This window comes from Cucurbita pepo, chromosome 2 (assembly GCF_057944985.1).
Source record: "Cucurbita pepo subsp. pepo isolate OVF chromosome 2, ASM5794498v1, whole genome shotgun sequence".
NCBI lineage: Eukaryota > Viridiplantae > Streptophyta > Magnoliopsida > Cucurbitales > Cucurbitaceae > Cucurbita > Cucurbita pepo.
In genome coordinates this window covers 6,999,470-7,143,648 of record NC_141799.1, presented here as the reverse complement: position 1 = coordinate 7,143,648, position 144,179 = coordinate 6,999,470, and the positions used below count along the sequence as shown (strand labels likewise).

At 36.7% G+C, this 144,179-nt stretch overlaps 5 protein-coding genes, 1 long non-coding RNA gene and 2 other non-coding genes across 9 annotated transcripts; 4 read left to right on the top strand and 4 right to left on the bottom strand.

Moving 5' to 3' along the window:
- The first annotated feature begins 2,617 nt into the window (after positions 1-2,617).
- On the top strand, positions 2,618-15,835 carry LOC111787554 (uncharacterized). The gene is made up of 3 exons (XM_023667559.2): positions 2,618-2,995; positions 5,746-5,826; positions 15,155-15,835. Exons 1-3 carry the CDS (start codon positions 2,837-2,839, stop codon positions 15,572-15,574), a joined length of 660 nt encoding a protein of 219 aa, XP_023523327.1. The 5' UTR covers positions 2,618-2,836; the 3' UTR covers positions 15,575-15,835.
- An 11,299-nt stretch (positions 15,836-27,134) lies between these two features.
- On the top strand, positions 27,135-28,814 carry LOC111784948 (protein BYPASS1-LIKE). The gene has a single exon (XR_015419878.1). It is a non-coding gene; the product is annotated as a protein BYPASS1-LIKE (transcript).
- Positions 28,815-30,045: 1,231 nt separating this feature from the next.
- On the bottom strand, positions 30,046-31,558 carry LOC111785942 (uncharacterized). The gene is made up of 2 exons (XM_023666319.2): positions 31,402-31,558; positions 30,046-31,306 (listed from the first exon to the last, which is right to left on the bottom strand). Exons 1-2 carry the CDS (start codon positions 31,556-31,558, stop codon positions 30,123-30,125), a joined length of 1,341 nt encoding a protein of 446 aa, XP_023522087.2. The 3' UTR covers positions 30,046-30,122.
- Positions 31,559-44,120: 12,562 nt separating this feature from the next.
- LOC147793454 (uncharacterized) lies at positions 44,121-50,522 on the top strand. Its single transcript, XM_087121105.1, has 3 exons — positions 44,121-45,121; positions 50,161-50,322; positions 50,431-50,522. The coding sequence occupies exons 1-3, from the start codon at positions 44,353-44,355 to the stop codon at positions 50,520-50,522; spliced, it is 1,023 nt and encodes a 340-aa protein (XP_086977231.1). The 5' UTR covers positions 44,121-44,352.
- Positions 50,523-63,299: 12,777 nt separating this feature from the next.
- LOC111784944 (G-box-binding factor 4) lies at positions 63,300-65,748 on the bottom strand. Of its 2 annotated transcripts, XM_023665453.2 has the most exons (4): positions 65,176-65,748; positions 65,006-65,077; positions 63,823-63,852; positions 63,300-63,655 (listed from the first exon to the last, which is right to left on the bottom strand). In XM_023665453.2, the coding sequence occupies exons 1-4, from the start codon at positions 65,587-65,589 to the stop codon at positions 63,575-63,577; spliced, it is 597 nt and encodes a 198-aa protein (XP_023521221.2). In that variant the 5' UTR covers positions 65,590-65,748; the 3' UTR covers positions 63,300-63,574. The 2 variants fall into 2 exon arrangements, with proteins under 2 accessions (XP_023521221.2, XP_023521222.2); XM_023665454.2 differs by lacking the exon at positions 63,823-63,852.
- A 6,700-nt stretch (positions 65,749-72,448) lies between these two features.
- On the bottom strand, positions 72,449-74,421 carry LOC147793453 (uncharacterized). Its single transcript, XR_015420032.1, has 3 exons — positions 73,911-74,421; positions 73,746-73,801; positions 72,449-72,678 (listed from the first exon to the last, which is right to left on the bottom strand). It is a non-coding gene; the product is annotated as an uncharacterized LOC147793453 (long non-coding RNA).
- Positions 74,422-88,777: 14,356 nt separating this feature from the next.
- Positions 88,778-88,858, top strand: TRNAL-AAG (transfer RNA leucine (anticodon AAG)). Its single transcript has one exon. It is a non-coding gene; the product is annotated as a tRNA-Leu (tRNA).
- Positions 88,859-124,260: 35,402 nt separating this feature from the next.
- LOC147793451 (uncharacterized) lies at positions 124,261-126,705 on the bottom strand. The gene is made up of 4 exons (XM_087121103.1): positions 126,178-126,705; positions 125,848-125,991; positions 125,662-125,758; positions 124,261-124,886 (listed from the first exon to the last, which is right to left on the bottom strand). Exons 1-4 carry the CDS (start codon positions 126,703-126,705, stop codon positions 124,261-124,263), a joined length of 1,395 nt encoding a protein of 464 aa, XP_086977229.1.
- Positions 126,706-144,179: the final 17,474 nt, after the last annotated feature.

The window sequence follows — 144,179 nt, the reverse complement described above, 5'->3', positions numbered from 1 at the left end:
GAATTAGTAGTATACTCTCATATATGTGATTTCATATATGATTGATATTATGCTTGATAAAGCATGAATGTGAACTTTTGATTGAATTTAGCGCTCGTATGTTTTTAATGATCGAATTGTCAGCATGATTGAACTTATATTGTATGATGCATGAGCTAAGAATCCTACTATCCGTAGAGTACATTGAATGTACAGAAATAGCTAGAACAGACTTTCTTTTATTCGTATTAACTGCTACTCTAGGAGGAATCTTTTTATGCGGTGCTAATGATTGATTTAATAACTATCTTTGTAGCTCCAGAATCTTTCATCAGTTTATGCTCCTACCTATTATCTGGATATACCAAGAAAGATGTACGGTCTAATGAGTCTACTACGAAAGATTTACTCATGATGGGTGGGGCACGTGATGTTTTGAGAAAGAGTATAGTCATAGAAAAGGTGTTAGACTGGTGTAGGACACAATGAAACACATGAACCATTATTGTAACGGCCTAGATCCACCACTAGCAGATATTGTCCTATTTGAGTTTTTCTTTTTGGGTTTTCCCTCCAGTTTTAAAACGCGTCTGCTAGGAGAAGGTTTCCACACCCTTCTTATAAAGGGTGGTTTGTTCTCCTCCCCGACCAATGTGGGACATCACAATTATAATGCCCTAAAATGACCGAGTCAAGAACTCGATAAGATTTGAGTGTGCTAGTACCGCATGCGAAAACAAACCAAAGTTTTCTAATAGAGCTCTTGCTTTGTAAACCAAGGTGAGGGACCACATGGGTACTCAGTAGTTGCTAGCACGAGGGTCTCTCTTAAAACTTTGCATGACATTATGGACCTACTTAAGTTATGTCATCTATTCTTTTGTAGATGAAAATTTGGTATTGATCGACTCCATTTACCTAATGAATCCTAACAAGCCATTAGTATTGGAACAAAAATGAAGTTACACAAGATCACAACATAGGCATAGATTAAAGACTAGCTAGTTCACCCGAGGCGTAACACCTGCGTCCAAATGAGTTATTAAATACTCGATTTTTACATTTTAAAGTTGAACTTTCATAATTTTATTGTAGCCACATAGGTCTAGTTTGATGATGAGATGAAAGAGAAAATTGCTTAGAAAAATTTCGGCTAAAAAAAAATTGGGAAATTTGGTTAAAATCAATTTCGAGGGGTAAATTAGTCATTTTGACCTACCTTGCCTAACTAGGGGCTTGTTAGAACCCTAATTAGAGAGTTAATAAATGGGGAAAAGAAAGAATAAGAAAATGGAAAGAAAAAAGGGAGGGAAAAGAAAAGTTAGGGTTTTGGGAGAGAGTTAGAGAGAGAAAGTTGAAATCCGCTCCAAACAGCCGTTTGGAGTTGAAATCTAGTCGGAGTTCTTTCCCAAGAAATGTTTAGAAGATTGAGAATATCAATCTGAGCTTTCAATTTGTTCAAATCTATTAAGAATCGAGGAAAAACTAGGTTTTAGTTTTTATGTAGGTTGTTTTTGGAAAAAATTTGAACAAGATTCACGAAGGAACTGCAAGATTGGTAAGTTTTTAGTTTTTGACAATCTTTAAATGCGTTTATTTTAGTCTGTAGTTGATAATAAATGACAGAAAAATACATATGTGTCGGTGGGTTAAAATTTACGACTTTTGTGAAGAAATCATGTTGATAGGAATTATGTTGAAGAAAATATGAAAATCAAAAGAGTAATAGTGTTAGACTAAGCACCTAGGATCATGAGTGATAGTAAGAGGAGAAAGACTCGATGAGTCAAAACAGAGCAACTTGGAGCAAGAAGTCCGCGTTAAGCCACCTAGGAACCCAATAGACCTCCTCATCTCCCATATATGACTAAGGTGAAGTTTATATTATGGATATGCTTACGTGATTGATAGGAATATCCCCCTAGCAAAGCATGCATGAGAAAGCTCTCAGTTAAGATTAGGACACTACAACTAGTGCAGTTTACATGTTGATCCAGGTTTATATGCTTCAATAGACCTTACACCCTAGGATCATGAGCGCCATTTGACCACAAAAGATTACTCGTGTTGATCTGGGCATCTTCAAACTCAAAATCGTAACGTGAAGTAGCAATTTGAGCCAAAGAGAAATTGAGCGGTCTACCAAGTTGATTTTAGGAGTGAACCCGAACTCGAGATCAAAGAAGGCTATTTGTGGGTAAGAACTTAAAACTTTTGAGGTAAAATTCTTTCAAACTCGAGATATGTAAAAATCAAACTAAACTGACAAGTCAAGTCGAAGTGATTGGTTTGACAATCTATGAGACGTGGAAGCGAACGTTAGCTAAAAGCAGAATCAAATAAATGATTAGTGGAAATCGAGGAAACTTACCCCTCATAATCAAGGTATTTAATTCAACCATCAAATTTGTCCAAAACGAGCGAAATGACACATACCTTTAAGGTTCTCGGTCTATTCAAAATTTTAAAAAATTTAAGAATCCATTAGACGTATGGTTTTTGAAATTAAATTTGTAATTTTTTTTTTTTTTTTTAAGTTTAGAAAATTTAATAATATAGTTGATTTTGAAACAAATTGGCGTTACATGAAGATGAGGGCGTATAAAAGAAATAATCATATGCACAGCATTGCCACGATAGCTACCATAAGTCCTTTTCCTCCACTCAACCTGACAGCTCTCTTCTATACGGAAGGAATGCAAGCATCCCGAGTCTCTCACCAGTCCCCCCTTGGCCTTCGCCTCCCCCAAATCCCTATCCTCCCAAAATCTTCATCTTCACTCTGAGAACGAAATCCCCCATACCCGCCGGAATCACCCCCTTCACTCACCGGACCACAAGATTAATCCCCTCCGCCATGGCCAAGAAGCGGAAATCCATCGCTACCAGCCTCGACGAGGTAGATCGGACCATGTACGCCTCCTTTTGCAGTGCGGCCAACTCTCTCTCCCAGCTTTATACCCAGGCCATGAACCACCAGAAGCTTTCTTTCCAAGCCGGAGAACGTCACGCCATGGTCTGGAATTTCGTCTGTTTTTTCCCCCCCATTGAATCTTCCCCTGTTCCCATCCTTTCCCCCCCTTTCTGATTTTATCATGTTTTCCTGTCTCTCTTTTGTGTACTTGAAATTCATTCTATTCGACGTGGTTTGTGGTTGTCTGTATTGTCATCTGTATTTGTTTTGAGGCTTTATTTTTGCGATTTCGGGTAGTTTCATGTATTCTGAGAATTTAGGTAGTATATTTCGTACGTATTTCTGCTTAAAAATCTGAGCATTCGATTTTGAAATACGATGATAGTATTGATGCCCATATTCGTCTGTCTGTTTGGCCATTCTGCTTTCATCCTTGATTGTTTTGCCTTGTAGCATTTGTTTCTAGGTAGAGAATATATATCGTTCATACATCGCGATGATGATCTTTTTATGTTAAATTGCGGTAAAGGTAGAGAATATGTTTCTATGTTGTCCTTTTGTTTTGCTTTTGAGTATTTCGTGACTATCCTTCGTTATTAGGTGATGTTTGATGGTTGGCGTAGCAGAACAGGGTGCTATTGTATTCGCTATAAAAGGATGCAAGACATAGGTGAATGGATTTATAATGTGAAATGAAACCAATCCCTGATTTCGTGAATAGAAAATCTAGGTCTGTTTACAAAGCTTATTGGGGATAAGCCTACTGCTGGTACTTATAATTGAATGGTTGATTTGACACCTCCTCTTCAACCACCATTTTTTTTTTTTTTTTTTTTTTTTTGAAATAATGAAAAATACTTATGCTCAGAAGATACAAATCTCCACAAAAGAATGAAAAGAAACAACTAAGAAGGATTACCTTTCAAAGAAGGATATACATTACAATCAAAATAATACTAAATCCTCTTCAAAAAAGAGCTTAAAATAATTATCGAAGCAAAACATCAAAATAAAGGTCAAGAATAAGCATGAGAAGAAACAACTAAGAAGGATTACAAAGAAGGATGTAAATAAAAATCAAAATAATACTAAATCCTCTTCAACAAAGAGCCTAAAATAATTATCCAATCAAAACATTGAATAAAAGTCCAGAATGATATGCTTCAAGCAAAAGAGACTGATGGAGGAAGGAAGAGATCTGACAATTGAGAACAATACTGGTTGCACATTAGATCTAAAGTCAAATTGTGAAAAGGAGAGAAGATATGATAATCGAGAACCAACTCAAATGGCTCCAATCGCACAAAACTATAAACCACCAGAATAAACAGCCCAGTAATCTTCCAGAAAGGCTTCATAAAATAATCGACAACCTTTTAACTCCTAAAGGAATAAAAAATTGAACATGAAAACTATCTTCAAGGAAACATGAACAATAAAAGAAAAAACAGCCCCAAAGCCTCTGGATTTGCAAGACGTAATTTTCATTGTTGGATAATGAAAATGAGTGAGTGAAACACAATTAGATTTTTAATTTGTGGTGTCTGAGGAGTAATTTCTTCCACGTGAATCCACAAACCTCAATACAGGAATGAAATGTGGGAGGAATTGAAGAATACTTTGCTAATGATGTTGGAGATTGCAAAACATCAACTAAATTCATTTTATGAATAAAGAATGTTAAATGCTTCAACAAAAGAGTCTTTAATACAAAATTTATCGATCTTTGTATCAACTAACTATGCCTTAGATTTCTCACTGTCATACTAACATCAGATGCTTCATCAAATTTGATATATGAACAACGGAGAGGAGATAGGGTGCAGTTTAATTTTTCATACTCCCTAAATCATACCTGAAAGAGACAATTCAATACCCAATACAAGGGTCTCACTTGGTTAGGTGGGAAGTGGTCTCGAGGCCTTTGGAGGTTGAGGGTTTAGGCATTGGTAATTTGAGATTTCGTAGTGGGTTTCAATTGTCTATATGATTATAGAGTTTCTTTGGAGAACCAAATGCTTTATGGCATAGGATCATTGTTAGTACGTATGGTTGTGCCACAGCCTTTTTCAGTGGGTACCAAATAGTGTTTACAAGGAAATTTAAAATGCATTGAGGACTGACATAAAATTTAATAAAAGTACAAAATAGTATCTGCAGAGTCAATTCAAAATAGTTTATCAATCATACACAAAAACAACATTTAAAAGTAGTAAGATGACAAGAAAGGAAGACGACTCGATCTAAAGGGCACCTCCTGCAGTTGCACGGCTCCACACACTCCCACCGTCGACTGTGGTCTACACTTCATTTGAAAAATAATGAATAAGATGGGATGAGTATAAAATACTCCGTAAGCAGCCTACTTATAGGCTCTCGTTAGACTTAGCCCTTATAATGATTCCTTAAGCTATGTGCTCATATACTGACTCTAGCTTTAGCCATATTTTTAGTGTTTCCTTACTTGGACCTAATGCCCCTTTGTTCTCCTCGCTGTAGAAGGTACAAATTCCAACTCTTTGTTTGGGGCAAGTCTTGCTTGGAGAAATCAGTGACACTTTTTGGGGCTTTAATGGTACCTAGGATTTCTTTTTTGAAGACAAGTACTTTCCTTGGCTCATTTGTTTTGAATTATCTTGTCTCCCTTGTGTTGTTTGCTTTATGTGAGGTTGTATCGTTAAGCATTTGTTTCTTTTTATGTATCAATGAGAAATTTGATTATTGTTTTAAAAGCATAGGCAAGTTTGCAATATCTTCCTTAGTTTTATTGTTGCTTGTGTGATACATATCTTCACAAAAAGATGTTATTCTGTTTTATTGACATTTATTGCCTCACGTGATGCTGTTTTCAGGAGAAGCTTTATCAGTGGATGTTTAGACAACAAGAAGGTGGATCTAGAGTGACAACAGCTGATGTACTCAATTACATACGGGTGGGATGACATTTTTCTTTCATTTGCATCTTTGTTTGAACATTTGAGTCAGTTTGAGATTAGCTATTTCCAGATGGGCTTTTTTTGAATAGTTTCAAAAAAACTTACATCCTCCCTCTAGAGAAAAAGAGTACGACAGAACTTGAATACAAAATTACTGAAGAGGCACCTTGACTAGAGTTGATAACATAAGTTGAACACAATCTAGCTTTTTATGTAGGATAATTATATATTTCTATTGTCTAACCTGGACCCCTGGTCTATCTGGTATATTTTAAAGAAGAAACAAAAGAGCATAACCCAACAATGAAAATAAACTATGAAGAAGGAAATAAAAAACAATCCAAATGATAAAATCCAGCGAAAGGCTTTGGTAGAGAGTTCCAAGTTGAGGCCAAGAGACAGGCAGCTGCAAAACTTTTGAATCAACAAATTAATAACAAAGAGAACAAACTTAGAGATGAGACTGATTTTTCTCACCTTCCATGCAAGCCATTCATATGTTTCGAGTGCACCCTGATAACCTCCTACTGGGCTTATATGAAATTCATTCAAAAGCCAAGGAGTGGTGGGGGAAAAAATGGAATGTTCCATCCTTTGTAGCATAACAAATTCCCACACAAGGAATACCCACTTGTGGTTGAATATCCATCTAGCAAGGTTTTGTTTAGCTTGCATTCAAGATGTTGTCTTTTGGACATCGACAAAAATTGTTGTAATTAGCCCCTCTACCAAACTCTAGAAGCCAAATTCCAAGGCCAGTGGAAGATTGAACAACATACCTTTGATTGCCGCTCCACATCCTTTTTTTTTTCTTCCATTTCTCTTCCTCCCATCACCTAACCTATCCTTTCCCTACCTCTTTATGTTCTGTCGTCGCCACGCCATTTCTATAGAGTTGGTGAGTTGTACCTATAACCTTTATTTTTGCATATGGTATGAAAATGACATGGGTTTTGTGAGGACATAAAGAACAAGCAGAAAAGTCTCCTTTTGTCTCTCATTTGTTTTGGATTAGAAACTCTTTTGATTGAACTGTTGCAAAATTCGATGCACTCATCTTTCGTAATCTAGTTACAGTTGTCTCCGAACTATTTGTTTGGCCATGTTTAGATCTCCTCAAGGATAGAAACTTGAATGTGTAGTTTGGCCACCTTCTAGAGGTAGAAAGAAATTGTAAGTACCCGTTGTTGAAAAGAGAGGTTGGTAGTTTTATGGAGAAATCTTATAAAGGTTAAATATACTCCTACTTCATACGAAAATCAGCCACCTCCATCATTTGCCTTTTATTGTTACAAATCATGTTGAAGAACAAGAAATGTTACCGTTGGAACTAGTCAACGATAATCAACTCCTCTGAAGTTACACAGTAAGTGATACAAAAGAGGAGATGTTTTTACATTTTAGGTGATGAAAGAAAAAGAAGTGAAAATGAACTTCAATTCTATCTTGGTGGTTTCTAAATTGCTAGCTCACAACTCTTGAAAGGATATTCATATTGCTCTAGTGAAAATGTTCTTGTGTTTTAAGCAATTGGTCAACATTTTGGAGATTGGGTCAGTATCTCTTCCTAGACTTCTAGTTTTATTGATTGTACTACTCCTAGAATCCAAGTTTGAAACTTTCTCTTCATTTTAAGGATATTATCTTTTAGATCCTCCAAGCACCGATCATTGGGACTTGTCAATTTTTAATTTTTTAAGTTCAGTGATTCTCTTTTGGCTGAAAGCTTTACTTTGCCATTTGAACATTTTATGACCAAAGATGTTGAGTTGAATTCTTCTCTTTTGTATGATTAGCTACAGAAGTTAGTTGGTCTTTTTCATCATGATGACCTTTAGGTTATGCAACATTCTACCGATAATGTTTGAACTTCTTAGTCGTCTATCCAGGTTTCCGTTGTTTTCAATCCTACACTTCATGTCTCTAAAATAAAAAATAGACTTGTTGAAGCTACCATCTCCATTATACTTGGAAGAAAGACTACTCTGTTATCCATTTAATGCTTGGTATTTCACGTTCTTCACGATTATTGATTCCACTTTCAAATCTTCTGCCCCATCTAGCAACACCATTACTTGCAACTCCTTCAGACATTAGGGTAGAATCATTCCTCCCATTTGATACAAATCTTTTTCTATTTTTTTATTTGTAATTTGATTTCTGTTAGATGCCTTTGAGGTGTTGCCATCTTTTAGGACAGATTCTCTTGCTTGCATCACTATAGCTGAAGAACTAATAGCCCCTTGACTTGAGCCACTTTTCGAAGTTGGACTAGAAGTAGCCCTTGAATTACTCGTCTTCTCATCGTTTAAACCATACGGTCATTTTCAATTAACTAGGACATTATCATCTTTGCCATAAGGCCCAGAGGGAAGGTGATGCTCATCTTGTAAATTGGAAAGGTGTTCTCTTGGTGGTTTGGGCATTCAACAAAGATCTATGAACTTATGAACTGATGGTATAAGGTTATTAGTACTGACTATCAACTTGCACGTCTGGATGGTGTTCTTATGCTAGCTCTAGAAGCCATATAGTCACCATTTTGAAATTGAAATATTTCTTAGCTCAAAGTTTGTGTAAATAGCTGGAAATGGTTCTCATGTGAAATTTTAGAATGATTCATGGTATGAGCAAGCCACCTACATTTCTTCCATATGAGATAATGGAAGCGTTTGGTGGAATTTCAGTTTTAGGAGAGCACTTAATTTTAAAGAATGCCTAAATTTGGTTGAGTGATTTGGTCTTTCCCAGCCCTTTTTTCTTGTAGATGAGAGACTTTGGTTACTTGATGTGTTGGGGAGTCTCGTAGTTCAATCCCTACACAATCTTAATAAAGGAGAGGAAGTCTTCAAATTCATTCCGTAAGTTGATTTTGAAAATCAAGTGTCATAAAGAAATTCAAAATAGTGTTGGTCTTCTGTGTTGTCCAAAGAAGGAAAACCACATTTTTTGGATTATACAATAATTTATTGACATATCTTTATTTATTTGGATGCATGTCTTGCCTCATGAGAATCAAAATAGGTAATACTCTCATGCTGAGGGTGTTTGGTAAGAAGGTGGAGATTGAAGAGATTTGTAAGGTAAGTCTTTGTGTCTTAGAGGGTTTTGTTGAATCAAAGTCAGGTGGCATGAGTGAGATAGTTTTGTTGGGTGCATTGTTTAGAGGTCAAATGGTGACCCATTCTTCAGATGGTAGAGAACGATCAATGCTTTGTGTTGGGTTCAAGTGGTGTGGAACTCAATTCGTAATTGTTACGTAGTGGCATTAGAAACCTTTAATACAAGAATGTCTCTTTTTTTTTTTGAAAGGCAAGGATCGAGTGGGGTGGGGATTTTGTAGGGATGCGCTTGAAAGGTTTATCACAAAGCTATCTTATAGACACTTGTGATCATAATGATGGGTATGAAGTCCTTAACCTTCACTCCCCTCTCTTTCTTGGGAATGAGGCAAACAAAAGTATAATTTTGAGATCTTGCAAGAATGCCCCTCTAAAAAAAAAATCCTTGAACACCTTTCAAGGTCAAGCCTTAATGCCCTCCAAATTATCTTGAATGAAACCCATAAAAATTCTCTTAGGGTCGATGTGCTTTATTCCTATCGCACTCAAAGACAACATTTCTTATTTCTTCCCACGAGAAAGGACCATCTAGAATCAACTTTTCAGCCTTTGAGTTGGGGGACCAATCTAAAACTTCAACAAAGGGCCTATTGCTAGCACTAGGTCATATAATCAAGAGAAAAGTGGAAGTATTTTCTCCTAAATTTCCACCTTCCCCCAACCAGCTCCCTGATCATTCTCAAAAGAATCAATAAGATTCTTCTTCTACCATTCACCAAACAGTGGAAAAATGCCATATTGTTGTCCCCATCATTGGCTCACCTAACTTTAGCTTTATTTGTGGCCTTTGTTTTTTCAATTTGGGGGTAGGGTGGGTGGAGGGTTGATGGCCCTCTTATTCCTAAGGGGAGAAAGGACTGTTTGGAGAAGCTGGGAGGCCTCTTTGGTCTATGTAGGGAGCATTGGTGTTTGGTTGAAAACTTTAATGTGATGAGGTACTTGTCGGAAATGTGTAATGGGAAAAAGTCTTGAAATTTACGAGGGGCTTCCTTAGTCTTATTAAGTAGTGTGTTAGGTTTCCCCCTAGTGACTGGAAAGTTTACTTGGTTGAATGGAAAAGAAGGGGTAGTGAGTTGGAGGCTTGATAGATTTTTGTGGACTAAAGGCTAGTTGGATTCCTTTCCTAATCCTAAATAGGTATTGGGCCTGAGGTTTGCATTTGGTCGTTGGCATGTCAATCTTGATTCTAAGAGGATTTCTTGTGTTCGAGTCCATTTAGGTTTGAGAATATTTGGCTGTCCGACCCTCATTTTAAAGCGTCCATCTTGTTGGGATGGAGTGTTAGGATAGAAGGAAAGTGTAAGGTTTTCAGCTCTTGAATAAGCTTAGGACCCCTAAAGGAATCCTGAAGGATGAGAATCTTGCAATTTGTAGTGATATTAAGAAAAGTAAAATGGATATTTTGGAAGGATTTGGGCGTAAGATAGGTTGGAGGAGATGGGGAACCTGACGAGGGAGTTGAGGGTTGATAGAGGAGAATTTGTAGTTTTTATTAGGAAGGAGGATACTAGGTTGAGACAAAAGTCGAAGGTTAAATGGGCTAAAGAGGGAAAGGAAAACTCCTCCCTCTTACCACAAAAGAATTCTAATGGATGGGAACTTTGCAATTTTTGGTGATATTTTGAAGAGGAAAATAGAGATTGTGGAAAGGATTAGGCTGTTAGATAGGTTGGAGAAGGTGGGGAACTTGATGACGGAGTTGAGGATGGAAAAGAGGAGAATCTGTAGTTTTTATTAGAAGGGAGGGTACTAGCTTGAAAAAGTGAGCCAAAGAGTGAGATGAAAACTCCTCCTACTTCCACATCATGGCGAGAGGGAGGAACAAGAATTAGTTCTTGGAGAAGGACAATGGAGTGGTTGTGAAGGAGGGCAGGGAGGTTGAGGACCGTTTCTTTCTTCTTTAATCTTTATGCACCTCCACCAACCCTTTGACCTTTCTTGGAAGGGATAGACTGGTGCCCCATTTTGGGAAAGGATTGGGTTGAGTTAGAGGCCCCTATTTATTTTGGAGGAAATTTGTGTGGTATTTGGCTTTTATGGGAATAGGTCCCATAGGCTAGATGGATTTATTATGGCTTTTTCTTAATATAATTGGTGAATGTATCAAAGAGGATGTGTGGAAAGTTTTTTGTGACTTTTGTATGAGTCGTTTTCAACGCTGGGGTGAGTAAGACTTATGTGTGCCTTATCCCTAAGAAAGAGAATCTAACAAAGTGAAAGACTTTAGGCCTATTAGCCTAGTTACAAGCTACTGCTTAAACCTTGGTGGATAGATTGAGGAAAGTCCTTATAGCACTATTTCCATTTATCAAACCGCCTTCATTGCGAAAAGGAAAATCTTAGACAAAGTGTTGATTGCTAATGAAGTCATGGATGCTTATAGGCAAAGAAAGAAAGGAGAAAGTGGTGATTTTCAAGATTGATTTTGGAAGAGCTAATGACCATGTGTGGATTGGCACTTCTTAGATAAGGTCTGGGAAAGATAGGTTTTAAGTTTATATGGAGCATGGATGTGGAATTGCATTAGGTTTGCAAATTTTCCATCTTTGCTAATAGGAAACCTAGAGGGAAGATTTTTACTTCTAAGGAGCTCATCAAGGGGATCCTCTCTTGCCCTTTCTCTTCATCCTAGTTGTGGACATTTTTAGTAGGCTTGTATCGTTAGGTGTGGAGAAGGGGATGGTTGAGGGCTTTAAGAGGTAGGTAAGGAGTTCGTTCACTTGTCTCGCCTTTAGTTTGCTAATCACTTCCTATTATTATGTTCGAGGAAGGATAATTTCTTTGTAAATCATAATGGTTTCTTATTGTTCTTTGAAGTGATTTTCTATCCCTAAGACTAGTAGGGGCAAAAGTTTAGTCATAGACGTGAATTGCGGCCCTTCTAAGATAAGTGTTTGGGTGTCCATGGTTAGTTGTGAGGTGAGCCACCTTCCATCTAAGAAGTATCTTGGGCTTTTGCTTGGTCGTAAATGAGGAGCTAGGTGTTTTGGAATTCTGTCTTAGATAAGATCCAGAAACAATTGTCTACTTGGAGGAAGGTTTCTTTCCCCAAGGAGGAAGGCTCACTTTTATCGAGTTAGTTTTGAGTGAGGTTTCATTTATTTATTATCGCTACTCAAGGTTCTAGTCTTCGTTAGAGGGAGAATAGAGAGAGTTCTGAGCAATTTCTTGTAAAGAAGGGTTGAGGTGGGTGGGTGGGTCTCATCTTGTCAACTGGGAATTGGTGGTTAAGCTTGTGGAGTTGCATGGTCTAGAGTTTGGGAAATTAAGGTTATGTAATGAGGCTTTGTTGGCAAAATGGTTGTGATGTTTCTTTTGGATACTTTTGGCATAAAGTTATTGTAAGTAGGTATGATTTGTGTCACGGTCGAACATTTTCAACCGTGTGACATCATGATTTTGACATGCACATGACAAGCCTTAAGGAGAACCCCAAGCCCCATATACATTTTTCATTTGACTTTGTGGCTTTGTTAGACCTTAGGCGAGGTTTTCCTTTGCCAACCCACAAATAATGCAAAATCTAGGCTTATTTGGCCACACACGCCTCGTATGCGAGCATATTCAATTGTCTGTGACTTTATTTGGCCGGTCTCTACAATAGGCCAAGTTGCCAAAGTCTCTCATATGCAACATTGCATCTTATTTTATCATCTTGGTTCCCAACAATACGGTCCACGTATTATGATGTCATTCTAAGTCCTAGGATGTCATCAACCATCGTAGCTTGCTCGAACATACTATTGAGAACTGACCCATGTGTCGTTCATGTCATCAGACATTTTTCAACATTCATCCATCCAGGTTCTATCATGGCATTGGATCCTCCCATGTCCATGCTAAATCACTTTCGGATTCTGTATTGGTTAGTGAGTGCATATACAAACCTCCGACACATGGGTGAGGGCACAATGTCAAAACACCCATGTAGTCTGACATTGTCCTTGAAAGACCCATTTCAAAGGAAGTCGCTCGAGATACTCGTCTCACAATGCTTGCCCACACTGACACATGTATGTGTCATAGGGTAGCTTGCTTAGGCCACGGGGCCTAGGGGTGGTGGAGAGCTGACACCATGCCTTTCCTTGAGGCATTTTTAGCCTGGTAGGAGTATACATGATTTTGGTAAATGGTCATACGGTCTTGTGGGGTGTCCATCCAATGTTTGATTGACGCCAAATTTGGCAAGGTTTCATCTTTCGTATGGACGGACTTAACTCGAGAGCCGCATGCCCAAACTCCTTCGAGAACTCCAACTTTTGAGGTTTAGGCCTGAGACCCTATTTGGTCCTTTATCAAGCTTATCTTTTCCCTCTTGTCTACTTGTTGCATCCATCTTTCATATGCCTCATCTTGGTTTCACATGGTCGGATGGATGCCACTTGAAGGTCGCTGCCTTATCTGTCTCTGTGTGAGGGTTACAACCTACTCTCTTCCTAGGATGATTGTGACATTTCCCCCACTTAAACTAGTTATCGTCATTGATGACTTTCTTGAAGACACAATCACACCATGGATTGTGGCAATCTCTACACCCTTTTGTGTGGGTTGCTGTTTGTGGTGCCAATAGTCCTGCAAATCACCTCTAAACAATCTAATTCCTCTAGGCTTCCTTATTTTTCTCCATTTATTAGATGTTTTGTTGGGGTATTGTTGTGAGTGTGTAATTTTGCGTGGATTGTTGGTTAATAAGCTACTCTGTGCGTCCGCAATTATATTGTATTTTGGGTAAGAAGGTGCATTATGTGGCATCTATTCTATTTTCTGATCCTTTCTTTTCGTTGTGGGGTTTCAACGCCCTCTTATTGATACGAATCACTTGTTACGGAATTGACAATTGCACTGTGTCTTTGAATTTGATGGTTGAATTCGTTTAGGTATGTTTAGCTTTGAATAGAGATTGTTTCATTTTGGTGGACGAAGTGTTTCGTTTTGTGGCACACTAGTTTCTTTTTCATTTTGTTACTTGGTTTGAGCAGAATAATAGGCCCCTTTAGAGAGGTTGAGCGGTCTTGTGATGTGGTTTGGGAGGTGACAAGACTTCATGTGTTTTGTGGGTTTTAGATATTCGACCTTTTTTGTAATTATGAGCTTGGTTTGATTTTGTTGGATTGGAGCATTTTTGTAGTCAGTTCTTGGACTCCTTTTTGTTGTTCGGCTTGTTGTGTGCTTTTATTTTTCTTTCATTTTGCTCAATAAAATCTTTGTTTCGAAAACATTTTTTGGGATCACATATATACTAGTTGTATCATTTAACTTTTTGGAATAAATAGTTTAGTTAATCGAGGGGTATTTTGAGAAAGTATGAAAATTGTTCTTACTATGCTTCTTGGTAGTGCGATTTCAAAACCCTGCCAAGTTTTTGGTGGAGGAATGCTATTGACCAGGGATTTTGATACCTTGTACTTTTTTTGTTTACTCGTGTTGGAGTTTACTTTCTTTCCTTCTTTTCTTTCTTTTGTTATTTTAGTTACAAACTAGCTTATTGGTGGCAAACTGAAGAATGTTATTTATGTAACTCCTTGGTTTATGTCCTGGGGGTTGGATTCCCCTCTGATTCTGTTTGTTTTCCATAAAATAAAAGTTGTATAGTAGTGTGATGATGCTGCAGTAGATAAAACTTGAATCCGAGAAATGAGTAGTGATAATATTCTGAAACTGCAGTATTAACTTTACCTTGTAGATGTCAGTCTTTTGGTTGCTTGAACACCCTCCCCTTCAGAAAGGAAGGACATAGGCAAATTACTAATGAAAATAAAAATGATTAGTGATAAATTTGGAATTAATAAAAATGATTAGTGAAATTTTTTTCCGAATTAACAATATTTAGGGGTTCAAACCTTTAACTTCTTAGTTGAGGATACATGTCAACTACCGTTAGGCTATACTCGCTTCAGCCTAAAACAACCATTATTATCCTTAGTCTTTTACTACAAGTTTCAATCATGTGTAACTTGAGCTTGAACACCCATTTTGGAGGGACATAGGAAATGAATTACATAAAATTCTTCTCTTTGGGAGAGAAATTGTTGAATAAGATGTTAGCATTTGTAATAGAGTTCAATGGATTGCTCGTAGAGAAATTAAAAAATATATATGAACAGCTGTAGTTTGTGTTTGTGAGAGAGTTTAATGAATTAAGCGAAGGTCTTGCCTGATTTTCTCTTTAACTGATCTGAGTTTTCTGAATTCGAAACTTGCAGAATGAGTTGGATTACTGTGGAGAAGAACCGTCGATGTCCCCAAGAGTCGCAGTCCACCAACAACAACAGCATGTTCAACCAACAATGCAGTTTACAAACTCGAGCTTTCCTGCTTCATCAGGTCTTTGTGGGCAAGCAACCACCGGACAAGGAAGTCGAACAGAGCACTCTGATAATCATTCCAAAAGTTCAGTCTTCTCAAACGCACTGTCAAGCCCCATTCGTCGGAGTTTACAACAGTATCACATTGCTCAGGAAGCTCACTACCCGAACAATGGGATGTCGGGAGAAAACGGAGCTCCTCGAAACAATGATCCCAACTTTCTTCAGCACCAGAATGTGGACCCTAATTCAATCAGCTCTAATGACTCATCCATGGACATGCATGCCGATAGTCCTGCACATGACTCACGTTACTAATTTGGAAGACTGCCAAACAGGTGCTATGTTATGTGAGGCAGGTGAGAACATGCATGATTTCCTAGCTCTACCAATGGCCTTTACTTTCTTTGTTGGAAATTCTTTAGGTCTTCTATCTGTAAAGGGTTTCTTTATATAGAACCTTAAAAAAAATAACTTGAAATTGCCAATACCGTTGTTTTTTTACGTATATCATGTTGTTTCAAACAGAGGTTTGCTCCCCTTTTTTCGAATTCAATACTATCTCTGTAGATTGGCGAAGTGTGTGGATCTTCAAAAAGCTAGGTCATGATAATTTGAAGAGTCACACCACAATATAATGAAGTTTGCTGTGAAGTGGGCGACTGATTTAAAGTCGTTGAAAGTGAAACATAAATTGTTTATTTGAAAAGGAAATTGTGATATGAAAATAATAAATGAATTCTATGGATAACAAAGCGATGATGAAAATGACCCTTCTTTTTCTTTTTTTTTTTTTTTTTTTTTTTTTTTTTTTTTTTTTGTCTGATTTTGATAGAAAATTCAAAGAAGCAAAGCTTTATGGAAAGTATAAATTGTGCTTACTAATTATTTGAGTCTAAGGTTTAATTTATTTAATGAAATTAAAATTGGAAGGAAATTTCGAAGAAAGATAATCAAACTTTGGTTTCATCCAATTGAGTTGCTTTTAATTGTTGCATTATTTTCTCCTTCTCTCCGGTTTTTATGCACATTAACTCCACACATCAAACTCTAATAGAAGATAAAAATATAAATATTGCCATAATTGTCTTAGTCTAAGGTTTAATTTGATTGAGTGTATCCTTTTCTATGGGTTAGATGTTGCTGTCATAGGGTTAGGCTTTAACATGGTATGTACAAATAACTCGGCGTGAACAGGAAAAGGTTCATGTCTCGAGATTACGTGGATGGATGGGTGGATGTTTGGAAGGTCTCAAATATTAATCAATCCTATGGATAGACTCTTTATAAATATGTAGAAATGAAGTGAAGAAAAATGACATATCAATGCTTGAAGTGGCATCATGAAGTATTAGTGCAACTTGAAAGTTCTCGGTTGGCATAGTCTTTGTATCATGACTCAATATTTTATTATGAGTCGTGACTTAAAACGATACATGAATGAAATGAAAACATTTGAAAACGCAATAAAGCAAACTCATTTATTTCAACGACAATAAAAACAGTTAAACAGTTTGGAAACAAAATATGAAAATTCAAATACAAAATAAAGATTGGACTGACGCCCCGGGACAACGCATTCCTCTATGAGAATCCCCATCTCTGATTACGTCCGCCCTTGACCAACCCTCGCGCTCCTGAAAAAGGAAAACATAGCAAGGATGAGTATAAAAATTATACTCAGTAAGCCACCTACTTATACGCTCTCATCGCATCCTAAGATTAACAAAATTCCTAGTCTCCTAATTGGCTCTAGGACGTCTGGTTCTGGTCTTAGTTCCTTGGGACTTGCTCCTCAAAGCTTCACTAGTTCTCCGTCCTTTCATTTGATACCTAAGAGTTCCTTGTGTTGAGCTGTAATGACCGGTTTCTCTCTATGAGGCGCTACCTCTGTCGGGCTATCTGAGACTACATGGTATCTAGCCTAGGGGGTGTGCTAAGTACCTCCTAAGCCCATATAGTCTCCCTATGGGGGACGCGACCCAACCCATTTCCATGCAGCTAATGAGCTATATGATGTGGTGGGTACATTTCCCATGCGAAATGGCTAGGAGCAATAAGAACTAATTAGGAACCCTTGACCCTCCCACGAAGTTATAAATATCGTTCACACAACTAGCAGCCTAAGAACGCTCCTAAGGTACTTCGTTGTTGTGGTAATCTGTTAGGTTCCTAGGGGAGCTAGGTCTAGACTAAGTGACTTGTCACTTCTAACCACAAATCCCTAGACTTATCATCATAATGGGTCATGGAAAATAACAGAGTCTGCATGCAACCGTCATCTAACATCATCATACACAATTCATGAAAATTAGACACACACACTCAATGGGGCGATGGCCTCTATCAAGCACCTGAAACACAGAATTCACGCTCAACGGCGCGAAGTCATCCATCAAGCACCCAGAACGCGGAGTACACAATTCCAACATGAATTAAATATATACATACGTATAGCGAAAATTTAAAGCATGATTGCAACACTCAGATAATTCACCCAATACATTCACGTTCATTGCAATCAAATGACCTAATTTCAATCATAGAAAGCTACCACTTAAGGCAAATAACTGGCATGCATACAATCCAAGCGAATCCTACAAGTATTTCTTCCTAAATACCGGGTGGTGACTTACTTGGTTTGACGCGTGCCAGTTTGCTAGTGTTTCTATGCCCGTAAGGTGTCCAAAAATATTGATTTTCCTCTGTTAGGTCCCTATTCACATTAAAACATTGTTAGAATTGGAGTCGGGACGAAAATCAGGCAAATAGAAGGCAAACAGACGAAAACGGGTCTCTCACGCACCAACCACGCGCCCTCACGCACGTGGAAGGACATCAGTCGTAGGTGGCACGAGTGACTGCCACGCACAGACTGCTTTTGTGTAGTCACGGGTCAGGCAGTCCAGTTCGAGTCGGATCAGCCAGGAGTTCGATTTGGTTTGCAAATGACATGTGTTGTCGTTCTGCTGGAGCTGCGTTGCTCTAGCCGACGCTCGACTCGTGTCCTCCGTCGGCCAAGCCACACTTCACCGCCCGTCGGTCGACACGTGGCTGCCGGATTTTTTTTTCTCTCCTGTGATCCGTAGCTCGAACCATTTCCCAATTAGTCATTTTCTCATTTTCATATCTTTTGATCCGAAATCTAGATTGATATGGTTTCTTCGGCAAAGTTTTAGATCGTGTTACAAGCTACGTTCTGTAATTTTTTTTGTAATTTTTTTCTTAACCACAGGATGAGTTATGAGCGTCGGAATTTCTTACCGTTCTTGGACGATTCTCGAATTTTCAACTCCGGTCACATTTTTCAGCCGAGTTTCTTCACAGATTTGGAAGAACAACCTCCCTATTTGAACATAAGATAAGGTTAGATCTAGAATCATTAAGGAGGATCTTAGATCTGAAGAAGATTAATCAAGAACCTACCTCGTGAACTCTCGAATCTTAGACAGAGCATCGACCTTGCGAGCCTATCAGTCCTCCTCTGGCGTCTGAAGGTGGATTCCATGGGTGGTTTCTGATGAGATCTCCAACAGCTCCTTTTGTTTTAAGAATGAGAAATAGAATTGGGATCAAAGGTGTGTATTGTCATTGATATTCATAACGTTTAAATAGGATACAAGCTACCAACTAATACCTACCAATAACGAAAATATAAACTAATTAAATATTGAGAATAAAATAAAATATATTACTAATCAAATCATACCGGAAAGAATATTAGCTAATTATGAATATCTTAGATATATTTCATAACTAATTATTATAATATATTCTCCAAATATTATATCTCAACACTCCCCCTCAAGTTAGAGAGTGTATGTCAATCACATCCAACTTGTCTTTACGAGTGTAGGTCAATAACACCCAACTTGTCTTTATGAGTGTAGGTCAATAACACTCAACTTGTCTTTACGAATGTAGGTCAATAACACCCAACTTGTCTTTACGAGTGTAGGTCAATAACATCCAACTTGTCTTTCAGAAAATAGAGAGTGTAGGTGAATAACACTCAACTTGTCGTTGAGAAAATAGAGAGTGTAGGTCAATAATACTTTTGTCTTCTCAGTAGTGAACATATCCGTCAAGTTAACTCTAAACAAGTATTTGCTGATGATATGGACACGTTGGTTTGTTTTTTATACTTTCAAAAAATTATTGAATTTCCAAAAAAGATGCAAAACCAAAAAATAGGTCGCCTTTGATTAGTTTGCATTTTTAGACTTCTCAAGAAACTATTGAATTTCCCAAAAAGATGCAAAACTCAGAAATAGACCGCCTTTGATGTATCTCATAATTTGAAGAGCTGCTTCTTGATTTATGCATAAATGATTTACTCTAGGATTGGTAATTTATTCTATTTAATTTGATTGGAACAAGTGAATATCCTGGTTGATCAGAGTGATGAATATAATAAGGATGTGTTAAATAAACATCCGAAATTTTGAAGTTAGATAATAACACCAAGATCGGTGCTCTGGATCATTTGAGAGGTTGTGAAAGAAAACACGAACATCTTGAATATGCCACCTTTGAGCTTGGTGAGAAATTTGAAGATGCTTATAACGTATTCTTGATATTGGATGATCGAGAATAGTTTGCCAAATGCCAACCATAGTTCTCGGTCTAGTAGAATGATTGAGATTTGGAAGCAATGGCAATGGTTTGGAAGTTGTGGTTGTTGTGATACTCGATTGGACTTATCACGATAAAACTTATTACGATAGATGATCGGCGGCTGTAAACGCTTCACTGATTAAGTTAGGGTTTGGCTTTGGCTCTGATACCAAACCCTAACTCAAAATGAAATTTTGATATTTAAGAATTCTAAGATCGGTGCTCTGATAATATGTTAAGAATGAGAAATATAAGTGGGGTCAAAGGTATGTAATTGATATTCATAACGTTTAAATAGGATACTAATACCTACAAATAAGAAAAATATAGACTAATTAAATATTGATAATAAAATAAATCAAATCATAAAAGAAAAAATATTAGCTCATTACGAATATCTAAGATATATTCCATAACGAATTATTATAATATATTCTCCAAATATTATATCTCAACATTTTGTTTTCTCTCAACTTTTATCTCTAACCCTGAACGGATTGGGAGACCTTGGACCTCTATAATGGCTGACACATTTGCCCCTCTGTTGACCTGGCTAATTTTTTTTCTTCAACGTTACACTTCGCCTGTTATATCTCGATATGCATTATATTAGCCTAATAAGTTCTGATTTGCATAGTTATGCCACACTAAAATCACAAGAAGGGTTTTGGTTGAGCATTTTAAGATTATTTTGACCCAAAGGATGGTCCAAGCACATCTTTGTGAAGTTCTATATAGAAGCGTATGAATCATGTTGTTGAGAATTAAGATGATGAGAAACGATGCAACGTTATGTGTTGATATTGGTCGACCTGAAGTAGAGTCAAGTCAACTAGATTCATGAATAAAGAGAAAAATTTACGTACAACCGATGTGTATGGTCAAGTGTACTTGTGTTGAAGATGAAGTGAGGTATGGTTGAAAATGAAAAAAAACTTCACTCAAAACTCAAGCAAACCACAAAGAAAGCAGAAAGTAACCCGACAATATGATGCCGCTAGACTTCGTCATCTCCTCAAACTTGGGGTTAGATAGGTTTCTATATTATGACGTGGGATACATCATTCTTCATTATTGGCGTTTTTGTTAAAATGAGTGAATTTTATCTCGTAGTATTATATTTTCAACTCTGTGTGATCAACTTTTTAAATGATAGACATATTGAATTAGGTATAAAAATTATCATCATCCATGCAAACCAAAAATAAAATAAAGTTTACCAACGGAAATTCATAACTCATTGCATACGATTATTCTATAAAATGATAATTTTTTTCACTTTACAAATATTTAAAGTGAGATTAAATATTTCATGGTTCAGTTTTATACAAACTTATTATATAAGATACTCCCGCTTACCTAAATAGTTTGAATCAAATCATTTTTAACAATTACAAGTGAGTCGAGGATAAAACATCCAACCTGATCCATATATTATGAACCATTTATGTTATGTCTTCAACGTAATCATTTTCTATGTCAACCACATTCTTAGACTAATTATCTTAAATTATTATATAATGGATAATGTAATATCGTAAATAAAATAATAAAATTTTATTTATTATTAAAAAAAGTAAATTATTAACAATGAGGTTTTAAGCATAAATCTTAGTAAATATTACATTTCAATTCCGCATTTAATATTGGAAAAAAATTGGAAAATAAATAGTTTGAATCGTTAGTATTTAAGTTTTTCAAACTCAACAATTTAAATGCTGACGTGATATTTGTTTTTTATTAAAAATATAAAATATTTTAATTTTCTTTTTCTTTTATTTTTCTCTCCCTTCCTCCCAGAGTGAAAGTCCTGGGTCCGCCTATTTAAGGAATGAGCATGGATTTATAATCAAATAATACTCTCTCTATTGATACGAGACCTTTTAAATAAGCTCAAAGCAAAACCATGAAAACTTATGTTTGAAGTGGACAATATGATACCATTGTGGAGAGTCGTGTTCATCTAACATGGTATCAGAGTCATGCCTTAAACTTAGTCATGCCAATAGATTGGTAAATCCTTCAAATGTCGAACAAAGGACTCCAAAAGAAAAGGAGTCGAGCCTCCTCAAAGGCATAGTAAAAAATGACTAAGACTCCAAAAGAAAAAGGAGTCGAGCCTCAATTATGGGAAGGCATGTTTGACTCGAGGGGAGGTGTTGGATGATGAAAGTCCTACATCAGCTAATTTAGGGAATGATCATGGATTTATAATCAAAAAATATTTTCTCCATTAGTACGAGGCTTTTTGGAGAAACCCAAAATAAAATCATCCAACAATTTCTACCTTCTCCTTCCATCCTTTCATCCTCTTTCATCCATTATTGTGGTGCACGTCATTGTCGCCATTGTTCATTATCATCTTCGTTTCTTCTTCTCTTTTCCTCTTATACCTTTATTCTTGCATTAAAAAAAATCAAAATCTACGTAACGAACCTATCAACATCAAAGGAGATTTTTCATTTCGTTCATATCGAAACTAAGAGCAAATCCCCCTCGCTTTAATCTAAATCGAAAGAAAATAAAAAAGGTCAACACAATTACAGTCCCTGATCAAACTAAAGGAGAGAAAGATAGGAAAGAAAGGAAGAATGAAAAACAATTACAGTCCACGACACAATAGTGATAAGCTGTTGAGACGTAAATACAATCAAGAAAGAAGCATGATGTATGATACTCTACTAATTGAGTCTCAACACTTAGAAGAATTTCAAAGCATTAATTAAATTCATAAGAAAAGAAGGCGTTAAAGAGACATTGATAGAAGAATTTCAATTTAGGTCTATGTAAGTAAGAGAACAAGTCAAGAAGAAGAATGGAGGTAGAAGCATTAATAGCGGAGGAGTTAAGTAGAAGATTGCTATCATTGGGTACAATACAGAGATGTATTTGTGGGTTCAATAATTAAATTAATACCCTCACCACAACGTCTGCGTTGTAACTAAATAAACAAAATCATACATACACACAGCTGTTTGAACTGTTCTTCGTACCACCAGATTTTAATTTTAATTATTATTATTTATTATTTATTATTTATTATTCAGTGGGGGGGGGGGGGCAAATTGGTCATTTTGTTTACGGTTCGAGAATTGAAATGAAACCTCAGACCGGGTCACTCTCTACCTCCTACGCGCCAACGAAGACCCAGCTGTATGACTTGCCACGTGTCACATTTCCTCTATTAATTATTATTCTTGTTAGTAAATAGTAAACCGGTCGCCTGCTTTCCAGCCAGCACCAGCAGCCTCTTTTGCCCAAATGCTTGCTTACGTGTCGCTTACGTAGCTGATTCCACGTCACGCTCCCCCCTTCCAAATATTTATTTTGGTAATGTTTGTAGTTAGTATATTATAGAAACTCAAATTTGGCTAAGAGAGTGTCTCGACGTGTAACACTAGGATATATGAATGAATCAAGATCACATCCAAATGAGAGCGTTTTTTAAGATATGATGACTAAGAAATGTTTAAAGGAAATGAAAGTTATTATCTATATTGACAAGGTGTGTACCTTCCTTTTTCGTGACTCAATTATAGGAACTTTATAATTAAGCGTGCTTTATTTGGAGTAATTCTATGTTGGGTAACTTCCTAGGAATTTCCATGACCATGTCACAGTATGTAAATAAATGTCGGGGCCATCAAGAGTCAAATACAAATTCCGAATATTAAGAAATATTAAGAACCGTAAACATGCACGGAATGTCATCATCCATACAACGATGTCTTACCTTTATTTGAAAAATAAGAAATACTTATGGCATGCCCTTGGGCTTGTGTATTTAAATAAATACTCGGTAAGTAACCTCACTGTTGGGATGAGGGAGTCAATCACATGCAATATGGTGGAACCTATCCTTTCATAAAAAAAACATCATGGGATGCCCTTGGGCTCTAGCTTTCCAACATGGACAAGGTTGGATGTGTAGTATTTCCCTGCACACAACCCACATAAGCCCACCAGGCAAGATCATATACATACTCCCTAGACTTGACTCGTCATGCTAGTGCACAATCACGCTACCAAATACCACGAAGGGAAAGTGTAACGACTCGAAATTTTCTACTTAATTTAAGGTCGCTACTGTATGCGTACCATAAACATTAAATGCGGAAGACTTCATTAAAATTCCATAAAACATAACTTTTATCTTAAAAGAGAGCCATAGACTTACGTGTTTCGAAAACATCTTTAAAACGACACAACTAAAGACTAAATAAAATGAATAAGGGTTTAAGTTAAAAACATCCTAGTCTAGCCTAAGTCTAAGAAAACAAATACTACTACCCTATGCATGTGCCATGATCTCGAGTTGCGATGCCGTCGTCAGCCGTACAGGAATGCCTTGCCTTAACCTAAAAAAGTAAAGTAAAGTAGCACGAGACTTGAGTATTTCTAGAATACTCAGTAAGTGACCCCCATCGGGGTTATGCAACAATCACATGCAATGAAATGATGGGACCTATCTTTCGTTTCGTTTTCCCTACGATGTAATCCTAACCTTAACGTTTCATGAACGTATCTTATTTCTATCATTACATTTCGTTTTGTGCATCCTTCTCGTATCCTATCTCAAACATATCCTTGAGCACATCGTACCATAATTATTATCATACAAACCACATATAATAACATAGCATAACATATAAGAAGTATATCGATCCACAGACAATTCACACATATCAATATATATGACACGTGCAGAACCACAGGGCACGTGTCAACATCAAATATAACCATGCCGATAGTAAGGTCACTTACCTGGTTAGCTTAAGTCATTTTCACGAATATATCCTTAATGAAAGTTTGATTTCGTCCTTTGAAATCTAAGTCAACCTACGTGAGCCCATGACATCAGTTTCAAGTTTGAACTCTATAAAATTATTTCTCTCATTTACATTGTTAAAATTCTCATATTTACTGTTACACAAAATTTAATAGGGTTCAATGCCCCTCTAATATTTCCTGTTTTATTTTTAAATTCGGTTAAACAAATCTTTCCTCAATCTTCCCTCTTCCATTTTTATTTTTATTATTTTTTTGCTTTTAATTTAATCCATTCATTTGGTTATATTATTTTCCTATTATTCATATAAAATTATTGACCAACCTAAATCATAGATCTAAAATATAATTGGTTCTGATTTCCTAAATTCATACAGAATTCTTTTCATTTAATCTCTAATTCAAAACTAAATAATTGTAACCAAATTAATATTATTTAATAAAATAGAAGGAAGATTTAACATAGATTTAACATAGGACTACCGACATCTTCAAATGATATATCTACTGACCTTAGAACTAAATCTGCTTAAACCTTTTGTTTTTTTTTTTTTCTATTTGTTTTTGTAGAAAGGAATAAATTCTGGGTAAATCTGGAGTTGTTTTTACAGAAAATGAATTTCCTGATTTGTTGCCATATTTATTTTTAAGGAAGGAGTGGTGAGAGATTGAAGGAAAGAGGAGAGATCGGTTACAAAATGTTTTTCTTCTTTTAATTTTTATTTATTTATTTATTATTTTATTATTATTATGATTATTATTATTATTATTATTACTATTTTATTTTATTTTTCCGGTTGTTACAGAAAGGACCTACATAAATATCATAAGATGCACGTCTGTACTAATCATAACGAAGAAGTATCTCGATGCACAAACATACATAAATGTATGAGGTCCACATAGCTTAAAATCATGACGTTAGCTTATGATGTAGTTCATACTTCAATTCACTCCTGACATAATGAGCCTATGAGACATGCATTTGTAAAACTTGTCATATCTTGCATACTTAACATATATGACTTTCTCATGTCTCATAGGCATCAAGTTAAATAGTTTCACAACATGACATAAGCATATCATACCTATAACATAATATCACATCGCATACGCTAACACTCATAATCATGACATATGTAGGGGTCATAAGACACATATCATCGTACATCACACAATTCGTATAACCAAACTAGCAGGAAGTCATTTACCTAGTTCACTTAAGCCGATGTTACTAATATATACTTGATGCTAGCTTGAAACTTCTCCTCGAAGTCCAACTCAACCTATGAGGATCCACGCAGGTTAGAATATGTCAATGAGCTTAACTCAGCTAAAGATACCTAATTTCTTCTGAGAATTCTCTTTTTTCAATTATTCTTTTCTTAAAAACAATTATTTTTAAAATACTTAAATACCGGTTTGAAAGTCAAGAGTAATAAAATAAAAGAATTCAAACATTAATTTAAAAAATTGAAAAATAAATACGCACGTGAAATATTTAAAATCAAACCAATTGAATGGTCTAATTCATTAATAATTAAATAATTAAATAATTAAATAAATACATATATAGAGAGACAATAATTATACGACTTTTTATAAAAAGAAATAATTTCAATGTTCATCAAATATCCTGAATTTAATAATACTGATTAAACAAATATTATTTAACTACAATCTTTTAAGGATCTAATAACAACAATTTAATAATTAAGTTTTAAGACAAAAAATAATCAATTTTTAATTTACAATTAATCATAAAGATTGTGATTTTTATAAATATTTATGGTTTAATTTTAACACTTAAAAAATATTTTAATTATTTATTTAAAATATTAACTTCAGTTTTCAATACAAGTAGCAGTTCAATTTTTTAAAAATAATTTAATTTTTAAATAAATTAGTCCAAAAAAGAATGATAATGGACGGCAGAGGATGAGAATCGTCGAGATCAGTTTCAAATATGAGCCGTTGGATTTGAAGGCGTGTTTGGTCCGCGTCTTCAGCGCGTAAAACTTCACCCACGGCGCCATTAAAATTCAAACTGCCTTTATAAATTGTAATAAAATAATAATAATAATAATAATAATACAATTATAAATATTTATTGAAAATACACCAATTTATTTCCGATGCTAATTGTTTAATGTTCCATCTTAGTCGCTTATTATCTTTTTCTTAATTTAAAATTTTATTTATATTATACTTTAAATATATTTCATTTTTTTTATGGCTTAATGAAATTTGATAAATTTATTTTTAATGCTTCCATTAATATTCTATATTTTAATTTCCTTGTAAAATATTAATAAGAAAAAATATTTAATTAATCAACGAAACAAAAATATTTAAATATTATGTTTGGCGTTTTATTTTTGTGGACTTTTTGGACATTTCCCCTCTCCAAATTTCAACAACCGTAAATACGCGGTCCGTTTTTCTGCCATTAAAATCCTCTGCTCCCGTTAGGGTTCTCATCGTTCAACTCCCATTTTCTCTCTCCCTCTCTATGTTTCTCTCTCTACTTCCCATCTTTCGATACTCTCAATTCGATTTTTTCAAATTCCGATTCACTTCTTGTTTTCAATTTCCTAGTTTCGATCCAATTTTCAGCTCCTTTTGTTCATGTAAGAATGCCTGCCTCTGATTTTCAGGGTTCTTCGTCGCCGTTAGCCAACATTGGCCGTTCCATCTTCAGTATCCGGCGTGATCAAGTTCATTCAATAGAGAACGGCTCCCACGACGGCGTTTCCATGGATTCCGACCTCGATTCATTCCAGAAGCAGGTCACTCAACGGTTCCAGGACTTGTCGTCGGCTTCTGCCGATGAGATTTTGTCTCTCTCGTGGATTAGGAAGCTTTTGGATGCTTTCATTTGCTGCCAGGAGGAGTTCAAGGTCATTTTGTTTGAGCATAAGGCGGAAATTTGTAGACCGCCCATGGATAGGCTGGTTTCGGATTACTTGGAGAGGAGCGTGAAGGCGCTTGATGTTTGTAATGCGATTAGAGATGGGATTGAGCAGCTGAGGCAGTGGCATAAATCGTTGGAGATTGTACTTAGTGCTTTGGATAATTGTAGTCACAAGAAGAATCTTGGTGAGGGCCAATTTCGCCGAGCGAAGAAGGCTCTGATAGATTTGGCGATTGCAATGCTCGATGAAAACGATGCCAATTCCACGGCCATTTCTCAGAGAAACCGTTCTTTTGGACGCAACAATGGTACCAGAGGCCGCAGGTCTTTAGGACATTTCCGTTCGCTTTCATGGAGTGTTTCGCGTTCCTGGTCGGCAGCTAGGCAGCTTCAGGCAATTGGGAGCAATTTGGTTGCTCCGAGGGCGAATGAGCCTGTGCGTAGCCTTGCGATCCCTGTTTTTACGATGAACATGATATTGCTCTTTGTAATGTGGACTCTGGTGGCGGCGATTCCCTGTCAGGACCGCGGCTTACCACATTTTTCGCTGCCCCGGCAATTCGCATGGGCGGCTCCAATGATTTCTCTTCACGATCGGATTTTGGAAGAATCGAGAAAGCGGGAAAGAAGAAATGCTTGTGGGCTGTTGAAGGAGATTCATCAGATCGATAAATTTGCGCATATTATGAATGAATTGGCGGATACAGGTCACTTCCCGTTGACGAATGATAGGGAAGAAGAGGTGAGGGAAAGGGTGCAGGAGCTATCTCAGATTTGTGAAGCATTGAAGATTGGCTTGGATCCTCTGGAACGGCAGATTAGAGAGATGTTCCATCGAATTGTTCGCTCAAGAACGGAGGGGCTTGATTGTTTAGGACGAGGACATAACCCTGATTAGAGATGCTCAGATTATTGCAGATTACAGAACATCTTCAAAGTTGGCTTCCAGCATTGTGTAATGTTATGGACAACGGACGAGTATAATAAACAAAAGGGTAAGAGGCTTTTGTTTGTATTGTTCAGTGTATATTGTGCAAGGAAATTAGATACGGAATGTGACTCTCACATTCCTCAATGCTTACTTTTTTCTCTTTCCATTTTGGTGGGTTGGGGGGTTGGAGCTTGTACAATCCTATTCTGTCTATGTTACATCTTCGTTGATGTAGGTGTTCTTTGTGATATTTATTACATGGTAAATACAAACAATTTGTGTTGAGGTAGGCATATCTTTTGATGAAATTCTGCGTTATTCTCATTGGATTTGACGTCCGCTGCAATGGTTGTTTCGCCAGTTCTTTTGACTTGTGGATTGCATTTGATGCAAAACTTTTTCTCATTCTTCCATTTTGCAGGGAATTTGCTCAAAATTGTATGCTGGAGTACCCTGCTTCTGCGAAACTGACATTCGGGAGGACACACACGCGTGCACACACACACACCGTGTCTCTCTCCCTCGTCTCCCTCGCATTACAATTCTTTCAAAAAGCATCGATCGTTTAACTTTCAGTTATTTAATTCTTGGAATGAGGAAGTATGTGGCATTGACTCATGGTTGTGTGAGGAAGGATAAAGGGGAATATGAGATATACTTCAGTCGCCGGATCCATGCCATGTGAAAACTAGGAGAATATTTATGTGCCAGAAGAAGAGAGCGCCTGAGCATAAGTCGAATCTGATGCCTTGCTGCTCGAAGATTCTTTATTCTTTACGACCAATGAATGGAATTTTCCGATGGTAAATTTTCTATAAATTGTCTCCCCCCTTTGTTTCTGTGAAGATATTACTTGCTTGACCAATAGGCATACTTCTAAGTTGGTTCTGTTTTCTTCATCCGGTTAGTTCTACCTACCTGCTTTTACCCTTGATGCTTAATATTTTGACAATGCTTCTTATGAAGTCCACGCTGTTCATGCATTCCAACCGTTATAAGGTCATCCAGAAGGGTTTGAAATTCATTCACCAACTTGTGACTAGCAATGACTGCATTGAATTAGTCTAATATTTATTTTTTGGTCAAGCTCCATGTTATTGACTTAGAAAAATGTGGTCAAGCTCCTTGTAATTTCTCATCTGATATCTTTAGCCAATAGTCTTTTGTTATTCAAATTTTCGAAATTTACAGAATTTGAAGTTCTGAATTATTGTTTCTGCAAGAAATGAATGCTCTCTGCACGTTAACATAAAGTTAGTGCTTTAAAGATTAAATGTTCTCAATTAGAGCTTCGAAATATGCTAACAGCATGGGCAAAACTAGAACCTTATATATGTGTCCCTCGAATTATAATTGGTTAGCTGTCGTTAGGTGCAGGCTTTTATTGCCAAAAGTTCTTCATTGTCTTTTCTTTGCCAACTCATTCATCTCTTTATAAATGTATAATTAATGCAGTTGCTATTGTACAGGCCGTTTGTGACGCAATCCTGTAGAGCTTACCAACCGTTCGGAAGTTCCAAGTGGTGCTATTATCAGCAACTGGCCCTTTATATTATTATTATGATCGAATTTACATTTTGGGTGTCTTGCGAAAAGCTTTTATTTCTTCAGCATTTTTAACCTCTCATATTTTTCTCTCGTTTTTTACTTTTTACCAAGCTAAACACAACAATTACAAGGGATGCGACAAGAGCTGACCCTGCAATGATGATTGGAATACGCATTTTAAACTGTTTTTTCTCTTGCTTTGCCTCCTTGCTCGAATCTTGATGTGTCACCTTCTGTGGTGAATTGCATTCTTCTCTTGCTTCTTTAGTTTCATCTTTTGTTTGGGAACTTTTTCCTTTTTGATCAACTTCTTTTTCTTCATGCTCGTGTGCAGGGCTTTGCAAATATGGAATTTCTATATCTTCAGGTTCTTTCAATTCCCGAGTGTTTCTATATGTTTCCGGCTTCCCCAGCTCTGCTCGAGTATGTCGATTTCGCTTAAAATTTTCCTGCTCTTGATCGATTGAAGCTTGTGGTTGTGTTTTGACATCTGGTTTCTTTTTTATCATGGTTGCCATATCACCATTATGTTCTTTAGCATTGCCTTCTTTTTCTTTTTGATGATTGGCTGTTTCTTGTGTTGTTCCTTCCGCTACTTCTATTCCTTCCATTCTTGTAACTTTAGGGACCTTTATTTGTCCATTCATATTTTCTTTTGTGCCCTCATACTCTGTAGCTTTTGTTGCTCCTGTTTCTAGTTGTTCACTTTCAGAGTAGTCATTGGAACCTCCATCAGTATCTTCCATCTCATTGCCCTTCAGCTTCTCGATCTCTTCTGGGGTTGTTTCTGCTGCATATTCTATCTTGGAAAATGCTTCCTGCTTGGCATTTTCTCCTCCAAATTCTCCATTTCCATGAGTATCTTCAATTAATTTGGTCTCTTTGCCCGTTTCCGGAGTCTCAAGGTCTGTAGGTGTATGTGGAATCGCCTCAGCTTCAGAATCCTGAGATTCAAATGTGGCTTTGCCAGCTTCCTGTTCCTTCACTTCTTGAATTCCTACTCCAAGGATCCCCTCCTCCAATTTGGGCATCAAAATCTTCAAAATGGACTTTTCATCATTATAAGTGGCCTTGATTTCATCCAAAATCACACCATCTGGAATTCGAAAGATCTTCTTGAACCTCCTTGTCTCTGTTTCTTTCTTGTACGTCCATCTCGTAATCTCCATTTTCTGAACAGGTTGTCCCCAACTAATCTCGATCCGAGTACCGCTTCCATTGATAGTTATCACAATGTCGTCTCTTGCAAAACCTGCAACAGGAAAACGAGAGAAACGAGAGAGATGAGAGAGAGAGAGAAAGAGAAACAATGGATGGATGGATGGATGGATGGATGGATGAACGGACCTGGGAGTTTGGCAGTGAGAAGGAACATGGAATTGGTTTCATCAGAGAAGAAAGAATGAGTGGAAGTGGTCTTGAGCAAGTGAAGCTCAAAGGTTGAGGAAGGATCATCCTCTCTGGTAGGGCTGATCTTAAGTTCAAAATGTGAGGAATCATCCATTTTGTTGATGAAAAATGGATGATTTAGAGGGAGTTTTATAAGAAGGAAGAGAGTAGGGGCAGCAAGCAAAGGTGGGGTTTAGGTGAATATAATAAGTGACTAAACAAACTAATAAGTGGTTGCTTCATCCATTCATTCACATGGATTTTGCATACAACACTTATTCCTTACTTTTGAAGATAGGTTTGAAGGAGACAATGGTTACCTTTGCCTTAGCGGGAAGCTACAGCTCCATCACCATTGATGATGAGCTTAATCATTCCCCCCTTTTTCTCTCTTTCTCATCTTTTTTTATTTGATTTGATATGAAGGTAGATAGTTTGGGTGTTTGGGCTCAAGCCATAGATATTATTGACTCAAATATTTGATAAAAGAAATTCCAATAAAACCGTAGTCAATATCACTTGAGGAAAAAAGTATGACCCAACTTACCATGGGGAATGACAAAGGCAAAATACAAGATTGAGTTAGTGAAAAGTGTAAAATTTGAGAAACACAAAGACACCGATCTAGTCTGACCCCTAGCCTCGTATTTTGTGCACACCCTCGCCTTGATTGCTCTATGTAATCCTTATTTGAAAAGAATTAAAGTAGCATGAATAGGTATAAAAATGTGAATAAGTGCTTACTTTTAGTTCTTAATTTGTTCTTAAGTATCATGTCATAGGTCCATTTATTCATTTGTTCGGTGTCTTGTTCATGCTTGGGAGTTCATTTCTAAGCTACAAGCTTTTTTAGGCTATACCTTAGGTTTACGTGGTTATACTCTTTGTAAGACATTTTGTAGAAACTATTAGTGATTAAAATCTTGGTAGGTGGCTACTGCTTTATTGTGATTTAGATTTCTTGGAATGAAAACTTTTGTAGGGTGGAGGGGTATTGATAGTAGAGACTAGATAATTTATTCATGAAACATCTAATAATTTATTCCAGAAATGTCTGTATCTTTTTATAAAAATAGTTAGGTATCTTTATTTCTAAGATACCTTAATAATTTTTCTAAAATATATAGGTATAAATATCTAAATCATTTTCCTAAAATATGTATACAACGGGCTCATGTAGTTATTGGGTTTGACCCTATTAAGCTAGTGGTTATATTTTAACACTCCCCTTCTGTACAAGTTCTCATTCGTTGTACCATGTCGAAAACTCTCATGCTTATCAGTATTTAGCCCTTTTGTAAACAAGTCTGCCGCTTGATCATTTTGCTTGATCTATTGCATCTCGATTTCTTCCTTTAGGACTTTTTCTCTAATGAAATGGTAGTGCACCTCCACATGCTTTGTTCTAGCATGAAACATCGATTTTTCTACTAGACGAATTGCAGATTGGTTTGTTGCAATGAAATGGTATTGGATAGTTAATTTTCTGATACAAATCTTCATTAAGAGTTTTAGTCATGTACTTTCTTGAGCTGCTTCAGTCGTTGCTTTGTACTCTGCTTCTGTAGTTGACAATGATACTGTTGGTTGTCTTTTGCTACACTAAGAAATTGTTCTCGAATCGAGCTTGAACACATACCTAGTGATTGATCTTCGGGTATCGTGTTCTCCTACATAGTCAACATCACAGTATCCAGCTAGCTTGTAGTCTTCACTTCTTTTGTACAAAAGACCATAATCGATTGTACTTTTGACATATCGCAAGATCTGTCGAGCTGCATCCAAATGTCTTCAACTCCATTTTCAAATTCATTTGGTTGGTTCATGTAGATCTCCCGATCCAACTCTCCATGCAAGAAAACATTCTTCATATCCATCTGCCATAATTTTCAATTTTATTTGCCACAAATATTAGAGGAACCTGTACGACAGTGATCTTCACTACTGGTCTAAATGTTTAATCATAGTCTAGTCCATATTGTTGAGAGAACCTTGAAGCTATAGTCCGAGCCTTGTATCTCTCCATTGATCTATCCAAGAGACACATTATTTTGTAAACTCACTTGCAAGAAATGCGTTTGATATCTCTCGGTCTTGACACTAGTTCCCAAGTTTGGTTTTGCTCCAAGGCTATAATTTCTTCCTCCATTGCCTGCTGTCAAGCCGTATTTTGTGATACTTCTTTATATGTTTTTGGCTCTTCAACTTCGTCTTCTATAATAGTTGTATTGACATACTTTGGATTTGGCTTTTAGATTCTTTCTAGTTGTCTAAGATGTTGAGGTGCCTTTTCATTTTCACCGAGTTCACTTGATTGAGTCACTTCTTTCTCTCCAACGTTAGTGTCACTTGGCTCTCCAGACACATCAGCACTTAGCACATGTGTAAAGTTTGCTCCCCCGTCTTCTGTGGGAGAATTTCTTTAATGTTGTCCAATTCTGGTAATACTTCTTCTCTAAGGGCCACCCTTCTCCCATTGCACCACTCTGATCGTCAATCATGTGGTTTGAGTATCCTGAATCAATGATTCAGTCATCATCGTAATCGATATGCTCTCTCATCATCACCATGAGTGCTAGCTCGTTTTTTTCTATGGCACATATTGCCTCTGAATCCCATTCATCCTCCTTTTTAGAGATTTCCACATTGCTTTCAATTGAATTTTTCTTGTACCAACAATCCCGACATGTGACCCTCTTCCTGCAATTATAGTAAATACCTTCAAATCTCTTTCCTTGAAAACTCTTGTTGTCGTTCTTTTGAGCTCTCCAAGGTTGTGCAGTTCCTTGATAACTTATTTCTTTGTCACAATTTTGGTATTCGTGTGGCTTAATGTTGCTCTGACTTTTACTTGTGTAGAACGCTTCTTCTTCACTCTTCGATGAGAGGCCTCCCATTTGCTTAGCTATGACTTCTTAGCTGATTAGCAAATTTTCAAACTCTACAAGTGATGGTTAAGTGGGTTATTCTTGTACAACAATTACGAAACTTCTATATCTTGGTCGCAATCTGTGGATAGTGATTTTCTTCATTCAAGCTTCTCCAATGACGGACTTTTGGTCTAGTTCACTGATTTTCCAACAAATTGACTTGACTTTGTGGAAGTGCTGAGCAATCGTCATGTCACGTTGTGAAATTGACAACAGCTCGTACTCTAGAAGTTGTAACCTTGTATTGTTCTTCTTTGAGAACAACATTATGAACGTGTCCCATGCTTCTTTTGGTGTATTGTCATCCCAAATATGCTCTAACATCTCTTCTTCGATCGTGGTCTTCAAGGAAAATATTGCTTTGCCTGCTTTGATTCTCCATTTGTGCAATGCGCCACCTCCTTTGGCAGCGTAGTTTCACTCCCACTAGTGACCTCTCAAAGGTCTTGTCTTTGTAAATAGGACATCATGCATGTTACCCACGTGTTGTAGTTGTTATTAGGTTTCTTAATTCCTCCAATGATTTGGAAATCACCCATCGTGTTGGTTATACCTCAGTAATACCAAACAAGCTTTTTCGGCACAAAACTTGTAGAGTCACAGATTACAACCACAGAATATACTAAGAATTTCAAGAGATCAGACAACCTACACCAATCTTGTTCTGATACTAGACTTTTTTATAAAACTGTTTGTGGAAAATACTTGCACTCTTTATTACACCAATTGAGGAGAGATTACAAAATATTTTATAGAAACTACTACTCTGTGCTTGAGATTTATTGGGATTAAAACCTTGATAGGCTGGCTAATACTTTGTTGTAATTAGATTTCTTGGAATGAAAACCTTGGTGGGCTGGAGGGTATTTATCGTAGATACTAGACAAATTATTCCTAAATAGCTAATTATTTATTTCTATAATATCTAAATCCTTTTACTAAAATAGTTATGAATTTTCATTCTTAAGATAACTCAATTATTTTCCTAACATATCTAATTATTTTTATTTCTAAAATACCCAAATTTTCCTAAAATATATATACAATGAGCCAAAGATATACGAATCTCTTCCACTTTTTCTGGAGAATAAAACACATATTCAGATAATTCTCGAAACTCTTCTCCTCCAATCCCTTTGGGATTTTCTTTCAAGAGGCTCCCACAAGTTCTGATCTTGTGTTCGAGTCATAGTAAGGAAGAACTTGTGGGATATGAAGAACTTTTGCATGGTTGGAATATTTCAAGAAATTTTGCAAGTTAGGTTCCTACAAAGGTGTAGAGATTTTGCTCTCCTATTTATTGTTTTGTTTTAATTCTTAATAAAAATTAAAATGGTTCCCAATGCTTCCTCTACATGAATTAAAAGTTCATTCCCTTCAAGCTCTTTCTTGCAACATGATCTTTGAGTTTCATGAAGAAATCGATGCCAAATACTCATTGAAGTTGGAAGGATTGAGTTTCTAAGGTATCGAGGCTGACCATCGTGTCTTCTTCTCTTGTTTTGGGGGAAGACAATGATTACGTGGTTGGTTCAATTGAACTGGCCATGCCATCAACCTTCTCTCAATTTTTCTCAAATTAAACCTATTTATAACTGGTTATTAAGAAATTCTTGATGCCTTCAAAAAAATAAACTCAAAGATGGATCTACCAAAGAAAATTTGGAGCAATTCGGATACTGGGAGGTCGAGAATTGAGACCAGAACCTCAACAATAAGGTAAGTAGCTAATCTGGACTTTTCTTAAGAAATATTTGTCGGAACCACTTGGATTTCAATAAGAACTAAGTCAAATAAAATTTATAGGATTATGGAAGAATTAAATCAAGAATCAAACATTTTACTTAGAAATTAAGTATCATTGACATAATCCACTAAATGAATTCTTTTGTTCATGAATTTTTAACCTAGGCATAATATGAAATGTAAAGACTACATATAAAATTTGATTGTCATTGGATGATGTTCAGTAGCTAAACAAGTAAGTGTGAAATGATCATAATGCCCCTATGGTAACATACTTTTGGTCCATGACTCTAATGACCCTCAAATGTCATGAAACTTTATAATAGACATTATTTTATGATATAAAGATTATATAACGTTCTAGAACCATTGGATCATGTTTGGGGCTTAAACCAAGTTTAGGAACACCCTCCAAATGACTCAACGATTTAAGTATGGTCTATTTGTGAAGACATGAAGGTTTACCTCAGATTTTAAGATCTTTGGATGAAGTTTAGAACCTAAACAGTTATAAGTTAAGGCCGAAGGGAAATGACAAAACTACCCCTAATGGCTCCCTAACATGATCTTTCTATAATCTTCATGAAATATGTTATGATCTTATGACGGTTACTCTGAAATGTTGAAGGTATGTTAAGATTTATGCCTAAAGAATAACTCTTAGAGTAAATTCCTAAGAACCCAATAAATTAAGAGGTTGCTTTAAGGATAAGAACCAAGAACAAGTACCACACAAGCCCTAATTCCATTAAGACAAGAAGAATTCTAGGTATCACTCAAGGACAAAGGACCAAGGTCCACATACTCATAACTCAAGAACCCCTAAACCTCCCACAATACAATATGTTTATGACTCAGACTACACCGCTTGGAACATAAGAAGCCTTGGATGTAGGTTCAGACTGCATTGTTTGGAATGTAGGAAAACTTGGATACAAGTTTCATGTTATGTCACTTGGAATGTATGAAGCTTTGAACGAATGATTCTCTGATGCTGTTGGCTTTTTGGCCCTTAATCTCAAATTAATTAGTTAAGTGATGTTTTGATAATAACAAATCTACACTTAATTATTAGCCATGGTTATCAGTATTTTGAATTTTCCACAATATAAGGTTGGGAATAACGATTTCAACGCCTTTTTCAATCACTCAAATAAAGCTAAAACGAAGAAATTACGATTGAAACAAGATATCTAACGTGATGATGTGGTGGCTAAATTGACATCATGGATTAATCAAAGTATGACATCTAGAACTTTGGAATAGTGAAGTTTTTAATTACTTTTAAAAAATAGAAATAAATTATTTATACATCATATATCATATATCATTTGAATTATTAAAAAAAAAAAAAAATCATTACTCACATCATTTTTATTAATACTATTTATTGTTATTATATTATTATATTTACAATAAATTTTGAAATTTGAATTTAACCTTTACTCCCCTCCTTTTTATTATTATTATATTATTATATTTATAATAAATTTTGAATTTTTTATTACCGTTGCATTTATTTTTATTATTTTTATGAGTATGATATGAAACAAATATTCTTTTAATGTTAATGCTATAATTGTCTTTATGATGAATTTAATAGAGTATCTATGTGTTCTTCCGCATATGAAATTTGGTAGTAATTCATAAGGAACAAATCAAATTAAAAGATAATTCATAATTATGAACTATTTAAAATGAATGCAAATAAATCAATTGGCGATATGTTTACTATATTTATTAATATTCTAAATGCTTTAAAAAATCTTGAAAAAGTATATTCTACCTCCGAAAATGTAAGGAAACTTCTTAGGTCTTTGCCTAAAATTTGGGATGAAAAAGTGATAGACGATTTAAGAGCAAAAGATCTCACAAAGCTTCCTTTGGATGAACTTGTTGGTTCTCTCATGACACATGAGATTACCATAAAGGAGCACATGGAGGAGGAATCCAAAAAGAGGAAGAGTATAGCCTTAAAGACCATCACTTTGGAAGTGACTTCGAAGATAAAGGAGTCTTTGATGAAGATGATGTTTTTTACTTTACACGTAAGTACAAAAATTTCATGAAAAAGAAAAATAATTCAAGAAACATTTCACAAATAAAAAAGATTCAAAAGGTGAAAAGAGCAAAAACGATGAGATAATATGCTAGAACGTAAGAAGTCAGGTCATATAAGAACGAATTGTCCTCTTCTCAAATCATCAAAGAAAGCAATGAAGACTACTTGGAATGACAATGATGAAAGTGGAAATGAGGAAGAAGTACCAAATTTTTGTTCATGGCTCACCGGAGGTAATTCTTGAATCTCTTTCCTATGATAATTATTTAAAGTTTTTGAGAGATGCAACTTGATTTAGAAAAACCAGCTTCAAAAGAATATTTTTATGAAACTTGTGAAAAAACATGTATTTGATAGTGATGAGAAAAATGCATTAATGGATAAAGTTCAATTTCTTGAGCAGGACGGTTATGAAAAAGATAAATTAATTAAATTGCTCAAAGAAAATGAATCAAATAATTTACAAGAATTTGGTAAGGCGAGTTTATTAGAAAGGTTATGCTAAAAAAAATTAGATAAAATACTTGAGAGATAAGTCTTATGGTGATAAAAAAGGATTGGGTTATAGTGATGAATGATCTGTTGGCTTTTTGGCCATTGATCTCACTTTAATTAATTTAAATCAATTAATTGATGTTTTGATGATAACAAACCTACTTTTTAATTATTAACTATTTTCAGTATTTTGAACTGTCCACAGTATGAGGTCGGGAATAACGATTTCAACGACTTTTCAATTACTCAAATTAGAGCTAAAACGAAGAAATTACAGTCGATACAACATTCCTGACGTGATCTCACTATAATTAATTAATTTAAAAAAATAAAAAAATAAAAAATAAAAAAATAAACATTTCCCCATCTCTCTCCACTAACCTCTCATCCCTTCCCACAATTATCTCTCCTCTGCCATCTAAGCTGCAAAAAAAGAAACAGAAAACAACCATCGTCGTCAGATTTGAGAAGAAGTATTTGAACAGATTGCAGATTTACAACCATCGTCGTCAGATTTGAGAAGAAGTATTTGAACAGATTGCAGATTTAGAGATTTTTGTCAGTTATTACTGTAAAATTCTATCTCAGAGCTCCTTTTCCTTTATAGTTATGCTTATAAGAAATTAATTTAGGATCAAATCTTCTTTCCTATCTTACCGTATGTAATAATCAGATCGCATGTTCAATTAATTAGATTTTTTTTAGCATCGGAAGTTATAGGAAATAAGGTTAGAATCAATATAATTTTAGCTGGCAGATCCATAAATCTGTAAGATAGTAGCCAAATTAAAATTGACCAATAATATCGATTTACAGAAGGAAAATAAATATAGAAAACGATTAGAAATTGAAAACGGATCAGTAGACCTGAATTAGAGTAATATCTTATTTACAGATGTTTACAAAACTGAGAATCTGTTTACAGAATGGGAATGAAAATAATTACCATGAGGGAGGAGGGAAGATTGAGGGAAGATTTGTAACAGAATTTAAAAATATAACCGAAGATATCAGAGGGCACGAAACTCCATTAAATTCTGTCTAACAGTAAATATCAGAATTTTAACAAGGTAAATTAGAGAAATAATTGTACAGAGTTCAAACTTGAAACTGATGTTATGGGCTCACATAGGTTGGCTTGGATTTCAAAGGACGGAATCGAACTTTCAGTAAGGATATATACGTGACAACGACTTAAGCTAGCCAGGTAAGTGACCTTACTATCGGCAAGGTTATATTTGATGTTGACACGTGCCCTGTGGTTCTGCACGTGTCATATATATTGATATGTGTGAATTGTTTGAGGATCGATATGCTTCTTATATGTTATGTTATGTTATGTTATTATATGTGGATTGTATGATAATAATTATGGTACGATGTGCTCTAGGAGATGTTGGAGATAGGGTACGAGAAGGATGCACAAAACGAAATGTAACGATAGGAGTAAGATACATTGTAAAGACCCGAAATTTTCTACTTAATTTAAGGTCGCTACTGTATACATACCATAAACATCGAATACGGAAGACTTCATTTAAATTCCATAAAACATAACCTTTAACTTAAAAACACAGCCATGGACTTACGTGTTTCGAAAACATCTTTAAAACGACACAACAAAAGACCCGAAATAAAATAAATAAGCGTTTAAGTTTAAAACATCCTATTCTATCCTAAGTCTAAGAAAATAAATACCACTACCCTATGCATGTGCCATGATCTCGAGTTGCGATGCCGTCGTCAGCCGTACAGGAATGCCTTGCCTTAACCTGAAAAATGTAGTAGCACATGGCCTGAGTATTTAAAGAAATACTCAGTAAGTGACCCCACTATAGGGGTTAAATGCAACAATCACATGCAATGAAATGATGGGACCTATCTTTCGTTTCGTTTCGTTTCATTTCATTTCGTTTCGTTTCGTTTTTCCTACGGTGTAATCCTAACAGGTAATCGTGGACGTGTACCATATACTCTACACGCAGCCCACACGTGCGAGTATGGGCTCACCAGCTAGTTCGCACACCGCTGGGCCACTGTCCCTAGCCGGTGGGCATGCTCTGGGGGCCCACCGGGACCCGTTAAAACTAAAACCATCACGGCAGCGCTATGCAGGGCATAACGATCGTTGTCCTGCCATTTGGATGTACGCGTCCGTACCCTCGTGATGGGATAGGGGTATCCCCCCATATGCATGATCACACAATATGCATGAGGTCCCACTAGTCCTACAGTCATCATTTAATGAACATAACCCCGTGTCACGTTTTCATGCTTACATGTCATTCTCATTCTCATTTCGTTACATATCATACATATTCCTAGCGGGGTTATGTATCATGCAATTTACCGTATTTCATGTCATACAATTCATTAAGTTACATTCCAATACTCCTACAACAAGCCATAATCGTACAAGGGCCACACATCGTCACATGCATTCATATCACATCAACTAAGCAGCATAAATAACATACATTCACGTTCACATGATTTCGTACTTAAGCACAATAATCTAGCATACAATGTATCATATCATAACCAAGTCATAATGTAAACACTTCATAGTCATATCGTTCTCGAACTTACCATAGCCTTAACGTTCTTATACCTATCACAGACATATCATTACGTGACGTACCTTGGTTATATCGTCACAAGAACGTACCCTAACGCTATCGTTCTATCAATCTATCACAAACTTATCCCTTTCTACCCATAACCTAACCGTATTCTTTCATCAATCTCTCCTATCCATAGCACTCCGGTGTGTAACCTAACTCTAACGTTTCATGAACGTATCTTACTCCTATCGTTACATTTCGTTTTGTGCATCCTTCTCGTACCCTATCTCAAACATATCCTTGAGCACATCGTACCATAATTATTATCATACAAACCACATATTATATAACATAATATAACATATAGGAAGCATATCGATCCACAGACAATTCACACATATCAATATATATGACACGTGTAGAACCACAGGGCACGTGTTAACATAAAAAAATAACCATGCCGATAGTAAGGTCACTTACCTGGATAGCTTAAGTGGTTGTCACAAATATATCTTTAATGAAAGTTCGATTCCGTCCTTTGAAATGTGAGTCAACCTATATGAGGTCATGACATCAGTTTCAAGTTTTATCTCTATAAAATTATTACTCTAATTTACATTGGCCTTAAAATTCTGATTTTTTCTGTTGGACAAAATTTAAGGAAGCTCACTGCCCTCTTTCTGTTGGACAAAATTTAAGAAAGCTCACTGCCCTCTTTCTGTTGGACAAAATTTAAAGAAGCTCACTGCCCTGATGAAAATTCTGAATATTTCTGGTAGACAAAATTGGAAGGAGCTCACTGTCGTCTGATATTTCCTATTATTGTTAAATACTATTTAACAAATCTTTCCTTACTCTCCCTTCCTCTCTCCCTAATCTTCTTCCTCTCTCCCTAATCTTTTTCATACTATAAATAGGTTTTAAAATTGAAAGAGCTCTCACTACTGCCTGATATTTCCTTTTATTGTTAAATACTATTTAACAAATCTTTCCTCAATCTCCCTCCCTCTCTCTCTCATCTTTTTCATTCTTTAAATAGGTTTTTCAATTGGGTAAACTGATATTACTAACCAATTTCCTACGATCTTTTAGTTTATAGATTTGACACCTAGAATTTTATTGAATCTAACTTATAACCTTATTTTGTATAATTAAAATGCTAACAAAAATCTAATAATTGTATATGGATCTGATTATTACATACTGTTAAAGATAGGAAGGAAGATTGGATCCTAAATTAATTTCTTATCACCATAACTATAAAGGAAAAGGAAATCTGAGATAGGATTTTACCGTAATAACGGACAAAAATCTTTAAATCTGCAATAGCCATTGTACTTCTTTTCAGATCTAACCATTGTTGTTTTTCTGTTTTTGTTTGGCAGGTGGGATGGAGGAGAGATAATTGTGAGAAGGGACGAAGGGTTAGTGGGGAGAGATGGGGAATGATTTTTTTTTTTTTTTTTTTTTTTAATTTTAATGTTAATTAATTAATTAATTTATTATTATTATTATTTTAACTATTTTTTTTATAAAGTTTTTTTTTTATTTGTTTATTTCTTTATTTATTTTTCGGCTATTACATACGTTCATGAAATGTTAGAGTTAGGTTACATACCGGAGTGCTATGGATAGGAGAGATTGATGAAAGAATACGGTCAGGTTATGGGTAGAAAGGGATAGGTTTGTGATAGATTGATAGAACGATATCGTTAGGGTACGTTCTTGTGACGATATGACCAAGGTACGTCACGTAATGATATGTCTGTGATAGGTATAGGAACGTTAAGGCTATGGTAAGTTAGAGAACGATATGACTATGAAGTGTTTACGTTATGACTTGGTTATGATATGATACATTGTATGCTAGATTATTGTGCTTAAGTACGAAATCATGTGAACGTGAATGTATGTTATTTATGTTGCTTAGTTGATGTGATATGAATGCATGTGACGATGTGTGACCCTTGTACGATTATGGCTTGTTGTATGAGTATTGGAATGTAACTGAATGAATTGTATGACATGAAATACGGTAAATTGCATGATACATAACCCCGCTAGGAATATGTATGATATGTAACAGAATGAGAAAGAGAATGACATGTAAGCATGAAAACGTGACACGGGGTTATGTTTATTAAATGATGACTGTAGGACTAGTGGGACCTCATGCATATTGTGTGATCATGCATTTGGGGGGATACCCCTATCCCATCACGAGGGTACGGACGCGTACATCCAAATGGCAGGGCAACGATCGTTATGCCCTGCATAGCGCTGCCGTGACGGTTTTAGTTTTAACGGGTCCCGGTGGGCCCCCAGAGCATGCCCACCGGCTAGGGACAGTGGCCCAGCGGTGTGCGAACTAAACGAAACGAAACGAAATGAAACGAAACGAAAGATAGGTCCCATCATTTTATTGCATGTGATTGTTGCATTTAACCCCAATAGTGGGTCACTTACTGAGTATTTCTTTAAATACTCAAGCCATGTGCTACTACATTTTTCAGGTTAAGGCAAGGCATTCCTGTACGGCTGACGACGGCATCGCAACTCGAGATCATGGCACATGCATAGGATAGTGGTATTCATTTTCTTAGACTTGATAGAATAGGATGTTTTAAACTTAAACGCTTATTTATTTTATTTCGGGTCTTTTGTTGTGTCGTTTTAAAGATGTTTTCGAAACACGTAAGTCCATGACTGTGTTTTAAGTTAAAGGTTATGTTTTATGGAATTTAAATGAAGTCTTCCGTATTCAATGTTTATGGTATGTATACAGTAGCGACCTTAAATTAAGTAGAAAATTTTGGGTCGTTACAGTGTCATTTTCTCTAACTCTTTCCTATTTAATTTCAAAATTATTATTGTGATTTATTGCAAGTTCTACTTGATTATTGTTTTGACTTGAATTACTTTGTTATAGTAATTATCATCTTCTACTTATTTGTAAAAAGTTTCATCATTAGAAAAATTAATCACGTTTAAACACTTTTATCGTTAAAACCCTATTCACCCCCCCTCTAGGGTTGCCATACCGATCCAACAATTGGTATCAGAGCCAGGTTGCTCCCATAGATTTTTTATCTAAAATTTATTGTTCGAGCTTATGGCAAACCTACGTGTTAAAAATGGTTTTAGTGAAGGACAATCAACTTCTAGGCCACCTTATTTTGATGGAACAAATTATACATGTTGGAAAGCTAGAATGAAAATTTATTTGCAATCCGTTGATTATCAATTGTGGTTAAATGTTAGTAATGGTCCTTACATTCCAATAAAAATTGTTAATAATATTGAGGTGCCTAAATTAGAAAATGAATTTGATGAGCATGATATGAAAAAATGTTCTTTGAATGCTAGTGCTGTCAATTGTCTGTATTGTGCCTTAAGTAATGATGAATTTAATAGAGTATGTATGTGTTCTTCGGCATATGAAATTTGGAAAACTCTTGAACTAACTCATGAGGGAACCAATCAAGTTAAAGAAACAAAAATTAGCATGTTAGTTCATAATTATGAACTATTTAAAATGGAGGAAAATGAACCTATTGGTGATATGTTTACTAGATTTACTAATATTTTAAATGCTTTGAAAAATCTTGGAGAAGTATATTCTACTTCCGAAAATGTAAGAAAAATTCTTAGGTCTCTGCCTAAAAGTTGGGAGGCAAAAGTGACGGCGATTCAAGAAGCAAAGGATCTCACAAAGCTTCCTTTGGATGAACTCGTTGGTTCTCTAATGACACATGAGATTACCATGAAGGGCCACATGGAAGAAGAATCCAAAAAGAAGAAAAGTATAGCCCTAAAGTCCATCAAAGTTGACTCTGAAGATGAGAACGTCCTTGATGAAGATGATGTCGCCTACTTCACACGTAAGTATAAAAATTTTATTAAAAGGAAGAAACAATTTAAGAAACATTTCACAAATCAAAAAGAGTCAAAAGGTGAAAAGAGCAAAAACGATGAGGTAATATGTTATGAATGTAAAAAGCCGGGTCATATAAGAACGGATTGTCCTCTCCTCAAATCATCTAAGAAATCCAAGAAGAAAACAATGAAGGCTACTTGGGATGATAGTGATGAAAGTGCAAGTGGAAGTGATGAAGAAGTAGCAAATTTTTGCTTCATGTCTCATAGTGACAAAGAGGATGAACAAGAAGATGAGGTAACTCTTGAATCTCTTTCTTATCATGAATTATTTAAACTTGTTGATGAGATGACAATTGATTTAGAAAAACTTAGTTCAAAGTATGTTGTGCTTAAAAAGAAATATGAAACTTCAATTCTTGAAAATGAGTCTTTACTAAATGAAATTTCTTGCTTAAAAGAGAAGGATCATAGTATTGTTAAAATTGATGTACCTTGTGAAAAGCATGTATTTGATTGTGATGAGAAAAATGCATTAATTGATAAAGTCAAGTCTCTTGAGCATGATTGTTGTGAAAAAGATAAATTAATTAAATTGCTCAAAGAAAATGAATCAAATAATTTGCAAGAACTTGGTAGGGCTAAGGAGTCTATTAAAATGTTAACAATAGGTGCTAAAAAATTAGATAAAATACTTGGAGGAGGTAAGTCATATGGTGATAAAAGAGGATTAGGCTATATTGATGAATGTTCTACATCTTCAAGTTCTAAAATAATATTTGTTAAAGCATCCCCTATCTTGTCTAAATCTAACAGTAAATTTGTATCTAAGTATGATAAATCTAGATTTGTGCCTATATGTCATTATTGTGGTGTTGAAGGTCATATTAGACCTAAGTGCTTTAAATTGAAAAATTCTCAAAACATTCATTTAGCTGAAAAGTTTTTCAAAATACAAAGTTTAACAATGTTTTAGAAAATAATTTTTCGAATAAAAATAGAATACACAAATTTAGTCCAAGAAATAAATTATTGCATAATGTTGTTTGTTTCTCATGTGGTAAGTTTGGACATAAAGTGTAACGACCCGAAATTTTCTACTTAATTTAAGGTCGCTACTGTATACATACCATAAACATTGAATGCGGAAGACTTCATTTAAATTCCATAAAACATAACCTTTAACTTAAAAACACAGCCATGGACTTACGTGTTTCGAAAACATCTTTAAAACGACACAACAAAAGACCTGAAATAAAATAAATAAGCGTTTAAGTTTAAAACATCCTATTCTATCAAGTCTAAGAAAATGAATACCACTATCCTATGCATGTGCCATGATCTCGAGTTGCGACGCCATCGTCAGCCGTACAGGAATGTCTTGCCTTAACCTGAAAAATGTAGTAGCACATGGCTTGAGTATTTAAAGAAATACTCAGTAAGTGACCCCACTATTGCGGTTAAATGCAACAATCACATGCAATAAAATGATGGGACCTATCTTTCGTTTCATTTCGTTTCGTTTCGTTTCGTTTCTTTTTCGTTTCGTTTCGTTTCATTTTCCCTACGGTGTAATCCTAACAGGTAATCGTGGACGTGTACCATATACTCTACACGCAGCCCATACGTGCGAGTATGGGCTCACCAGCTAGTTCGCACACCGCTGGGCCACTGTCCCTAGCCGGTGGGCATGCTCTGGGGGCCCACCGGGACCTGTTAAAACTAAAACCGTCACGGCAGCGCTATGCAGGGCATAACGATCGTTGTCTTGCCATTTGGATGTACGCGTCCGTACCCTCGTGATGGGATAGGGGTATCCCCCCAAATGCATGATCACACAATATGCATGAGGTCCCACTAGTCCTACAGTCATCATTTAATGAACATAACCCCGTGTCACGTTTTCATGCTTACATGTCATTCTCATTCTCATTTCGTTACATATCATACATATTCCTAGCGGGGTTATGTACCATGCAATTTACCGTATTTCATGTCATACAATTCATTCAATTACATTTCAATACTCATACAACAAGCCATAATCGTATAAGGGCCACACATCGTCACATGCATTCATATCACATCAACTAAGCAGCATAAATAACATACATTCACGTTCACATGATTTCGTACTTAAGCACAATAATCTAGCATACAATGTATCATATCATAACCGAGTCAATAACGCAAACACTTCATTGTCATATCATTCTCTAACTTACCACAGTCTTAACGTTCTTATACCTATCACCGACATATCATTACGTGACGTACCTTAGTCATATCGTCACAAGAATGTACCCTAATGCTATCGTTCTATCAATCTATCACAAACCTATCCCTTTCTACCCATAAGCTAACCGTATTCCTTCATCAATCTCTCCTATCCATAGCACTCCGGTATGTAACCTAACTCTAACGTTTCATGAACGTATCTTACTCCTATCGTTACATTTCGTTTTGTGCATCCTTCTCGTACCCTATCTCAAACATATCCTTGAGCACATCGTACCATAATTATTATCATACAAACCACATATTATAACATAACATAACATATAGGAAGCATATCAATCCACAGACAATTCACACATATCAATATATGACACGTGCAGAACCACAGGGCACGTGTCAACATCAAATATAACCACGCCGATAGTAAGGTCACTTACCTGGCTAGCTTAAGTCGTTGTCACAAATATATCTTTAATGAAAGTTCGATTCCGTCCTTTGAAATCCGAGTCAACCTATATGAGTTCAGGACATCAGTTTCAAGTTTGAACTCTATACAATTATTTCTCTAATTTACCTTGTTAAAATTCTGATATTTACTGTTACACAGAATTTAATTTCATGCCCTCTGATATCTCCTGTTATATTTTTAAATTCTGTTTAAGAAATCTTCCCTCAATCTTCCCTCCTCCCTCATGGTAATTATTTTCATTCCCATTCTATAAATAGATTCTCAATTTTGTAAACATCTCTAAATAAGATATTACTCTAATTCTATATTTATTTTCATTTTGTAAACCGATATTATTGGCCCATTTTAATTTGGCTACTATCTTACACATTTATGGATCTGCCCGCTAAAATTATATTGATTCTAACCTTATTTCCTATAACTTTCAATGCTAAAAAAAATCTAATTAATTGAACATGGGATCTGATTATTACATACGGTAAGATAGGAAAGAAGATTTGATCCTAAATTAATTTCTTATAAGCATAACTATAAAGGAAAAGGAGTTCTGAGATAGAATTTTACCGTAATAACTGACAAAAATCTCTAAATCTGCAATCTATTCAAATACTTCTTCTCAAATGGTGTTTTCTGTTTCTTTCTCTTTTTTTTTTTTGTCAGGTTTTCTGTTTCTTTTTTTTTTTTTGCAGCCTAGATGGGTAGAGGAGAGATAATTGTGGGAAGGGATGAGAGGTTAGTGGAGAGAGATGGGGAAAGGTTTATTTTTTTATTTTTTTTTATTTTTTTTAATTAATTAATTATTTTATTTTATTTTTTTATTATTATAATTTTAACTATTTTTTATAATTATTTTTATTCTTTATTTCTTTATTTAGGTTTGGGCTATTACATAAAGATTATTCTTGTTACTTATCCAAATACAATGTCTTTAATATGAATGCAAATATGAAATGGATTCCTAAATTTGTGAATACTAACTTTGTAGGACCCAAACAAGTATGGGTACCAAAATGTCAATTTTGAATATCTTTGTTTTTAGGTTTGTTTGAAAGCCTCTAAGAAAAATAAGTGGTACTTGGATAGTGGTTGCTCAAGACATATGACGGGTAATCCATCCAAGTTTGTGAATCTTTCCAAGAAGAATGGTGGCTTAGTAACCTTTAGTGATAACAAGAAGGGTAAAATAATTGGTAAGGGTACTATAGGTAATGACTCTTATACTCTCATTGAAAATGTATTGTTAGTTGATGGTTTAAAGCATGACTTACTTAACATTAGTCAATTATGTGATAAAGGTTTTAGAGTTGTATATAAGAATAATTGCATAATTGAAAATGCTAGTGATAGAAAAGTTTTGTTTGTAGGAAATAGAGATGATAATGTGTATACTATTGATTTGAATGATTGTCCTACAAATGATAAATGTCTTTCGGTTTTGCTTGATAACTCTTGGCTATGGCATAGAAGACTAGGACATGCTAGTATGTACTTGATTTCAAATATTTCAAAAAATTCATTAGTTAGAGGTCTTCCTCAACTTAAATTTGAAAAAGATAAAATTTGTGACGCTCGTCAAATGGGTAAGCAAACTAAGTCTTTTTCAAATCTAAAAATATGATTTCTACTATTAGACCTCTTCAACTACTCCATGGACTTATTTGGCCTAGATAGTTATGGAGGAAATTTTGTGATAGTGGATGATTTTTCAAGATTTACTTGGGTTTTGATGATAAAACATAAGAGTGATGTTTTGAAAAGATTTGCCAGTTTTGTAAAAGTTCAAAATGAAAAAGGGTTTTTAATTACTAAAATTAGGAGTGACCATGGAGGAGAATTTGATAGTGTTGCGTTTGAAAAAATTTTGTAAAGATAATGGTTTTTCTCATGACTTCTCCTCTCGGAGGACTCCTCAACAAAACGGTGTGGTTGAAAGGAAAAATCGTACTTTACAAGAATTTGCTAGATCAATGTTAAATGAGTATGATTTACCTAAATATTTTTGGGCGGAAGCCGTTAATACTGCTTGTTATATTTTAAATAGAGTTTTAATTAGACCTTCATTAAATAAAACTCCTTATCAACTTTGGCATAACAAAATTCCAAATGTTGGGTATTTCAAAGTTTTTGGTTGTAAATGTTTTATTTTGAACAACAAAGAAAAGCTTGGAAAGTTTGATTCAAAAACGGATATTGGTATTTTTCTTGGCTATTCATCTACTAGTAAAGCTTATAGAATTTTCAATAAGAGAACTCTAGTTGTTGAAGAATCTATGCATGTGGTATTTGATGAATCTTGCAATAATATTTCTAATGAGTCTATTTGTAGTGATGATTTAGAAAGAAATTTTGGAGATTTACTCGTTAGTGACAACGACAAAGAAATGGTTACGAGTAAAGAAGAGGTGAGCTTAAAGGAAGAAGGTTCTTCATCAATGTCAAAAGAATGGAGGTATGCCTTGTCTCATCCCAAGGACTTGATTCTTGGTGATCTCGAACAAGGTGTGAAAACTCGCTCTTCTATTAATTTATTTGATAATCTTGCTTTTGTTTCTCAAATTGAACCAAAAAGTCTTAAGGATGCCGAAAATGATGAGTTTTGGATTTTAGCCATGCAAGAAGAGCTAAATCAATTTGGAAGGAACAAAGTTTGGGAATTAGTCCCTAGGCCATCTAATACTTCTATTATCGTAACCAAATGAGTTTTTAGAAATAAAATGGATGAAAATGGGAATATCATTAGAAATAAAGCTAGGCTTGTAGCTCAAGGTTATTGTCAAGAGGAAGGCATAGATTATGAAGAAACTTTTGCACCCGTTGCTAGATTAGAAGCTATTAGAATGTTACTTGCTTTTGCTTCTTACAAAAATTTTGTATTATATCAAATGGATGTGAAAAGTGCATTTTTGAATGGTTATAGTATGGAGGACCTTATATGCTCTAAATTTGTTGTTTTATTATTTATGAATCATTTACCTGTTTGATGTTTCATAATTTCTTGAGGCATTAATATAGGGGGAGAATATGCTTGAGTAAAATTTATGATAATATATTAGCATGTATTGGTATTATTACATGGATGGTATTACCTTGGTTTTTATGAATTTTTCTTGAAATGGTTTGTCATCATAAAAAAGGGGAAGATTGTTGGCTTTATGGCCCTTGATTTCACTTTAATTAATTTCAATCAATTAATTGATGTTTTGATGATAACAAACCTACTTTTTAATTATTAACTATTTTCAGTATTTTGAACTGTCCACAGTATAAGGTCGGGAATAACGATTTCAACGACTTTTCAATTACTCAAATCAGAGCTAAAACGAAGAAATTACAGTCGAGACAACATACCCGACGTGATGATGTGGCAGCAAAATCAAAATGATGGACAAATCAAAATATATCAAAGTATGACATTTATAATTTTGGGAGAGTAACAAATAGTGGAGTTTTTCTTATTATTATATTTTTAAATAAAGTTATTTTTACAAAATATAAATTTGAATCTAACCGTTACTCACATCGATTTTTATTATTACTATATTATATTATTATATTATTATATTTTAATATTTTGGTAGTTACTCACATAGTTTTTATTATTATAATATTATTATATTTATAATAAATTTTGAATTTCATTTGACCGTTACTCACATAACTTTTTATTATTATTATATTATATTACTATTATATTAAAATTTTGAAATAAATGAATTTAGAAAATTTTCTTATTTATTTACTTTTAATCTCCAGCTTCCATTATTCCTAACACAATCCAATGGTCAATATTCAATCCTACATTTTGCCACTTTTCTCCTCTATATAAACTCATCTTCCCCACATTTTAAAATACACAACTTACCTACATTCTCCAATCCTCATTTGTTTAAAGTCTCCAATTGTTTGTTGCTCTCTCCAAGCTTACAAGTTTATTTCTTTTCATCTTATTCTTGAGGGGGATTATTATTGTATTGTGAGGAAATAGTTGTGAGTATCGCAAATTGTAAATCTACTCTTTAAGAGAGTTGTGGTGTGTTATTATCAAACTCAAATACTTGTATCAGTTTGATCCTGCGCCGTGGAAAGGATTGAGTTTGCTCTTGAACTCGTAAAAAGAGCGGTGTAGCGGTTTGGCTCAGATCCGTGGAAAGGGTCGAGAAAGTTCTTTATTCAAATTCCCAAGAGGCGCTTGGGGAGTGGAGTAGGTTGAGTTTGACCGAACCACTATAAAACTACGGTGTCATTTTCTCTAACTCTTTCCTATTTAATTTTAAAATTATTATTGTGATTTATTGCATGTTCTACTTGATTATTGTTTTGACTTGAATTACTTTGTTATAGTAATTATCATCTTCTACTTATTTGTAAAAAGTTTCATCATTAGAAAAATTAATCACGTTTAAACACTTTTATCGTTAAAACCCTATTCACCCCCTCTCTAGGGTTGCCATACCGATCCAACATGATCTACCTCTCCAAGTTCTAAAACAATATTTATTAAAGCAAGATTTGTGCCCATATGTCAATTATTGTGGTACTTAAGGTCATATTAGATTTAAAGTGCTTTAAATTGAAAATTTCTCTAAATATTCCTGGAAGAAAATTTTTTCCTCAAAATATAAAATTTAATAAATAATTTTTCTATTGAAAATAAAATACATAAATTTAGTCCAAGAAATAAATTGTTGTTGTTTGCTTATCGGGTGTAAGTTTGGACATAAAAATTATTCTTATTACTTATTCAAATACCTCTCAAACATGAAATGGATCATTGAATTTGTGAATATTAACTTTCTAGGACCCAAATATGGTTTTCAAAAGGTCAATTTTGAATATTTTTGTTTTAAGGTTTGTTTCAAAGCCTCCAAGAAAAAATAAGGGATATTTGAATAATGGTTGTTCAAGACGCAGGATGGGAAATCAATCCAAATTTGTGAATTTTTTCAGGAGGATGGTGGCTTAATAACGGTAACAAGAAGGTAAAATAATTGATAAGGGTACTATAGTTAATGACACTTGAAAATGTAGTTTTAGGTGACGGTTTAAAACATGATTTACTGAGATAAAGGTTTTAAAATTATATTTGATAAAAATAATTGCATAATTGAAGATAAGTAATAGAAAAGTTTTATTCAATGAAAATAAAGATGTCGGTGTGTACACTATTGATTTAAATGATTGTCCTACAAATGATGACTGTCTCGACTTTGGAAGATAACTCTTGGCTATGACATAGAATACTAGGACATGCTTGCACTTGATTTTAAATATCTCAACAAATTCATTATTTAGGAACTAAATAAAATTTGTGTACACTAATTTGTGATGCTTGTCGAATACAAACCATTTGACAAGCCTCACAAATTTTATTTTTTTTCAAATTTAAACTTAGAAAGACCTCTAACTAATATATTTTTTGAGATATTTGGAATTAAATGCATACTAGCATATCCTAATCTTCTATGTCATAACCAAAAGTTATCATGCAAAGTCGAGAGACATTTATCATTTATAGGACAATCATTTAAATCTACACCTTCTCCTTTCTATTCCCAACAAATAAAGCTTTTCACTAACCTTTTCAATTATGTAATTATTTATCACATAATTGACTATGACTAATGCTAAGCATCGACTAAAACTACATTTTCAATAAGAGTACAAGTGTCATTACCTATAGTACCTTTACTAATTATTTTACCCTTCTTCTTACACGAAAGGTTACTAAGCCACAATCCAGTCATGTGTCTTGAGCAACCACTATGACAACCACTATCCAAGTACTACTCATTTTTTCTTGGAGGCTTTCAAACAAATCTAAAAATATTCAAAATTGACATTTTGTATTCATACTTGGTTGGGTCCTAAAAAGTTAGTCTTTAACAAATTTAGGAATTCATTTCATGTTTGCATTCATATCAAAAACATTATATTTGAGTCCAAACTTACCACAAGAGAAATACACGTTGTACAAGAATTTTTATGTCCAAACTTACCACATGAGAAACACAATATCATACAAGAATTTATTTCTTGGACTAAATTTATGTGTTCTATTTTTAATAAAAAAATTATTTCTTTTAAGATATTGTTAAATGTTATGACCTTCAACACCACAAGAATGACATATAGGCACAATGATGATATATAGGCACAAATCTAGATTTGTCATTCTTAGATGGTACCTGTGTTAGACTTAGACATGAGAGATGCTTTAACAAATATTGTTTTAGAACTTGGAGAAGTAGAACATTCATCAATATAGCCTAATCCTCTTTGATCATCACAAGGCTTATCTCATTCAATTATTCTCTTTGATCATCACAAGGCTTATCTCATTCAATTATTTTATCTAATTTTTGACCACCTATTGTTAACCTTTTAATAGACTCTTTAGCCGTACTAAGTTCCGACAAATTATTTGATTCATTTTCTTTTAGCAATTTAATTAATTTATCTTTTTTACCACAATCATGCTCAAGAAAGTGAATTTTATCAATTAATGCATTTTTCTCATCACTATAAAATACATGTTTTTCACAAGATTCATCCAAATTTTTTTTTGAAGGAACATACTTTGAACCAAGTTTTTCTAAATCAAGTTGCATCTCCCAATAACTTTAAATAATTCATCATAAGAAAGAGATTAAAAAATTACCTCATCTTCTTGTTCATCATCTTTGTCACTATGAGCCATGGATAAAAATTTGCTAGTAGACTTCATTGCTTTTTTCTTGGATTTCTTAGATGATTTGAGGAGGGTCACTATGACCCATGAAGCGAAAATTTGCTACTTCTTCAACAGTTCCACTATCATCACAAGTGGATTAAATTTCTTTCTTCTTGGATTTCTTAGATGATTTGAGGAGAGGACAATCCGTTCTTATATGACTCTTAGATGATTTTTTACATTCATAGCATATTATCGCTCTTTTGACTCTTTTTGGTTGGTAAAATATTTCTTAAATTGTTTTTTCCTTTTGATGAAATTTTTTTATTTAGGTGTGAAATAAGAAACATCATCTTCATCAACAACTTCCTCGTCTTTGGAGTTAACTTTCAATGTGATGGACTTTAAGGCTATACTTTTCTTCTTTTTGGATTTCTCTCTCATGTGCTCGTAATCTCATGTGTCATGAGAGAACCAACAAGTTCATCCAAAGGAAGGTTTGTGAGATCTTTTGCCTCTTGAATTGCCGTCACCTTTGCTTCCCAACTTTTAGGTAGAGACCTAAGAATTTTTCCTACATTTTCGGGAGTAGAATATACTTTCCCAAAATTTTTCAAAGTATCTAAAATATTAGTATCACTTATAGATTCATTTACATCCATTTTAAATAGTTCATAATTATGAACTAACATGCTCATTTTTGTTTTTTTAACATGATTAGTTATTTCAAGAGTTTTTCAAATTTCATATGTTAACTCTATTAAATTCATCATTACTTATGCAATAAAGACAGTATATAACACTAGCATTAAAAGAAGATTTTTTTTAATTTCTTTTTTATTTTAGGCTCAATGTTACAAATTTTATTTAAAAAAACATTTTTTAATTTCTCTTCTATTTTAGGTTAATATTATTAACAATTTTGATTGGAATGCAAGGGTTTTTATTAACATTTAATCATAATTAATAATCATAACTGATTGCAAATAAATTTTCATTCCAGCTTTCCAATAAGTATCATTTGTTCCATCAATATAAGGAGGACTAGAAGTGGATTGTCTTCACAAAAACCGTTAACAATAAAATTTATATAAAAAATTTAGCAACCCACTCTGATACCAATTGTTGGATCGGTATGACAACTCGAGATCTAAAGGTTGATTGTCCTTCATAAAAACCGTTAACAATAAAATTTATATAAAAAAATCTATATAAACACAATTGACTCTGATACCAATTGTTGTATTGGTATGGCAACCCCATAGGGGTGAATAGGGTTTTAGCAATCAAAATATTTAAGCCAGCTTTTTTTTATTTTTAGAAATGAGTAGAAAATGATAATAAATACAATAAATTAATTCGAGTCAAAACAATAAACAATTATGAAAAACTTAGAACATGCAATAAATCACATAACAATTTTGAATTAAATAGGAAAGAGTTAGAAAATTAGAAAATATAACACCGTAGTTTTACCGTGGTTCGGTCAAACTCGACTTACTCCACTCCCCAAGCGCCCCTTGTGAATTTGAATAAAATTTTCTTGACTCTTTCCTCGAATCAGAGCCCAATCGCAAACTCAATCATTTCCACGATTTAGTACCAAATCGTTACAAGTGTTGGAATTTTGTAGGAACACACCACAACTTTCTAAAGGAGTAGAATTACAATTTGAGCACTCACAACTATTTTCGTTCACAGTACAATAAAAATCTTTCTCAAGAATAAGATGAAGGGAAATCAAATTTCCTACGATAAAAATCTCTCTCAAGAAGAATAAGATGAAGAGAAATCAAATATCTCTCAAGAATAGATGAAGAGAAATCAAATTGAAAGGTTGGAGAGAGCAACAACGGAGGCTTTATAAAATTGAGTATTTAGAAAATTGAGGATCGAAGAAATTAGAGTTGTGTGTGAAAATACCGGTAAGAGGATGAGTTTAAATAGAGAACAAAAGTGGGAGTTTAAATAGAGAACAAAAGTGGCATAAATAAGAATTAATATAAACCATTAAATTGTGTTCAAAGAGAAAAAGGTCTAGATTTAAAGGTAAATATTAAGAAAAATTTCTAAATTTATTATTATTATTTTTTTAAAAATATAATAATATAATAATAATAAAATTCAACATGAGCAACGGCAATGAAAAATTCATAATTTATTATAAATATAATAATATAATAATAATTAAAAGATGTGAATAATGGTTAAATTCAAATTAAAAATTCCATCCTTTGCTATTCTTACAACGGTGTGAGTCATACTTTGATAGGTCTATGATATTAATTTAGCTGCACATGATCAGGTCGGGTATTTTGTTTTGACTGTAACTGTTTTAGCTCTGATTTGAGTGATTGAAAGAGGAGTTGAAATCATTATTTCGAATTTTGTTAATAATTATGTGTTTGTTTGTTATCATTTAAACATCAATTAATAAATTAAAATTAATTAATTTGAGATTAAGGGCAAAAAAGGCAACAACAATTAGCCACACGAGTGAAAACAAGATTCAGAGTAGTGATGATGCACTCCATTCCTTTAGGACATCCGATCTTCAATACCACGAAAAACCTCGGTAGTATGAATAGATTTTCAACCTTCACTCTCGTCTACAAAACCTTCTTCTCGTCCAACGTACCACCTCCGCTCTCCTGTTGCCTCTCACGATGTATGTCACCTGCATGGCGAAATCTGATGACAATCCATGCGAGCAAGTGGATTGTTGTCAAGGGTTCAAGTGGATTGTTATTGTATTCTTACAATACATTAATTTGACCAATACACTTATGGTATTGCATCCTGACTTTGCTACCTAACATTTTTCATTTAATTGTTTTGTTAGTTGTAGCCCACCTTAAATTTCTCAAGTTGACGCTTCATTACTGACTTAAACGAAAATCAACAAGTTTAAAGCAAACACAAATTCGTAAATGAACTTAAAATTCTTTAATCTTCTTGTTATGAAAAAACAACGATTCAAATATGACTAAATCAAATCTAATTCAAATAACTAAATCAAATATAATCTAAATAACTCAATCCAATCTAATCCTAACAATTTTTCCATTAAACTGAACACGAATAGTAATCAATTGTTTATTGCTCCAGATTCATGGCTTGCCTCCATTTCTCACTATTCAATGCTTCTTAAAAGTTTACAAAGTTTACCGGTTCAGTAGTGGTAAACATGGCTGAGCTTCATCATCTTCTTTACCAAAAAAAAAAAAAAACTTCTCCTATTGCCTAGTCTCTCATCCAACTGATGGTCTCTTATTCCTCGCCTTATTCAAGCTAGGAGAGCTTGCTTCAGCCAAAGAGCTAAAGGAAATATTTTCATCTGCCGCTTCTATATCATAGAGTCCATAAGCTCTTGACTCTTCACTAACTCCCAGCAAAACATAACTCAAACTCTTATCATCTAGCTTAGTTCTCCGAGCTGCCTCCTCTTTTTGTCTTTGAATCAACTCGAGCTCACAATATTGTTCTTCTTCCTTCTGCTGCAGCTCCAGAACTAATCGTCGCTAAGCTTTTTCTACCCTTCTCCTATTCTCTTCCAGCATTTTATCTAGCTCTTCTCTCTCTTTCCGTGCTTGTTCTTTTTTTTTTTTTTTTTTTTTTTTGTCTTGTAGCAGTAAGAGCGGCTTCTTTCTCTTTCTCAAGCTTCACATCAACATCATCAAACAACTTCTTGCAACCTTCCTCTATTCGCCTCTGTATTTCTAATTTAGTCTCTTCAGAGTTTAGCCTTTCTTCAACATTATTTTGAATTAGTTCTTCTATCCTCCTAGCTGCATCTTCTTTTAACTTCTTTCAACTCTGCTTTAGGTCTTTTCTTCTCTTCTCCTTCTTTCTGAAGCTTCTGTATGTAATGTGTAATAGCCCAAAAATAAATAAACAAATAAACAAATAAAAATAATTATAAAAATAGTTAAAATAATAATAATAAATAAATTAATTAATTAATTAAAATTAAAAAAAAAACAGAAAAACAACCTGGTCAGATTTGAGGAGAGGTAAAATGGGCTTTCAACCTATTGCAGATTTAGAGATTTTTGTTAGTTATTAGGGTAAAATCCTTGATTTCCTTTTCTTTTATTCTTATGATTATAAGAAATTAATTTAGGATCAAATCTTCTCTCATATTTTAACAAGTCATGTAATAATCAGATCCCATATCCAATTGATTAGATTTTTGTTAGCATTTTACCTTATACTAAATAAGGTTATAAGATTCTATTCAATAAAATTTTAGTTGGCAGATCTATAAACTAGAAGATCGTAGCCAAACAATCAACTTACAAACTTACAATTGGCCAGTAATATATGTTTAGACAATTGAAAAACCTATTTACAGAATTAAAATAATTAGAGAGAGAGAGAGAGGGAGATTGAAGAAAGATTTGTTGAACAAGATTTAACAATGAAACAGTAAATATCAGAGGGGCAGTGAGGTCCTTTAAATTTTTTCTTAACACGAAATATCACAATTTTAGGATGGCCCATGTAAATTAGAGAAATAATTTTATAGAGTTCAAACTTAAAACTAATGTCATGAGCTCATATAGGTTGACTCGGATTTCAAAGGACGGAATCAAACTTTCATTAAAGATATATTTGTGACAACGACTTAAGCTAGTCAGGTAAGTGACCTTACTATCGGCATGGTTGTATTTGATGTTGACACGTGCCCTGTGGTTCTGCACGTATCATATATATTGATATGTGTGAATTGTCTGTGGATCGATATGCTTCCTATATGTTATGTTATGTTATAATATGTGGTTTGTATGATAATAATTATGGTACGATGTGCTCAAGGATATGTTTGAGATAGGATACGAGAAGGATGCACAATACGAAATGTAACGATAGGAGTAAGATACGTTCATGAAACGTTAAGGTTAGGTTACATACCGGAGTGTTATGGATAGGAGAGATTGATGAAAGAATACGGTTAGGTTATGGGTAGAAAGAGATAGGTTTGTGATAGATTGATAGAACGATAGCGTTAGGGTACGCTCTTGTGACGATATGACTAAGGTACGTTACGTAATGATATGTCTGTGATAGGTATAAGAACGTTAAGGCTATGGTAAGTTAGAGAACGATATGACTATGAAGTGTTTACGTTATGACTTGTTTATGATATAATACATTGTATGCTAGATTATTGTGCTTAAGTACGTAGTTATGTGAACGTAAATGTATGCTATGCATGCTTTTAGTCTAATGTGATGTGTAATGCATGTAACGATATGAGATCCTTGAATGATTATGGCATGTTTGTATGGAATATGTGAATGTGAACAACATGAATTGTATGACATGAAACACGGTAAACTGTCTGGATCCACAACCCCGATAGAAATGTGTATGAAATGTGAAATGAAAATGAGAATGACATGAAGCCTGGAACATGACAGGGGGGGTTATGGTCATTAAAGATAAATGTAGAATTAGGGGGATCTCATGCATTATGTGTGTTCATGCATCTGGTGGGATACCCCCATCCCATCACGAGGGTACGGACGCGTACATCCAATGGCAGGACAACGATCGTTATGCATTGCATAGCGCTGCCGTGACGGTTCTAGTTTTAACGGGTCCCGGCATAAGGGGCTCCTAGAGTATGCCCACCGGATAAGGACAGTGGCCCAGCGGTGTGCGAACTAGCTGGTGAGCCCATACTCGCACGTATGGGCTGTGTGTAGAGTATATGGTACACGTCCACGATTACCCGTTAGGACAGCACCATAGGGAAAACGAAACAAAAGATAGATCCCATCATTTCATTGCATGTGATTGTTGCATTTAACCCCAATAGTGGGGTCACTTACTGAGTATTTCTTTAAATATCCAAGCCATGTGCTACTACATTTTTCAGGTTAAGGCAAGACATTCCTGTATGGCTGACGACGACATCGCAACTCGAGATCATGGCACATGCATAGGATAGTGGTATTTATTTTCTTAGACTTAGGATAGAATAGGATGTTTTAAACTTAAACGCTTATTTATTTTATTTCGGGTCTTTTGTTGTGTCGTTTTAAAGATGTTTTCGAAACACATAAGTCCATGGTTGTGTTTTAAGTTAAAGGTTATGTTTTATGGAATTTAAATGAAGTCTTCCGCATTCAATGTTTATGGTACGTATACAGGAGCGACCTTAAATTAAGTAAAAAAATTTGGGTCGTTACAGAATGATTACGATCAGTGGATGCATGACTAGGACTGGAACTGGACGATTTGGGGAAAGGAGATAACAAGGAAGACCTACTTCTCCGTTGGCTGCTAGACCTTGGACCACTTTTCCCCATAAGTTTCAATTGAGTTTGAACGGCTGCTACAGGCAGAGATATATCATGCAGTATGAACATTCGATTCAAAGACATCTTTGTCTCCATGATTAAGCCTCTCCCAGGATGAAACACCTTACATGTTCCATTTTGAAACAAAATGCTAAGCCCCTTTGCTTGCGATTTCCCAATACTCAATAGATTGTTCTTCAGCTCTGGCACATAGAACACTCCTGTGATTATCAGTATGATTCCATTCACTTGCAGCCGTACAGTACCCTTTCTCCTTACATCCATGCTTGAGTTGTGGCTCAGCTTCACTGAGTCTCTGAAACTTCCATCAAAATCTGAAAAATATTCCTTCTTCCCACACATATGATTGCTACATCCCGAGTCAAGGAACCACATATCTTCTCTATTGGCCTTATTCATATTCACATAAGCCATCAGCAACATCTCTTCTTGAGTCTCTGCATAGTTTGCCTCATTCTTCTTGCTTTGACATTCCCATTGAAAATGTCCTAGCTTGTGACAATTATAGCACTCCACTGTGGCCTTGTTGAAGGTTTGTCTACCTCGTCCCCTTCCTCTGCCTCTAAAGCTTCCACGACCTTGACTCCTTCCTCCAGATTGTTCATCATGAGTGATCTCCAAAGCGTGTTCTTCTTCAACATGAGAACTCATGCGTTGTTCATGCACAAGCAGACTGCTTTGCAACTCATCAATGGTTAAGATGGTTGTATCTTTAGACTCCTCAATGGAACACACAATATAATCAAACTTGGGAGTCATAGATCTCATAATCTTTTCAACTACTTCAACATCTCCTTTGTTCTCACCATTTATTTTCATCTTGTTGGCTATGCTAAGGGTCCGAGCAAAATACTCATTTACAGATTCTCCTGCATTCATGTGAAGCATTTCAAACTCCTTCCGAAGAGCTTGCAAATGTGCACGCTTTACCCGTGTCGAACCTTGATATTTCTGCTTCATAAAATTCCATATGTTCTTTGCTGTATCCTTGCTGAGGATTGTCTCCAAGATCGAACGATCTAATGCTTGAAATAGATAATTCTTTGCTTTCAAATCTTTCAACTTCTGATCTTCAATGCGCTTCTTCTGGTCATCTGTGAAACCGATGTCTTCTGTTGCTGTAGAAATCCCATTCTCCACCAAATCTCAGTACTCCTCCGAACACAAAAGGTTTTCCATGAGCATCACCAATGATCATAGTACCCATCAAATTTCGGAATTGCAGGCTGCATAAATGGACTCTCCATCGACATACTTTTATTATGACATACGTAGAAGGCTGCTGCTTCTAGTTTTAACTAATTTAGGGCATGACTCTAATACCAAAATGTTACGAACAGAGAAAAGAAAACTAGAAAAAGAAACCTGTAAAGATTAGAAGAATTGGGAGAAATCTCTAATCCTATCGAGAATGAAATTGACAATTATATAGCGTTAGAGAATCAATTCCGATATTATTAAATCTGGTATGACTAAATCAAATCTAATTCAAATAACTAAATCAAATTTAATCCTAATAGTAGTTCAATTTTAAATGAATTCAAGCTAGAAATTATCCCAATCGCCGATTGATGTTTTGTTCGATTGTTAAGAAAAAAAAAGGAGAAGAATTAATTTTTTTGATTGAGTGTATTTTCTCATTTTGACCACTTTATCATATTTTATCCTACTAATTTCTACTTTACCTTCTTGGAGTTCTATTATCGAGAGAACTTCATTTTAAGCATTCCGCTGAGTTCTTTCCAATCTTCTTATTTTATGATCTCGTTGGAAATCATATAAAGACAATTCCTATTTATTATTCCAATTTGAAAATTATCCCATAAAGCAAAACTAATTAGCTTTCAAAATATTGTGTCTTAATCATACTACATGAATTTCATGATTGATGACAGAATTGTACCCTACATTTTTTTTTTCCGATTTAGGTAGGGAGGTTTCATTCATTATTTTTAAGGTTTTTAAATTACAAGTGGCTAGTAGCTATTATAGTATGACAAATTAAGAATTATAACTTTTCAATTGAACTATTATCATATATGTTGTTATTTTAGTAGAAACATTTTAGATATTAAAATGAAAGTATGCTTTAAATCATAAGTTTGTTCCTTTGTATTTCTTGATATATATGTTTGATTCTTGGGTTTAGAAATTTCTTTTATTCTTTCTATTGATCATTGAAGTATATCCGAATCTTACTTTCCATTGGATTGATTTCTCAGTTTCAATTCCCTTCATTTTAAGAAACATATTCCTAATTATGACACCAACTTCAAGTCTACGTTCTTCAAATGGTTTGAATAGATTAGTGTTCGTACTTCCAACATTTTAACAATTTAGTCCTCGAGAACTAAAACAGTTATAAACAAGAGAGGAAGAAAAGGATGAAAGGGAGTAAAAACCAAAAAGGAAATATGGTGTTGAAAATCTATCTGACTCTCCATTAATTAAATCAGGAGACATTAGAGGGGGAAATAAAATAAAATAAAATAAAATTAGTAATTGGATATGAAAAGAAAAATATATGCTAAAACTGCTGCACATTATTCAGCTGTATTGGGGTAAAACAAAAAGAAATCCTTGAGAAACAATAAGTAAGGTTAAGCTCATTTCTATGAATCAAAAAAAAAAAAAAAAAAAAAAAAAAAAAAAATTAGAATCAGAAAATCTCATCATCTGAACTCAACATTTAGAGGAGCTTGATTTGAAAAGGATATTGGTGTTGGTGTGTTGGTGTGTTGGTGTGTTGGTGTCACCATTCGAAGGAGTGACCCGGACATAGGACTCGCGGGGGTCTTCGTTTCTCCACAACTGGGATCACTGTTTCCATCAACTATGAAAAGCATGTGCACATGATGATTGTCAGAGCATTATAACTATTAACAACTTCCAACCCCCAACTCATTCTCCATTGCATAACATACTCTTTCTTCTACAACTCAACTCAAACAACAACTATAACTCCTAATTAAAAACACAATGTATTCACTACGTTGCTACCTGCTTTAGTCGTTCCTTCCCTCTCTCAGCCTGTCATTAAAAAAGAACCCAACACAAAGACTATACTCAAACACCTTATAGAAGTTAATCTAGCAAGAAAAGAAATTATATCAAACTGCACTTTTAATTGAGCAACTAAACTATCATTATTGACCTTAACTGCAAACACCCATTTTGAAAGGGAAATTATTATATGGGGGTGCAAATGAACCAATTTTGAAAAAGAAGGTTCATGGATATCCTGGACTTGGAGTTAGATTCATTTGGTACATACATGTATTTGTATCACATAGTGATAGTACATGTATGGTCATAGAAGATGTTCCAAAAAGCCTAGATATATATAAGGACCACCTATGTAGAGATTTCAGAATCAACTCAGGAAGAAAACATATAGACTTGAATGTTGAGAGAATCCTATCCCATTTTCATAAAAATTTTGCGTTGCTAAAAAAAAAAGTGGTATCAAAGCCAATATGACAAGTTTTGGAAAGATGCCAATGGGTGGTGTGCTGCTGCCACGTCTGGTGATATCAAACTACAACAACTAGAGCATTCAAATGCGAGCCTTGCTTGGGGAACAAAATATATTAGACATGGTTGAGGACGATTATGTGGAGGAAATCGAAAACATGACACTAAATGACATCGATACGCAGAAATGAAGGACAAGTTGTACTTAGCAAATGGTTGATTAGTAAAATTTTGAGAAGATAGGAGTCAATGAGGCATGGTACACATCAGTGAAAGGTCTTCAAGGGGGCCGATTGAGTAAAGCAAGTACGATTCCAAACACTACACGGTAAATTAGAGGCGATGAAGAAGAAGGAGTTGAAAATCATATCTGACTACGTTATACGTGTACAAACTATAGTGAATCAACTCAGGAGCAACGATGAAATTCATTAGGAGTTGCAGGTTGTGAAGAAAATTTTGCGATCACTACTCAATAATTTCAAGAATGTCATGTAGACCATCCAGGAGTCGAAGGATCTAGAAATTCTAATTGTTGATGATGTTGCAGGATTGCTAAAGGCACACAAGTAGCACAGGATTGGTAAAGCAAGAGGTACATCTTTATCGACTATGATGAGAATACTAAGGCTATAAGCTGTTTGATTCAATAGAGAAGAAGATAGTGCAGATAAAGGAGTATAGTTCATGGGATTGGGAGCTATATTACCTTCTGTTTCAATAATCGGTGGTTCTCTTCCTCAAGTCGGGCAGCTATTAACTCTAACTCAACTTGATGTGCCTGAAATCCACATAACCAAGAACAAAATACATTTAAAATCAACAAGAATGAGCAGCAGCAGCAGCAGCATATGGTGGAAGAAGATAGCAAAAACTCACATGTTTCCTTTCTCTGGATCTGGCAGCGGACTCCCTGTTCTTAATCATCCTCCGTTGTCTTTGCAAGGCAGCCTCATCCATGGGCTCCATGGGGGCGCGCCTTCTCTTCCCCGATCTCCCACTAATTTCACCGCCATTCCCAAACCCGACAATCATCTCCTCTTCAAATTGGGGGAAACAATTCAAGGGATTCAAAATCCGCACATCCTCCTGCGCTTTCACTCCAATAAAATCCTCCCATCTCATCATCTCCTCTACCGCCTTCTCCCTCCAAACATCGTCCACACCTCCAGAGGGAGTAGATGGCCCATCAAGCTTACTATCCATATCCATGGCGGACATATGAATGGGATTAGCTACTACTTTTGCTGTTGCTGCTGCTGCTGTTCTAAATATCTGATTTGGTTTCTTCATCGGAGATGGATCCGAAATTTGTGTGCGTCAAGAACAGAAGAGAAGGAGGAGAAAGGAAGGAAGAAGAAAAAGAAGGCGACAGTTGCGAATCTCTCGAATTCTGTGGCGCCATTATGCTCGATTGATTCCCCACAGATCTTCTCCTTCATTTTCACTACTTATCCAAACTTGACACTAATTTTTTTTTTTTTTTTTTTTTTTTTTTTTAATTAAGGTTTAGAAAATTTATTTAATGGTTAATTTGTGCGTTTAAAAATTTTAATTTTGAGTAAATCTTCATTTTATTAAAATTGGTATTATAGAAATTTTAATTTTTTCAAGTGAATTAAAAAAAGTTTAATAAAGAGTCAAATTGTAAAGCTTATTTATTTATGATTTTATTTATTTATTTATTATTATTATTATTATTTTGGCTATTATATTACGAGCTTCTATATGGGGACGGTTAGAGAACTCACAAGCTCAACCTTAGTTGTGAAATTGTCTCGAGGGGATAAGGATTTACATAGTGGTACCACTAATGGGATCACTCCTACCAGTTCTATGATGATGTGGAGATTAATAGTCGGTTAGTGGCTCCTATTCATGAACCTATCACAAAGATAGGGTACATAGTCATTCGTATTAGTTTATTAGAAGCTAGATTAGCCACAGTCGTGCATTGAGCATATGCGCCACAAATATAACTCATGTGGGACGATCAAGAGATCTTCAACTATTCGTTGGTCGTAAACTTGCCAAAAAGGGTAAGGGTTCGCATGAGTGTAGTAGCTTAGCATACATGAAGGTCACTCCATATCAAATTATGATGACACTATATAGTCTATTAAGGAGTACCCAACCAATACTTTTTAAATGGTCAGATCGAGTGATATTTTCCATAATGTCCTAGCAGCTCAGTAGTTGGAACAGTTCGAGATAGCACCTCACAGATATATGGAACTTGGACATATGTCACAGATAATAACAATTTAGTATGGCTAATCAGACCTACCTTAAGACCCTATAGGGAACTCAAATGGGTGTAGATGTTCTCTGAGCAAGTCGAGTATGAGACATTGTGAGACAATCCGTAGTTTATTTTATAGTTTGAATCCCATTATGACGTCTGTTATTTTAAAAATGAAAATTTTTTATCGAGTCTTTTAAATCTTGCGTCGGTACATAGCAATTCGTGATTTAAAACTTTGAAAAGCGAATCGTTATAGATTGATATCCAAGCCCTAGGTGGATAAGTCATGTAGACTATTTTCTTAGATAAAGGCACAACTCAATTCAAGAAACACCACACCAAAGTCGTGACAATTAGTGACGAACCGATCACCTAGCTTCAGCTGAAAGAAGCCTTCTTCTACAAGTACTATCCAATTAAATGGCGGAAGCAACGAGTACGATGGGTACCCACATCACAAGGGCACCCAAGGATGTGAGATGACCCTTAGGATTAGGACAGAATAGCTGAAGTGGAGTGGGGCAAGGACGAGGCATGACCTAGGCCACCACGCAGGAGGAAAGAGGAGCCTTACCAGTCTCGGCTACTATGCCTATGCTTTATTTGATTCAAAATTCACATACTTGTTTAGATCTACGATGTTTATGAGGCACGCACGTTAAGGGTTAGAGTAGAGTACAGACTTTAGGGACCCTACCTTCTCTTCTAAAATAAGACTACTACTACTATATGTGTGTCATGACTAACGTGTATCTAAAATCATTAAAATAATTCACTTTAAAAAGTTAAGTAAATGTTCAAAAATTCATTTTAAATATAATAATAGCACCTGTGGTAACTAGCAAAAAAAAAAAAGAAAAAAAAAATAATAAAATCTATCTAAGTTGAGGAAAAAAATGTGAATGAGTTATCCTAACATAAGCTACAACTTTAATGCAGAAATTTAAGTATTGTGAATTGATTTCATGGCCTCCTCAGTTGATGTGTTATTCATATATGGAAGTCTTGCTTTTATTTGAAAAAAATTGTTAAACTGATTTTAATATTTAAAAATGATCACTAAGTGACTTTACTATCGAGGTAAATACAATCACATGCAATATGGTACATGATAAGATTTATTTTTACGTAACTGTTCTCTAGGCTCTACTTTCTTTTTCAAGCAGAGTTAGATGCATAGTACTTCTCTACACATGGTTCACACACAGTCACATGAACCTAATAGGTGGGCTCGTATATGATAACTCTCTAAAAGTAGAATTATATCAAGTCTTTTTGTAGTTAATCATGCACTCATACAAACCATTTTCTCATTATTTGCTCAATTTGTTCTAACTAGTAAGCATGAAATAGTTTGTTGTGGTTCAACATGAAAAGAATATCAATTTGCATGAATCGAGCCTCATTGTACATTTAATTGAGTTATTTGGCAAAATTTCAGAACATTTATGTTGAATCATGATGTTGTAGCAAATCTTAAAACAACACTACTGTGGCATTGCTGCGAAAATCAGAATAGACCAAACTATGTTGTTGTGCATTGCTGTGAAACCAGAGAAGAAGAACCTTAATCCATTAACTATTGATAGTAGAAGAAAAAGAATACCAGAAGGATAAATTAGGGCAAAAAGGTGGATGTGAGAGCTCAAAGGGAGGGAACTTCCATTTAAGAACAACAACAAAGCTTGATAACTCTCTAATTCCTTACTCTGTTTTCTTATTCTATCAATTTTACATGATTGAGATGTGTGTTCTTGTAACGACCCTAAATTTCCACATATCTAGAGTCGTCACTAATGTCTCATACTCATCTCTAATGTAGAATAAAAATCTAAGAATGTTCATCTTTATTAGCGGAAAAATTTAAAACTTCAGATTACGTTCAAACATTGGAAAACACTGCCGGACTTGTATGTTTCAAACATCATGCTGGAGTTCAAAAAAGATAAAAAAAAATGATTAAAAATTAAATAATATAAATGAATGAAATGCAAACGCCCTATCCTAACCAAGACTAGGAATTTTAAATATGCAACTATCCTATGCACGCGCCACAGTCTCTGAACACGATGTCACCGTCAACCGTACATGGGAGCCTTGCCTTTACCTGAAAAACAATATGGCACGAAATACTCAGTAAGTGACCCCACTATAGGGGCCATGCTAATGCAAACACATGCAATCATGAATTAGGGACCTATCTCTAATCATCTTAGGGGTGGCCTCCAGTCTCGGACAAATTGGATGTGTAGTACTTCCCTACACACGACTCACACGTGCGAGTGTGAATCCCAGGGCGCTCGCACACCCCCTGGACCCTCTGGTCAAGCTAATTTGTAGCGACGTCCGGAGGTCAGCGGAACCCCATAGTGTCATGTGCCTCATGAACACCCTCATCTGTGTGCTTCGCACCTGTGCGCATTCGCGCTCATCATAAGGTGCGCGTCCGCACTCATCATCTCTAGGGGAAGTAGCCCTATGCTTATGAACATACAATATGCATGAGGTCCCTCTAAATCCATCGTAATGTCTCTTCTGACACAACCCTCTAGTCTCATCTCTTGTTCTCTAAGTAACACATACTCGTGGATATTTATATTAATATCATTTTCACGCTCTTAGGGTTGTGTCCTATGTTGATCTAACGACATGATGCAATATGACACTCATCATCATCTAGCATACTCAATATGGAAAACACCATCATATTAAGGTAAACATCATGCAATCATCATACTCATCATAATGCCACAAAGTGCGTCAAACATATCAAGTGTCATTCATCAAAATGTGTATATACTGCACATATCATCAAGCATTGTAATCCACATATCATCATAACTCATACAATTTTTTTAGTCTATCCTATAGTAAGGCCACTTACTTGGTTGGCCTTAGCCGAAGTACTCCATAAATAGCTAAACGTAATCTCCCGTTCCGTGAGAGCTGCTTCCTACGTCGCCGGGGTTTGTTTCCTATCACACCGTTCACCACTTTCCGTTAATATTTCACAATTAATTTACCTATAATTTAATAAATGTGAAATACGACTCTAAAACGACCTCGGATACCTTAATCGGGGCCGAAAACAGATTCGAGAGGGTCGGAACAGTTGAAACCGGGCTGAAAACAGGTGAGCCGAGCCGAGGGACCACCTGCGCCGCTATGTGACACGTGGCAGCAGCAGAGCGAGCCACGTCGTACGGTAGCGTCGGGTCGAAGCGCGGGTCGCAGTCCGGTTCGGGTCGTGGGCTGCGGAGGCTACTAGGCCAAGACTATCGTTGGGCCTTGGCTTATTGGGCTGGGCCAAAAGTTTTTTTTTTTGGGTTGCAGGCCGGCTCGATTGGACTGTGGGTCTGGTCTCGGGTTGGTTCAACTGAACCGTCACTTTTGGGCTGGTCTGAGGTTTGGGCCGCTGTAGTTGGGCTGGGCCGAAGGCAGAGGCCGAGGGAAAGAATGGGCTGACCCTCTCGGGTTCTAGGTTCGGGTTGACCCGGATCCGTGGATCTCGTCTTCCTTACCCGAATTTGGCCGATTTTCCAGCGAGTTTTCTCTCTCCTTCCCGCGGCGTTTCCGTTGCCGATTTCGGTCCTCTCTCTTCCTCTTCCTCTTTATTTGTCGTTCTTCTTTCTTTTCTGGAAGTTTTGCGGCCTAAAGGTCCCTAGAACCACAGATCTATGAACGATTAGGAAAAACCCAATTTTTCGACCTCGGTTACCGACGACGGCGTTTATGAAAAAGCACAAAACGCACCTTGAGTTATCATGCTTTCGTTAGGGATCCTTCTCGTGGTGGTAACAGGTCGTTTGGTATCGGTTTGAGGGTGGTTTGAGGGTTCGTCGAAGAAATTGGACACTCGCCGACTTTTTTTTTTTTCCGAAATCTCTCTCTCTCTCTCGTAGTTTCTGTCTTTTCTCTCTTTGCAGGTATCCTGATGGTGCTGGGAGTCGTGGGTTGAAGGCTGGGCGGGCTGTGGCCGTCGTTTCGCGTGGGTTCCACGAAACTCGGCGGTCGCCGGAAAACTCGCGGGTTTTCCGGCGACTGAGTTTTTGTTTTTTTTTTTGTTTTTTTCTCTTTCTTTTTTTCCCGGGTCGTTACAGTTCTTCTATTTAATTCAGTTTGTATGGAGAGCTAAACTTTATAAGGGAGGCGAGAGAATTTTATGTAGTTTAAGTATGTTGACGGTGTGATTTTAGTTTATTAAAGAGTTGTTAATAATTTACCTGTGTGTTTAATTACCTACATTAGATACATAGTTATTCTCTTATTCGGAAGAAATGAGGGAGCAAATCTTTAATACTCTAGTTCTATTGCAAGGATACTTGTGATAGAAGGGTTATGAATAATTCATCTTCTAGAGCTCCCACGGCTCACTACCGTGGATCTGATTTTCTGATATGTGGCATTTTCATAATTATCTTGAAGTTAAAGGGTATTTTAGTAATTTGTCATTATCCAAATATTTTTTCATATTTTTTTCCTGAAAAATCCAAACTTTTTCTAAAAATTCTTCATCACCTCATTTTTCTCTTCTCGAGTACCTTGAAATTCTTTCTCGATAAGAAATTAAAAACTCGAGATGGTTCTTAAAAATTGAAAAAACGGCATTTTCGTTCTTTATGCTTACATTTTCCTTTCCAATCCTTATCCAAAGGCCTTAAATCCCTAAAATTGTTTTTTAAAGTATTGAAATGACTTGCTTAAGACCCATATTCTTGCTTGAATGCCTTAATTCCTTTCTTTGGATCATTTGGGTTACTTTAAACACCAACTCATAGTCCCGTCTATCTTAAAGATTATAAGCTAGCTTTTTAGGGTTAATGTTTAACCAATTTAAAATATTTGAGCCAATTTGAACTAACCAAGGGAGTTAGGTGATTTAATTCTTTGGAGATATTTTAATTATGATTTCATGGAACATTGTAAGTATCCTCACATCTATAGTAATTGTCCATCATTTCTCTTCAATTTTGTTCCTACACCTTCTAAACAAGCTTACCCACAAGTTTTATGAAGAAATTGAGTGTTGAAGGAGCCTCAAACCTAATCCCCCAATACGGATCACCATTAAAGAAGTTCAAGGAAACTTGAATATTCAATCGGATACTAGAAGAAATTTCGTTGAGTAAGGTCAATCCCATTGAGTTTCTGCACCTTCAAGGAACATTTCTATAGAAGACTATGAAGGTTCACGAGTCCCCAAGCGTGCCTAATTGAAGAAATTCGTTTTCGAGTTCAAATTAGGGGCATTCCTTTAACTTGAGAGGATTAAGATGAGTAACTTTGATGAAGAAATCTGAGAGCTAAAATGTCTTTGACGAAGGAAGTTGTTTTCAAGTTCAAACTGGCCAAAAAGTCAATCCTCAGCATTTCCGGGTGAGTTGCAGACCGATGAGGAATTTCCAAAATTAAGACTACACACTTAAATTCCTTTGGCTTGAGAAAAGAATAAGAAAGAAATTCCAGGAAGAAATCAGACCCTAAAAACCTATAGAAAGTGTTGCTCAATAAGATTTTTCTAGGTTGAGCTCTGACTAGGAAAATAAATTCCAACAAATTTTGGAAGTGAATAACTTAGGCTACGATCCACGAGAAGGTATGAATCAATCCCTAGTTCTTTCCTGTAACAGCATTTTTAAGTTTCACGAAGAAATTGACAGGAGAAAATCATGATGTTTTATGACATAAATCCCAACAATCTCCCATTTTCACTAAAATTGGTGAGACATGGGAACTAGGGCATACTTTGTACTCAACATTTTCTTGTACTTATCCTAGAGAAGATAAGACATGTCTCGTAATCTTAGACATTCTAAGTGACCTTCTGTAACGCCCCTAATTTTCTCCACCCTAATTAGCGACGTTACTTTATACTCATCAAATCAACAAGACAAGAGTTCACACGGAAACAGTCTCGATAACGAAAATGCATTCATCAATTTAAGCAGTTCATACCTAGGAAAAACAATTGCGACAACCTAGCCTAGAAGTAATCAACAGAGACTAAAGAAAACAATTTGCAAGACTAAGAACCCAAGAGAATTCAACAGGCGCTACGACACAACAAACCCTCCTCAAGTTTTCCATGGCCCTTCGCCTCATCCACCGTCACCCGTACATGGGAGCCTTGCCCTTTCCTGAAAAATATTGGTAGCACGTGGCTTGAGTATTATATAAAATACCCAGTAAGTCGCCCCACTGTTGGGGTTAAACATATATTCATACATTCGGATACAAGCAGTCGCACACAGTACATCTACATGTCGCACACGATACACATACATGACGCACACAACACACATACATGTCACACAGAATACCCATACATGTCGCACATCGTTACCATACATGTCGCACACTGCTAGAAGAACGGAACTGAGAGAGATGTTTGTCTTCCATTCCTTCCCATGGCCTTAGGCCCTTGCCTTGTCCGGGCGGGGGTGGATGCATGGTAATTTCCCACACATGGCCCACGTGTGTGATTGTGGGCCCACCAGGCGAGCTCGCAAGCGAACTCTCTGGGCCTGGCTTGGTCGGGTATGTATGACATACAATACCGGACGCCATGGACAAAGGAGGGCCTGCATGATATCGTGGCGAACACAATATCGAATATACGCATCCATACCATCCGTAGCATAATGGGGGAGTGCCCCAAGTACATAACCATAGCGTGCATGAGGTTCTTAAGGTTTACCTCCATGGCATTACACATACGACGCTCCATCCCCTCGCCGCATTACATAGCATAACTGGGTTCACTCACATTAGGCAAGCATAACATAGCATAACCTGGTTCACATTAGGCAAGCATAACATAGCATAACCGGGTCCACCTTAGGCAAGCATAACATAGCATAACCGGGTCCACATTAGGCAAGCATAACATAGCATAACCGGGTCCACATTGAGCAAGCATATCCTAGCATACTAGTCATCTTATTCATGGCATGTGGGGTTCTCATTACAATCATGACATGTCAATCAAGCTCATCACGACAAAACGCGTCACAACATCATATTCATAAACGTGGCATACATAGCAATTCACTGCAAGAATCACATACATAAACAAAGCATGCATAGCATTTCATGGCAAGAAACATCTAACCTAGCATATAGCAACAACATATGGTGCATGCAAGGGCCACAGGGCACGCACCAATATACATGCATAACTAACGCCAACAGTAAGGTTACTTACCTCCTTGGCCTTGACCGAAGTCGCCCACAACGCTAACTCTAGCGCCTAACTACCTCCTATAAGACAACATGATACACTTAGAGCGCCTTCACAACTATCCCTCGTGTCTAGCTACCAAGTACGTCCCTATCGCAAGCTATTTGTCACACATGGAGTTATACTGACCTCAAATGGTTGAAACGAGGGCGGAAATGGCTTCGGAAGGGTCGAAAACCTAGGAATCGGTATACTATTCGGATGTCGAGCCGCCAAGCCGCACTTAGCCGAGCCGGAGGTTCGCGAAGCCGCCGGTGGAGCAGAAACCGATGGCTGCGACGAACACCGCCGGCGCAGGGTTTCTGGAACGCCTCCGGTTTGGGCCACAAAGGGGACGAGGCCCTGGGGTGGTGTCCGAACGCGGGCTGAGAGGTCTCGCCGAATGCCGGGGGTCGACCCGCGCCTGCGCTGCGTCTTCCTCGTCCAAAAGTCCCGACGGTCCAACTCGCAGGGCTTGGCTATTGTCGTCGGTGGATGCGTCGTCGCTCGTCCGTTCTCCGGTGGCGCGTCGGCTTCCTCCTGCTTCAAACCCCACTAGCGCTCCCTTCTCCCTAAAGGAGGTGGCCACTCCTAGGGTTTATGGGAGCCTGAGTGGATCCCGCCGAAATCTCGTGATTTTCGGCGGGGGCTTTTTTTTTTTTTTTTTTTTTTTTTTTTTTTCTCTCTCTCTCTCTCTCTCTCTCTCTCTCTCTCCTCACTCCTCAGAAGGTGTACCGTTACACCTTCAAACACTTTTGCCTAGAGAATTATTTTATATAATTGAAACGACGGTCATTAAAAGTCATATTGGTCATTACCATGATACTAACTCTCTCAATATCATTTTCTACACGTTAATATTATTCCTCTAACTTCAGATTAGAATAATACATTATCATTCTTTGAAGTTTTGCATAAAATATTTGACAACAATTTTGTCAATACAATGAGTCTAAAATGAAATTAATATTTATCTTTGAATATTTATTAATGACATACAATTTATTCATTGGTTAGTGAATCATTATTTTATGTTAAACTGAAATATTATATCAATTATAACTAGGAATATATCATCCACATAAAATATAAGAATATCTATAAATTCATGAGTTTTATGACTTCGGACTTATTTATCTTTGTCATCATCCCACGTAACTATTTTAAAGATAATAAGCCATGAACTTTTTCATCAAACGTGACAACTTGACTTTCAATTAAGTGTACACGTTCCATCCTTTGACTCTCAAATATAATTAAATTATTATCGTTAACCATTTAAGAGTTTTAAGTAGAACCAACTTATTAGTGTTATCTCACCTCATTTAAGTTGTATACAAATAAATTTTTTCATTTACGATTAGATAAATTACCATTTTATTTCTCTTAGAAAAAGCCTATACGTAGGCGTATCTTTGAACAATTTGAAGAAAATCATGCGCATTATACCATCTTCATTAGTAACGACGTATAACTCTTTTTTTTATATGACCATGTCTAACAATGTATTTTTTTCTCCTCTTACATCACAATTTTATAAGATTGTATCGATGTTTAGAGTTAGGATACAATTCTACGTTCTATTAGTTAATCTTAACACACAAGATTTTTGTGTTATCCATTATCATCAGATCAAAATGTCTTAATAGATTTACCTAATTGAGTTTCAACTTGTAACGACCCAAAATTTTCTACTTAATTTAAGGTCGCTACTGTATACGTACCATAAACATTGAATGCGGAAGTTTAACTTAAAACACAGCCATGGACTTACATGTTTCGAAAACATCTTTAAAACATCCTATTCTATCCTAAGTCTAAGAAAATAAATACCACTATCCTATGCATGTGCCATGATCTCGAGTTGCGATGCTGTCGTCAGCCATACAGGAATGTCTTGCCTTAACCTAAAAAATGTAGTAGCACATGACTTGAGTATTATCCAACAAAGGCCAATGACTATCTTGCAGGAAGGGTAAGACAATAGACATATAAAGTAATTAACTCTAAACTTTATAGAACTATCTCTTACTAATCTTTTCATTTAATTCAATTTGATACTATACAATCATTCATATTATCTGATCTACTTAGTAATAAAGTTCGAGAAATTGTTATTAAAAACACCAATTTTAGCATTAAATATCTATTTTATTTAATGACATCTGAACGTCTCTCACTACATCAACTAAGATTAGTTTTCTAGTGCTAACATGTAGAAACTTTTCTAAATCAGAAATTTTTAATGAAGAACAAATTTTGACCATGGATTTGTATCATCTATCTAGGTGATGACATTTATTCTCCACAAAAAAATTCAATAAATTAAGACAATCTCAATCAAATATTACTCACTCTTATTCCTATCGTATTTATTTACAATTAGCTTGATCGAGAACACATTAACAACGTTAATATATTTTTGTAAATGTGACCTACCATTTTAGATATGGTAGTTTTACCCCAACAAGTGTCTTCGTATGGTAGGTATGACGACCTAATCTTTGAGGTTTTGAAATGTGGATTGAGACTAAAAGACGAAAGAGAACACAAATAAAACTAAAAGTAGAATATTATAAAAGAAGAAAATCACGTAAAATTAAAATCAAATTAAAATAAATAATAACATGTTAAAGTAAAAATAAAATTGAATTATAAGACTGTGTTGTTCAAATTTATTATAAACAATAAAATGAATTTGGGATACAATACAAAACAAGGTATAAAAGACGAAAAAATAGAAAGATAGACTGACGGTCCAGAACAACTCCCTTTGTGACCACACAGCTCTCAAATGCTCCTCCATCTCGACCAGCAACTTGAGAACACCTAAAAAAGAAAGAGGAAAACAGGTGAGTATATAGATATACCCTGTCAGAAATCCACTTGTAGGCTCTCATTGCATCATTAATGTAACGACCCTAAATTTCCACATATTCAGAGTCGCTACTAACGTCTCATGCTCATCTATAATGCGGAAATATAACTCTTACATGAACATAATTGATAACGTAAACTTAAAAAAAAAACGTTTAAAACAACTTCTTCTCTGGAAAACACAGTCATGGTCTTACGTGTTTAAATATGAAATACTGAAATTTATAGAAAACAAAAACAAATACAAAATAATTTAAAACAATGAAATGCAAAACAACCTATTCTAACTTAAGACTAGAAATTTAAATGAGTCTACCCTATGCACGTGCCACAGTCTCTACTCTCAATGCCGCCGTCCTCCGTACAAGTGCGCCTTGCCTTTACCTGAAAAATGATGTGGCACACGGCCTGAGTATTTCAAAGAATACTCAGTAAGTGGCCCCACTATAGGGGGCCATGCAAATGCAAACACATGCAATCATGATTTAGGGACCTATCTCTAATCATCTTAAGGGTGGCCTCCAGTCTCGGACAAATTGGATGTGTAGTACTTCCCTACACACGACTCACACGTGCGAGTGTGAATCCCCAGGGTGCTCGCACACCCCCTGGACCCTCTGGTCAAGCTAATATGTAGCGACGTCCGGAGGTCAGCGGAACCCCATAGTGTCATGCACCTCATGAACACCCTCATCTGTGTGCTTTCGCACCTGTGCGCATACGCGCTCATCATACGGTGCGCGTCCGCACTCATCATCTCTAGGGGAAGTAGCCCTATGCTTATGAACATACAATATGCATGAGGTCCCTCTAAATCCATCATAATGTCTCTTCTGACACAACCCTCTAGTTTCATCTCTTTGTTACTCTAGGTAACACATACTCGTGGATATTTATATTAATATCATTTTCACGCTCTTAGGGTTGTGTCCTATATCGATCTAACGACATGATGCAATATGGCACTCATCATCATATAGCATGCTCAATATGGAAAACATCATCATATTAAGGTAAACGTCACGCAATCATCATACTCATCATATTGCCACAAAGTGCATCAAACATATCAAGTACGACATTTATCAAAATATATATATACTGAGCACATCATCAGGTATCATAACCCACACATCATCATAAGTCATACATCATCATAACTCATATATCGCATCGTACGACATAGTTCATACAACATCGTAACTCATACAATTTTTAGCCTATCCTATAGTAAGGCCACTTGCCTGGTTGGCCTTAGCCGAAGTATTCCCTAATTTATTTAACGTAAGCTCCCGTTCCTCCAGAACTACACCAAATGTTTCCAAGGTTTGCTTCCTATCGCATCGTTCGTCACCTTTTGTTAGTATTTTACATTTTAATTAATAATCCAACTAACCACGTGAAATACCGCTCTAAACAGTCTCAATAAAAATCGAATTCCATGTTTTCATTGTTTCTAAATTATATAGGATAATAAAATTTAAAACTTAAATTAATAATATGTCAATATTATTAATATTTCAAGTGGCTTGTATAATTCAAGCTTTAATGTTATATCCAGAGATACAAATATAATAATTTCTCATATTTTTCATTTTTCTTCCCTCACTTATTTCACTTCTACGTTATATTTTAATTATGTTTACAGTAATTAACAGTACTTGCTATTTTTAACCCGTTCTAATTTTCTTTTCTTTTCTAAATTCTTTTCTCTTTTGTTTTTTTTCTTTGAACTCTAATTCTTTTAAGTCGTTCAATTCTACGTCCATATCTAATTATTTTAAGCAATTTAAATCTAAAATCTAATTCTTTTAATCATTCTGTTGGACAGTTTAATTCTATTCCCAGATTTTTTTTCTTTAGCTTTACTATTCCCAAATCTTAGGTTTTCTTTTTATTTGAATATGTTTTCCAGATCTTCTTTTCATACTGTTTGCCAAATCTTCGTTCTTTTTTTATTTGAATATGTTTTTTTTATTTGAATATGTTTTCGAGATTTCCTTTTCATCTTGTTGGCCAAATGTTAGTTCTTTCTTTTTTTATTTGAATATGTTTTTCGAGTCTTCCTTTTCTTATCTTCCTTCTCATCCTGTTTTCCAAATCTGAGTTTTTTTTTTTTTATTTGAATATGTTTTACAGATCTTCATTTTAAGCAATTTAAATCTAAAATCTAATTCTTTTAATCACTTTCTATAATTCTTTTAAGCAGTTTATTTCAAGGGGTTTAATTTTACTCCTATATCTAAATAGTTTAATTCGGCAGTTTAATTCTATTCCCAGATTTTTTTTTTCTTTCTTTACTATTCCCAAATCTTAGGTTTTTTTTTATTTGATTATGTTTTCCAGATCTTCCTTCATCCTGTTTGCCAAATGTTAGTTCTTTCTTTTTTTTATTTGAATATGTTTCCCGGTCTTCCTTTTCCCTATCTTCCTGCTCAGTTTTCCAAATCTTAGTTTATTTATTTATTTATTTATTTGAATATGTTTTACAGATTTTCATTTTCATCATGTTTTCCAAATCCTTTCTTTTTTTTATTTGAATATGTTGTCCCGATCTTCCTTTTCCCTATCTTCCTTCTCATCCTGTTTTCCAAATCTTAGTTTTTTTTTATTTGAATATGTTTTACAGATCTTCATTTTCATCATGTTTTCCAAATCTTTTTATTTGAATATGTTTTACCGATCTTCATTTTCATCATGTTTTCCAAATCTTGTTCTTTTTTTTATTTGAATATGTCTTCCAGATCTTTCTTTTCCCTATCTTCCTATGTTTTACATCATGTTTTCCAAATCTTGTTCTTTTTTTTATTTGAATATGTCTTCCAGATCTTTTTTTTCCCTATCTTCCTATGTTTTACAGATCTTCATTTTTATCATGTTTTCCAAATCTTGTTTTTTGTTATTTGAATATGTCTTACAGATCTTTCTTTTCCCTATCTTCCTCTCTTTTTTATCTATCTATTCCATCATTCAACCCGATAATTTCTAAATTTCTAATTCAGATCTAGATAATTGCTAATATCCTTCTTAGAAAAGAAAATGTAAATCTGAATACTAACCTTTTCAGATGACATCTCTCTTCTGCCTTACTTCCCGATCTCTCCATTATTGTATAACCATCTCTCCATTATATGCATTCTTTTCCTCCACAAAAATATTTTCTTTCTATTTCTGTTTTTGCTGAATTATTGATACTAAATGAATGAGATATTTTAGGGGATGGACGGAGAGATTAAAGGAGGTGGTCAGTTCTTTTTTTCTTTTCTACACACACACACACATATATATATATATATATATATATATATATATATATATTAAACCTAACGGGGCGTTACAATTAACCTAGCAGGCGACAACTTGGGTAGCTACTGTAGCCAACACATCGGTAGCCGATATCTGACGTTGAGGTGCTACCTTAAAAACTCTCTCTACCCGGTGGAGACAACATAGTGAGTGCTAGCCTACTCGTCATCCATTAGAGGTTAGCTGACGAACCCATCCCATAGTCTATGTCGTCTCCCAAGGTTGGGGGTGCAACCTCCCAGTATGTGTAAACTCCACTAACTATCCCTATGATCAACCCCCCCCCCCCCCTTCACAAGATGGATTCACCGTGTAGGGTAACCATTGACTACCCACATTATTAATGGCCACCCATAGGACGGATCCACCATGTTAGGTAGTCCAACAAACTATCAAGTCACACATTTCTAACTAGCCTCATGTCTAGCTCAACAGTGTCGTACTAGAGTGGAAAGGAAAGTGGAAGCTCCACGGTTACTGTATCGACTGCTATCGACCTAGGAACTTTGTCTTCTAGGGATTTCGTAGTAACCTTCTAGCTCTCTAAGATGGTTTGACAATCTTGACATAAACTCACGTCTCTAGGTTTCTCATTTTCGATTTTCGAGTCTGGATCAATTAAGAGCACTAGAGACCTCACCTCTGATCGTCTCTCATAATTCTAATGCGCTCAATATACTAGAGACGTCCCATCTTGGGTCATAGTCTAGGCAAACTGACGCTCTCAACCCAATCTTACTTTTTTTGTGATGTCCCACATTGGTTGGGGAGGAGAACAAATCACCTTTTATAAGGGTGTGGAAACCTTCCCCTAGCAGACGCGTTTTAAAGCCTTGAGGGGAAGCCCGAAAGGGAAAGCCCAAAGAGGACAATATCTGCTAGCGGTGGATCTGGGTCATTACAAATGGTATCAGAGCCAATCACTGGACGATGTGTCGGCCTTCTCGCTGTTCCCCGAAGGGGGGTAGACACGAGACGGTGTGCCAGTAGGGATGCTGGGCCCCAAAGGGGGTGGATTTGGGGACGGTCCCATATCGATTGGATAAAGGAACGAGTGTCAGCGAGGATACTGGGCCCCGAAGGGGGGTGGATTGTGATGTCCCACATTGGTTGGGGAGGAGAACCAGACGGCTTTTAAAGCCTTGAGGGAAAACCCAAAGAGGACAATATCTGCTAGCGTGGATCTGGGTCGTTACATTTTTTCTACTCCTTATTCTCTACAAGGAGAATCATACATAAATCACGCACCCGGAGCACAGATACATAAATTTTCATCCTCCATTTCAGCATGATTGTGTACAACCAGTAGAAAAATAGTCTATTACATCATGCAAGGAATAAATCATTGAATGATTAACAAGTGTGACTATTTTTATGTTATCCAAACGTCGAGGCTCAGATCATACCAAATCTATCTACCTAGAGTTTTGTTTTCCTAGTATGCATGCATATCCAAGCGATCCCTATAGGTATTATTTCTTAGAATCCATGTGGTTACTTACATGGATGACGAATGCCTTCCCTCTATCGTGACGTATTTAAAAAAGAATTTAAGAGTTGAGTATTTAGGACTCGAGGTGAACCAAGTTTCATAGAAAAATATAAAAAAATCAGAAGATATTAAGAAAAACATGATATCATGAAGTATTTAGGAAAAAAATTCATGAAATTTGAAATATAGGCGATATGTGTCAAGCAACAAGTAGAATAACGGAACTGGAAAGGAAGAGGACACATGTGAACACGACATTAGAAGACCCAAAAAAAAAAAAAAAAAAGAACAAAAAGCCCACGGTTGAGACATGAGGCGTAATTTGGAAAATCGAACAAAATAGTTACACTCATGAGACTCAAATGCACGTCGTCTAAGCCCGATGCGACAACTATACGGCAATACATGTCGTGCAGCAAGCGCGCCTACCCATCCAATACACATGTCATGCATGAACAACCTTCCATCCACATGTGGGGTGATTGAGGACCTACTGAGAAATTTTAGAAAATTTGGAACTTCTAGAAAGCAAAAAAAAAAAAATGAGCTCGGGAAGGAATACATCACACAAGTATCTTTTCATAATTTCTTCAAGTAATACTTGTAAGGTCGTTAAGACATGCTAGCACATGAGCATATTTTACCTTACGTTGTTAGACCTAGGATAGAGTTTAAGATGCATGATATTTGAAATGCTTTCCATTACACTAGAGAGTAGGATTAGATGATATGATGAGTGCTCTGGCAATTGAGAGATGTTATTTTCCCATTGACCTTGCATAATTATTTAGATTATGTATTCCTCGTGATCAATATGATTCTCCCTAACTAAGCATTTATGACTATACCAAGTTAAGTTTAGGTCATCGGAGCTAGTAAAGTTTAACCTTGACCTAAGTTAGTACATTTCCAGCAAACCGAATGCCCTAAAATCGTAGAAGCGATAAAAAATGATACCATAATGCTCCAAAAAATTGGATTAGTCTTGATAATCTAATCCCATATTTCTAGGAAATATGAGTTTGGAAAAAAAAAAAAAAAAAAAAAAAACATAGTAAGAACCTAGTAATCCTCCAAAAAAAAATCTATGTATAAGTAAGAAAGCTCGGGAGACTTAGGAGGAGTGTGGACACTAACACTAGAGCCAAGTGTAACACCCCAAAGTCCGAAAGTAAAGAACATAAACTCCTACAGGATTTAAGCGGCCCATGTAAGACTTAAAGGATCTAAAAGAAGGAATTAAGGAATTCAAGCAAGTACGAGGGTTTTAACCAAGTCACTTCTTTATCTAGATTTAAGGCATTTGACGAAGAATTGGAAAGGAAAAAATAAGTAAAGGATAAAAATATCATTTTTAGAATTTGTAAGAAACTTTTCAAAATTATAATTTCTTATCTCGAAGAAATTTCAAGGTGTTTAGGAAGGAAAAAATTATGGATGAAGAATTTTTAGGAAATTTTTGGATTTTTTTTCAGAAAAATAATAATAAAATAATAAAAGTGGCAAATTACAAAAGTGCCACTAAAGTTCCATTTAATTACGAAATTGCCATTGAGGAAAATTTGTAAGAGATTTTGTTCCATAACCACCCAATAGAATGCAATCAATCTTATCATCACATCCAATAGTTGGATTGAGTTGAAATTTGGATATATTTCACAATCCTGACATTCTTTAGATCCAATGGTTGAAATTCAAAATAATTGTCGGTAGCACCCTCGCTCAAATAGATATTTTGAACGCATATTCTAGAAAAGTTTAATATAAAAAAGGAAAAATTAAGAACAATTCTAGAGCAATCAACATGGGTGCAAACTTGATCTATAAATAAGGAGTTATGGGCAATATTTTAAGACAAGAATGGAGTGATAAAGATTCCTAAAACTTGAGTTTGAAGCTTTAAGATTATGGATTTTTTTCTCTAGTTTCATTAAAATTCGAGGGTTATGGTCAATCATTTTCCCTCCTACCAACTCCTACACATCCCATATGGGATTTCCAACAAATTTTATGAATAAATAGGGCCTTGAAAACTCTAGAACCGGTCTGCCCAACAAAAAGTTTCTAGATTTATTTCGGCTAGAAACATGTTTTCAGGCGCACTTGTTATAACTCGAGCTACAATCCACGAAACAGTATGAAATTGGTTTTTACCTCTTCTTTGAAAATTCATCTAAATGTTTTGTGAAGAAACCGAGTTCATTCGAGGTCAATATAGATTTTTACAAGGGTAAAATTAGATGTATATGATAAGGGAAAATCGTGATTTTCGAGCAACCATGGAAGAAGAGGAAGCCCAAGGTTAAAGGTCAAACTTTGACCGATAAAAATTAAAGGTAGTCATATGTTGACCCTTCTACATTTTTTTATAATCAATTTGGACCTTTCTAGATCATTCTCATGATTTTTTTTATGGTTCCTGAAACTAAACTCAAAGAGGAATCTAATAAAGAAAGTTTGGAACAATTTGGATACCGAAAGCTTGAGAACCGAGGACTCAAACATCAACAATGAGGTAAGTACCCATCTTGGACTTTTCTAAAGAAATATATGTAAGAATCGCTTGGATATTTGTGTGAACCTTAATCAAGTATGAATTAAAGTAATCTAAAAGAAAAACACAAATAATTGAGAGTTAAGACCTTGAACAGATCAATTTACTCGAGATTTAAGTAACGTCAAAATAACCCTTAAATAAACTACACTGCCTACGAACTTTTTATAATGAGCATATTATGGAATTTTAAATTATATATGAAATATGGTGGTCATTGGATGAAGATAAGTAGCTAAACCAAGAAAGAGTGTAAAATGACCATAATACCCCTAAGGTAATCTACGTTCCGTTCATGATCTAGATAAATAGCTAAACTCAAGACTCTTCTAGAACCCTCTAAGGAATTTATTATGCCTCTATGACCTTCTAAAATAACTCATGTTTGTTAGTTTTATGGGTACATAAGCTAAAGAATGCATGATGCAATTATGCCTCGAGAACAATAAGAAATACATAAAATGTTTATGATGGAGAACCCAAGGAACAAGCTCTACAATTACCAAGGTAAGATATTACACTTCATGTCTTAAAGATTTCATGATATGAAAGAATGTTAGGTAATACTGTAATCATGTGTCCAATGTGACCCGACCTCCCACCACGTGACGCGTTTAGAGGCCCACGTTTTTCAGTTCTCCGTGGGATGCCTTGCATCATGTGTAAGGGCAAAAATAAATAAATAAATAAATAATAATAATAATAATAATAAAAGATTACGTTCAAAAACAACTTTTATCTGTCTCTCTTTACTAACTTCTCATCCTTCCCCTATTTATCTCTCCTCAAACAACCACTCGACAACAATTATCACTTCTCAACCAACTAATATCACCGTTGTTGAAAAAAAAAAAACAGAAAAACAAAAGAGGTGAGATTTGATAAAAACTAAAATAGTCTTCACATAAGAGGGCATACTTACCTGAAGATAGATGTTCATCAAGGTATATATTAAATCATTCCTTTTGTTTTATCCTAATTTCACTTTTAGGAAATCAAAACTAATTATATCTCGGATGTTGCAATTATTTAGTCAATAATTTTATACTAATTCTAATAAATCAGTAGCCAAATAGATTAAATTAAAAAGCAAAAATATAGTTAATAAAATTAAACTGTTTAAGGAGTTAAACGAGAAGAAAAGAAAAAAAGAAAATACAAGATAAGAAAAAAAAAAAAAAGATTTGGAAGATAAAAGGGAAGGATTGAAAGACCATTAAAAATTGACCAAAAATATTTATAAGAATGAATATAAATAGAAGGAAATGCGTATAGAAAATAAAAGGGAAGATTTTGGAGTAAGAATGAATAAAAATAAATTGGCTAAAAATATCCATCAATTAGAATGAAGACACAAACATAATAGAATGAAAAACGAAGATCTAAAACGTAATAAATTGTTGATACTTGCGAATATAATAACACATATATTCTCATTTATAAAGTAATTCTAAAATATAATAAGAAATTATAGTATCTCATAAATGGTATGTTAGTAGACATTATATTACTATATATTTATATCCCATGAAACATTAAATCTAAATTGAAAAATTAAAAATTTGTTAAATACTTAAACAAAATTTAGGAATTAGTATTACTCAAGGAATTTTGTGAACATTATTAATAGGGTGAAGCGTTGTGGCATAAGTGGGAACAAATTCGAGGGACGAAAGCAAGCTAATTTGGAGTTAGAACTTCGGTTAAGATCAAACAAGTTGCTTTACTATCGACATAGTTATATTTTATGTTGACACGTGTCCCGTGGTTCTGCATGTGTCATATATATATTGATATGTGTGAACTGTTTATGGATCGATATGCTTATGATATGATGTGTATATGTTATAATATTATGTGTGAATTGTTTATGGATCGATATGCTTATGATATGATGTGTATATGTTATAATCTGTGAATTGTATGATAATACTTATGGTAAGATGTGTTCAATGATATGTTTAAGATAGGATACGAGAATGATGCACTTGACGTAATGTAACAATAGGAGTAAAATATGTTCATAAAACGTTAAGGTTAGGTTACGTATCGAAGTGCTATGAATATGAGAGATTGATAAAGACGATATGATCACGATCAATTGATAAAAGAATACGGTTAGGTTATGGGTAGAAAGGGATAAGATTATGATATATTGATAGAATGATAGCGTTAGGATACGTTCCTGTAGCGATATGACTAAGGTACATTCATTTAACGATATAACTGTGATATGTATAAGAACGCAAAGGCTATGATAAATTAGGGAACGATATGACCATGAAGTGTTTACGATATGATAAGATTAGGATACAACATGTGAATGACGGATATATGTATATATATGTTGTGATATAATATGAGAATGATATAAAATATGTTATGGTACGAGAGATGTGATAAATTGACATATTTATGATATGATATATTGTGATGTGATATATTATGTTTAGATTATTTTATGTGATCATTGAGGTAATTATTTGTATGAATCGCACGTTATGAAATGTTATGTTAAAAGCATGAAACATTATATTATGTCTCATAAATTGTATGTATACATGTTATGAATGACATGATATCACGATAAGTGACATGAAATATAACCCCGTTAGAATTATGCATGATATGAGTACTGAAAAATGAGAAATGATACGATATGAATAAAAAATAATAGTGAGGTTATATTTAATAATGTTGAAAATGAAAAAATATTGGGACCTCATGCATTATGTGTTCTCATGGGATACCCCTATTCCATCACAAGAGTACAAATGCGTACACCACTAGGCAGGAGAACTATTATTATGTTTTACATAATGCTGCCGTGACGATTACTAATTCTAACGGGTGTCCAGTATAAAGAACTACCAGAACATGCTAGCCCGACAAGGAAAGGGGCCTAGCGGTGTGCGAACTAATTGGTGAGTCCATACTTGAACGTATGGGTTGTATGTAGAGTATATGGTACACACCCAAGCTGCCCGTTAAGATAGTGCCGTGGGAAAATAGACTGATATAATAGGTACTGTCATTGCATTCGCATGTTCTTGCATTTAACCCCAATAGTGGGGTCACTTACTAAATATTTCTTTAAATAGTCAAGCCACGTGCTACTTATATTTCAGGTTAAGGCAAAATATTCCTGTACGGCTGACAACGACATCACAACTCGAGACCATAGCACAGCATAGTTGCATTGATTTTCTTAGACTTAGGCTAGAATATGATGTTTTTTTTAATTTTAAACGCTTATTTATTTTATTGAGCCTTCTGTTGTGTTGTTTTCAAGGTATTTTCAAAACACGTAATTTCATAGTTGTGTTTTAAGATTAAGGTGACGTATTATGAAAGTTTAAATGAAGTATTTTCGTATTCAATGTTCATAATATGTATACAGTGACGACCTTAAATTAAGTAGAAAATTTCAGGTCGTTACACCATGCTTTTCTCAATAGGATGTCATGTTTGGCCTCATATTTTTCTCACCTAATGAAATGCCCTACACCATGTTCTGGGTACCCTATTCACGATTTGCAGGATGCCATGTTCACGTTTTGCACCGATCACATGACCTTTTTGGTCTTTCATAGGGAGTAATCTAGGGCCACAATGTTACAAGAAGATTGTAAATTACCTTAACCACGAATCAAGAACCTCCTAAGATCTTCCACGGTACAACATGTTCATGACTCGGACTACATTGCTTGAAACGTATGAAGCCTTAAGCGTAGGTATGCAGACTATGCCGCTTGGAACACATGAAGCCTTGGGCATAGGTATCAACCGGTATCATAGGGCAAACCCTGTATACAGGATTTTAGACTACGCTGCTTGAAAGGCATGAATCCTTGAGCGTAGGTATTTAGACTATGACATTTGGAATGCATGAAGTCTTGGACATTCAGGCTATCATAGGGCAATCCCTAGATATAGAATCAGACCGCATCGCTTGAAACGTAAGAAGTTTTGGATGTAGGTTTTTAGACCGTACCAAAGGGCAAGCCCTAAGGTGTGGGTTCAGAATATGTCATTTGGAACGTATGAAGCATTGGACGTTGGTTAAGACTGTTTCGATTGGAACGTATAAAGCCTTGGATACAGGTTGTCAGGTTCATGGAGGACCAAGGTCCTCCGGATAGATCATGATAAGAACCCACAAGTCAAGAATAGAACTAAAGGGTCTAAGTACTTAAAACAAAAACCAGAACAAGAAAAGAAAGAGTGTGGTACCCTAAGGACACGGTTAAGAGCCTACAAGTAGGCTACGTACAAAATCTTCGTACTCATTCCATGTTTTTGGAGTTGGTTGAGGTCGGGAGTGGACTCTGGAGCAAGTACCATAGACAAGCCTCACCAATCGTCCTCCACACCCTTTTGTTTTAAATATTTTGTGTCTGTTTCTTATTTTGTATTTTAATATTAAGTTGTGTTTTATATAATAATATATGAACTTTATTTTGATATACTATAAATATAATGTATATTATGATTTAAATTCCTTTTGTTTTAGTTCGCAAAGTATTTGCCATTCATTTTGGAGTTATCGAGTCAACCTGATCCTTACAACAAGATCGCTTTCTATTTTCTCTAGCATATGATGAGTGCTATTAGTGATCTAATTGGAGCTAGTAGTTATCCTCTTAGATGGAAATTATTCAAGAACCTAGTATAGTCGAGTTTGACCCAAATTGGTCATATAAGATAGTGTGACGACGCTATTAAGTTGCAGTCTTCTATAGAAATAGGTCTTTGTCGAAGTCGCATCTATTTATTGGTCTAAAAAATGTTGAGATGGCCAAGTTGGTCTAAGGCGCTAGATTAAGATTCTGGTTTGAAAGGGCGTGGGTTCAAATCTCACTCCCAACAAAATTTTCTATTTTAGCCTTTTTTTTTTTTTTTTTTTTTTTATTTTTATAAAGTTTTTAAAATTTGACCATTTGTATGTTTGACAATAATCCGACTCGGTGTCTGCTTTTGATACCATTTATAACGGCCTAGACCCATCGCTAGCAGATATTGTCTTCTTTGGGCTTTTTCTTTGGAACTTCCTCTAAAGGCTTTAAAATGAGTTTGCTGGGGAGAGGTTTCCACACCCTTATAAATAAGTGTTTCGTTCTCCACCCCAACCAATGTGAGATTTTACAATCCACCCTCTTCAGGGCCCAGCGTCCTCGCTACTGCTCATTCCTTTCTTCAATCAATGTGGGACTCCCACCAAATCCACCCCCCTTCGAGGCCCAGTATCTTTGCTGACACACTGCCTCGTGTCTATCCCCTTCGAGGAACAACCTCCTCGTTGGCACATCGCCCGTTGTCTGCCTCTAATACCATTTATAATGGTCCAAACCCATCACTAGCAGATATTGTCTCTTTGGGGTTTCCCTTTCAAGCTTCCTCTGAAGGCTTTAAATCGCGTCTCTATGGAGAGGTTTCCACACCCTTATAAAGTGTGTTTCGTTCCCCACCCCAATCGATATGGGATTTCACAATTCTGAGTAATTGATGGATGTTATCTTCCTATTGAGCTTGCATGAATGTGTAGATTATGTATTTCCTGGTGATCAATATAATTGCGTAACGACCCTAAATTTCCACATACTCAGAGTCGCTACTAGCATCTCATGCTCATCTCTAATGCGGAAATATAGCTCTTACATGAACATAATTTATAGCTTAAACTTCGAAAAAATGTTTAAAACAACTTCTTTTCTGGAAAAACACTGCCATGGTCTTACGTGTTTAAATACGAAATACTAAAATTTAGAGAAAATAAAAACAAATGCAAAATAACCTATTCTAACTTAAGACTAGTAATTTAAATATGAGTTTACCCCTATGCACGTGCCACAGTCTCTACTCGCGATGTCACCGTCCTCCGTACAAGTGCGCCTTGCCTTTACCTGAAAAATAATGTGGCACACGGCTTGAGTATTTCGAAGAATACTCAGTAAGTGACCCCACTATAGGGGGGGCCATGCAAATGCAAACACATGCAATCATGATTTAGGGACCTATCTCTAATCATCATAAAGGGTGTCCTCCAGTCTTGAACAAATTGGATATCTAGTACTTCCCTACACACGACTCACACGTACGAGTGTGAATTTCCAAGGCGCTCATACACTCCCTGGACCCTTTGGTCAAGCTAATTTGTAGCGACGTCCGGAGGTCAGCAAAACCCCATAGTGTCATGTGCCTCATGAACACCCTCATCTGTGTGCATTCGTGCTCATCATACGGTGTGCGTCCGCACTCATCATCTTTAGGGGAAGTAGCCCTATGCTTATGAATATACAATATGCATGAGGTCCCTCTAAATCCAATTATACGTCTCTCTGACACAACCCTCTAATCTCATCTCTTTGTTACACTGTGTAACAGGTGCTCATGGATATTTACATTAATATCTTTTTCTTACTCTTAGGGTTGTGTCCTATGTCGATCTACGACATGATGCAATATGGCATACAACATCATAATTTTCAACATGGAAAACATGATCATGTTAATAACATTGTCATGCATACATCATACTCATCATAGAAGCTAGTAAGTGCATCAAATATAACATGTACGTCATGCATCGAAACATAAATAACGTACATCTAACATACATCACAGCAAGTCATACTCATATATCATCATAATTCAAACAATCTTCCTATCCTATAGTAAGGCTCCTTACTTGGTTGGCCTTGGTCGAAGTACTCCCTAATTAGCTAAACGTAAGCTCCCTTTTCGTGAGAGCTGCTTCCTACGTTGCCGGGGTTTGTTTTCTATCACACCATTCGCCACCTTCCGTTAGTATTTGACAATTAATTTACCAATAATTCAATAAATGTAAAATACGACTCTAAAACGACCTCGAATACCTTAATCGGGACCCAAAATAGGTCCAAGAGGGTCAAAACAGTAGAAATCGGGTCGAAAAAAAGTGAGTCGAGCTGAACTGCCGCTAGGAGCCGCCGAGCCGAGGGACCGCCTTCGCCGTTGTGTGCCACGTGGTAGAAGTAGAACGCGCCACATCGTACGTTGCGCGTCGGGTCGAGGCGCAGGTCACACTCTGGTTTGGGTCGACTGCTGCAGAAGGCTATTGGGTCGAGCTGGTTGTTGGGCCTCAGTTTACTGGACTGGGTAGCAAGTGTTTGGGTTGCAGGCCGGTTCGATTGGACCATGGGTTTGGTCTCGGGTTGGTTCAGCTGAATCGTGGCTTTTGGGTTGGATTGAGGTTTGGGCCGTTGTAGTTGGGCCTCGATTTCACGGGCTGGACTTAGATTGGTTTGAGCCTCGGGTTTGGGTATTCGGTTCGGGCTGACCCGAAACTGATGGATCCTTCTTCCTTACCCGACTTCTGTGCAATTTTCTGGCGCATTTTCTCTCTCCTTCCCGCGGCGTTTCCGTTGCCGATTTCTGTCCTCTTTCTTCATTTTCCTCTCTGTTTGTCGTCCCTCTTTCCTTCCTCGAAGTTTGTGGCCTAAAAGTTCCTAAACCACATATCTAAGAACGTTTAGGAAAACCCAATTTTCTGACCTCGGTTTTCGACGATGATGCTTACGAATAGGCACAAAACATACCTTGAGTTATTATGCTATCGTTAGGGATCCTTCTCGTGATGGTAACTAACCATTTGACGTTGATTTTTGGGTGGTTAGGGACTCGTCGGAAAAATTGGAAACTCGCCGACGTTATTCGAAATCTCTCTCTCTCTCTCTCTCTCTCTCGTATTTTCTTTCTTTTCTCTGTTTGCAGGTACTCTGATAGGTTCTGGGAGTCGTGGGCTGAAGGCTGAGTGGGGTATGGTTGTCGTTTCACGTGGGATCCGCGAAACTCGGCGGTCGATGGAGAACTCGCGAGTTTTCCAGTGACTGAGGTTTTTTTTTTCTTTTTCCTTTTTTCTTTTTCCTTTTTCTCGGGTCGTTACATTATATACCCCTAAAAAGAACTTTCGTCCTCGAAAGTCTCAAACTCTTGTACTAACTCGGGGTATTTTCTCTTATTTCGTTCTCACGCTCCCACGTGGCTTCCTCGCTATGATTATTTCACCACAGTATCTTAACGAATGCAATGTTTCTGTTGCGTAAGGTTTTTACTTCTTTGGATAAGATTTTTACTGGTTTTTCCTCGTAGCTCAGATCTTTATTGAGTTGGGGTGGTTTATAGTCTATTACATGGATAGGATCCGTAATGTACTTCCTCAACATCGACATGTGAAATACATCGTGCACTCCTAAGAGGGCTAGAGGTGGGGCTAACATATATGCTACTGGACCAATTCGCTCTAGGATCTCGAATGGTCCAATGAATTTAGGACTTAACTTGCCCTTACGTTTGAACCTCAAAACACCTTTCATAGGTGCCACCTTGAGGAATACTAGGTCCCTTGTCTCAAACTTTAAGCTTTTACGCCTTACATCGGCGTAGCTTTTTTGTCTACTTTGAGTGGTACATATCCTCGCTCGAATTTTCTGGACAGCCTCATTGGTGAGTCGAACCAGCTTGTGTCCTACTAACTCTCTCTCGCCCACCTCATCCCAACATAGTGGGGACCTACACCGTTTCCCATACAGGGCCTCAAACGGTGCCATACCAATAGTGGCTTGGAAGCTGTTATTATACGAGAATTCCATAAGGTGGAGTTTGGAATCCCAACTTCCCTTAAAATCTAGTATGCAAGCGCATAACATGTTGTCTAGAATTTGTTTTAAACGCTTCGTTTGCCCATCTGTATGGGGGTGGAAGGCGATACTAAAGTTGAGGCAGGTATCCAGTGCTTTTTGAAGTCCGCGCCAGAACGCTGACGTAAAGCGTGGATCCCGATCCGACACTATAGACACTGAGACTCCATGTAGTCTTACTATTTCTATCACATACAGTTGTGCCCAATTGTCAACTGTATACGTAGCTTTCCCAGGTAGGAAGTGTGCCGACTTGGTCAACCTATCGACTACTACCCAGATCACTGTATAGCCTTTGGGCGTTTTGGGTAATCCTACTATGAAGTTCATCGCTATGTTTCCCCATTTCCATTCTGGTATGCTTAGGGGCTGCAACAACCCCGCTGCCTTTTGTCTAGGAGCTTTCACTTGTTGACAAACCAAGCACTTGCTCACAAACTTGGCCACGTCCCTCTTCATGCTCTTCCATCAAAAGTGTTGTTTTAAATCTTGGTACATCTTAGTACCTCCTGGATGCATGGAAAATGGCGAGTTGTGAGCTTTCGTCAGTATCTCTTTCCTTAAATCTTCTATTGCCAGAACACATAGGCATCCCTGATACAATAGTCCTTCATCTGAGAACTTCGAGAATCCATCTACTAGACTTTCGTCTAGCTATCCTAGGACTTTCTGTAGGTTAGGATCCTCTCGTTGGGAGGTAATAATTTTTTGCCTAAGCATAGGTTTTACTGTGAGTCGGGCCAGCTGTGCTATGACTCCTTCGGTCGCTAGAACTATGTTGGCTCGCTCGAATTCTCTTTGTACCCTTACTTCCCTCGTAATCAGGGCCAATGAGTGGACCGTCTTTCTACTCAAAGCATCTTCGACCACGTTTGCTTTTCCAGGGTGGTACTGGATATCTCCATCATAATCCTTCACCAATTCTAACCACCTTCTCTGCCTCATATTTAACTCTTTCGAGGTGAAGAAGTATTTTAAATTTTTGTGGTCGGTAAAAATTTGAGTTTTCTCTCCATACAGGTAATGTCACTAATTTTTAGCGCGAGCTCTACAGCAGTCAACTCTAGGTTGTGGGTAGGGTAGTTCTTTTCGTATTCCTTAAGTTGACGAGATGCGTATGCGACAACCTTGTCGTGTTGCATTAATACAAATCCCAGTCCTTTCATGGAGGCATCACTATAAATCACATACCCATCTAAGCTCTCGAGTACTGTGAGTATCGGGACGGTTACCAATCTCTCTTTTAAGTTCTAGAAGCTTGTCTCACAAGCATCATTCCATCTAAATGGTACCCCTTTTTTGGTTAACTTTGTTAAAGGCGAGGCTATCCTAGTGAAGTCCTACACGAACCTTCGTTAGTATCCCGCCAATCCTAGAAAACTCCTTACTTCCGTTACCGTAGTTGGGCGTTCCCACTTTGTGACTACTTTTACCTTGGTAGGATCTACAGATATTCCATCCTTAGACATCACGTGTCCTAGGAAAGAGACTTGTCATAACCAAAATTCACATTTGGAGAACTTGGCGTACAACTTGTTCTCTCTTAGGGTGGTTAGGACTTTTCGGAGGTGTTCCTCGTGTTCTAGGTCTGTTTTCGAGTATATTAAGATGTCATAAATGAACACGATCATGAACATGTCTAGACATTCCTTGAATATCCGGTTCATTAACTCCGTAAACACAGCTGGGGCATTGGTGATGCCAAATGACATCACTACGAACTCCTAGTGACCGTACCTTGTCCTAAACACTGTTTTTGGTACGTCTTTTTCATTGATCCTAATTTGGTGGTAACTTGACCGAAGATCTATCTTGGAGAATGCAGTTGCCTCTCTGAGTTGATCAAATAAATCTTCTATTCTAGGCAGAGGATATTTGTTCTTTATGGTTCTCTTATTTAGCTCTCTATAATCAATGCACAGACGCATCGATCCATCTTTCTTTTTAAGAAACAACACTGGCGCACCCCAGGGGGACACGTTAGGTCGAATGAACCCCTTATCTAGTAAGTCTTGCAATTGTGCCTTGAGTTCCTTCAACTCTGCTGATGTCATGTGATAAGGTGCTTTGGAAAGAGGCCCAGTTCCCAGCTCGAGTTTGATGACGAAGTCGACCGCTCGGGAAAGGGGTATCCCAGGTAGGTCGTCTAGGAATACATCTGAGAACTCGTTTACTATTGGCACGTTTTCTAGGGTCTTCTCTTTTCCCCTTATGTCTACAGCACATGCTAATATAGCCCATCTGCCTTGTTGGACTAACCTCTTTGCTTTCATCATCGAGACTACCTTGGGGGTAATCTCGGTACTCGTGCCTCTAAATTTAAAGGTAGGTGCTATCAGTGGTGAAAAGTTTACTTCCTTTTTATGACAGCCTATACTAGCTCGATTTTCAGCTAGCCAATCCATGCCTAGTATGATGTCGAAATCCGTCATGTTTACTACCATCAGGTCAACGCTTAGAGTTTGGTTCCCTATGATTACTTGGTCATCCTTTACTCTATCCCTAGACACTAAGTCTACCCGCAAAGGGGTGCTAATAGACATTTCATGCAATAAGGGTTCTAATTAGAACCCTGTTTGTACAACAAAAGGTATAGAAATAAAGGAATGCGTGGAACCAGAATCAAATAAGGTAAAAGAGAAATGACCTAAAATTGATAGTGTACTTGTAACCACTGTGTCGGACCTCCCAGTGTCCTTGCTAGTAGACGCGTAGGCCCTAGCTTGAGTTCGCGGTGGTGCCGATTGTTCTGCTTGCTCTACTACTCTAGACGAGTTTGGTTGTGCTTCAGCGTTTCTGACCGTGCAGTTCACGGCGAGGTGCCCCTCTTGACCACATCTGTAACACGCTCGACTGTCAGCCATTTATCTCCCACCATGTATTCTTCCACAGATAGTGCACCCTTCATCTCTCCTCCCTCTAGCCCCATCTTGATTCTTGGGGTTCCTGTCGGTACGTCGAGGAAGGTGTCGCTCATTCCATCTTGGAGTAGGTCTGTTGTTGGAACGCTGCCTACGTGCTAGTGGTTGATGGTCAGCGCCTCCTGATTCATGTGGGCGCTTCTGCCCAATTACTACCAGCTCCTCACGTCGTTTCTCATCCTTTGGTTTCTCTTAAGCCTTGGCAGTTCTCAAGGCTTCCTTATAGGTCTTTGGGTTGAACGCTTCCCCAGCATACAGCGGATTCTTGGTTCCAAACTCAGTACAAACTTCTCTGTCATCTTTTCTTCGGTGTCCACCATGGACGGCGCAAACCTCTTGAGTCTCTTAATACTCAGTTGTATTTCTCCACTGTGAGTCCGCCCTATACCAGATGGGCGAACTCCTGCTGCCTCTTAAGTCACTCTGACTTAGGATAATATTCTTTAAGGAAGACCTCCTTAAACCGTTCCCAGTTCATAGGTCCCCCTTCTAGGTTAAGAAGGGTTTTGTTATCCCTACACTATACCTCTGCGTCCTTTTGTAGGACGAATGTTGCGTAGGCCACCTTTTGGTTCTCTGGACATTCCATCGTCTCAAAGGTGGTTTCTACAGCTGCAATCCACATTTGGGCTTCTATGGAGTCTTTTAAGGAGCCGGCGAATGGTCGAGGGTCATATCTCTTGAAATCCTTTATCCAGTTTCAACATCTAATAGGTTGTGGAGGGTTTACTAGGGCGTTGACCTGAGCATCGGCCTGTGCAAGTGCCTGTGCTTGGGCCTGTGCTTGGGCCTATTCTTGGGCCCGTTGGCTGGCTAGTAGATTGACTTGTTGAGTGGTTACCAAGGTTTGAATTAAGGCTTGGATGGACTCACACATTAACTTAGTATTAGCATCTACTCTAGCATTGGGGGTGCAACCTCAGGTGTGGCTTGTGGTGGTAGAGCAGGCTAGGGTGGAGGTTCAACTTGTGGTGGAGGCTCAGCTTGTGGCGCAACTGTTGGTAAGACGGGGGGCTGTTGACTTTTTTACCTTAATCTCAAATTAATTAATTAATTAATTGATGTTTTGATGATAACAAACCTACCTTCAATTATTAACAATTCTCAGTATTTTTGTCCACAGTGTAAGGTTGGGAATAACGATTTCAACGTCTTTTTTGGTTCACTTAAATTAGAGATCAAACGAAGAAGTTCTAGTAAAAAAAAATACCCGACGTGATGATGTGGTGGCAAAATGGACATCATGGACCAATCAAATTCAAAACAAGATACCTGACGTGATGATATGGTGAAATTGATGATGTGGGGACAAAATTGACATCATGAACCAGCAGCAAAATTGACATCATAGACCAATCGAAGTATGACATTATAAATTTGGTAGAATTTTCAATTACATTTGTAAAAGTTTTCATTACTTTTAAATTATAAAATCATTTCAATTATATTTATAAAAAATTTCGGTTACTTTTAAATGGAAAGAAATTATAAAGATTTCATTTACATTTATCAAAACTAGTTGTTACTTTTAAATGAAAAAAAAAAAACAAAATTATAATGATTTCATAAGAGTTAAAAATTATAATGATTTCATTTAGTTTTCATAAGTGAATTACCATTTAGTTTTCATAAAGTGAATTACAAAATCATTTCATTTATAAGGATTTCATTTAGATTTATAAAACTTTTAATTAATTTTAAAATGTTACTCACAGTTTTCATTAACATTTTTTTATATTATTACATTCAAATATGTTATATATATATTTATATATTTATATATATATAATAAAAATGAATTTAAAATGTTTTTAATATTTATTTAAAATAATATATATATATATATATATATATATATATATATATATATATTTATTTATTTAAATGAAACATGTGATCTATAATTTTTTACAATAAATAAATATTATTTTTCATGGTCCACGTTTCGGTTCACGTTTTAGTGGTCCGTATCAATTCCTATTTTTACAACTTCATCTGTTTAAACCCATCATCTCTTAGTATTTTTCAAAACACAACACACAGAACATTTGTTTCCTGGAGCTAATTTTTTTAAAAAAAGCCTCCTTCTCCAAAGCTTCTAATTCTATTTTTTTTTTATCTTATTTATGAGAGAGATGTCTATTATTTCAGAGTGTTGTGGTGTGTTTCTATAAGATTTCAGACAATTGTACTGGTTTGATCCTGAGCCGTGGAAAGGATTGAGTTTGCTCTTGAACTCGTAAAAAGAGCGGTGTACCGGTTTGATCCTGAGCCGTGGAAAGGATTGAGTTTGCTCTTGCACTCGTAAAAAGAGCCGTGTAGGAAAGAGTCAGAAAGTTTTATTCAAATTCCCAAGAGGTGTTTGGGGAGTGGAGTAGGTAGAGTTTGACTGAACCACTCTAAAACTACGGTGTTATATTTTCTAACCCTTTTCATATTTAAGTTATAAATTATGGTTAAGTTTTATTGCATGGTATCAAGTTTGATTGTTATTAAAAAAAAATAATAATAATTTCATTGTTGAAACCCTATTCACCCCCTTTAGGGTTGTCATAGATCCAACAATTGGTATCAGAGCCAGGTTGCTTTTATTGATTTTTTTTAAACTTTATTTTTAGAGATTATGGCGAATCTACGTGTTAAAAACGGTTTTTGTGAAAGACAATCAACTTCTAGACCTCCTTATTTTGATGGATCTAATTATACGTCTTGGAAAGCTAGAATGAAAATTTATTTGCAATCGATTGATTATCAATTATGGTTAAATGTTAGTAAAGGCCCTTATATTTCAATAAAAACTGTTAATAATATTGAGGAGCTTAAAATAGAGGATGAATTTGATGAGCATGATATGAAAAAATGTTCTTTTAATGCTAGTGCTATAAACTGTCTCTATTGTGCCCTAAGTAATGAAGAATTTAACGGAATATCTATGTGTTCTTCAGCATATGAAATCTGGAAAACTCGTGAAGTAACTCATGAGGGAACAAATCAAGTTAAGATAGTTCATAATTATGAACTATTTAAAATGGATGCAAATGAATCTATAGGTGATATGTTCACTAGATTTACGAATATTCTAAATGCTTTGAAAAATCTAGGAAAAGTATATTCTACTTCCGAAAATGTCAAGAAAATTCTTAGGTCTCTACCTAAAATTTGGGAAGCAAAAGTGACGGCAATTAAGAAGCAAAGGGTCTCACAAAGCTTCCTTTAGATGAACTTGTTGGTTCTCTCATGACGCATGAGATTACCATGAAGGAGCGCATGGAAGAGGAGGAGCACATAGAAGAGGAATCCAAAAAGAAGAAAAGTATAGCCCTAAAGTCCATCACATTGGAAGTTGACTCCGACGATGAGGAAGCCCTTGATGAAGATTGTAACGACCCGAAATTTTCTACTTAATTTAAGGTCGCTACTGTATACGTACCATAAACATTGAATGCGGAAGACTTCGTTTAAATTCCATAAAACATAGCTTTTATCTTAAAACACAGCCATGGACTTACGTGTTTCGAAAACATCTTTAAAACGACACAACAAAAGACTAAACAAAATGAATAAGAGTTTAAGTTAAAAACATCCTAGTCTAGCCTAAGTCTAAGAAAATAAATACCACTACCCTATGCATGTGCCATGGTCTCGAGTTGCGATGTCGTTGTCAGCCGTACAGGAATGCCTTGCCTTAACCTGAAAAATGTAAAGTAACACGAGGCTTGAGTATTTCTAGAATACTCAATAAGTGACCCCCTATCGGGGTTATGCAACAATCACATGCAATGAAATGATGCAACCTATCTTTCGTTTCGTTTTCCCTACGGTGTAATCCTAACAGGTAATCGTGGACGTGTACCATATACTCTACACGCAGCCCATACGTGCGAGTATGGGCTCACCAGCTAGTTCGCACACCGCTGGGCCACTGTCCCTAGCCGGTGGGCATACTCTAGGAGCCCCTTATACCGGAACGCGTTAAAACTAGAACCGTCATGGCAGCGCTATGCAAGGCATAACGATCGTTGTCCTGCATTTGGATGTACGCGTCCGTACCCTCGTGATGGGATAGGGGTATCCCCCAAATGCATGAACACACAATATGCATGAGGTCCCACTAGTCCTACAGTTATCATTAATGAACATAACCCCGTGTCACGTTTTCATGCTTACATGTCATTCTCATTCTCATTTCGTTACATATCATACATATTCCCAGCGGGGTTATGTTTCATGCAATTTACTGTATTTCATGTCATATAATTCATACAGTTACATTCAAATATTCATACAAACAAACCACAATCGTACAAGGGCCACACATCATCACATGCATACCATATCACATCAACTAAGCAGCATACATAATATACATTCATGTTCACATGATTTCGTACTTAAGCACATTAAGCTAGCATACAATTTAATGACACGTGCATATCCACGGGCACGTGCCAACATACAGCAATTAACGCTAACCTACGACGGGTGAGCCACTTACCTGGTTGGCCTTAGCCAAAGTATTCCCTAATTTTTTTAACGTAAGCTCCCGTTCCTCGAGAACTACACCAAATGTTGCTAAGGTTTGCTTCCTATCGCATCGTTCGTCACCTTTTGTTAGTATTTCACATTTTAATTAATAATCCAACTAACAGTGTGAAATACAGCTCTAAACGACCTCAATAAAAATCGAGTTCTATGTTTTCATTGTTTCTAAATTATATAGGATAATAAAACTTAAAACTTAAATTAAAGATACGTCAATATTATTAATATTTCAAGCTACTTGGATAATTCAACCTTTAATATTATATCCTATAGATACAAATATAATAATTTCTCATATCTTCCATTTTCTTTCTCTCACTCTATTTCTCTTCTCTGTTAATTATGTTTACAGTACTTGTCATTTTGAACAGTACTTTCAATTTTAAAACGGTTCTAATTTTCTTTCCTAAATTCAATTCTACATCCATATCTAATTATTTTAAGAATTTAAATTCAATTCTTTTAATCAGTTTCTTTCTTAGAGTTTAATTCTATAATTGTTTTAACCATTTTCTTTTTCAAGAGCAGTTTAATTCTACTCTCGTATCTAAATTGTTTAAATCTTTAAATCGTTTAATTCTGTTCATTCAGTAGTTTAATTCTACCCCATATCTAAATGGTTTAATTCTTTAAATTGTTTAATTCTGTTCATTCACCAATTTAATTCTATTTCCATGTTTTTTTGCTTTACATGTTTTTTTTTTGCTTTACTATTTCCAAATCTAATTTTCCTCTCTTTCCATGTATTGTTTTTTTTATCTGTTTACCTAATCTTCCTCTCTTTCTCAGTCTAATTTTCCTCTCTTTCCATGTATTGTTTTTTTTTATCTGTTTACCTAATCTTCCTCTCTTTCTCAGTCTTTCTTTCATTTTTTTTCCTCTCTTCTCATCCTGTTTTCGAAATCTTAGTTTTTTTTTTTATTTGAAATTGTTTTCTCCATCTTCATTTTCCCTATCTTCCGTGATCTTCCTTTTCCCTATCTTCCCCTCTTTCTTATCTATCTTTTTTTTTTTCTCACAAATTTTAATGGACTCTTGATAGGATAGATAATTTATAATTTAGATCATTGCAACAGATAATTTCTAAATTTCTAACTTAAATCTAAATAATCCTAATATTCTCCGTGAAAGGAAAAGGTAAATCTGACTACTAACTTTTTCAAATGACATCTCTCTTCCTTTATTTGTCTACGATCTCACTTCTCCTGGATCTTTCCATTATTGTCTAACCATCTCTCCATCATTATTGTCTAACACCTCTCCATTGTATGCATTTTTTTTTTCTCCAAAAAATATTTTCTTCCAGTTTCTGTTTTGTTTACTGAGGGAGGTATTTTAGGGTAGGGGATTAAAGGAGAGGTGATCAGTTTTATATATATATTAAACCATTTCTTTATTTTGTTATTTTTATTTTAATATATATATATATATTAAACCTAACGGGGCGTTACAAAGATGATGTTGCCTACTTCACACGTAAGTATAAAAATTTCATCAAAAGAAAGAAACAATTTAGAAAACATTTCACCAACCAAAAAGGTGAGATGAGCAAACATGATGAGATAATATGTTGTGAATGTAAAAAGTCGGGTCATATAAGACCAGATTGTCCTCTCCTCAAAGTATCTAAGAAATCCAGGGAGAAAGCAATGAAGGCTACTTGGGATGATAGTGATGAAAGTGCAAGTGATGAAGAAGTCGCAAATTTTTGCTTCATGGCTCATAGTGACAAAGATGATGAAAAAAATGAGGTAATTCTTGAATCTCCTTCTTACAATAAATTATTTAAAGTTTTTGAGAAGATGCAACTTGATTTAGAAAAATTTAGAAAACCTTGGTTCAAAGTATGTTATACTTCAAAAGAAATATAAGGCTTCAATTATTGAAAATAAGTCTTTATTAAATGAAATTTTTTGCTAAAGAGAATAATCATAATGTTGTAAAATTTGATATACCATGTGAAAAACATGTATTTGATTGTGATGAGAAAACTGCATTAATTGATAAAATTAAATTTCTTGAGCATGATTGTTATGAAAAAGATACTTTAATTAAATTACTCAAAGTAAAGGAATCAAATACTATGCAAGAACTTGGTGAGGCTAAAGAGTCTAAAGTTAACTATAGGTGCTCAAAAGTTAGATAAAATAATTAAAGCAGGGAAGCCTTATGGTGATAAAAGAGGATTAGGCTATATTGATGAATGTTCTACACCTTCAAGTTCTAAAACAATATTTGTTAAAGCATCTCACATTCTGTCTAAGCCTAACACATGCAAATTTGTATCTCAATATGATAAATATAAATTTGTGCCTATATGAAATTATTGTGGTGTTGAAGGTCATATTAGACCTAATTGCTTTAAATTGAAAAATTCTCAAAACATTACCTCCGAAAGAAAATTTTCTCAAAATATAAAATTTAACAATTTTTTAAGAAATAATTTTTCTATTGAAAATAGAATACATAAACTTAGTCCAAGAAATAAATTCCTGCATGATGTTGTTTGTTTCTCGTGTGGTAAGTTTTTTTAATATGAATGCAAGCATGATTCCTAAATTTGTGAAAACTAACTTGTTAGGACCCAAACAAGTATGGGTACCAAGAGGTCAATTTTGAATATCTTTATTTATAGGTTTATTTGAAAGCCTCCAAGAAAAATAAGTGGTATTTGGACAGTGGTTGCTCAAGACACATGACGGGAAACCAATCCAAGTTTGTGAATCTTTCCAAGAAGGATGGTGGCTTAATAACTTTTGGCGACAACAAGAAAGGTAAAATAATTGGTAAGGGTATTATAGGTAATGACTCTGGTACTCTCATCGAAAATGTACTTGTTGATGGTTTAAAGCATGACTTACTTAGCATTACTCAATTATGTGATAAAGGTTTTAGAGTTATATTTGATAAAAATAATTGCAGAATTGAAAATGTTAGTGATAGAAAAGTGTTGTTTGTTGGAAATAGGGATAACAATGTGTACATTATTGATTTAAATGATTGTCCAACAAAGGATAAATGTCTTTCGGCTTTGCATGATAATTCTTGGTTATGGCATAGAAGATTAGGACATGCTAGTATGCATTTGATTTCAAATATCTCAAAAAATTCATTAGTTAGAGGTTTTCGTGACTTTAAATTTGAAAAAGATAAAATCGCTTGTCAAATGGGTAAGCAAACCAAGTCCTCTTTCAAATCTAAAAATGTGATTTCTACTACTACACCTCTTCCACTATTACATATGGACTTATTTGGCCCTTCTAAAATAGCTAGCTATGGAGGAAATTACTATGTCTTTGTGATAGTTGATGATTTTTCGAGATTTACTTGGATTTTGATGATAAAACATAAAAATGATGTTTTGAAAAGATTTGCTAGTTTTGTAAAATGAGTCCAAAATGAAAAAGGTTTTTTAATTACTAAAATTAGGAGTGACCATGGAGGGGAATTTGAGAGTGTAGCATTTGAAATTTTTTGGGAAGATAATGGTTTTCATCGTGATTTCTCCTCTCCAAGGACTCTTCAACAAAACGGTGTAGTTGAAAGAAAAAATCGTACTTTACAAGAATTTGCTAGATCAATGTTAAATAAATATGATTTACCTAAATATTTTTGGGCGGAAGCTGTTAATACCGCATGTTATGTTTCAAATAGAGTTTTAATTAGACCCTGTTCAGATAAAACTCCTTATGAACTTTGGCATAATAAAATTCCAAATATTGGGTATTTCAAACTTTTTGGTTGCCAAATGTTTTATTAACAAAAAAAAGCTAGGAAAATTTGATTCTAAGACCGATATTGGTATTTTTCTTGGTTATTCATCTATTAGTAAAGCTTATAGAGTTTTTTTATAGAGTTTTTAATAAGAGAACTTTTAGTTATAGAAGAATCTATGCCTCTCGTATTTGATGAATCTTGCAATGATATTTCTAAATACCAGAATCTTGCAATGATATTTCTAATGAGTCTATTTGTAGGGATGATTTACAAAGAAAGTTTGGAGATTTGACAAAGGAAAGGAAACTCTTTCAAGTAAAGAAGAATGTGAGCTTAAATGAAAAGAAGGAAGAAAGTTCTTCATCAGTGCCAAAAGTATGGAGGTATGCCTCATCTCATCCCAAGGACTTGAGTATTGGTGATCCCAAACAAGGTGTGAAAACTCGTATGATGAGTTTTGGATTTTAGCTATACAAGAAGAACTAAATCAATTTGAAAGAAATAAAGTTTGGGAATTAGTCCCTATACCCGCTAATATTTGAACCAAATGGATTTTTAGAAATAAAATTGATGAAAATGAGAATTTCATTAGAAATAAAGCTAGACTTGTAGCTCAAGGTTGAGGTATAGACCATGAAGAAACTTTTGCCCCGTTGCTAGATTAGAAACTATTAGAATGTTACTTGCATTTGCTTCTTACAAAAAATTTTATATTATATCAAATGGATGTGAAAAGTGCATTCCTAAATGGTTATATTATGGAGAAAGTTTGTGTAAAACAACCTCTTGGATTTGAAAATTTTGATTTTTCACATCATGTCTGTAACGACCCTAAATTTCCACATACTCAGAGTCGCTACTAACATCTCATGCTTATCTATAATGCGGAAATATAACTCTTACATGAACATAATTGATAACGTAAACTTCAAAAAACGTTTAAAACAACTTGTTCTCTGGAAAACACAACCATGGTCTTACGTGTTTAAATATGAAATACTGAAATTTAGAGAAAACAAAAATAAATACAAAATAATTTAAAACAATGAAATGCAAAACAATCTATTCTAACTTAAGACTAGAAATTTAAATATGAGTCTACCCTATGCACGTGCCACAGTCTCTGCTCGCGATGCCGCCGTCCTCCGTACAAGTGCGCCTTGCCTTTACCTGAAAAATGATGTGGCACACGGCCTGAGTATTTCGAAGAATACACAGTAAGTGGCCCCACTATAGGGGCCATGCAAATGCAAACACATGCAATCATGATTTAGGGACCTATCTCTATTCATCTTAGGGGTGGCCTCCAGTCTCGGACAAATTGGATGTGTAGTATTTCCCTACACACGACTCACACGTGCGAGTGTGAATCCCCAGGGCGCTCGCACACCCCCTAGACCCTCTCGTCAAGCTAATCTGTAGCGACGTCCGGAGGTCAGCGGAACCCCATAGTGTCATGTGCCTCATGAACACCCTCATCTGTGTGCGTTCGCACCTGTGCGCATTCGCGCTCATCATACAGTGCGCGTCTGCACTCATCATCTCTAGGGGAAGTAGCCCTATGCTTATGAACATACAATATGCATGAGGTCCCTCTAAATCCATCATAATGTCTCTTCTGACACAACCCTCTAGTCTCATCTCTTTGTTACTCTAGGTAACACATACTCGTGGATATTTATATTAATATCATTTTCATGCTCTTAGGGTTGTGTCCTATGTCGATCTAACGACATGATGCAATATGGCACTCATCATCATATATCATGCTCAATATGGAAAACATCATCATATTAAGGTAAACGTTACACAATCATCATACTCATCATATTGCCACAAAGTGCATCAAACATATCAAGTACGTCATTCATCAAAATATATATATACTGCGCATATCATCAAGTATCGTAACCCACACATCATCATAACTCATAAGTCGCATCGTACGACATAGTTCATACATCATCATAACTCATACAAGTTTTTAACCTATCCTATAGTAAGACCACTTACCTGGTTGGCCTTAGCCGAAGTATTCCCTAATTTATTTAATGTAAGCTCCCGTTCCTCGAGAACTACACCAAATGTTGCCAAAGTTTGATTCCTATCGCATCTTTCGTCACCTTTTGTTAGTATTTCACATTTTAATTAATAATCCAACTAACAGTGTGAAATACGGCTTTTAACGGCATCAATAAAAATCGAGTTCCATGTTTTCATTGTTTCTAAATTATATAGAATAATAAAACTTAAAACTTAAATTAAAGATATGTCAATATTATTAATATTTCAAGCTGCTTGGATAATTCAACCTTTAATATTATATCCTATAGATACAAATATAATAATTTCTCATATCTTCCATTTTCATTCTCTCCCTTTGTATTTCAATTCTGTTTACAGTACACCATCTGAACGGTACTTGCCATTTTCAAATGGTTCTAATTTTTTTTTTCTTTTTTTAAAATTTCTCTTTTGTTTTTTTTCTTTTTTTCTTTTTAACCCTAATTCTTTTAAGCAGTTAAATTCTACCTCCCTATCTCATTATTTTAACCAATTTAAATCTAACTCTTTTAATCAGTTTCTTGAATGAGTTTAATTCTAGAATTCTTTAGGAGTTTAATTCTATTCTCATATCTAAATCTAACTCTTTTAATCCGTTTCTTTGATGAGTTTAATTCTATAATTCTTTTAATAGTACCTTACAAAGAGTTTAATTCTACTCCCATATCTAAATCTAAATCGTTTAATTCTCTAAATGATTTAATTATGCTTAGCATTTATTTTATTCCCATATATTTTTTTTGGCTTTTATATTTCTAAATCTAATCTTCTCCTCTTTACATGTATTGTTTTTATCTCTTCTCTCTATGTATTGTTTTTTTTTATTATTATTATTCTTATTTGATCTGTTTTCCAATCTTCCCCTCTCTCTTTCTTTGTTATTTTATAATTAATGAATCACTTCCTTGTTATTTTATAATTAATGAATTACTTGGTTGTTGTGATGTTTCATAATTCATTGAAGCATTAATATAGGGGGAGAATATGGATGTGAGTGAATTTAAAAGTTCTGATGATATATTAGAGTGCCTATGATGATGCATCGATATTGGTATCAATATTATTATTTGGACATGTGCATTATTTTAAGTTTTATGGTTTTCATACTATTTTTCTTGAAATGGTTTGTCGTCATAAAAAAGGGGAGATTGTTGGCTTTTTTACCTTAATCTCAAATTAATTAATTTTAATTAATTAATTAATTGATGTTTTCATGATAACAAACCTACCTTTAATTATTAACAATTTTTAGTATTTTTGTCCACAGTGTAAGGTTGGGAATAACGATTTCAACGTCTTTTTTGGTTCACTCAAATTAGAGATAAAACGAAGAAGTTCTAGTCAAAACAAATACCCGACGTGATGATGTGGTGGCAAAATTGACATCATGGTCCAATCAAATTCAAAACAAGATACCTGACGTGATGACATGGTGACAAAATTGATGATGTAGTGACAAAATTGACATCCTAGATCAATAGAAGTATGACATTTATAAATTTAACATCATAGACCAATCGGAGTTTTCAATTACATTTATAAAAGTTTTCGATTATTTTTAAATTTAAAGAAATTATAAAGATTTCATTTACATTTATGAAAACTAATTATTACTTTTAAATGAAAAAAAAAATATAATAATTTCATTTATGAAAACGAGTTATTACTTTTAAATGGAAAGAAATTATAATGATTTCATTTAGTTATCTTAAACATAATTATTTGAATTACAAAATCATTTCAATTATAAGAATTTTATTTAGATTTATAAAACTTTTAATTATTTATAAGAGGTACTCACAATTTTCATTAATATTTTTTTTATATTATTACATTTAAATATGTTATATATATATATATATATATATATATATATATATATATATATATATATATATATATATATAAAAATGAAACATGTGGTCTATAATTTTTTACAATAAATTTAAAAATAAATAAATATTATTTTTTTGGTCCACGTTTCAATTCACGTTTTAGTGGTCCGTATCAATTTCTATTTTTAGGACTTGATCGCTGTTTAAACTCATCCCCTCTTAATATTTTCCACAACACAAGAACATTTGTTTCCTCGATCTAAATTTTTTTAAAAAAGCCTCCATTATTGCTTTCTACAAAGCTTCCAATTAAGCTTCCAATTCTTCTATTTTTTAATCTTATTCTGAGAGAGATGTCTATTATTGTAGAGTGTTGTGATGTGTTTTTATAAGATTTCAGACAATTGTACTGGTTTAATCCTGCTGGATTGAGCGTGGAAAGGATTGAGTGTAATAGCCAAAAAATAAATAAAGAAATAAACAAATAGAAAAAAAAAAATAGTTAAAATAATAATAATAATAATAAATAAGTTAATTAATTAAAATTAAAATTAAAAAAAAAAAGAAATAGTTAAAATAATAATAATAATAATAAATAAGTTAATTAATTAAAATTAAAATTAAAAATAAAAAAGAAACAGAAAAAAAAAACATCTCAAATTTGAAAAGTAAAATGGATTTCAACCTTGCAGATTCAAAGTTTGTCAGTTATTATGGTAAAATCTTATCTCAGATTTCCTTTTTCTTTAAAATCCTATCTCAGATCTCCTTTTTCTTTAAAATCCTATCTCAGATTTCCTTTTTCTTTAAAATCCTATCTCAGATTTCCTTTTTCTTTAAAATCCTATATCAGATTTCCTTTTATGGTTATAAGAAATTAATTTAGGATCAAATCTTCTTCCCTATCTTACGGGTGTAATAATCAGATCCCAATTTAGGATCAAATCTTCTTTCCTATCTTACCGTTTGTAATAATCAGATCCCATAGAGAATTATTAGATTTTTAATAAAATTTTAGGTAGCAGATTTATAAACTAAAAGATCGTAGCCTGTACTTAAAATTTGCAAGTAATATCTGTTTACACCATTGAAAACACTATCGTAGCCTGTACTTAAAATTTGCCAGTAATATCTGTTTACACCATTGAAAATCCTATTTACAGAATGAAGAAAAGAATGAGAGAGATAGAGGAAGGGAGATAGAATGAGAGAGAGGAAAGGAGATTGGGGAAAGATTTGTTAAACAGTATTTAACATATGAGAGGGCAGTGAGCTCCTTCAAATTTTGTCTAACAGAAAATATCATAATTTTTATCAGAGGGCAATGAGCTTTTTTAATTTTGTCTAACACGAAAGATTAGAATTAAGATCGCCAATGTAAATTAGGGAAATAATTTTATAGAGTTCAAACTTGAAACTGATGTCATGAGCTCATATAGGTTGACTCGGATTTCAAAGGACGGAATCGAACTTTCATTAAAGATATATTTGTGACAATGACTTAAGCGAGCCAAGTAAGTGACCTTACTATCGGCATGGTTATATTTGATGTTGACACGTGGCCTGCGGTTCTGCACGTGTCATATATATTGATATGTGTGAATTGTCTGTGGATCGATATGCTTCCTATATGTTATGTTATGTTATAATATGTGGTTTGTATGATAATAATTATGGTACGATGTGCTCAAGGATATGTTTGAGATAGGGTACTAGAAGGATGCACAAAACGAAATGTTATGGGTAGAAAGGGATTGATACGTTCATGAAACGTTAGAGTTAGGTTACATACCGGAGTGCTATGGGTAGAAGAGATTGATGAAAGAATACGGTTAGGTTATGGGTAGAAAGGGATAGGTTTGTGATAGATTGATAGAACGATAGCGTTAGGGTACGTTCTTGTGACGATATGACTAAGGTACGTCACGTAATGATATGTCTGTGATAGGTATAAGAACATTAAGGCTATGGTAAGTTAGAAAACGATATGACTATGAAGTGTTTACGTTATGACTTGTTTATGATATGATACATTGTATGCTAGATTATTGTGCGTAAGTACGAAATCATGTGAACGTGAATGTATGTTATTTATGCTGCTTAGTTGATGTGATATGAATGCATGTGACGATGTGTGGCCCTTGTACGATTATGGCTTGTTGTATGAGTATTGGAATGTAACTGAATGAATTGTATGACATGAAATACGGTAAATTGCATGATACATAACCCCGCTAGAAATATGTATGATATGTAACGAAACGAGAATGAGAATGACATGTAAGCATGAAAATGTGACACGGGGTTATGTTCATTAAATGATGACTGTAGGACTAGTGGGACCTCATGCATATTGTGTGATCATGCATTTGGGGGGATACCCCTATCCCATCTCGAGGGTACGGACGCGTACATCCAAATGGCAGGACAACGATCGTTATGCCCTGCATAGTGCTGCCGTGACGGTTTTAGTTTTAACGGGTCCAGGTGGGCCCCAGAGCATGCCCACCGGCTATGGACAGTGGCCCAGCGGTGTGCAAACTAGCTGGTGAGCCCATACTCGCACGTATGGGCTGCGTGTAGAGTATATGGTACACGTCCACGATTACCTGTTAGGATTACACCGTAGGGAAAACGAAACGAAACGAAACGAAAGATAGGTCCCATCATTTCATTGCATGTGATTGTTGCATTTAACCCCAATAGTGGGGTCACTTACTGAGTATTTTTTTAAATACAAGCCATGTGCTACTACATTTTTCAGGTTAAGGCAAGGCATTCCTGTACGGCTGACGACGGCATCGCAACTTGAGATCATGGCACATGCATAGGATAGTGGTATTTATTTTCTTAGACTTAGGATAGAATAGGATGTTTTAAACTTAAACGCTTATTTATTTTATTTTGGGTCTTTTGTTGTGTCGTTTTAAAAATGTTTTCGAAATACGTAAGTCCATGGCTGTGTTTTAAGTTAAAGGTTATGTTTTATGGAATTTAAATGAAGTCTTCTGCATTCAATGTTTATGGTATGTATACAGTAGCGACCTTAAATTAAGTAGAAAATTTCGGGTCGTTACATTGAGTTTGCTCTTGAACTCGTAAAAAGAGCGGTGTACCAGTTTGATCCTGAGCCGTAGAAAGGATTGAGTTTGCTCTTGCACTCGTAAAAAGAGCGGTGTAGCAGTTGGGCTCTGATCTAAGGAAAGAGTCAATTCAAATTCCCAAAAGGTGCTTGGGGAGTGGAGTAGGTCGAGTTTGACTAAACCACCATAAAACTACGGTGTTATATTTTCTAACCATTTTTCTATTTAAGTTCTAAATTATCGTTAAGTTTTATTGCATGGTATCAAGTTTGATTGTTATTAAAAAAATAATAATAATAATAATTACATTGTTGAAACCCTATTCTTCCCCTCTAGGGTTGTCATATCGATCCAACAAAGGCGGCGTAACTATAACGGCCCAGATCCACTGCTAGCAATCTATGAACACTCCTGAGGTACCTTGTTGTCGTGGTAAACCGCTAAGTTCCTAGGGGAAAATTAAGTCTGGCTAGAGCGACATATCGCTCCTAACAGTAATCCCCTAAGCTTATCATAGAAATGGGCCCAAGCAATTAACAGGGTGTGCATGCAACCGTCCTCAACATCATAATATATAATTCATGCAAACTAGGCATATCGGCTCAATGGGGCAATGACCTCCATCAAGCACCCAGAGCACGAAGTTCGCGCTCAATGGGGTGAATTCATTCATCAAGCACCCGGAACACAGAATTAAACAATTCCAACACAAATTAAACGCATGCATACATACGGCGAAAGCTTAAAGCATACAAGCAACACTCAGATAATTCAACCAATACACTCATAGCAATTGTTCTGGCAAATTTTTTACATGGAGAGCTAATCTGAAATAAAATTATTAGCATGCATGCAATCCAAGTGAATCCTACAAGTATTTCTTCCTAAATATCGAGTGGTGACTTACCTGGTTGATGCGTGCCTTTTTGCTAGCATTTCTTTGCCCGTGCGGTGTCCAAAAATACTGATTTTCTTAGATTAAGTCCCTATTCACGTAAAAACAGTATTAGAACTGGAACCGAGACAAAAATCGGGCAAACAGAGGGCAACCAGGCCAAAACGACCGTTTCATGCTCGCTCACGCGCCAGCAGTGCGCTGACCACGCGCGTGGACGTGCGCCAGTCGTAGGTCGCGCGCGCGCCTACCACGTGCAGCAGCCCCTCTGCAGTCGCAGGTCGACCAGTCTGGTTCGGCTCGGCTCGGCTCGCGTTTTTGGTTTGGCTCAGCTTTGCAGGCAACACGTGTCGTCACCTCGCTGAAGCTACGTTGCTCTAGCCGACGGTCGACGCGTGTCCGGTGACACAATCGCACTTTCGAAGGCAGCGGACTAGCGATTGTGCGGCACTCACTTTCCAGCGACAAGTGAGTTAAGCCAATTTGTTCTTGCGTCGCCTACGGCCAAGCGACGTACGGTCGAGCCTCTAGCCTCGGTTTTAAAAGAAGGTTTTAGAAAACGAGGAGAGAGAGAGATTTTTGAAAGAGAGATTTTAGAAAGAGACGTTATATAAGCAAGCAAGAGAAAGATAACAACGGCTTAGCATATATAACCTTGGGTAGGGAGAAGTTGACGACTAGTCATATCCCCCTATAGTACATTCTGGGCCATTTTAGTTCTGGCAGGCCTAGACATGATTTTCTTGAGGTGTCATACGCTCTAGAATTACAAAGGGAAAAACACTAGAATGAAAAGACATGACAAGGGTTTGGCTTGTCATGGGCATGCGGCCATGGGCAACAGGCCCTGGACAGGCATGACCGTGACATCCTCCCCCACCTAATTGGTTGACGTCCCCGTCAACCGACTACTTTCATACCTTGCGATGTGGGTGGCGGCGGAGTTCAGATCTTCGGCGCGTTCCCAGCTTGTTTCCTCTGTAGGGAGATTCTTCCATTTGACAAGGAATTCACGAATCGTCCGTACAGGTCTTCCTATCTTCCTAACCCTGTCGGCTAGGATCTCTTCCACTTCCTTTGTTTCTTTTTGTTTCAGATCGATGCTCGGTCTTGTGGTTGTATTTCGATGGTCGTCGTCTGGATCAGGGTGATAGGGCTTCAAGTTGCTCACATGAATGACGGGGTGAATTTTCATCCATGCGGGGAGTGCAACTCGGTAGGAGGTAGCCCCAATCTTTTTAAGGACTTCAACCGGGCCTTCGTATTTACGAACTAATCTCTGGTCCTTTCGGCTACGAAATCTGATCTGTTCTGGTCTCAGCTTGATAAGGACTTGATCTCCTGCACGGAAATGAAGGGGGCGACGCTTCTTGTCCGCCCATTTCTTCATATGTTTGGAAGCCTTCTCTAAATATGCTCGGGCTATATCTGTCGTCTGCTTCCATTCTCTTGTGAAGTTGTGAGCTTGAGGGTTTTTTCCTGCATAAGGATGATCAATAATATGGGGTAAGGCCGGTTGTCGTCCACTTACAATTTCAAAGGGACTCTTCCCTGTAGACGAGCTTGTTTGACAATTGAAGCAAAATTGGGCGACATCTAACAATTGTATCCAGTTCTTTTGGCGAGCGTCGACGAAGTGACGTAAGTATTCTTCAAGCAAGCAGTTGAACCGTTCTGTCTGTCCATCGGTTTGAGGGTGATAACTCGAGGAGATGTTCAAGGTTGTTCCCAAGAAAGCGAATAACTCAGTCCAGAATGTCCCAATGAATCTGCCATCCCTGTCACTGATGATGCTCGACGGAATGCCCCATAACTTTACAACGTGTTTGAAAAACAGTTGGGCTGTGAGTTCCGCCGAACATAATTTGGGAGTGGGGATGAACGTCGCATATTTTGAGAACCGGTCCACAATAACCAAGATGGCGTCATATTCCCCGACTTTTGGGAGGTGTGTTATGAAGTCCAGAGATACACTTTCCCAGGGTCTTGTTGGCACAGGTAGAGGTTCCAAGAGTCCAGAGACTTTGGCTTTTTCGACCTTATCCTGTTGGCAGATGAGGCACGTCTTGGTGTATTGCATGATGTCGTCTCGCATGTTTGGCCAGAAGTACCCCTTCTTTATTAGGGCGTATGTTCTTTGCCATCCCGGGTGTCCGGCCCATAAGGTGTCGTGACATTCTTGAATGAGCTTCTTCCTCAGTTCCCCCGTTCTTGGGACGTACAATCTGTTTCCTTTGGTTATCAGGAGGTCCCCTTCAACCCAAAACTGCCGTGTCTTTCCAGCCTTAGCTAGTTCGACAACGGCTTTGGCCGATGGGTCTTTGTGTAAATGTTCCTTGATGATGTCGCGCATCGATCCGTCGATCTTACTTGAATGAATATGGGCTAACATGCACAGGGCCGCATGTTCGCCCTTCCGACTCAGCGCGTCGGCTGCTTGATTACTCTTTCCCGCTTTGTGTTCAAACTTGAAGTCGAATTCAGCCAACGACTCCTGCCACCGGGCTTGTTTTGCTGTTAATTTTGGTTGATCAAAGAAGTGGCAAGTGGCGCTGTTATCCGTCTTCACTACGAACTGCGATCCTAAGAGGTACTGTCTCCAGACTCGAAGGCAATGGACTACAGCCAGCATTTCTTTCTCGGAGACAGTGTATCTTCGTTCGGCATCGTTGAGCTTTCGACTTTCGTAAGCGATGGGGTGACCTTCTTGAATAAGGACCCCACCGAGAGCAAAGTCGGAAGCATCGGTTTCCACTTCAAATGGCTTTGTGACGTCAACCAACCCGAGGACAGGACCCCTCGTCATGGTTGTTTTCAGATTTTCAAAGGCCATTTGACAATCCTTCGACCACGACCAAGGGTGGTCTTTCTTCAACAGCTCTGTCAATGGGGCGGCTCGTCGTGAAAACCCTTCGACGAACCGCCTATAGTAGTTGGCTAGTCCTAAGAAGGACCTCAACTCAGATACGGAAGTAGGAACCTTCCATTCTTGGATAGCTTTTATCTTGTCGCTATCCATACTGATTTGTCCACATCTGACGACATGTCCAAGGAAGTGGATGCATGTTTGTGCGAATGCACATTTCTCCTTCTTCACATACAGCTGGTTCTGCCGGAGCTTGTCAAACACTAACTTCAAGTGCACTTTGTGTTCCTCGAGGGTTGTGCTGTAAACAACAATGTCGTCGAGGTATACTATGACGAACTGATCCAGGTATTCGTAGAAAACCTGGTTCATCAACGTGCAGAACGTAGCTGGGGCGTTTGTCAAGCCAAAGGGCATTACTAGGAATTCGAAGGCCCCATATCTTGTTACGCACGTCGTCTTGGGTTCGTCCCCTTCGGCAATACGTACTTGATAATATCCCGATCGTAAGTCCAATTTCGTGAAGTACTTGGCCCCGTGAAGTTGGTCGAACAAGTCAGATATTATCGGCAGAGGATATTTGTTGCGTACTGTCACCTTGTTTAAGGCTCTATAGTCTATGCACAGACGCAACGTCCCATCCTTCTTCTTCTGGAATAGTACGGGGGCTCCATAAGGGGCCTTTGCCGGGCGAATGAATCCCGCCTTCAGCAACTCGTCTAGTTGTTTCCTCAATTCGGCTAGCTCGGGTGGAGCCATCCGGTATGCATTCTTTGCGGGCGGCTTAACCCCGGGGAGGAGTTCGATTTCGTGGTCAATGCCTCGACGAGGTGGTAGTGTTTGTGGTAGACTCTCTGGCATTATGTCGGTATAGCTGTCTAATACATCCTTGATTTCCTCTGGGACAGTCTCTTCGGTGGTTGCCTCTTCTATCAGTGGTATGGCCATGAAGGTAGGTTCCTCTCGTGCGAGTCCCCTTTTCAGCTGTATGGCCGAGATCATCCGAAGATTACCTGGTTGCTTGATGCTTGCAGGTATTACTGTGGGGTTACGGTCGGTGATCACCAAGCATTTTGCCAATGGCATTGGGATGACTTTGTGTTCTAGGAGGAACTCCATCCCAAGTACCACATCGAAGTCGTCCATGCGAACCACGACAAGGTCTAGCTCTCCAGTCCAATCCCCTATTTTGAAGGGGACTCCTTTGGAAACTCCCACAATAGGCAAGGCCTCGGAGTTGACAGCTTTCATTTTCCCCGGGTCTTTTCCTATGGTGAGTCCCAATCTTCTGGCTTCTTGATCAGCAATGAAGTTGTGGGTTGCTCCAGAGTCTATCAGAGTGCTCTTGCTCAGTCGAGAGTTTATGGTGGCATCTACGAACATAAGCCCTTTCTATATTATCTCCTTCGGTTCGACTTTCCGTTGGAGGGCTGACAAGAATTTGAGTGCGCCCATTCGGGGGTTGTCGTGATCTTCTTTCTTGTCTAGCAAAGTCTCGACCCTTGCCTCATTGCTCTCTTGAATGGACACTTGGAGTGCAGTGAGAGAGGCCCGATGAGGACAGTAGGATACCTTGTGGGGGCCTTTACATAGCATGCATTGCAAAGGCGTCGTCGGGTGGTTCTTTTGGTGGTAAGGCCCTCGAGATGTCCCCGCTTGATTGTTCTGAGGAGGTCTATCCGTCCATCCATTCGATCTGTTAGGGCTTCCATTTCGATGGCCTGGTGGTCGGTATGGTTTGCCCCCATTGTTTGGGGCTGGTGTCGCTCTTCTTTGGGATCCTGCTTCGTTCCCACAGTCCACGAGTCTCTCGGCGCAGGCCATTGCGGCAGCTAGGGTTTGGACCCTGTTCTCATGTATCTTTGTTTTGGCCCACGGTTGTAGACCATTTATAAAGAAGAACACCTTGTCCTTCTCTGCTGTACCCCTGATATCCAGCATCAGGGTTGAGAATTGTCTGACGTAGTCCCGTATGTTTCCAGTGTGTTTCAGGGCTACTATTTTCTCCATTGCTATGTGTCCTGCGTTTTCGGGGAGGAATTGTTCCCTCAACTCTCTCTTGAGGTCCTCCCATGAGTCAATGGTGCACAATCCATCCTCGATGTCTTGCACCTTCGTACGCCACCACAGTTTGGCGTCGTCTACGAGATACATCGCAGCTACAGTCACCTTCTTGTCGTCGGTACAAGCCGTTGTGGCTTTGAAGTACTGTTCGACGTCAAAGATGAAGTTCTCCAACTCTTTGGCGTCCCGATTCCCTTTGAAGGCTCTAGGGTCTGGGAACCTTAGTTTGTTGGATCCTGCATTAGTTTGTCCAGCCGTGACACCTTCCACGGCTTTCATGGTAACTTCAATTCGAGTGCTCATGGCGGACATCCTTTCTTGGAGGTCGTCGACTGTTGATCTGAATTCATCAGCCAATCCATTGAACAAACTCATCATTGTGTTTTGTAGTACGTCGAACTCTTCGCCACGTCCCTCTTTGTGTGCGACAGAGCTATCCGGACTATCAGACGGTTTTGGGCTGCTCGTAGGAGCAACTCTTTCTTCGAGCGAGGTCACTCGAAACAACAGTTCTGCGATTGGCAACCCGTCTAGGCGGTTGCCCATTGCGTCGACTTGGACGACTTTCTCACTCAGTTCGGTCACCCGTGTTTCCAGGAAACGGAGGGTGTCAGGGACTTCTTTGAGGAACAGCATTTCCTCCTCTATTAGCGTAAGCCGATCGGCTTGTGCTTTGGGTGTCGACTTTGTCGTCGACATGATTTCGGTCTGTATGACGTTACGGAGCTAACAAAGCTCTGATACCACTTGACACAATCGCACTTTCGAAGGCAGCGGACTAGCGATTGTGCGGCACTCACTTTCCAGCGACAAGTGAGTTAAGCCAATTTGTTCTTGCGTCGCCTACGGCCAAGCGACGTACGGTCGAGCCTCTAGCCTCGGTTTTAAAAGAAGGTTTTAGAAAACGAGGAGAGAGAGAGATTTTTGAAAGAGAGATTTTAGAAAGAGACGTTATATAAGCAAGCAAGAGAAAGATAACAACGGCTTAGCATATATAACCTTGGGTAGGGAGAAGTTGACGACTAGTCATATCCCCCTATAGTACATTCTGGGCCATTTTAGTTCTGGCAGGCCTAGACATGATTTTCTTGAGGTGTCATACGCTCTAGAATTACAAAGGGAAAAACACTAGAATGAAAAGACATGACAAGGGTTTGGCTTGTCATGGGCATGCGGCCATGGGCAACAGGCCCTGGACAGGCATGACCGTGACATCCGGCGCCTGTCACACCGCCCTCCGCCGCTCGCCGGCCGACCTTTTTTTTTTCTTCTCTGTCCTCTGCAATCTGTAACACAGTCCCCTTTCTGATTTTCATATCTTTGAATCCGTAGATCGGATCGATATGATTTTTTTCGGCAAAGTTCTAGATCATGTTACGGGCTACATCCTAGTATTTTTTTTGTAATTTTTTGCTTGACTACCGGATGAGTTAAGAGCATCGAAAGTTTGCTCACCGTTCTCAGACGATTCTCGGATCTCTGCCTTCGGGTTGAGGTCTCGGCCAAACTTCTTCACGGATCATGCATAGAGTTGTTCCTAGGTGAATATTTCAGCATTTTAGGATCGATTCACATAGGGAAAGCTCAGATCTGAGAAATGTCGTTCAGAACCTTACCTCGCGAAACGTTCTTGGATCTTGACGGAGCGTCGATCTCGCTAACCTCTCAGTTCTTGTACAAGTCTCCTCTGAAGGTGGATTCCGACGGTGGTTCGATAAACTTCGCGGCTGACTCCTCTACAATTTCTCTCTAACTCTGTTTTTCTTTTGTAGGGGATGTGACGGGGTTCTTCTTGGACCCCTATTAGGCCTGGAGGGGCAAAATGACATTTTTGTCCCTTAGTTGACTTAGCCCCCCCCCCCCCCCCCCCCCCCCCCCCCCCCGTTTTTTTTTTTTTTGGCGTTACAAACTCTCCCCCTCCTTAGGAACTTTCGTCCCCAAAAGTAGCTATCTCTTGGAAGAGTTCGGGATAAGCTTTCCTCACGTCCTCTTCTCGTTCTCAGGTTGCCTCTTCCTCACAGTGGTTACCCCATGAGACCTTTACCAAGGGAATATCTTTGTTGCGCAACCGCCTAGTGTCTCGAGCCAAAATTTTGCTAGGCTTCTCTTTGTAAGACAGATCTTCCCGAAGGGGAAACATCTCATGCTCGATTACATGAGTAGGGTCTAGAGTGTACTTTCGCAGCATGGCAATTCTGTAAGCCACATCCCCAACTCTTTCTAGAATCTCGAAGGGGCCTATGAACCTTGGGCTCAAGTTCCCCTTCTTTCCGAATCTCAACACCCCCTCATAGGGGCTACCTTTAGGAACACGTGGTCACCCACCTCAAATTCAAGGCCTTTCTACGCACATCTGCATAGCTTTTCTGTTGGCTCTGTGCGGTGAGTATCCTCTGCTTGATTTTCTGCACCGTTGCGTTGGTGACCTGGACAAACTCTGGTCCCAGTAGTTTCTGCCTGCCTACCTCTTTCAAAAACACTGGTGTTCGACACCTACGCCCATACAGTGCCTCAAAGGGGGCCATCTGAATGGCCGCTTGATAACTATTATTGTAGTCCAACTCCATTAAAGGTAGATGTTTGTCCCAGCACCCAAAAAAATCTAAGGAACAGTCTCACAACATATCCTCTAAAATCTGGTTCAACCTTTCAGTCTGTCCGTCCATTTGAGGATGGAACGCTGTACTGAACCTCAACTGAGTTCTTAGTGCTTTCTTGAGACTTTTCCAAAACTGAGAGGTGAACCTAGTGTCCCGGTCTGATAATATGGACACTGGTACCCCGTGCAGGCATACTATCTCCTTGATATATAATTGAGCCCAACGATCTACTCGATATGTGGACTTTCCTGGAATGAAGTGGGCCGTCTCAGTGAGTCTGTCTACAACTACCCAGATGACATTGTAAGAATGTTTGATTAATCCACCACACCTAAATGGTGTGAAAGTTATCTTATTTATAATCAAATAAATTACAAGGATATGAAAATAGTAATAAATGGAAATAACAATAAATGGAAAGATACCTATGGTAATCAGGCAAATATGAGATATTTTCCTTATAATAAAATATCAAATATAATATATATGGTAAACTATAATTTATTACTAAATATCCTTAACACCCCACCGCAAGCTGAGTGTTGGATTTGAACGAATGTGAAGCTTGGATCTGAAAAATTCAAAGAGGTTGAGAAACACTTTTCGTGAAGATGTCAACAACCTTGTTCAGAGGAGGCGTAGAGAAACACTTTCTTGGCCATCGAAAATTGCAAAGGGATCGCTGCTCAGCGGCGATGCTGCCTTGGCTTCGGCGAGAATATGTCTAACCCATGAAGAGGGATTGTTGCTTAGCGACGATGCTGCCTTGGATCTGGTGAGAATATGTCTAACCCCAAGAAGTAGAAGGGAAAACCGAGAGCAAGGGACAAAGACAATGTTGAAGCCGGAAGAGTCGCCACATTGGGCGAAGGAGACAATTTTGGCGAGAAGGGCAGCGGCAACTTGGCTGGTGAAGAGCCAGTGCGGCGCCCAGATTCCAAAGGTAAATCTCTACATAAGGTCGATGGACTTATCAAGATTTTGTATATTTTCGAAGAGAACGCGGATGAAGATCCAAAGATTAGGGTTTCTGTGAAGGATGAAGGATGAAGGGAAAAGTGGGAAGAAATGAAAGAGGCTATGTTTGGAAAAGGTGAGGTTGTATGTACAGAGTATGGCGAATGATGATTTGGAGGTCAAAAGGGTGGAGCCGAAGAGTAATCAATCGACTCTGCATGTGGCAGCCATGGCGACTGCCCCTGCGGCGTCAAAGCCAGCAGTGGTGGTGGAGAAAAATAGTAGAAGATTTTAAAAGCCATTGAAAAGAAAGGATCCGGGTTGCTAAACCAAAATGGCTCTGAAACCATAAGAATGTATGATTAATCCACCACACCTAAATGGTGTGAAAGTTAACTTATTTATAAACAAATAAATTACAAGGATATGAAAATAGTAATAAATGGAAATAAAAATAAATGGAAGGATACCTATGGTAATTAGGCAAATATGAGATATTTGCCTTATAATAAAATATCAAATATAATATATATGGTAAACTATAATTTATCACTAAATATCATTAACACGTTGAAACCCTGCTTTGTCTTTGGCAAACTCGAGACGAAATCCATACAGACTGCTTCCCATTTTCACTGAGGAACGTTCAGGGGCTGTAGCAATCCTGCTGGGCGCTACCTCGGGGCCTTCACCTGTTGGCAGGTCAAGCAACAGCTTACGAAATCCGCTATGTCCATCTTCATTCCGGACCACCAATAATATCTTTTAAGATCCTGATACATCTTCGTACTTCCAAGGTGGAACATATAAGATGTATCATGGGCTTCGGTCATAATATCTTTTAAGATTCCCTCGTCTCGGGGAACGCACAGGCGGTTTTGTCATAGCAGAACCCCGTCAGAGGAGATAGAATACCATGCTGGCCTCTTTGTCTCAGTCTTACTCCACACTTTATTGAGATGTTCATCAGACCTCTGAGCGTCGATAATTTTCTTTCGTAGGGTGGGCTGTATGGTTAACTGTGTCATCTGAACATTACCATCTTTAACCATCACGTCTATCCCAGCCCTCTTCATCTCATCTTGTAGTCTTTCCTCTGTGGTGATCATCGCAAAAGTATGCACGGCCTTCCTGCTCAATGCATCAGCTACCACGTTGGCTTTGCCTGGATGGTTACCACGTTGGCTTTGCCTGGATGGTACAGGATCTCTATGTCATAATCCTTTACCAGTTCCAACCATCGCCTTTGTCTCATATTGAGCTCCTTCTGCGTGAATAAGTACTTGAAGCTCTTATGATCAGTGAAGACTTATACTTTTTCCCCATACAGGTAATGCCGCCACGTTTTTAGAGCAAACACTACCGCTACTAACTCGAAGTCATGCGTTGGGTAGTTTCATTCATATTCCTTCAGTTGAAGCATACGCTATCACCTTACCCTTCTGCATGAGCACACACCCCAAACCTTTCCCTAATGCATCACTGTACACCACGAGATTAGGAACCGTAAGAACTGGTGCGGTTACCTGTTGGGTTTTATGTCCTAAAACTCATAGTTTGTAAACAAAAACATATTCTATTTTCAATAAAGTTATTATTGTTGTTTATTCAGTAAAGATTGTTATTGAATAAAGTGAACTTTACGATCATTAATCTAAATCCAATAAACTAAGAACACTCTAGCTATAGTATGATTACTTGAACTATATGTAGAGACATAAGAGTGGATCAAGTTCAAGTATATAGTCAAAATGATCTATAGTATAAGGATAAGACTGAGTACCTTATTCTGGGGACACTATGGATGCGGCCCACTTTTGTATATGATATAAACAATGTGATCACTAAATTGTACATGTGGAGACATGTGAGTGGGGGCGTCCTATGCAATGAGTATTGCATAAGATCGGACCATGAAGAAAACCACTCTCACTTTATAATGTCGTTTACTATTGAGACTGATTTTCTTTTCATTCGATGACCTAGGTAACTCGATCTTAGTCCTGAGCTAACCATGAACTCATGTTTATTCGGAATTATTCTTATATTTGCGTGGGTGAGAGTGGCTCTAGTTCGCCGACTCAATAGGCCTCCCATTTCAGGGGTAAGACTGGGTGAATGGCTGGGGACGTGGGGTGCAAGATGGAATTCACTCCTACCCAGAGAGATAGTTTCCTTAAGCACTGACTCTAGGTCTTGAGCAAGGGGCCCCACCCTCTAATTGGCCTGAGAGGGATTCGGTTTACTGGTTGGATCACAAACCAATTGTTTATTAGAGGATCAGTGAGACATAAGGAACAAGAAGTAACTTTAGGGGTAAAACGGTAAATTGACCCAGCTCTAGTTACAAACAACCTGTGAAGGATCGACGTACTAATCATGGTTATATCAAATGGACAGAAATATATCTATAGTGAGGGGAGCGCAACTACTAGGCTATAGTGGAGTGTTCTAGTAGTTAACGAATGTTGGCTAACAAGGTTAATGAGTTTAACCGGTTAATCTTGGATCGTTGGAGCCCATGATCTATAGGTCCATTAGGTCTCTCTGCTAGCTCATATCGGACTAAACTATAGAACGTGTGACGAGTGAGTTCGAAGTGTTCGAATAAAAATTAGGGAATATGCGCTACATATATACGATATATTTAACCGCATTTTTGTTTTATTTACGAATTAAACAAAAAGAGAGAATTTGAGATATTTAAATAAGTTTTAAATATTTTAATCAAATAAGTGTCGGAATTGATTGGTATTGGCTTTTGAGTTAATATTAAATATTAATTAAATAGTTTAATTAATCATTTAATATTACTTTAATTTAAAATTAATTATTCAAGTTAATTGTTGAATTAAAATGAAGAAAGTCAAAATGTTGACTTCATTTAATGGAAAAATCCATGTTTGAGTTAATGCAATTTTGAGGTGTCAAAATTTGGTGAACTCAAATTTGCATGCTTGCCACATAATCCTAAACATTTGAGTGGAATTTTTATGTCAAAATTTGGTGATCTCAAATTTGCATGAACATGCAAACATGACTCTATAATTGATGTACGTGAAAGTTCTTCCTTGGGGAAAAACCTTGAGAAAAACCTCTCACAAACTCTCTCTTCATATATACTAAATCCCTCCCAAGTTTAGTCACTCACCGGATTCCACAATCCCATTCTAAGGCCGGAGAATAGTAGAGAAGACACTAGTGGTAGTTCGAAACCGGTTCGTGAAGAAACTTGAGCGACAGAAGGTTAGTATTCAAACTCATTGAGTTTTAATGCTTTTGAACATGCTAGCTAATTTACTATAATTGATGTACTTAGAGTGCCTAAGATCCAAATTGCTTCCGCTTGTGTTATATTAACACCAACATTACCAACCTCTTTTTGAGTTCCTGGAAACTCTGTTCGCAAGCTAGAGTCCAAGCAAAGGGCTTGCCCTTCTTGGTTAGGGGAGTTAGTGCTGAGAAAATTTTGAAGAAATCTTGGACAATCCTTCTGTAATATCCAGCTAGCCCCAGAAAACTCCTCACCTCTGTGACTGTAGTCGGCTTTGGCAGCTCATCACTGCTTCTATCTTAGTTGGGTCCACTGTAATCCCCTTGCTTGACACCACGTGACCCAAAAATGCTACTTCTGACAACCAAAACTCGCACTTAGAGAACTTGGCATACAACTGCTGGGCTCTCAGTATTGTCAAGACTTTTCTTAGGTGGTTTTCATGATCTGCCTTTGACTTAGAGTATACCATAATGTCGTCGATGAACACTATGACAAAGGTGTCTAAGAATTCCTTAAACACCCTATTCATTAGTTCCAAGAAAACTCTGGTGCATTGGTAAGGCCAAAGGACATAACGAGAAACTCGTAATGTCCATAGCGACTTCTGAAAGCTGTCTTGGGTATATCCCCTTCTCTGACCCTCAACTGATGATACTTCAACCTTAGGTCAACTTTGGAGAAGATTGTTGCTCCCTGTAGCTGATCAAACAGGACGTCAATTCTCGGGAGAGGGTACTTATTCTTTATAGTGACCTTGTTTAATTCCCTGTAATCAATACACAACCGCATGGACCTGTCCTTCTTCTTGACAAACAGAACAAGGGTTCCCCAGGGTGATACACTGGGTCGGATGAAAACCCTTATCCAACAGCTCCTGTAACTGTTCTTTCAATTCCCTAAGTTCTACAGGTGCCATCCTGTAAGGTGCCTTGGAGATCGGCATAGTTCCTGGTTCTAAATCAAACTCAAAATTGACTTCCCTAGCTGGGGGCAAACCTGGCAGATCCTCCGGAAAGACATCTACGAACTCCCTGATGATGTGTACCGATGAGGTTATTTGTTTGTTACTATTGTCTAAAGTCACGCTGGCTAGAAATGCACTTGCGCCACTACGAATCAGCTTCTTAGCCCTTAGCGATGTTATGACGCTTGGGGCACCTTTGGAAGTGACTCCCTTGTAGGTAAAGTTGTCTCTTGATGGGAGCCTGAGAGTCACTATTCGAGTCTCCCAATCTATCAAAACGCGATTCTCGCCTAGCCAATCCATACCCAAGATGACATCAAAGTCTTGCATGCTTAACACTATTAGTGTAGCTTCGTTGACACACCCTGATATTGTTACACCACCTCCCTTAACCCTATGGGTAGCTAGCAACAGCTCGTGAGCAGGGGTAGACACTGATAGGGTAATCTCAAAAAGTTCTTGATATGAACCAAGAGACATCAATCATACAATATGCTTAAATGAAGATGTGAAGAAAATATTGTTCAAATTATCAAAAGATATTTCAATTCATGCCACATTAAAGAGCAATAAATTTTCATGTTATACATTTTGGGTGGATTACAATTTAGAATAATTTAGATTAATTGTATTTCATTAATGTATTTTAAGACTTTTAATTTTTAGGTTACATTTAGATAATGGCTAATTATGGCCATAAAGTATGAATGTTACCACTCTTGGAATGTCTTTAATAGTTTCATATTGAGGCTATATAAAGTCATGTATGTTGTATTTGTAGGTAGACTTGAAAAATATATTAAAAGAAGCATTTGTGCTTTTCTTTAGCCAATGGCTAAGTTTCTTTGTAATTCTATGTAGTTTAGATTGCATGTAGAATCATTCAAGCTCGACATGATCAATCTTGCTTGTGGAGTGATTCGAATCTCAAACCAGTGTTCTTGCGTTGAGATATTTGATCAACAATAATCATTCAAGCTAGACATGATCGATCTTGCTTGTGGAGTGATTCGAATCTCAAACAATGTTCTTGCTTTGAGATATTTGATCAACAAGGTTACCAAATCTTATTCCCCTTGTAGTTGATTCCTTATCATATCAGTTCTTTCTCTTGGTGTGCTAGCTCTACAAACTCTTCATATACGGATGAATGCGTCGAACCCGAATCAAACAATACTAAAGCAAGATGGCCAAATACGGGTAGCGTACCTGTGACAACTGCATCAGGCTGGTCAACTTGCCTGGTTGTTGTTGCATGGGCTACAGCTCGCCCCTGCTGATGTTGAGCACCTTGGCCCCTTTGATACTGTACCGCAGGCCAGTTGACACGTTGATCATTCCTCTGAGGGCAATCCACCACAAAGTGCCCTACCTAGCCGCATCTGTAGCAAGCACCTGTTCCTGCTCGACATTCCCCCGTGTGAGGATGCGACAGTTAGGACAAAGGGTCATGTTCCGTATCGGAGCCCTTCTTCGTTTATCAGTGCGGCCACGGGGCGATCTACCAGTTCTAGGGTGGCTAGGGTCTGTCACCTTTCCCTGGGCTGCAGTGTGGGATGATTGAGCTGTTCCCAACTGTAGCTTGTCGGTGCGGGACGTGTCGAGCAGGGTCGGCACTTAAAGGACTTTTGCATAGTCGAAGGATGACTGGGATGCCACATTCCCCCTTAGTTCCTCCCTCAAGCCAGCGATAAATCGTTCGCCCTTCAACTCCTAAGAACTAACATAGGCTGGAGAAAACCTCGCCAGCCTATTGAACTCTAAGTCATATTCCTCCACTGATCTGTCCCCCTGTTTCAGTGCGAGGAATGCTGTCTGCATTTTCACTCTGACAGTGATTGGGTAAAATTTTTGGAGATACGCATCTTTAAATTTACACCATGTAATAAACTCTTCTTGTGGTATAATGGTCTTCTGAGCACCCTTCCACCAGAAGTGCGCCTCTCCTTTCAGCATATATGTCCCACAATGGACTTCATACTTTGGCGAGCAGTTTATAAAATAGAAGGCCGTTTCTATGACCTCTAGCCAGTTCTCAACGGCAATGGGATCCACCCTGCCTCCGTCAAAGGAAGGTGGTTTATGCCTCTGGAAATCTCTTAAGTAGCGGGACTCCATAGTCATAGTCCCTGAATCCTTGCCCCCTTGCCCTGTTGACTGATTAGCCATCATGGTTTGTATCATCTGGTTCGTCAGAGCCTGATTTTCTATCGAGGTCATCATGAACGTCTGAAACATCTCAGATGTGGGCATGGCTAACGGTTGGTTTAGCAGGACTGCTGTACACGAGGTTGGACCCGCTGGGACCTCCTCGGAGAAGGGAGCAGTGGGGGGTGTATCAAGCAGCCTTCGGGCCTTGGCCTTCCTTCGGCGTCTTTTTGTTCTTGATGGCTGTGGTACTGTCCCCTTGCTAGTTTGGGGCGTATCCCCAACCTCCTCCTGAAATTCAGGTTGTTCCTCTTCAGGTGTTGGAATCGAGGTGTCCTAAACTTCCTCTCTTCTTCCCCTTCTAGCTCTGGGCCCTACATATGGTTCGCGTCTCTTTGGTGCCATTATCTACCACAATAGAAAAAGGAACTATGGTTACAATTCATTCTTAGCACATCTCCTAAGTAATGTGCGATTATACCATAGTCGGTCATGGTATACTCTATAAATACTTGCTTAACCTTTGTCTCTATGTTTCTGTCATGTGAGAACGTCTGGTCGTGAGCGGCATGTGTTTGACGAGCGAGGTCACAGAGGGCACGACTTTCTATCCTAAATGTCTATAGGACCTATAACCTGACTGTTTTGATACCAAATTTGTAACGGCCCAGATCCACCGCTAGCAATCTATGAACACTCCTAAGGTACCTTGTTGCCGTGGTAAACCGCTAAGTTCCTAGGGAAAAATTAAGTCTGGCTAGAGCGACATATCGCTCCTAACAGTAATCTCCTAAGCTTATCATAGAAATGGGCCCTAACAATTAACAGAGTGTGCATGCAACATTCTCTAACATCATAATATATAATTCATGCAAACTAGGCATACCGGCTCAACGGGGCTATGACCTCCATCAAGCACCCAGAGCACGAAGTTCGCGCTCAATGGGGCAAATTCATTCATCAAGCACCCGGAACACGGAATACACAATTCCAACACAAATTAAATGCATGCATACATACAGCGGAAACTTAAAGCATACAAGCAACACTCAGATAATTCACCCAATACACTCATAGCAATTGATCTGGCTAATTTTTTACATGGAGAGCTAATCTGAAACAAAATTGATTAGCTTGCATGCAATCAAAGTGAATCCTACAAGTATTTCTTCCTATACCGGGCGGTGATTTACCTGGTTGACGCGTGCTGTTTTGCTAGCGTTTCTTTGCCCATGAGGTGTCCAAAAATACTGATTTTCTTAGATTAGGTCCCTATTCATGCAAAAATAGTATTAGAACTGGAACCGAGACAAAAATCGGGGAAACAGAGGGCAACCGGGCCAAAACGGCCGTTTCACGCGCGCTCACGCGCCAGTAGTGCGCTGACCACGTGCGTGGATGTGTGTCAGTCGCAGGCCGCACGTGCGCCTACCACGTGCGGCAGCCCCTACATAGTCGCGGGTCGGCCGTTTCGGTTCAACTTGGCTCGGCTCGCGTTTGTGGTTCAGCTCGGCTTTGTAGGCGACACGTGTCGTCGCCTTGCTGGAGCTGTGTTGCTCCAGCCGACGGTTGACGAGTGTCCGACGCCTGTCACGCCACGCTCCGCCACTCGCCGGCCGAACCTTTTTTGTTTCTTCTCTGTCCTCTACAATCCTTAACACATTCCCCTTTCCAATTTTCATATCTTTTGATCCGTAGATCGGATCAATATGATTTCTTCGACAAAGTTCTAGATCATGTTACGGGCTACGTCCTAGTATTTTTTTTGTAATTTTTTGCTTGACTACCTGATGAGTTAAGAGCTTCGGAAGTTTGCTGACCGTTCTCAGACGATTCTCGGATCTCCGCCTTTGGGTTGAGGTCTCGGCCAAACTTCTACACTGATCGTGCATAGAGTTGTTCCTAGGTGAATATTTCAGCATTTTAGGTTTGATTCAGATAGAAAAAGCTCAGATCTGAGAAATGTCGTTCAGAACCTTACCTCGCGAAACATTCTTGGATCTTGACGGAGCGTCGGCCTCGCTAACCTCTCAGTCCCTGTACAAGTCTCGTCTGAAGGTGGATTCTGACGGTGGTTTGATAAACTTCACGGCTGACTCCTCTCAAATTTCTCTCTAACTCTCTTTTTCTTTTGCAGGGGATGTGATGGGGTTCTCCTTGGACCCCTATTAGAGCTGGAGGGGCAAAATGACATTTTTGCCCCTCAGTTGACTTAGCCCCCCCCCCCCTTTTGTTTTTGGCGTTACAGTAACTGTTACCGACCCAGCCTCTGATCCTTCTCGAGGTGGGCCCTCTACTTCCACACCTCGTCCTATTTCTCTAAGATGGGGTTGCCCCCCTCTTCTTCTTCCTCTTCCTCTTCCTCTTCCTCTTCCTCTTCTTCGTCCTCTGGGCATAGTTCTATAAACCAATATAAGAATGCTTAAGTCTAACGCCTTAATACTATGCATATATAAATAAACATCATAATGCCACTTAAGTAAACACTCAACAAGTTATACATCATATCATACTCATTAATAAATACTTAAAATATCATAAAAATTTAAGTAATATCCACAGAAAAATGCATGCGAGTTCGAAAATGTTTCTCATTTCTCATCTTATGCAAGGCATACCTGATGGTGATGGGGCATCGACGTTGGGACCATGGAGCGTGCCAAGCCTACATTGTAGACTAGTCTACAGAATCTAAAACCTAGAGCTTTGATACCAACTGTAACGACCTTAAATTTCCACATATCCAAAGTCGCCACTAACGTCTCATGCTAATCTCTAATGCAGAGTATAACTCTAAAGATGCTCATCTTAATTAGCGAAAAAATTTAAAACTTCATAATACATTAAATCACTAGAAAACACTGTCGGACTTACGTGTTTCAAACATCATGCTGGAGTTCAAAATAAGATAAAAACAATTACAAATTAACTAATTTAAATAAATGAAATGCAAATCCCCTATTCTAACCAAGACTAGGAATTTTAAAAATGCAGCTATCCTATGCACGCGCCACAGTCTCTGATCACGATGCCGCCGTCAACCGTACATGGGTGCTTTGCCTTTACCTGAAAAACAATATGGCACACGGGAGTATTTCAAAGAAATACTTAGTAAGTGACCCCACTATAGGGGCCATGCTCATGCAAACACATGCAATCATGAGTGAGAGACCTATCTCTAATCATTATAAGGGTGGCCTCCAACCTCGGACAAATTGGATGTGTAGTACTTCCCTACACACGACTCACTTGTGCGAGTGTGAATCTCCAGGGCGCTTACACACCCCCTAGACCGTCTGGTCAAGCTAATCTATAGCGACGTTCGGAGGTCAGCAGAACCCCATAGTGTCATGAACCTCATGAACACCCTCATATGTGCGCATTCACACTCATCATACGATGCGTGTCCGCACTCATCATCTCTAGGGGAAGTAGCCTTATGCTTATGAACATACAATATGCATGAGGTCCCTCTAAATCCAATTATACGTCTCTTTTGACACAACCCTCTAATTTCATCTCTTTGTTACACTGTGTAACACGTACTCATGGATATTTACATTAATATCATTTTCTTACTCTTAGGCTTGTGTCCTATGTCGATCTACGACATGATGCAATATGACATACAACATCATAAGGCATGTTTAACATGGAAAACATTATCATGTTAATAACATCGTCTTGCATACATCATAATCATCATAGAAGCTAGTAAGTGCATCAAATATAACATGTATGTCATGCATCGAAACATAAATAACGTACATCTCACATACATTGAAACATAAATAACGTACATCTAACATACATCACAGCATGTCATACTCATACATCATCATAATTGAAACAATCTTTAGCCTATCCTATAGTAAGGTAAGGCCACTTACTTGGTTGGCCTTGGCTGAAGTATTCCCTAATTAGCTAAACGTAAGCTCCCGTTCCGTGAGAGCTGCTTCCTATGTTGCCGGAGTTTGTTTCCTATCAAACTGTTCACCACCTTCCGTTATTAATTTACCAATAATCAATAAATGTGAAATACGGCTTTAAAACGACTTCGAATACCTTAATCGGGGCCGAAAACAGGTCTAGGAGGGTCGAAATAGTGGAAATCGGGCTGAAAAACAGTGAGCCGAGCCGAACAGCCACTGGGAGCCGTTGAGCCGAGGGACTGCGTGCCCCGCTGTGTGCCACGTGACAGAAACAAAATGCGCCACGTTGTACAGTGCGCATCGAGTCGAGGCGTGGGTCACACTCCGGTTCAAGTCGACTGCTGCAGAAGGCTACTAGGTCAGGCTGGTTGTTGGGCCTCGGTTTACTGGACTGGGCCGCAAGTGTTTGGGTTGCAGGGCGGTTCGATTGGACTGTGGGTCTGGTCTCGTGTTGGTTCAGCTGAATCGTGGCTTCAGGGCTGGATTGAGGTTTGAGCCGCTTTAGTTGGGCCTCGATTTCACGAGCTGGACTTAGATTGGTTTGAGCCTCGGGTCTGGGTATTCGGTTTGGGCTGACCCGGATCCGATGGATCCTTCTTCCTTACCCGACTTCTACGCAATTTTCCGGCACATTTTCTCTCTCCCTCCCTCGGCGTTCCCGTTGCCGATTTCGGTCCTCTTTCTTCCTTTTCCTCTCCGTTTGTCGTCCCTCTTTCCTTCCTCGAAGTTTTGTAGCCTAAAAGTTCCTAAAATCATAGACCTAAGAACGTTTAGGAAAACCCAATTTTTTTACCTCAATTATAGACGACAATGCTTATGAATAGGCACAAAACGTACCTTGAGTTATTGTGCTATCGTTAAGGATCCTTCTCGTGATGGTAACTAAGTGTTTGACGTCGGTTTTCAAGTGGTTTGGGACTCGTCGAAAAAATTTCAAACTCGCCGACGTTATTCGAAATCTCTCTCTCTCTCGTATTTTCTTTCTTTTTTTTTTCTCTGTTTGCAAGTACTCTCTGATAGGTTCTGGGAGTTGTGGGCTGAAGGCTAAGTGGGGTGTGGCTGTCATTTCGTGTGGGATTTGCAAAACTCGGTGGTCGCCGGAAAACTCACGTTTTCCAGCGACTAAGTTTTTTTTCTTTTTCTTTTTCTTTTCTTTTTCTTTTTCTTTTTCCTCTTCTTTTTCTTTTTTCTTTTTCATTTTTCCCAAGTCGTTACATCCAGATTGGAACTACTAGTTTCCCTCTCGGATGGAAAGTATTCTAGAACCTAGTATAGTCGAGCTTGACCCAAATTGGTCATATAGGATAGTGTGACGAGGCTATTAAGCTGCCTCAATAGAAATGGGTCTTTATCGACATTGCATTTCCATAAATTGGTCCCAAAATTGTTGAGATGGCCGAGCGTTTTATTTTATTTTATTTTATTTTTATAAAGGTTTAGATGATTATCTCAAAGCAAGAAATCTGGAGATGAAGCTGATCAAAGAGAGAGAGTTCTAGCAAAAGGTTTCTTATTATTGGACCAATTTTAATGGAATTTATTTCACTCCATAGTTAACAAAACTGTACGAGATTAATTTTGTTCCAAACCGGGATGAAAACTCCTAAGCTTTAGATAAGGAATCGAGTTTTACCGAATTACGTAAAAAAAATATACAAAAATCAGAAAATATTAAGAAAAACATGATATCGTGAAGAATGTACCAAACAATTCAAGAAATTTCAAATTTAGGCAATGCGTGTCAAACAACCAGCGCAATCTTAAAAATGTTTTTGAAATTTGAAATTTGTTTAGAATTGTGAAATACTAACGAAATGAAGTGGATAATCTAATAGGAAATGAATCTTGGCGACATTTGAAGCAACTTCGATGAACGAAAGCTTAGTGAACTCAAAATTTAGGAAACGCCGGCTAAAACCAACCAAGTAAGTGGTCTTACTACAAGATAGTCTAGACAATTATTTAACGTATAAGAACACATGTTTTGTGGCACTAACTCGTGTCATTTATGCTTTATGCTGATAATGCTTTGGTGATTATTTATGATGTATAACCTATGATATGATGTATGATGATGTGTATGAGTTATATGATGACATTTGATGATGTTTCACGATGATTATGATGTGTTTATGATGACGATGCATGTTAATATGACTATGTAAGATGATGTTATTTCCTTAATATGACATATTTTCCATATCAAAATAAGAAGCATGTTGTGAATGTCATATTGCATTATGAGGATCATTTTCATAGGACACAACCCTAGTTAATAATATTAATGATGATGAAAGAACGCAGACTAATGCATGTATATTACTTATAGTAATATAAGGATGGAATTAGGGTTGTGTCATAAAAATATTTTTAAAGATGAAAAACCATAAGGACCTCATGCATTTCTGTGTGTACATATACATCAGGATACTTCCCCTTTTACGATGATGTGTACAGATGCGTATGCTACGAGGATGATGGTGATCATGTCATGCATGACACTCAGGGGTTTGTTGACCTCCGAACATCACTGCGGACAGCTTAGGGATTCACACTCGCACGTGTGGGTCGTGTGTAGGAAAATACTGCGCATTCAATTTAGTTCGAGCTGAAGGCCACCCCTACGATGTTTTAAAAATAGATCCCTAGAGCATGACTTGCATGTATTTGCATTTTCACGGCCCCTATAGTGGGGTCACTTACTAATTATTCTTCCAAAACTCAGGCCGTGTGCTACATCATTTTTAGGTAAAGGCAAGGCTCTCAAGTACGGTTGACGACAACATCGCAATCACAGACCATGCCATGTATATAGGCTAGTAGCATATTTAAATTCGAAGACTTACGGTTGGGTTTGGATACGATTTTATGCATATCATGTTTTTGGAATTATTTTTTATTATCGTTTTAATTTTTGTTTCTAAATTATGTTTTTGAACACGTAAGACCATGACGATATTTTCAATGATGATGTTATGCTTATATTGAAATTAGGATTTTAATGATGATGTTTTAAAAGTTAAATTCCGCACAAGAGCTTAGGTAGCAAAAATCTAGGGTCGTTACATGTTCGGTGACTGAGGGTGCATGAGGAACTGCGAGAGAAATTTTAGAAACTTTTGAGCTTCTAGTAAGCAAAACAATGAGCTCGAGAAGGAATGCAACACCCAAGTAGGTAGCTTTTCTAAATTTCCTCAAGTAATATTTGTAAGTATCATGTCTTATAATGTTAGAATATGAATGATTAAGACTTTAGAAGTATTTTTTTGGATTAGAATGCAATGTATGTTATGGATAATTACTGAAATGCTCTAGGATGAGAGTTTGAGATGTATGAAATTTGAAATGTTCTCCTTTATGCTAGAAAGTAGGATGGAATTTTGTGATCAATGCTCTCCGCAATTGAATGATGTTATCTTCCTAATAAGCTTTCATGAATATTTAGATTACGTATTTCTTAGTGATAAATATGATTGTCTCCCTAACTAGGCATTTATGACTATACCAAGTTAAGTTCAGGCGCTAGAACTAAGGCACTTTAGCGTTAACCTAGGTTAGTATATTTCCAGTAAACCGAGCGCCCTAGGATCGTAGCAGCGATAAAAGATGATACCATAGTGCTTCAAAAAATTGGATTAGTCTTGATCATCTAGTACCAAGTGTCTGGAAAGTGAGTTTGAGATTTAAAAAAGCCTAGACTTTGTAAACACCTAGAAAACCTCCACAAAATCTAAGGATAGTGTGATGAGGCTATTAAGTTGCAATCCCGTATAGAAACGGGTCTTTGCTGAAGACACGTCTCTATAAATTTGTTCCCAAAATGTTGAGATGATTGAGTTGGTTTAAAGTACTAGATTACGTTTTTGGTCCAAAAGGGCGTGGGTTCAAATCTCACTCTCTAACAATTTTCACTTTTATATCATTTTCTTTTTTATTTTTATAAGGGTTTAAAAGACTAAGCTTGGACTCATAATTTTGTGATAATTGTACAAGTATAAGAATAATTCAATAATTCTATTATGGTTTTCTTTATTTATGAAAAAAATCTTGTTTGTGATTTGTGAGAACACTTTGACCGTTTGTATGTTTGGGGTAAAAATATATATCATGAAAACTAATAATTGAGGAATTTTCTCAATGAAGCCACATGGACATTCTCCTCTCAATTGCATGATATTCAAGGGTTTGTTGACCTTCATACCTCCGATTATAGATAACTAGCCCGATTATATGGGCTCAAGGGGATGCGAACTACCTGGTGGGCTCATGTTCGCGCGTGTGGATCATGTGTAGGAAAGTAAAACATATCTAATTTTGTGATGATGGGTTTAACGATAGGTTCCTAATCATGAATTGCATGTGTTTGCATTCCTGGACCACAATAATGAGGTCACTTACTAAGTATTTTTAAAAATACTCAAGTCGTGACATTGTTTTATGAATATATTTTTAAAAATACTCAAGTCAGGTAAAGACAAGGCACCCATGTATGGCTAACGAAAGCATCGCAAGTAAAGATTATGGTAGATGCATAGAATAGTGGAGACTATAAATTAGTATAGGGCAGGTTGATTTTCAATATTTACTTTGTTTTATTTCATATTTTGTTTGAATCGCTTTAAAGACATTTCTTTGAAACATGTAAGTTCATGACATTGTTTTATGAATATATTTTTAAACAATTATTGCCACATAAAAGATTATGTTAGGAAGATGGTAGCACCTTTGGGTTACTTAAAATTTAGGGTCAGGTTAACCATTAAAAACTAATAAATATAAATTAGATTCTAAATTTTAAACTAAAATATGAATTAGAATATATTTATTTTAAGAAACCCTAATCTCATTAAGAATTAGGAGATAATGATATAAATAAAATATCAAATTTAATTTACAAGGAAACATCCTAATTCAATTTTCCAAGTAATCAATTTTCAATTATAACATTTATATTCAAATACATTCAAAATATAAATAAGCCCACTAATATCTGTGGTGGAATTGGAAGGTAATAGTTGGTATCAGATCTCTAAGTTATGGATTCTTTAGACTAGTCGAGGTAAGCTTGGCAAGTTCCATAATCCCATTGCTGATGTCCTATCACCGTCAAGTATGCCTTACGAAAGATAATAAATTTTGTTGTTTTGTTATATTTATGATTTACCTGGCATGAAATGTGAATGTTAATTGATATATTGATGGTGTTTAGATTTAGTAATATCTGTGCTATGAATGGGGAGCTACAGTTTTGAAAACTAGTAAATGGTAGTAAATGCATGAAAATGATTTTGCTAAGGTTAGATGTTTCAGTTAGACGTCTTGAACATAGTTAAAAGAAATGCAGTGTTATGACCATATAGATGAAAAAGAATGTACCAACATATACTAAGAGTAAATCATTTTAAATGGAAATGACCAAGGAAACTTGATAGGCGACAATATTTTAGAGTCTGCTATAACTATTAAAAGTGGTAGTGTCGAAAGGAAATTTCATCACTATGAAATATGAATTTAAGTATCAATATGAAAAAAAAAAAAAAATGAGCCAACACCATAAAACTTGAAACATTGTATACTTAAACTGACTTATGAATGACATAAGTGCCTTTAATGGGAGCTAAGCTTTCGAAGCAGTGAGATGTAAAAAACCTCCCTACCTTGACACCAGTTGAAAAATTTTAAAACCACAACTGCAAATATGAAAGTTATGAGCTAATTTAAAAGTATCGAACCACATTTTGAATGAGACATTAAGATCATAGTCAAACTTTTATAGGTGTTCATGTAGATAGCTACAGTTTGAAATTTTCAAGATATCTTAAATTTAGGAATGATTGGGGGACGAGTCACCACAAAAAATACCCTTTGGTTATGTTGTCTTTCCATTATGATTATATGAAATGAAAATTTAAAACGAGGCCTTGAGGATGTATGAACAAAGAAGTAGATTATTGGACCTTTAGCAAGGCTTAAAATATCCGTTGGCTAGGATGACAGAGCTCATGTAAATTTTTAGAGTTCAAGTCATTAAGCGTCGAGATGGTATCAAAGCCTCAATTTTGTGAGGGACGAGGAGTTACTCAATCTTTAAGTATGATAGTGCTGAAAGTAGGAAGATATAAGAGAATTTCAGAGGAATTTGGAATATGTGATAGATGAGCCAATAGCACTTGTGTTCCAGGTGGTAAGACGCGGGAAGCGCAATAAGTCCGTTGGCAAGCTTGTGTGCTTAGTCATACGAAAGATTCCAAAGAAAATTTTATTAGCAACCTAACATCTTTATTAGAGATAAAACAAAGATTGACAACTTGTCAGCCACACAAGGCTCGCATGTGAATTTTCCGTGTTTGTTTTTGTCGATTATTAATCTTTTAAACTATTAGTTTGCTTAAGTTTTTTCTTAGTTTTAGAAAAACAAATGTCCCGCTAGATTTGATCTTATCTCTTAGTTTATTTTTTTCAAATCTACTTTCAAATCGGAAGTCTATAAAACGACTTCATCAATGTAAAGAGGGCATCGATTAGCCGATAGCTCACTCTTGAAAATCAATTAAGAAATTCTGAAAAAGAATTATTATATTCTATCTATCTCTTGTCTCCCATATCTTCATCATATGAACGAATTTCGGAGAAAACTCAAAAAAAATCAAATCATTTCAAATGTCTACTCAAGAAGAAGAAAGCTCAAATGAACATAGAAGAGAGAAAATCTCACCATTTCAAATACGGTCAATCAAGAATATTAGACATAATTGAAGATCAACTCCAAAATTGGACTATTCCAGAGGTAATCCTAAAACTATCTACCAAATTTCAACCTTCAATTTTACTCGAAGATCCTGCATCAAATTCTCATAATATCCCAATTCATAACAATAGGGAATCTTTGAATCTTTTTTCAAAATCTCTTATACTCCAACCTCGTGAAGAGTTTAATTATCTTCATGTTGATCTTGTTCAAGTTGCTGTAAAACTATTGTTCAGACTTGGATTAGATATTCCCGTCTTTATCTCTCTTCGAGATAAGAGACATGAAGACTTCTCAAATTCTTTATCGGGAATGGTTCGATCTACTTTAGAGAATGGACCAGTCTATTTCAATTATTATCCAAATTTTACTATGTCACTCAACGACTCACACATATTATCAGCCCTTATTCTGGACTTACAATCAAAAAAATCTGAACACCAAGGCTGGAACTCATTCTTTAGTCGTCATATTCAGGACTTATTATACGCTCATGAATACAAATATTTCTCCCAGAGCATTAAGATCCTCGTCAAAAGAATCTACCATGCTTACAGAGGCAAATATTGGAAAGTCTTCGGTCACTGTTCCAAAAACTCTCTCTTGGATCAAATAACCAGAAATACTCTCTGAAAAATAGGAGATGCAAATCTTCCAAAAAGAAAAAAAATCTCAAAACCCAGTCTAAATCATCGAACATGACGATGGAAGCGTTGAAATAAAATTCAACGAAGAACCTTTGTCAGATTCGAAAATAAAAGAATTCCTGAAATCTAGACCAAGCACTTCATGAGTTTGAAGATCAATGTATGACCCCTTAAAGGTAAAAGAGGTCAGTTATGATCGAAGAAGGGCATCAATCCACTACGAAGATGGCTCAAGATCTCCAACCCATACTGATATGGATACTCAATCCATAAGTCAGCTAAATGTTATTAGGGCTGATTTCTAGATAGACAAGGAATTTCTAAAAATAGATTTTATGACAGCTACCAACTCTTCAAAAAGAAATGCCTTTCTTTCAAACCTACAAAGAAGCTGAGCGAAATGAATTAAGGGCTTAGTAGTATTCTCATATGGAAGCCATAGAAGAAAATATACCATTCTTCGAATTGTTTGAAGAAAATATTTTGCAAATATGCACCTTGACTCAGAGGAGCTGGAAGACTACCATAAGAAGCGAGGTATATTCAAAACATCCTCCGTTGGAAGAAGTTAAATTCAACAACTACTACGGAAAAAAGGTCAAAGCCAGTCCTTTCAAAACTATTCCAGAAGGACTAGAAAAGGGTAATCCGACCATAGAGGATATCAGATATCCAGCATCAAAATAATTATTCAAATAAGATTTTATCCACGATTGCTACTCAACTTGAGAGTATCGAGGGAAAAATCTCGAAGAATTCTAGTACTTAGCAAGAACAAGCAGGCAGCTCTGTACCAAAAATCGATGAGTCAATCCCAATACTTAGACCGGCAAACCTTGACATATTTACGAAAAAGATTTCAAAAGAAGAGGCTGCAATGGCAAAGATGGAAGAAAAATTGGATAGGATTCTAAATCATGGAATAACACCTCAAGATTCATCTGTCAATGTCTTAATAATTACGACGAAATCAAGGAATCCAATAATTACGACGAAATCAAGGAATCTGAAGACGAGATTGTAAATGAGATAGAAGGACCTCTCTACAATCGAATTAAAAGGATCTCCAGAAGAAGTCAAAATAATACCAGTAATCAGAAAAAATGGTATCCTCAACCGTCTTTTTTGGATATTCAATTCGAAGAAAAGACGCTACAAACTCAAGCTCATTACGATGGTCTAGCAATCTATGAATGAAATATCGATGGATTGTCCGACTATTTGATAATGAATGTTGTCAATAAAATGATGATGGCTGCAGACGCGTATAAATTACAAGGCCATAAATCCGACCATCAAATAGCTCAAGTCTTAGTGACCGGATTTACTGGGCAACTCTAAGACTGGTGGGACGAATATCTTGACGAATCAACTCGGCAACAAATATTAAACCACTATGTCATTAGGCAACTACTCAAATCATTAAAGAAGAAGGTCCGTCAATCAGGACCGAGATATAACATGAAAGGGTAGAGAATGCTGTCAACACCCTCATTTATACCCTCATAGAATCTTCATTGGCAACCCCCTGAAGTTCCAGGAGAGATCCGCCGAAATACTCATGAACCTAAAATGCCCTACCTTAGGCGATTTTAGGTGATACCAGGAGAGATCCGCCGAGATACTCATGAATCTGAAATGCCCTACCTTAGGTGATTTCAGGTGGTACAAAGACATGTACTTCAGCAAAGTTCTTATTAGAACACATAGTTCGTTGAAATTCTAGAAAGAGAATTTCGTCAATGGACTACCAAAACACTTCTCAAGGAGGATCAAAGATGGTCTTAAGACAAAGTACAATGGAACAATTCCATGGCAAACTTTGTCATACGGATCCATAGCATCCTTCATCATAGAAGAAGGACTCAGACTTTGTAATGAGTCAAAGATTCAAAACAAGCTCAATTCTTCGATATCAAACAGAAAAGAGCTTGGTAGATTTTGCGATCAATATGGATGCAAGGGAATAGAAGCTCCCTCAACCTCCAGACGAAAGAAGGTTAAGACGCATCCAAAACTTATCATTCATACAGGCCTAGAGAAACATATCGGAGTAAACCCGTGCAGTCTCAGAAGCCAACATACTCAAGAAGGAAGTATATTCCTACAAAAACCCATAGAGGAAAGAAAAAGCAAACTTGCTTCAAATGTCGTGAAGAAGGACACTATGCTAACAAGTGTCCAATCAGAGGAAAGATCAATGAGTTGGATATAGATCAAGAGCTGAAAAATCAGCTATTACGACTGACCCTAACCAACTCAGAGCAATCAAGCGAGGGAGAAATCCTCGAACTCCAAGAAGAATCTGATTCATATTCTAGCACAGAATACGAATCAGAACAAGAAGGAAAAAGGACGTGCGAAGGATGCATAAATGTCCTTACCAAGGATCAAGAAATTCTACTCGAAGTAGTAGAAAAAGTTCAAGACCTAGAAATTCAACAGAAGATTGCTCAACGACTTAGGGATGCCATGACAATCTCTAAGCCAACTGAAAGGGAAGAAAGAAATCCCTACAGACTCCAATCTGTTCTCCAAAGATTTGAAAAACCGAGGGAACTCATTACTCAAGATTTACAAAGAGAGATTAATAATCTCAAACAAGAGGTACAGGCGCTAAGATCTGAAACCAGGTCAGAATCTTATACGCTTCGTCAAGAAATTCTCAATCTTCAGGAAAGGCTGCCAGCACAAAAGGAAACGGCGCAACCGAACCTGGATGAAGAAGATTTTCAAAGTTCCTTCGTTGGAGCCATCACCACTTCTCAATTTCAAAAATTGTACGCTCTCGTTACCTTAAAAATTTATGATTTCAAAATCACACTAAATGCTCTCATAGATACTGAGCCGATCAAAATTGCATTCAAGAAGGCCTAATACCTACAAAGTATTTTGAAAAAACTACTGAGGGCCTTAGAGGTGCTAACAACAACAAACTCAAAATTAATTACAAACTATCAAAAGTTCATGTTTGCAATGATGGAATTTGCTTCGTAAATTCCTTCCTTCTAGTAAAAGACTTAGGACAAGAACTAGTACTCCTTTCATTACTCAATTATATCCTTTTAGAATAACTGAAAAAGGGTTAGAATCAAAAGCCTTAGGAAAGAAAGATAAAATTTAACTTTCTTTACCCCATAGGATTAGCGAAATAAATAACCTTCAAAAGAATACAATTATTCAATCAATAAATGTATTAAATTATAAAGAAAAACAAATTTCTTTTTTGAAATTTCTTGAAAGAAGAAATTTCATTCAAAAGAATAGAAGAACAAATTCAAAACAAAACTGTCCAGTTTAAAATCAAAACTTTACGAACTCAATTAGAAAAAGAAGTTTGTTCAAATATCCCAAATGCCTTTTGGAATAGGAAACAATGTATAGTTGATCTTCCTTATATCAAAGCTTTCGAGGAGAAAAATATTCCTACGAAAGCCCGACCTATTCAAATGAATAAAGAATTACTAACATTCTGCAAAGCAGAAATTAATGATCTTTTGCAGAAAGGCCTTATTAGACCATCAAAGAGCCCCTGGTCATGTACGGCTTTTTACGTCAACAACCAGACAGAAAAGGAACGTGGAGTCTCGCGACTGGTAATTAACTACAAACCCTTAAATAAGGTTTTGGAATGGATTAGATATCCAATTCTACATAAATCAGATTTATTGCAAAGAATTTCAAATGCAAAAATATTTTCAAAATTTGACATGAAATCAGGATTTTGGCAAATCCAGATTTCAGAAAAAGACAAGTACAAAACGGCTTTTCATGTCCCTTTTGGACAATACGAATGGAACGTTATGCCATTTGGGCTAAAAAACGCTCCATCCGAATTTCAAAAGATTATGAATGATATTTTCAATCATTTTCAAGACTTTTCAATTGTTTATATTGACGATGTTCTAATTTTTTCTCAAAACATCGATCAACACTTTAAGCATCTTTAAACATTTTTTACGACAGTCAAAAGAAACGGTTTAGTTGTGTCTAAACCCAAAATTAAACTTTTTCAAACAAAAATCCGTTTTCTCGGATTTGAAATTCATTTGGGTCTAATAAAACCCCTTCAAAGGTCCATTGAGTTTGCCTCAAACTTTCCAGATCAAATTACAGATAAGACCCAACTACAAAGATTTTTGGGATGTCTCAATTATGTGTCTGATTTCCTTCAAAATATCAGACCCATCTGCAAGCCGCTTTTTGAGAGACTCAAAAAGAATCCAAAGCCCTGGACTGAAGAACATACAAAAACAGTCCAAAAAATCAAATCCCTTGTCAAGTCAATTCCGTGTTTATCGCTGATAAACCCAAGGGCTAGTTTAATAGTGGAGACCGACGCATCCGATATTGGATATGGAGGAATCCTAAAACAGTCCCTTGACAAGAAAGAATCCATTGTCCGTTTCCATTCGGGAATATGGAATTCTACTCAAAAAAATTATTCAACAGTAAAGAAAGAAATACTTTCAATAGTACTTTGTTTACAAAAATTTTAAAGTGATTTGATTAACAAAAGTTTTGTTATCAAAACCGACTCAAGGGCATCTAAATTTGTTTTAGAAAAAGATGTCAAGAATCTTGTGTCTAAACAAATTTTTGCTAGATGGCAAGCCATTTTATCTTGCTTCGACTTTCAGATTTTGCCTATACAAGGGATCGAAAACCCCTTGGCAGATTACCTCTCAAGAGAGTTCTTACTCTCAAAGAAAAATTCTCCCTAACCCATCTCCATCTCCCAGCAATGACCGGAAAGGAAGTGATAGAAAAAGGGAAGAAGCCCAATGCTTCTTCAAGCACACCTACTCCAATGACATCCGATAGCTATGCAATGGATTCTAGCTTCACATTGGTGACCAGATCTAAAGCAAAGCTTTCTCAAAAACAGTGGAGGTTATCACTCCGATGAGGCCTTCAGCCTCTTCAACACGGCCATCTGCCGTTACTCCATCGAGACCCACTGTCTCTTCCACTTCAAAGGGACCTTCTGTCCCCTCGACCTACTCGGACGCGGTTGTTCCCGTTCGTTTTTCTCCAGTTCCTGAAATGAAAACCTATTTTTAAAAATCTGTGTCTATACCAGAAGCTCTGGTAGAACCAGAATACGACGACCCGAAAATCGGCGAAGTCGTTAAAAAAGCCTATCCATCGGGATTCTTTTATATCCCAGACGATCTTCATAAAACCAGAAGGTTTTATGAATTCATTCTAGTCGACACAAAGTCCATCGAAATTACTCATATTCCGAGTCGCGATGATCCTTCGAAAATCGCGTATTCAAAATTAAAAATTTTTAAAGTCATGAATCCGACGTATTGGAATCAAGACCCATACACGGAAAAGACATTCTCAAAACCTTTTGTTCCTCATTCTTACTCATACAGAGACTATCAGATGGCATGGTTCAATGTCATTTGGTATCAAAATTACGAGCATTCATGGTTCATTCAATTCTGCCAGAATGCTCATAAAATTCATTATCCATTTTGGTTCATCAAATGGTGGAAAATGTTTGGATCAGCCAAAGATATATTTCCAGTTCCAATCCAAGAATCGTTCCACTATTTTGTTCAAAACATATTCAAAATCCCATTTCCATTGATCATGCGCTTTTGCGTATATTTTCAAATTCCTTGGATTTTAACTTGGAATTTTCAAATTAAAGAGACCGAAGACCAAATAAAACAGGTCTTCAAAATTATCAAAATCAAATGGTGGGATAAATATACTTATACCCACGCAGACATCGGTACAGGTCTGGCTATCTGAGAATGGCCACCTTCAGGATTTATCCAAGAAGAAGACCTCTGAATTCCTTAATTCAAAGTCGAGGCTACTCGCCGCATTAGCCCAGACAACTTCGAAAGCTGATTTTCAAAAGCTTCTTCAAGAAGCCACATCAGTCGGTTCAACGTCTTCTCCTTCTATTATAGAGGAAGAAGATGAAGACACGATCTATGATCTTAATGATTCATTTTTGGATTCACAACCACCTTGGTAGATATCATCATCTCAATGACTGAATAGTCGTTTAAAAAAATAAAATAAAAAATAAATAAATAAATAAATCCGTGAATGGAATATGTTCCCAGTTTTCCTTCTTTGGCACCTTGTCTATTTTGATTTTTCTTATTATTATTGTACTCTTTCTTTTTCATGTAAATACATCTATGTACATCTATGTAAAAATATGTATTTTGTTATTCTTCCTTATATCAAAAACTTCGAGGAGAAAAATATTCCTATGAAGGC

Excerpts from the sequence above, each read along its gene's own strand:
- LOC111787554 (XM_023667559.2), top strand. The coding sequence starts at position 2,837 with ATGGCCAAGAAGCGGAAATCCATCGCTACCAGCCTCGACGAGGTAGAT. Across the intron at positions 2,996-5,745 it reads CCGGAGAACGTCACGCCATG|GAGAAGCTTTATCAGTGGAT; the intron begins GTCTGGAATTTC and ends TGCTGTTTTCAG. Across the intron at positions 5,827-15,154 it reads ATGTACTCAATTACATACGG|AATGAGTTGGATTACTGTGG; the intron begins GTGGGATGACAT and ends CGAAACTTGCAG.
- LOC111785942 (XM_023666319.2), bottom strand. The coding sequence starts at position 31,558 with ATGGATGATTCCTCACATTTTGAACTTAAGATCAGCCCTACCAGAGAG. Across the intron at positions 31,307-31,401 it reads TCTCACTGCCAAACTCCCAG|GTTTTGCAAGAGACGACATT; the intron begins GTCCGTTCATCC and ends TTCCTGTTGCAG.
- LOC147793454 (XM_087121105.1), top strand. The coding sequence starts at position 44,353 with ATGGCAAACCTACGTGTTAAAAATGGTTTTAGTGAAGGACAATCAACT. Across the intron at positions 45,122-50,160 it reads TGATGTCGCCTACTTCACAC|AAAGAAATTTTGGAGATTTA; the intron begins GTAAGTATAAAA and ends GTGATGATTTAG. Across the intron at positions 50,323-50,430 it reads TCTTGGTGATCTCGAACAAG|CCATGCAAGAAGAGCTAAAT; the intron begins GTGTGAAAACTC and ends TTTGGATTTTAG.
- LOC111784944 (XM_023665453.2), bottom strand. The coding sequence starts at position 65,589 with ATGAAGAAACCAAATCAGATATTTAGAACAGCAGCAGCAGCAACAGCA. Across the intron at positions 65,078-65,175 it reads GATCCAGAGAAAGGAAACAT|GCACATCAAGTTGAGTTAGA; the intron begins GTGAGTTTTTGC and ends TGTGGATTTCAG. Across the intron at positions 63,656-63,822 it reads GGAAGGAACGACTAAAGCAG|TTGATGGAAACAGTGATCCC; the intron begins GTAGCAACGTAG and ends TGCTTTTCATAG.
- LOC147793451 (XM_087121103.1), bottom strand. The coding sequence starts at position 126,705 with ATGCCCACATCTGAGATGTTTCAGACGTTCATGATGACCTCGATAGAA. Across the intron at positions 125,759-125,847 it reads GGAATGTCGAGCAGGAACAG|TATCAAAGGGGCCAAGGTGC; the intron begins GTGCTTGCTACA and ends CCTGCGGTACAG. Across the intron at positions 124,887-125,661 it reads GCCTGATGCAGTTGTCACAG|TGTCTACCCCTGCTCACGAG; the intron begins GTACGCTACCCG and ends TTACCCTATCAG.